The 137,593-nt window shown below is 44.1% G+C and overlaps 1 protein-coding gene across 1 annotated transcript; it reads left to right on the top strand.

Moving 5' to 3' along the window:
• The first annotated feature begins 17,057 nt into the window (after positions 1-17,057).
• On the top strand, positions 17,058-132,776 carry CDKL1 (cyclin dependent kinase like 1). The gene is made up of 10 exons (XM_082242693.1): positions 17,058-17,081; positions 57,307-57,569; positions 83,250-83,371; positions 108,903-108,975; positions 119,143-119,233; positions 121,555-121,755; positions 126,057-126,139; positions 126,256-126,312; positions 128,630-128,785; positions 132,366-132,776. The coding sequence occupies exons 2-10, from the start codon at positions 57,402-57,404 to the stop codon at positions 132,468-132,470; spliced, it is 1,056 nt and encodes a 351-aa protein (XP_082098819.1). The 5' UTR covers positions 17,058-17,081; positions 57,307-57,401; the 3' UTR covers positions 132,471-132,776.
• The last annotated feature ends 4,817 nt before the right edge of the window (positions 132,777-137,593 follow it).

Raw genomic sequence — 137,593 nt, 5'->3', positions numbered from 1 at the left:
GCGGATGGTAGGAAGCTGAGCAGAGGATCCTCCGTCTTCCGAGTTCCGGGTACGGCTAGGGTGCCAAAGGACCATGGGAATGTTTGACCATTCTTCCAGAAGCGCATTTCGGAGGTCAGGCACTGATGTTTGACGAAAAGGCCGGGTTTGCAGTTTCCACTCTAATTCATCCCAAAATTGTTCTTGTCGGGTTGAGGTCAGGACCCCGTGCAGGCCTGTCAAGTTCCTCCACCCCAAACTTGCTCATTCTTGTCTTTATGGACCTTGCTTTGGGCACTGGTCCAAATTATTTGATAAAGGGGGATTATGGTGTGGGGTTGTTTTTCAAGGGTTGGGCTTGGCCCCTTAGTTCCAGTGAAGGGAACTCTTAAGGCGTCAGCATACCAAGACATTTTGGACAATTTCATGCTCCCAAACCTTGTGGGAACAGTTTGGGGATGGACATTCCTTTTCCAACATGACTGCCCACCAGAGCACAAAGCAAGGTCCATAAAGACATGGATAAGCGAGTTTGGGGTGGAGGAACTTAACTGGCATGCAGGTCAGGTCAAATGCCTGTTTCTACCGCCCCTCTGGCGGTAGCCTATATTTTATCAACTGTGTTTCTATTAGCCGACAGCCCCCCATTTTGATGGAGAGGCGGTTCTGTCTGGAGTGGTGCCCGCCTGGTTCCTGGTATGGTAAATAACTGTCCCCCCTCTCCCCCTGGAGGGTTTTGGGGTGGACATGGGCCCTTCCATGGGACAGTCGGACCCTTGGTTCCCCTCCTTCCTGTTAGGCACCCCCCCCTCATCAGCCTGGATGTCCCTGTGTGCCATATCGCCCCCACCCCTCCTTTACTGAGGCTGTGGGGTGACCTTGTCCACCGCCATGGGTGGGAGCAGGGTGCTGTGCTTGCAAAGGGGGCGGGGAGGACTGTACCTGGTGGGGGCTCTTGTCCTGTTTTCTGAGGTCTATGTATCCCTCCTGGGTCCCTGGAAGCCTCCATTTTCTTGTAGTCTGTGTGCCTAATGCACATGGCCATGTTTATGTAGTCCGGCACCCGTTTTTCAGTGGTTTGCCATTGAAAATAGCGGCAGCCATGACAGTGGAGCCCTCTGGGTGGCGATTTCAGCGGTGGGAGCCCCTCCTCATCCCCTGGTGCTGACTCCTGGATCTTTTCATTTCCTGATTGCCGTTTGTGCAGTGCAGATTCTCCTGGTAGCTGCAGTGCCAGGTTTCTGTGGGTTGGTGAGTCTCGTGGGATCCTCTCTGAGGATCGATTGGTGCTCTGTCGCTGGCAAACAGGTGGGCTGCTAGAGCGGTGGGGGTTGTCCCTTAGCAGTGTTTTACATTTTTTTGTGGGGTCCCCCTAGTGACTCATGGAGTCTTTGGAGCACACCTCCCCACCTGATCCCCTCTCTGATGCTGCGGGGCTCTCCGGGTCCCTTACATCCATCGATGCACTGACGGCGGTCCTGGAGTCCTTGGTGTCCCGGGTGGAGGTGGCTCTTGGGCGATGGGCTGGCAAAAAGTGCCCCCCATCTTCCCCTGCCTCATCTGTCTCATCAGATCCTGAATCTAATTCTGCTGCCGCGGACAAGAGTCACCCTGCTGGGTCTGTGACCATGCGCCCTAAATCCTCATATAGTGAGGAGGATTCCTCCACTTCTGCAACCGCGTACGAAAAGGCGCTGGTGGACGCACTGATTGTAGCTGTGTGTGAGACCTTAAAGATGGAGTACGCAGCTGAAGCTGCGACGAAGGCGCAGGTTCCCTTTGGCATTCATAAACCATCCAGAACGGAAAAGGTGTTCTGTTTCCCCTCCTATTTTGACAGAATTGTCATTAAATAGTGGGGACGACCAAAGCGTCCTCTTGGAGTCCCTAAGAGATTTTGCTAGACGTTACCCCTATGAGGAGTCCCTTCTTAAGAAGTGGACTCTTCCACTGGTGGTCGACCCTCCCGTTTCCAGATTAAACAAGGCAACAATAATTCAGGTTGAAGAGTCCTCGGCCTTTAAGGACCTGGCTGACAGGAAGGCAGAGGCTGTGGCCCGCAATATGTACACCCTGGCTGGTTCGGAACTGAGGCCAATATTTACCATTGCCCTGGTGTCGCAGACTCTGATGAAATGGGTTAGGCTTTTGCACTGTGACCTGGAGGGTCCCTGGAGTAGCTCCCCCCTGCCTTTGCTGAGCTGGTCCAGGGGCTGCTGTTTATCTGCGATGTCTCTTTGGATGCTGCTCCCCTAGTGTCTCTGCTCTCTGTCTCGGCAGTGGTCCTTCGGCGTGTCTTTTGGCTCAAATGCTGGTCTGCGAACCAGACTTCTAAAAAGGCTTTGACTGATCTTCCCTTTCAAGGAGATCGCCTGTTTGGTGCTACCCTAGATGGCATCATTAAAGGTTTCACAGGGGGGAAGAGAACCTTTCTTTCCACAGGCTTCTAAGGGCAAGGACCCTCCTCGTCACCCGTATCTGGGGTGGGGGGGATGTCTTCGCTGGTTCCCGGACCCGTGGACTCACCTGGTACAAGTCAGGTGGTTTCACGAGGTCTGCTTACAGGCTCTCTTTCGGGCAGAGGAAGACCTCTTACTTTAAAGGATGATCGTCGCGGTTCCGACTTCGGAACAATTTCAGGGGTTTTTACTCAAACCTGTGTACAGTCCCCAGAAAGGAAGGCTAGATGCATCCAATGCTGAACTGCTTTGTGCGGGTGCAGAAGTTCAGAATGGAGTCCGTTCGCACGGTGGTGACTTCCCTGCATCAGGAGGATTTTTCTTGCCTTCATCGACATCAAGGACGCCTACTTTCACGTTTTTAATATGTGTCAGTCTCCAGCCCTTGCCGTGGTAGAGAAGCATTATCAGTTTGTGGCATTACCCTTTGGTCTTGCTTCTGCTCCTTGGGTCTTTACGAAAGTGTTGGCCCCGGTGCTAGCATTGTTACACCAATGGGGGATCCCGGTACTGAGCTACTTGGTCGACCTCCTTCTGCAAGCGGAGTCTCCTACTGCTCTGATGGAAAACCTGGAAATCACCATACGAGCTTGAGGGTGTTTGGCTGGATTCATAATTTTTAGAAGTCTGCTCTGGTTCCCTCCACCAAGCTGGACTATCTGGGTCTGACTCTGGACTCGATCATAGCCAGAGTGCTCCTTCCTCTGAACAAACTCCAGAAACTGCAGGCTGTAATTCGTCTCCTGCTGTCCAGCAGATGGTAGTCCCTCTGGACTTGCATGCAGGTGCTGGGCCTGATGGTGTCTACTTTCGAGGTGGTTCCGTTTGCACAGTCCCATACGAGGTCCCTTCAAGGGAGATTCTGTCCAAATGGGACAAGAATCTGTATTCTTTGGACAATCAGATCTGGCTGTGCCGGGGAACGAAAGAGTTCCTGAAATAGTGGCTTTGTGCTTCGGCTGGGCAAATTCTTCCTCACCTTTTTTTGGACAGTGGTCACTGCGGATGCCAGCCTGTCCGGCTGGGGAGGCGTTCGCTGCAAAATTTCTGCTAAGAGGGTCCAATGTCTTGGTACTCCGAGCGATCAGATGGATCATCTTCAGGGATGTCCAGTGCGCATTCAATCTGAACATTCCACAGCCGTGGCTTATGTCAAGCACCAGGGGGGTACAAGAAGTGTCCTGACGCCTCTGGAGGTAGCCGGCATTCTAAGGTGGGCAAAACGGTTCTCTCCAGCCCTCTCTGCCATACATATTCCCGGGGTGGAAAACAGGCAGGTGGATTACCTCAGGCGGCAGGCGTTAGACCAAGGGCAGTAGTCCCTTCATCCGGAGGTGGTGTTATCAGTTGTGTCTCTGGTTGGGCATTCTTGAGTTGGATCTGTTGGCGTCCCGGCTCAACAGAAAGGTGCAGAGTTTTGTGGCTCGATCGCGGCATCTTCTGGCGGACGCCACAGATGTGCTGGTGGCCCCGTGGGGTCAGTATCGTCTGATTTATTCCTTGCCCCCTCTCAAGCTTCTGCCAGACTTCTATGCAGGATCGAGGCAGAAGCGATTTCAGTCATCTTAGTGGCCCCCGGATTGGCCTCGCCGGGCTTGGTACGCCGATCTGGTGTGGCTTGTCGCCGACGTTCCATGGAAGCTTCCTCTCAGGGAGGATCTGCTGTCCCAAGGACCAATCTTCCATCCTGCTTTACAGTCGCTGGCTTTGACGGCTTGGCTGTTGAACGCCAGGTGCTGATGGATAGGTTTGTCTGAGTTGGTGATTCCAATGCAGTTAAAAACTAGGAAATCTACTTCTAGGAAGATCTACCATTGTACGTGGAAGACGTACATTGCGTGGTGTGAGTCTCTTGGGGTTCATTTTCGCTCTTTATTTGGTGGCTCGGATCTTGAACGGGGGTTGAGCAAAAACTGGCCTAGAGTACTATTAAGGATCAGGTGTTGACCTTAGCGGTCTTCTTACAACAGCCCTTGGCCACATACTCCTTGGTGTGTACTTTTCTTCAGGGAGCTGGGCACTTGACCCCTCCAGTGCTGTCTCTAATGCCACCTTGGGACCTCAATTTGGTGCTCTCAGTCCTCCAGAAGTATCCTTTTGAGAATCTTGGGGAGATTTCCCTGCTTTACGCTGTCCCGGTAGGTGTTTTTTTTTGGAGGGTTTCACCTATGCGTGCAGGGTGTTGGAATTGGCAGCGTTACCTTGTCGTTCACCTTACTTGGTGGTTCTTCGTTCCTGTCCATCGTTCCTTCCTCACGTTGGCTCTTATTCTAATTTGAATGAAGACATTGTGTTGCCTTCCCTGTGTCCTAGGCTACAACATCTGAAGGAAATTGCTTTGCATGCCTTGGATCTGGTCCAGGCGATTAGGGTGTACCTGGCAGCTATGGAGTCTTTTATGAAAACAGACTCACTATGTGTGCTTACGGATGGGCCTTGGAAAGGGTTGTCCGCTTCCACTGCGACCATTTCCAGATGGATCTTCCATCAAGGGTCAGGTTCCTCCTTTTCCTTATAAGGCGCACTCTACTTGGGTGCTTAGTGCCTCCTGGGCCTTCCGTCAGGCGTCAGTGACACAGGTTTGCAAGGCGGCCACCTGGTCGTCGGTGCACACTTTCACAAAGTTCTATAAAGTGTATGTGTTGGCATCTGCGGATGCTTCCTTTGGCCGCAAGGTTTTGCAGGCTGCTGTTTAGAGAACCTGGACCTCTTTGAGGGTGTGTTGTTTTTTTTTCAGGTGAGCTCCAGTTGTTTTGGTTGCGCTCCTGTTTACCTGGTTGACTATAGTTGGCCTTGGGAATTTCTTTTTTTGCTGTTCCCACCCCTTATGTTTATCACTAGTTAAGGACGTCTCAGTGGTAAAAAATCAGGAGCTGTGTCCATCAATGAACAAATGAGAAAATGGGATTTCTGACTTACTGTAAAATCCATTTCTCTGATGTTCATTGACGGACACAGCACCCACCCCTCTGTGGAGTTGTAATTCTTCTGACACTACTTGTAACAAAACTGAGTACCTATAGCAGAGAGAGGGAGTATACCCCCTGGGACCGCCCATAGGGGTAGCCAGACTTTTTTTCCCCTGCCTATTGTCCTACTCCTGTAGGGGGCAGTATAACCTAATGGTTAAGAAGATCAGAAGCTGTGTCCATCAATGAACATCAGAGAAATGGATTTTACGGTAAGTCAAAAATCAAATTTTTTTACACAATGCAGAGGATAACAAGCATGCTTTTACTGCATCTAAACAATGCTCAAAAAAAATTAAAGGAACACTTTGAAAACGCATCAGATTTCATGCTGGATATCTATACTGATATGGACTGGCTAATATGTTAGGAATGAAAGGATGCCACGTAGTTTGATGGAAATTAAAATGATCAACCTAGAGAGGGCTGCATTCAAAGACACCCCGAAAAATCGATGCAGCAGGCTAGTCCTGAAATGTTATTGCAGCAACTCAATATATTAGTAGTATGTATGGCCCCCACGTGCTTGTATGCATGCCTGACAATGTGGGGCATGCTCCTAATGAGATGGTGGATGGTGTCCTGGGGTATTTCCTCCCAGATCTGGACTAGGGGAATCACTGAGCTCCTGAACAGACTGAGGTGCAACCTGGTGGCGTCTGATGGACTCAAGCCTAATGTTCAGGAGGTGTTCTTTTGGATTTAGGTCAGGTGCGTGTGGGGGCCAATCAATGCCTTCTTCCTCCAGAAACTGGCTGTATACTTTTCCACATGAGGCCGGGCATTTTTTTCGTGCACCAGGAGCAACCCAGGACCCACTGCACCAGCGTAGGGTCTGACAATGGGTCCAAGGAGTTGATCCTGATACCTAATGGCAGTCAGGGTGCCATTGTCTAGCCTGTAGAGGTCTGAGCATCCCTCCATGAATATGCCTCCCCAGACCATCACTGGCCCACCACCAAACTGGTCATGCTGGATGATGTTACAGGCAGCATAACGTTCTCCACAGCTCCTCCAGACCCTTTCACTTCTGTCATATGTGCTCAGGGTGAACCTGCTCTCATCTGTGAAAAGCACAGGGTGCCAGTAGCGGACCTGCCAGTTCTGGTGTTCAATAGCAAATGACAATCGAGCTCCATGGTGCCAGGCAGTGTGCACAGGGCCCACTAGAGGACCTTAAGCCCTCAGGCCACCCTCATGAACTCTGTTTCTGATTGGTCAGAGACATTCACACCAGTGGCCTGTTGGAGGTCATTTTGTAGGGCTCTGGCAGTGCTCATCCTGTTCCTCCTTGCACAAAGGAGCAGATACCGGTCCTACAGATGGGTTAAGGACCTTCTGCGACCCTGTCCAGCTCTCCTAGAGTAACTGCCTGTCTCCTGGAATCTCCTCCATGCTCTTGTTGGGAGGCACAGCAATCCTTCTGGCAATGGCACATATTGATGTGCCATCCTGGAGGAGTTGGACTGCCTGTGCAACCTCTATAGCGTCTAGCTATCACCCAGTGTTGCCAACCGTCCGTATATTTACGGACAGCCCGTAAAATCAGGGCACTTTTCTCCTGCCTGTAAATGCCCGTAGCAGGAGAAAAGTGCCCGTGAAAAACGGCAACGATCGGCTCGGTTCGGAACTGCGCAGTTCCGGAAATGCCCGAGATGACCCGATCATTTCCTGTTTTCGGGCAGGCGGGCGGAGCCCTGGCCAGGGGGGGTGGGTCTGGCTGCTGTCAGGACTCAGAAGATGTGAGTGCGGCACGCCTACTTGTGACAAGGCGCCGCTGAGTGCTGCTGATTGGATGTCATGGCGCATTTCCCGCAGGGCCGCCACACCACCGCCAGGCGCCAGAATTTGAAAATGTGGAGCAAAGCTGAGCTTAAAGTTGAGCAGGCGGCCGCGGCGACGGAATATGGAGCCTTGTGTCATCGTGGTGGAGTCTGGAGAGGAGACAGTGTGACTGTGCTGCAGGACGGAGTCGGACACGGCCAGCATCCATCCACAGTCACAGAGGGAGTCACAGACACCAGCTCAGGAAGGCACAGGTCGGTCAGATAAAGGCAGTCTTTGCTGTTCAGAGCTTCCTGTTAAGTTAATGCAGCAGATAGATTTATTTTGTGTAGATGGACCTGGGTTAATGTATGTTTCAGTCATTTTACTAAAAAGAATGTTTGCTCTGCCTCTGGCAAAGACAAATGTCAGAGCTGAAGACAATTTATTGTATTAGAAAGGAGCTTTTAAGCTACAATGTAAAACCATTTTCAGCAATCATTAGGCTTTTAAATTGGGAGAGTGGTTTAAGAGTGCCCAGAGAAGAACTTTAATTTAAAAGCCTAATGCTTGCTGAAAAATTGTTTTACATTGTAGCTTAAGCCTCCGTTTCCACTACTGCGGCTACGAAGTCGTGCTACTTCTAGCGCGACTTCGTAGTGTAAGTTGTTTGCTGCTTTCAGTGCGACTTGTCCCTCATTATAGAGGGAAGTCGCACTGAAGTCGGCCCAAAAGTAGTGCACAAACTACTTTTGAAGTCGTCGCGGCAGTGAAAACGGGCCGAATTGAAATCAATGGCTTTTGACTTGCTGTGCGACTTGACATGTGTCAAGTCGCACAACAAGTCGCAATAGTGGAAACGAAGCCTAAAAGCTCCTGTGAGGAGAGAGCTCATCCCAGCAGAGCAGACTGGCTGAGGAGATTCACCTTTTGGGCCCCCCACCAGTCTCTTCTATTGCTGACTAAACCAAGACAATTTCATTAAACTTTTGTTTAACTTAAACACATTGCTAATAGCAGTATCTACATGTTTATAGTTTAATTATTCATATTTGCACAGTTTAGCACTGAAAACGGCTATTTTATGTACATTTTTGCAATGTCAGTAAAAAATTGGTGCCGTCCGTAAATTTTTGGCATTCTGCCAGTAAATTTTACTCCGGGGGGTTGGCAACACTGCTATCACCTCAAGCTACCAGTAGATACACTGACCCTAGGCAAATGCAAAACTAGTGTAAAACAGTCAGAAGATGTGTAGGGGAAAAAAATGTCCGTGGCCTCCACCTGAAAAACCATTCCTGTTTTGGAGGTTTTCTCCTTGTTGCCCATCTAGTGCACCAGTTAATTCATTCGCACCAAAGCAACAAACTGATTAACAACCCCTTCTGCTACTTAACTGACCAGATCAATATTCCTGGAGTTTAATTGACTTGATGCTATACTCTGATTTAAAAGTGTTCCTTTAATTTTTTTATTTATTGGTGGTTTTAGATCCCCTCCCATTTTTTTTTCTTTGCATACTTATTGTGCCTCCCAAGCTAAAAGAGAATGTGACCATCTGGTCCCTTGGCCTGGTAGTCACCCAAGGGCTTTGAATCTAACAAACATCATTAGTCATTTCCTGCCTGAATTGTGGGATTTGTACCTTGTTTAGAGATGCTCCAGGTGACATGTGATGGCGATAATTGGAGTTACTTCCTGAACAAAAACGCTGACGACATTCTAATTAATGACACATTTTCCTAGTCATTATCTGGACAAGACCAGAGCAGTGAAAGGGGAAAAAAACACTATAAGATCCATGGTTTTTACATTTATTGCAATAAAAAGACACTGCTGTCAGGCTTTTGTATGAAAACCAGGGCTTTTTTTCAGCGGGAACGCGGGGGAACGCAGTTCCGGCACCTCCAGTACTGAATGTATGCCATGGCAAAGGGTTCTCGGGTGTGCTGGAGGGTCTACTGATGCTGGCTGCTGGGGAATCTATTGTTGCTGGAGGGCATCTATTTTTGCATGCCAATCTATTGTTGCTGGTGGAGGATCTTTTGTTACTGGGGGTTAATTGTTGCTGGAAGGGATCTACTGTTTAGGGAGGGGTCCAATGATGCTTGCTGCTGGGAGATCTATTGTTGCTGCTGAGGGTCTATTGTTGCTGGATGGGGGGTCTATTGCTGCGGGGATCTATTTTATTACTTTTCTTGTTATCATTACCATATCAAATTCCATACTACAAAATGATACTTGGCCCTATATTCTCCAAAAGGGGCTGTACTGGGAGCTGGGTAGGGGGGTGGAAACAAGGGTCGGTGCTCGGAGGTGGGTAGGGGGGAAGACACGAAGTGACTTAGAACGGGGAAGTTCCTGCACCTATTCTCTGAGAAAAAAAGCCCTGATGAAAACTATCACTAAAATGTCATATGCAAATGCCATTGCAAAAATGCAAAATGCATGGCAAAAAGCACTATAGAAACAGATCCAAAGTAAACTGCATTCACACCCGAGCAATCTGATTCGCTGTGATTCTGCCCGTGATTTAAAAACGTGGAAAATTGCGGGACGCTTGTGCGATGCCATTAGTTTTCAATGACATCACAATTGTGGCGCGATTTTATTGCGATTGTCGCACAGCGATTTTACTATAGGGGTGGAGAGCTGCTGTTTAAGCAGAAAACGGGAGACAAAATGCTCATGCCGCACATTTTCAGGTGTTTCATTGACGTTCCAAAACAAAATAGTGTTATATAACACCTTGCTCTGGCACTCAGAATCCGAGCTCCTCGACCACTCTTTCCACGGGACTCACATTTGGCATCTCAAATGGCTATGGCCTTGCTGCTCTATAGGACCGGTGTAGTCCAACAAGTACTGCAAATAAAGAACAAAAAAGGGGGGCGCACTGGCCTAGCGCATTATCCTCAATATAGGCTTTATTAATAAGACATAAAAATGACTTCTCACAAACAATAGTGTAAACCAGACATATCAAATCCAAATAACAGGAGCAGTCCTTGTGAATGTCCACTGTCCTTAACGGATGATGGCTGACGTGTTTCGAGACTTCGCCTCTTCCTCAGAGCCACTGTGCCATGTCAGACTCGCCAGTTTATATAGCAGAAAATCTTTGCCTATGTTGGGGATAATGCGCTAGGCTGGTGTGCCCCCCTTTTTTTTTTCTTTATTTGCAGTTCCCATTGAAGTCTATGAGGCCCAATCTGCCTCCCATCTGCCAAAAAAAGCTCAAGTACATTTTTTAGCGACAGGCATTTTGCTTCAGGTGACAGAATGCTCAGATGCCAACGCACACGTTCCTGTGAAAGTGGCTGTATATCTAAGTGGGTACTGAAGCGATCACTGGCTGGAACTGTGTGCAATTAGAACAAGGAATGTCACCAGCACACCACGGGTCTCCAAAAAATGGGTCCAAAGCTTTATTCAGCAATCACATCATTACAGCAAACACGTTTCAGAGCCTCGCAGGACCATGCCTGATGAAGGGGGTCCTGCAAGGCTCCAAAACTTTGCTGTTTGCTGTAAGGATGTGATCGCTGAATACAGCTTTAGGCCCCTTTCACACAGGCGGACCGTTCAGATCCCCCTCTCTGTTTTTCAGGCAGATCTGAACGGATGCCCCATGCATGGCTATGGGGCATCGGATATTAGCGGAGACACGTCCGCTGACATCTGATCCAATCCGTCAAATCCGGACTGATGGAAACCCTATTTTCCATCCGTCTATCGGATCGGATGAGAACGGACAGACGGTCCGTTCTCATCCGATTCCCCCATAGAGAAGAATAGGGACCTGACAGCTCTGTCTCTGCACACAGCGCGGAGACAGAGCTGCCATCCATCTGCTCAGCGGGGGAATCGACGGATCGATCCCCGCTGAGAAAAACGGAGTCAGCCTGACGGACGCCCTGTGTGAAAGGGGCCTTAGACCCATTTTTTTTTTTTTTTTTTAAACTTGTGACATTCCTTGTTCAGAACCCTCAGTTTTGAACAGGGGCCATTGAAAATCAAATGGGATTTGGCTTGTTGAGCATTTTATAGCTGCAAGCATCAAGCAGAAAATTGCTCAGGTGTGAACAGGGGCCCCAAATGTGTTCTGCTGTAAGCGCAGTATGATCGCTGGGCCAAAGTGCCTTGTACCCCAGAGACTATGTTTGGTTCTAGTTCATTCATTCGCTTCCTTCTGTTTAACTGAGCACTACTACAAACCGCATGCCCCGATTTTATAGATTTAATTCTTACTCCAGACTGGCAAGGTGACTTCATCCAGCGTCAAGGTGTATAGAGGTGAGTTATATATTACCAAAAAGTTTATAAGCAAAATAGCTGGTTAGATATTAATCTCCAAGTCCGCAAGATTTTGTCGTATTGCTTTAATAAGTAACCGGTCAGAAATGCTAAATGGATACATAGAGTGGTAGTAGAGAGGACACGAGCCCACGTTACCTACATGCCACCAAAATGTCAAATACTTAATTTACTATCAATGTCAGCCATGTCTATGAAATGCAGCTGCTTCTATACAGTGAAGATGATACAAGAGCATTCTGTATAGTAATTATAAATGGTCCCATGAACACGGAGCGTTTAACCCTGGAGGTTTTAGGCTCGATTCACACTGCCACGACTTGTCAGCCTGACAAGTTGCGGTCCATTGATTGCTACAGGACCCGTTCTAATAGGAGCGACACAAGTCGCTCCGACTTAGAAAAAGGGTCCTGTACTACTTCGGGGCGACCTCGGAGCGACTTGCATTGACTTCAATTATGTGAAGTCCGTGCAAGTCGTGGCGAAGTCGCAGTGCACGGGACTTCACAAGTCGTCCCCGAAGTAGTACAGAGTCGTGTCTCCATAGTGTGAACCGACTCTTAGTGTGGGTAGAAAGCAAAGGTGCTCCATCCAGCTCCTTTGCTGGTAGCCTGTACAGCTGACCATAGAGGGTTCAGGAGGGATTGGGCAAATTTCGATCCATGTTTGGCCGCTCCTGCTTGACAAAAGGGAATGCACAAGTCGCCCCCGAAGTAGTACTGAGTCGTGCCGCCCCAGTGTGAACCGAGTCTAAATGTATTTTATTGCAGCTTACCAATCATTAGATGTGGTGGTTGCATGACGGTAGTTTGATTTTCTGTGGCTTTTCCCCCCTCGGTTTTCACCTGATGATCTGGCCAGTAACACACCTCCTATATTACTGAGACACAACTCTGGATGAATGAGCACAGGAGACAGCAGGGAGCGGGAGTGTTAAATGTATTAGCAGATTTACATACACTAACTGTAGCCAAACTACAGCTCACACATTGTAATCAGTTGCAGCAAGCATTTTTTTTTTCCTTTTTGGGATACAGGATTTACATGAATAAATATAAGTTGATCATTTGAATCACCTCTGCCAGTGTTAAATGGTTTGTCTCATCCATGAAAACTGATACATTCTGCTGGAGAGCTTGGGCTTTTGAAAAGCAACAGACTTGCTGGCTAGATTGCTGGATGAAAATAGAAGAAAACCTAAAAAAAGAAAAGGAATGCAGCCATCACATCTAAGACTTGGTAAGCTGCAATATAATAAATGTTTGCTTTTGGGTTTAATACCACTTAAACTAATGTAACTATGTATAAAGTACACATGTCCTGGACATCTAGCTGCCAGTGAATGTTACATTTTATATTATAAATTTGGTAAAGGTTACTAAGCTGCCCATACTAAGAGGCCCAGCCATCTGGTTGAATGAAAAAAAAAAAAAAAACTGACCAGGACAGGCAGGGGGAGAGGACAGGAGGGCTGTGGATGATGGAGGCACATAGACTGACCACGGTGTCAGGGCTCAGCAGCCATGGTATACCGTGGTCAGTTTACAGAGGGGAGGACATAGCCAGGCAAGGGGCCAAATTACACAGCACAGGCACTGTGCAGTATAACATGCTTTAAGGGAACAGGATCAATATTTTTTTTTTTTTTTAGGATAACAAAAGCTTTAAAAATAAATTCAGTTGTTTCCCCTTTAAAAATAAATACCCGCGAGACTGACGTCATGACATTGTCTTAAAGGGGCTGAGCATGGGTGACCTTAAAAAGATGCCCCCCCCCCAAAAAAAGTTCTGTGGACACCCATGGCCCTAGTATGTGTATTTGTGGAATAGGGTATATAGCTTGTCCCCGCCCCTGAGGAGCAGGGACTAATATGGATGTGTAGTATGTAAATAACTGAGTAAATTATCTGTGTTATATAAATACTGTGATGAATAATATTTAAAAAAAAAACTGCAAATGTACTTCTTGATAAAGTAAGGATCATAAGCGTGCACAGGGGGTGTGCCAGGTGGGCCTGGGCACACCCTATTCCCTGTGTGCGGTGCAGATTCCCCCCCTACTGCCTGGGCTTCCCCCTGTGTTGCTTCCCTCCTCTCCTCTTCTCTCCCCCCAGCTGCTGTGGGGGATGTTTTAGGATGGAGAGCAGGGGAAGGGGCTTGTAAATATGTAATTTACCAACACCTTCCTTTCCTAAATGATCACACTCACTCAGTGCCATCTTAAGAGCCTTATAGGCCCCTGGGCAATGCAGTGCACTGGGGCCCCCTGCCTACACAATCACCCATGAGAATACACATTACAGGGAACACTATATACTACAAGAGAGTACAACTACTACCTGGAGTATATACCTTACTACAGTATATACATATTACAGGGACCGATATATACTACATAGTTAGTGAGGTTGAAAAAAAGACATCCGTCCATCCAGTTCAACCTATGATGTGTGTGTGTGTGTTTGCTGTTAACCGTACATTGTATATCCCTGTATGTTGTGGTCTGTAAGGTGCCCATCTGATCGTTTTTTGAAACTATCAATGCTCCCTGCTGATACGGCTGCTTGTGGAAGAGAATTCCACATCCTTACCGCTCTTACAGTGAAGAACCCCTTACGCACTTTAAGGTTAAACCGTTTTTCCTCTAGTTTTAGTGAGTGGACACGTGTCTTGTTGTATTTCCTTTCTCTGAATAGTTTGTTCCTTATGCTAGGGTCGCCAGTACAGTATTTGTACATTGATATCATATCCCCCCTCAATCGTCTCTTCTCTAGAGAGAATAGGTTCAGTGCTTGTAGTCTTTCCTCATAGCTGATGTCCTCCATTCCCCTAATTATTTTTGTTGCCCTTCTCTGGACTTTCTCCAGTTCCAGCACATCCTTCCTGAGGACCGGTGCCCAGAACTGGACAGCATACTCCACATGTGGCCGGACCAGAGTCTTGTAGAGCGGGAGAATAATCTCTTTATTTCTGGAGTGAATCCCCTTTTTTTATACATCCCAGTATTCTGTTGGCTTTGCTTGCAGTGGCTTGGCATTGCATGCCACTGCCAAGCCTGTTGTCTACCAGTACCCCCAGGTCCTTTTCCATCCTAGACTCACCTAGAGGTTCCCCCCCTAGGGAGTAGCTTGCTTTCTGGTTTCTGGCACCCAAGTGCATTACTTTACATTTTTCAACATTAAACCTCATCTGCCATGTAGTTGCCCACCCCGTTATTTTGTTCAGGTCCGCTTGTAAGGTTTCCACATCCTGCATAGAAGATATTGGCATGCTTAGTTTAGTATCATCTGCAAATACTGAGATTGTACTAGATATCCCCTCCTCTAGATCATTTATGAATAAATTAAACAGGATTGGTCCCAGGACAGAACCGTGGGGGACCCCACTTTCCACACCCGCCCAATCTGAGTACTCCCCATTAATCACCACCCTCTGGACTCTCCCCTGGAGCCAGTTCTCTATCCAGGTACTCACCTTATGGTCCATACCTACCTTCCTTAGTTTGTACAGTAAGCGTTTGTGGGGAACGGTGTCAAAGGCCTTTGCAAAGTCCAGATACACCACATCCACAGGCTTACCTTTATCTAGGTGGCAGCTCACTTCATCGTAGAAGGTTAATAGATTGGTTTGGCAAGAACGATTTTTCATGAATCCATGCTGATTACTACTAATAATACCGTTTTCATTACTAAAGTCTTGTATGTAGTCCCTTAACATCCCCTCCAAAATCTTGCAGACTACTGATGTTAGGCTGACCGGCCTATAGTTACCCGGGATATATCTCGGCCCCTTTTTAAATATTGGTACCACATTGGCTTTTTTTCCAATCAGCTGGCACCCTACCCGTCTGTAAACTATCCTTAAAGATCAAGAATAATGGTCTGGCAATCACCTGGCTGAGCTCTTTAAGAACCCTCGGGTGCAAGCCATCTGGTCCCGGTGATTTATTTACTACAAGAGAGTACAACTACCTGGAGGATATACCTTACTATATACATATTACAGGGACCAATATATACTACAAGAGAGTACAACTACCTGGAGTATATACCTTACTATATACATATTACATGGAACACTATATACTACAAGAGTCTCTTGTAGTATATAGTGTTCCCTGTAATATTTATATAGTAAGGTATATACAGTACACCAGGTAGTTGTACTCTCTTGTAGTATATATTTGTCCCTGTAATATGTATATAGTAAGGTATATATTCCAGCCTGAGCCTAGTTGTACTCTCTTGTAGTATATAGTGTTCCATGTAATATGTATATAGTAAGGTATATACTCCAGGTAGTTGTCTCTTGTAGTATATATTGGTCCCTGTAATATGTATATAGTAAGGTATATACTCCAGGCAGTAGTTGTACTCTCTTGTAGTATATAGTGTTCCCAGTAATATATATAATATATATATATATATATATAGACTATATACACATTACAGGGAACACTATATACTACAAGAGAGTACAACTACTGCCTGGAGGATATATACCATACTATATACATATTACAGGGACCAATATATAGTAAGGTATATCGTCCAGGACAGGTAGTTGTCTCTTGTGTCGATCATGCCATGGAGAGAGAGAGTTAAAAAAAGAATATCAAGCACCTGGCAGCTGCCTAACCTTTTTCACAACAGCTGCACATGGGAGGAGGTGGGTGGAGGCGGAGCCAGTCTTCTAGGCGCGGAGACGGAGGAGAGGAGGACGAACCGATGAGGAGGAGGATCCTCCTCCGAGTCCTCCGCTGCGGCGCTGTGCATCATGGGTCTGCTCTGCTAACGTCACTGGTTGCTAGATGCCAAGTGGGCTGGCCTTAGCAACCAGTGTCTGTGCAGTGCAGACTCGAGCCACCACGGCCACCGCCGGCGGACAAGAAGGGGGTGGGGCCTGGGCCGGCGGACAATGGGGGGCCCTAGACCACCAGGGACAGTAATTGCCAGTTTGCCACCATCCATGTGGGGCCCCTTGGCAAGTGGGGCAACCGCTGGGCATGCCCATTGTAAAAGACGGCCCTGCACTCACTGTGTTTATTCATAACTGAAGCATAGTAAACTGTGCATACAATGCTTCAGTTTGCTAATAAACAGGAAAAGAACTTCCCATTCATTCACTGGGCAGTGCAGGTAAAGCTGCAGAGAAAGACGTGTTTGCGCTTTTGGGGTGCACACCCTGATGTAATAGACTGCACAGATATAACAAGGCTCTATCCTGGTGCATGCTGGGAGTGGAGGAGCATAGAAGTGACCACACCCCTCCTAATCCTGTGCCATGTCTCTGTGTAAATCAGGAGAATACATGTGACTATTCTTCCCTCACCACAATCATTTCTCTTTCCTCCATACAATGAATGGCAGTGACATTGTAAACACAGGGAGAGCCCAGCCTGAGGAGAGCCTACAGCACCTGTAACCGCTGATTGGCCGAAAGAGGCAGAGGCGGGCTGATGGTTACCAAGGGAACGGCCGGGCTGCTAGTGCTGGTGGCTGAGTTCAGGTGCCTCAGATGAGAAGAAAGCCGAAGGTGGCGGAGTGTGCAGGTCAACCTACCGTGTGTACAGGACAACCTACCGTGTGTGCAGGTGAGTGTGCGCTCTGCATTATACTATAGGAGGCTGAGTGGGACTGATAATGTACTGAGTGCTGTATTCTCCTATGCACTGACCGGTCCACACAGGACCCGCTTCTGATGGAGGTCACACAGTGCTGGGAGCCCCGAGAACTCTTCCTGTGTACAGCAATGTACTGTCAGCCAGCATTCTGCTATGGAATTATTACACACATTGTGCATTTAGGACCCTTCTAGCTGATATATCGTGCAATGAAATACAAAGTGTCATTTATTATGGGGCTTTCCCAGCATATAGGAATGATACATACAAAGTGTGTGTGGGGGGCATGCAGGGGGTGTTCCAGGAGGAAGACCGGATTCCAATTCATATATATATATATATATATATATATATATATATAATACATGTGTGTGCTTGTGTTTATATATATGTATAGAGAGGGAGGTGACTGTGTACATGGATTTCCAGTATGTACACCTGGTCTGGTAAAAACTGTACACACACACCAGTAAACCCCCGTTATATCGCGGTTCAGTTTTCGCGGTCCCGCTATTTTGCGTTTTTTTTTTTTTCTGTAAGACCTATTTATATTATTTTACTAATTAAGGCTCCGTTTCCACTATTGCGGCTACAAAGTCTAGCGTGACTTTGTAGTGTGACTTGTTTGCGGCTACTTCTGAGGACTTCAGTGCGACTTCCTTCTATTTAGGGACAAGTCGCACTGAAGTCGGCCCAAAAGTAGTGCAAAAACCTTTTTACAAGTCGCTGTGACTCAAGTCGCAGCAGTTAGAACGGGCCTAATTGAAAATGATGGGTTTTGACTCGTTGTGCGACTTGACATGTGTCAAGCCGCACTACAAGTCACAATAGTGGAAACGGAGCCTTAATCATTGTTAATTTAAATATTTTTGTGTTTTCCATTGCGCTTGCTCTTTCTCTCATTATCTTTTTATGTGTTTAAATGAGTTTCTACTGTTTTTAAAAGTGTGTTTAAAGACCTTAAAATGCTTTTAAAAGTACAGTAAGACCCCGTTCACGCTGGGGCGACCTGTCAGGCGACCTGGTCGCCTGACAGGTCGCCTGCCATAGAGAAGCTGTGGACCCGTTCTAATAGGAGCGACACAAGTCGCTCCGACTTAGAAAATGGGTCCGGAGCTTCTTTGGAGCGACCTGCATTGACTTCATTGATATGAAGTCCGTGCCGGCCGCTCCGAGGTCGCGGTGCAAGCTGCACACCGCGATCTGTGAGGTCGCCCCGGCAAGTAGCATCGCCCCAGTGTGAACGGGGTCTGACAGTTATAAAAACATGCCTAGAGTGTATTTAAATGGGGTATTTCTATTTTGCGGATTTTCACTTATTGCGGGTGGGTCTGGAACGTAACTACACACACCCACCCAACTGTGTAGGTCTCCTTGTTTATATAAACTTGATTTAAAAAAAAAAAAAAAAATACAAATTTACGCACCTGTGTAGGTGGAGATCCAGTACGTAAACCTGATTTTAAAAATAATAATTCTATAGAGAAAAAAAAAAGAATGAATATATATATATATATATATATATATATATATATATATATATATATATATATATATGTGTGTGTGTGTATATATATATACATATATATATATATATATATATATATATATATATACACATCTCTCTCTATCTATATATATATATATATATATATATATATATATATATATACTGTGTACATGGAGTTCCAGAATGTACACCTGGTTAAAAACTACACACACCACCAACTGTGTAGGTGTAAGTCCTTGTTTATATAGACTTGATTTAAAAAAAAAAAAAAAGTCATATATACATACACACACCTACCTGTGTAGGTGGAGTTCCAGTATGTAAACCTGATTTTAGAAAAAAGTTTTATAGGAAAAAAAAAAAAATTATATATATATATATATATATATTAGAGAAACAACTGTATAGATGTAGTCCCAGTATGTTAACTTGATTTAAAAAAATGTCTGTGCGTAACTATATATATTTCATTTTTTTTAATAATATTAATATTACTTAATATTTAAAAAAGATTACATTACATATTGAAATTGCACCTACATAGTGAGCTATGATCACTCTCCAAAAAAAGTTCCTCCACCCCAAACTCGCTCATCCGTGTCTTTATGGACCTTGCTTTGTGCACTGGTACGCAGTCATGTTGGAACAGGAAAGGGCCATCCCCAAACTGTTCCCACAAAGCTGGGAGCATGAAATTGTCCAAAATGTCTTCGTTTGCTGACGCCTTAAAGAGTTCCCTTCACTGGAACTAAGGAGCCCAAACCCTGAAAAACAACCCCACACCATAATCCCCCCTCCACCAAATGATTTGGACTAGTACACAAAGCAAGGTCCATAAAGACATGGATGGGTGAGTTGGGGGTGGAGGCACTTGACTGACCTGCACAGAGTCCTGACCTCAACCCGATAGAACACCTTTGGGATGAATTAGAGCGGAGACTGTGAGCCAGGCCTTCTCGTCCAACATCAGTGCCTGACCTCACAAATGCGCTTCTGGAAGAATGGTCAAACATTCCCATAGACACACTCCTAAACCTTGTGGACAGCCTTCCCAGAAGAGGTGAAGCTGTTAGCTGCAAAGAGTGGGCCAACTCAATATTGAACCCTAAGAGGAAGTAAACCCGCTGAAAAAAAATGTGAAAAAAAAAACCTGTGAAGAGAAAGGCATAATGAGCTAGTATGCATTGCATACTAGCTCATTATGAAGTACTTACCTAAAAACGAAGCCCCGCAGTGCCAACAGGACGGCTGACTTCCTGGATCACGTCCTCCGGCCATCTGGCCTCTAGGCTCTGAAGGAACACCATGGGTGGCTGCTCCTTCAGAGCACATTCGCCGATGACATCATTGGCTGCATGCACTGTAAATATCTCCTAAATGGTGCAAGTTTAGGAGATATTTATAGCACCTATAACAAAGTGGGTTAACAACCACTTTACAGACTAAAGCCTCGTACACACAATCAGATTATCGGACCAATTATTGTCCGTTTTTTGTTGTATGCTAGTCTAATATCTAAGAATGAAGAGGATACTCCACATACTAAAATTTTTGAACGACAGAATTCAACTTCAGAAGGGATATCATGTGTTGAATTGTTTTGTATGTGTTCTTTCATTTCCAAACATGCCTAGTCTTTTTTTTTTTTTGTAAGAAAACTGTACTTATTAACCACTTGCCGACCACCGCCCGACTATATACGGCGACGGTCAGCCCCTCCCAGGCAAAGTGACGTACCGGTGCGTCACTAGCCTGGGAGCCAATAGGGGGCGAGCGCGCGCCGCTGGAGGCGCGCTCCCACCCCCACTCGTTCACTAGGAAGCCTGCGCGTGTGACCGGCTTACCCGATGTCCGCCGGTCACTCGCGCAGGCTGGGGTAGAGAGGGAGAAAGGCAGGCGGCTAATGTAAACAAAGCCGCCTGTCATTCTTCCCTGTGTAAAAGCACAGATCATACGGTCCTGCTATGTAGGACCGTTGATCTCTGCTGTTACACACACAGCCACATCCAATCACAGTTAGAAGCACGCCCCTAGGGACACACTTAACCTCCCTCTCCAATAAAGTTAACCCCTTCCCTCCCAGTGTCATTTTTACAGTAACAGTGCATATATATAGCACTGATTACTGTAGTAATGTCACTGGTAACCCCAAAAATGTCAGTCAAGGGTCCGATCTGTCCGCCGCAATGTCGCAGTCCCACAAAAAAAATCGCAGATCGCCACTATTACTGGTTAAAAAAAAAAACCAAATTGGCCTAAAATGTTAAATTTTGATTTCTACTTTTTTTGGGGGGGAATTTCATATAAAAAAAATGTGAAAAATATTGTTATTTTTGCAAAATTGTTGCTTTTTTTTGTTTATAGCGCATGATCAAAAAATCGCACAGGTGATCAAATACCACCAAAAGAAAGCTCTGTTTGTGGGGAAAAAAGGATATCAATTTCATTTAGGTACAGCGTTGCACGACCGCGCTATTGTCCGTTAAAGTCACGCAGTGCGGAATCGCAAAATAGGCCCTGGTCAGGAAGGGGGTAAAATCTTCCGGGGCTTAAGTGGTTAAACAAAAATTGGGACGTTGTGTTCACATACGATAAAAACATTAAAGCCTGCACAATTAGTTTTTGTTGTCTGAAAAATCATAATCGGCTGTCAAAAACACGACACTAAGGACCAGAAAATCGTCAGATTGTTAGTCAGACAAAACTTTTTTTCCGATTTCCCTATTGCGTGTACGTGCCTTTAGACTGGGATGCTGTTAAAGTTAATGTGCGTGTAAAGGCAGGCGTCCCAATACTTTTGGTAATATAGTGTATGTAACCTCCTAGCTGTGCAGGTGTAGTCCAGTATGTAAACCTGACTGAAGCCGTGTTCTAGAACAGGAAAATTGAACTTTGGGAATGTATGCGATTGAAGAGCTCTAGTTCTGCACAGCTGAAAATGTTTTGTATTACTAATCTTATTTTTTATTTTTATTTGTTGTTTATTTTTTTATAATACAAATTGCTAGGCATATTCTTTAACTTAGTAACTGTTATTGCTCAAACACTTTGCACTGTTTTGCCATTGTTGAAAGTTGAGCAGAAAAATAAAACTTTGTCCAATGGTCTTTGTGTTATGTAGGAGGTGGTAGAAAAATCTTTTCGATTCCTGAATTTGTTTTCTATATAACATGTCATCCTTGCTGGAAATTTTTTTCAAAAATGAACGGTCATTTGTTGTGGTAATATGGAATGTGATGAGTGGTTGTCTTGCTCTTGGTATTTTTGGGAGTTCCCAGTTGTTTCATTTCTCATCCTGCGTTTAGATGTCTGCCAAGTCCAGCTTTTTGTTTGTATTGAAATGAATTCCGCTCTCACTATGTACTTTATAATAAATGCAGATATCTCTCTATAAGAGCCGGTTCACACTAATCCGACTCAAAGGCCCCCCCAGACTTTGGGCGACTTTGAAGTCGCCCGTGCAGCGCGACTTCATCGCGGCTTGCAAACGATTTCTCATAATAGAAGTCAATGCAAGTCGCTCCGACTTTGCCAAAAAATAGTGCAGGAACCTTTTTCTAAGGCACAGCATTGGGAGCTACTTGTCAGGCGACCAAGTCGCCTGACAAGTCGGAGTAGTGTGAACCGGCTCTTAGGTCACTTTTTTGCATATATGTTTGCATCTTTATAAACCTAATGCATATCTTTTTTATTTTTGGGAAATCCAGCAATGCAACGTGTGTTACATGCGTTTACATTATTTTCGCCTAGCATCTCAACAAATAAGGCAACACACATGCATTGCAACATGCAGCAATGCACCATAGCGCATTGTTGCAAACAATTTCTGCACGCCTGATTTTTTTTTTTTTTTGGGGGGGGGAGGTTTGGGGTGTTTAATGCATGACATAATGCGTTAATGTACATGCATTAACACATTATGTCATGCAGATCACCAAGATTAGAACTACATGAGTAATTTAGTTATTTTGCTTTAGCTGTTGGCAGTCGCCTTATTTGCAGCACACTGAAATCAATGTGATAAGATAACTGCCAACAAGCAGTTAAAACATGTCTACACAAATTCAAGTTGTATTCTATTGCTGCTTCCCAGCCCTTTACCCCAGATACATCCTAGTGCTGTTGCATAATCATGCGTCTTCCAGTGCATTCTTTGCATCTTTGCATATTTTTATACATGTTTTTGATGCAGCTTCATGCCTTTTTTGTAGGGGATGGAGATTGCTTGTTAAACACAAAACCCTGCCAAAAACACACCAAAAATGCATGTTCATGCATTTCTAATGCACCTTTCATGCGTTCCCATTGAAGTCTATGGGGGCCAAAAAAAAAAAAAAAAAAGCACCTGCACCTTTTTAACCACTTAAGCCCCGGAGGATTTGGCTGCTAAAGGTCCAGACCCCTTTTTTCAACTTGGCACTTCGTGACTTTAACTGATAATTGCGCGGTCATGCAATGCAGTACCTAAACGAAATTTACGTCCTTTTTTTCCCACAAACAGAGCTTTCTTTTGGTGGTATTTGATCACCTTTGCGCTTTTTATTTTTTGCGATATTAATAAAAAAAGAGCGAAAATTTTGCAAAAAAATGACATTTTCAACTTTGTCTTTTAAAAAATATCCAATATACTCAATTTATGTCATTTTTTTTGGCCAAAATATATTTAGCTACATGTCTTTGACAAAAAAAAAATCAATGAGCGTATTTTTATTGGTTTGCGCAAAAGTTATAGCGTCTACAAACTATGGTGTAAATACTGAAATTTACGAAGCTTTAATTTCTGACTGCCTATCTCATTTCATGAAGTGCTAAAATGGCGGGGCAGTACAAAACCCCCCCAAACTACCACTTTTTGGAAAGTAGACATCCTAAGGAATGTTCTGAGGGGCATGTTGAGCTCATTGAATATTTTATTTTTTTGTCACAGGTGTTTGAAAAATGACAAAAATAATTTTTTTTTTTTTTTTTTACACAAAGTTGTCATTGAAATTATATATTGCTCACACATGCCATGGGTATATGTGTAATTACACCCCAAAATATATTCTGCTGCTTCTCCTGAGTACAGGGATACCACATATGTGAGACTTTTTGGGAGCGTAGCTGTGTACGGGAGCCGGAAAACAAATCACCACCATCAGAATTTCAAAGGGCGTACATTTTTCATTGCATTTTCTCACTACCTATAACGGTTTTGGAGGCCCTGAAATGTCAAGATACCACAAAACCCCCCCAAATGACCCCATTTTGGAAAGTAGACACCCCAAGCTGTTTGCTGAGAGGCATGGTGAGTCCATGGAATATTTTATATTTTGCCACAAGTTTCGGGAAAATTACAATTTTTTTTTAATTTTTTTTTTTTACACAACGTTGTCACTAAAAGATAAATTTCTCACACATGACATGGGTATATGTGGAATGACACCCCAAAATACATTCTGCCACTTCTCCTGAGTATGGGGATGCCCCATGTGTGAGACTTTTTGGGAGCCTAGCTGTGTACAGGACCGCGAAAACCAATCAACACTCTCAGGTTTTCTAATGGCGTAAATTGTTCATGTCACCTCTGCACTACCTGTCGCAGTTTCGGAGGCCCTAAAATTCCAAGATAGCACAAACCCCCCCCCAAATGACCCCATTTTGCAAAGTAGACACTCCAATCTATTTGCTGAGAGGCATGGTGAGTATTTTGCAGCTCTCATTTTTTTTGGAAAATGAAGAAAAAACAGGAAAATGCATTTTTTTTCCTCTTTTTTCAATTTCCAAAACTTTGTGACAAAAAGTGAGATCTGCAAAACACTCAACATGCCTCTCTGCAAATAGCTCAGGGTGTCTACTTTCCAAAATGGGGTCATTTGGGGGGGTTTTGTGCTATCTTGGAATTTTAGGGCCTCCGAAACTGTGATAGGTAGTCAGGAGTGAAATCAACAATTTACGCCCTTGGAAAGCCTGAAAGTGGAGGTTGGTTTTCGGGGTCCTGTACTCGGCTAGACTGCAAAAAAGTCTCACACATGGGGTATCCCTGTACTCAGGAGAAGCAGCAGAATGTATTTTGGGGTGTCATTTCACATATACCCGTGGCATGTGTGAGCAATATATCATTTACTGACAGCTTTGTGTAAAAAAAAAAAAAATATATATATATATATATATATATATATATATATATATATTTCCCGGAACTTGTGGTAAAATATAAAATATTCCATGGACTCACCATGCCTCTCAGCAAACAGCTTGGGGTGTCTACTTTCCAAAATGGGGTCATTTGGGGGGGTTTTGTGCTATCTTAGAATTTTAGGGCCTCCGAAACTGTGATAGGTAGTCAGGAGTGAAATCAACAATTTACGCCCTTGGAAAGCCTGAAAGTGGAGGTTGGATTTCGGGGTCCTGTACTCGGCTAGACTGCAAAAAAGTCTCACACATGGGGTATCCCTGTACTCAGGAGAAGCAGCAGAATGTATTTTGGGGTGTCATTTCACATATACCCATGGCATGTGTGAGCAATATATCATTTACTGACAGCTTTGTGTAAAAAAAAAAAAAATATATATATATATATTTCCCGGAACTTGTGGCAAAATATAAAATATTCCATGGACTCACCATGCCTCTCGGCAAACAGCTTGGGGTGTCTACTTTCCAAAATGGGGTCATTTGGGGGGCTTTTGTGCTATCTTGGAATTTTAGGGCCTCCGAAACTGTGATAGGTAGTCAGGAGTGAAATCAACAATTTACGCCTTTGGAAAGCCTGAAAGTGGGGACTGGTTTTCGGGGACCTGTACTCGGCTAGACTGCAAAAAAGTTTCACACATGGGGTATCCCTGTACTCAGGATAAGCAGCAGAATGTATTTTGGGGTGTCATTTCACATATACACATGGCATGTGTGAGCAATATATCATTTAGTGACAACTTTCTGTAAAAAAACAACAAAAAAAAAAGAAATAATAATTTTCCCGACACTTGTAGCAAAATATAAAATATTCCATGGACTCACCATGCCTCTCAGCAAATAGCTTTGGGTGTCTACTTTTCAAAAAGGGGTCATTTGGGGGGTGTTTGAACAGTCCCGGCATTTTACGCTCAATCTTAGCCACACATCACCCACTCTTCTAACCACTTGAAAACCAAGCCTTTTCTGTGCCTTTTTGTTTACATGAAAAAATATTTTTTTTTTACTAGAAAATTACTTTGAACCCCCAAACATTATATATTTCTTTAAAGCAGAGGCCCTATAGAATAAAATGGTGGATGTTGCAATTTTTTTTGTCACACGGTATTTGCGCACAGATTTTCCAAACGCAATTTTTGCGAAAAAAATACATTTTTTTTAAATTTATTGCACAAATACACTATATAATTCCAATTTGTTTGGTAAAATTTAAAAGATGATCTTATGCCGAGTTCATAGACACCTGACATGACATGCTTTAAAAATTGCGCACACCTGCGCAGCGGCAAAAACGTACGTACATTTTTAAAAACCTTTAAAAGTCTCTACAGGTTACCACTTTAGACTTACAGAGGAGGTCTACTGCAAGAATTACTGCACTCGATCTGGCGATCGCGGCGATACCTCACATGCATGCTGAAATTGCGGTTTACATATGACACTAGACCAACGCTTGCGTGTGCCATTGCGCGCAAGCACGGGGGAAAGGGGGCGGAGCTCGATTTTTTTTTTTTTGCTCTTTTATGTTATTTTGACACCTTTCCTTTAATTTTTTTTTTTTAAATCATTTTTATTGCTATCACAGTGAATTTAGATATCCCCTATGATAGCAATCGGTAGTGACAGGTACTCTTTTTTTTAAAAATTGGGGTCTTTTATACTCTAGATCTCTCCTCTGACCTTAATGCTTCTGACCACGCCAAAATTGGTGTGATAAAATACTTTCCCAATTTCCCAATGGCCCTGTTTATTTCTGGCGAAAAAGAAGTCATGAAATGCTCGTAGCCTCCGGCATCTTAGGCCATAGAGATGATTGGAGCCATTCTAATCTTCAATTAGCTCTATGGTTAGATAACTGAACCACCGGCTGCACTCTCGGGTTAACCGGTGGGACAGGAGAGCCCGAGAAAAACCACGGAAGGCTGCGGAAGGCGGCGGTGGGGGGGGGGGGAGGCCCCTCCCACTGCATGTAAAAGCAGTCTAGCGGCCAATTACCTGCTAGGATTGCTTTTACATGTAAGCCGACCGCTGGCTGTAAAAAACGATACCAAGATGATGCCTAAATCTGCAGGCATCATCCTGGTATAACCACTCAAAGTCCAGCAACGTACCAGTACATTGCTGGTCTTTGTTTGGCATATAGGTTTTGTTTTTTTTCATGCAGCCTGTGGGCTGAACGAAAAAAAAGAGAACCTATCAGAAATCAGCACAGGAATAATGCGTAGTATTACTCATCATTAACCGCCCAAACAACCACCCACTGAATTTAATGATGGGTATACACGACACTATCCACGTATACCAAAATAGGATTTTAACTGCAGTGCTGAAATCAGAAAATCACCACAGCTGCTATCAGCAAAGGTATCCATATATGCTGAGCGCAAACACTGTTTGTGTCAGAATATATAAAATCAATGCGTGGTAGCCGACGAGTACCTGCTAGAGAAACAGGTCACAAAAGAATGAAAAAACAAAGTACATTAAAAAAAAGTACATTAGGAAGAGTAGGACATATAAAATGACTGACAACAACAAAAGTTTTTGGATTTTCATCATTAACCGCCCAAACAACCACCCACTGAATTTAATGATGGGTATACACGGCGCTATCCACGTATACCAAAATAGGATTTTAACTGCAGTGCTGAAATCAGAAAATCACCACAGCTGCTATCAGCAAAGGTATCCATATATGCTGAGCGCAAACACTGTTTGTGTCAGAATATATAAAATCAATGCGTGGTAGCCGACGAGTACCTGCAGGAGAAACAGGTCACAAAAGAATGAAAAAACAAACAAAGGACATTTAAATGTACAGTAAGAAGAGTAGAAGGACATATAAAATGACTGACACAACAACAGTTTTTGGATCCTTTTATTTTTCTTTCTAACTGTTTCTTCATGTCTTGATTTGGGACTGCGATCTTCTGCGATCTTCTCTTCCAGCTTGGGTCTCTCAAAATGTCGATGGACATCCAACATCCTTCGAGACCCTGTGTTTGTGTGCCCTACACTGTGTCGTGCTGTACCCTACACTAAAACTCCACTAGTGTATGGTAGCGCTCAAAACATTCCCCGATGCAGAGACCAGGTTGGTCAGGACATTTGGGACAATAATAACGGGTGTCACGCCTAAATCCGCGCCTGCGACAGACACGACATCTTCTTTGGGGCCATCTTTGGGTAGGGGTACTCGGGAGGGCATAAGGAAAATGCCTCTCATGCAGCCGGCTCACTGCATCTGGAAGGGGAAGTTGGGCAGGCATGCCTCCTGGGTACAGGTAGGCAAGGATGATCTCTTCCTGGAATTCCCGGAAAGATCCAGTTCGTCCTGACGCCTTGTATAGGACAAAGGCGTTCAGCATCGCCAATTGGAATAAATAAACAGACACTTTTTTGTACCAGCGTCTGGCTTTACGGGCAACTAAATACGGCGCCAAAATCTGGTCGTTAAGGTCCACCCCTCCCATGTTAAGGTTATATTCGTGGACACAGAGGGGTTTCTCCACAACGCCAGTTGCCGTAGTGATTTGGATTGTCGTGTCTGCGTGAAGGGAGGACAGAACATAAACATCCCGTGTATCCTTCCACTTCACCGCAAGCAATTTGTCCGTTTTCAAGCAGGCTCTCGCCCCCCGACTAAGACGGGAATCTACAAGCCGTTGGGGGAAGCCCCGGCGATTAGGTCGCACGGTGCCACATGCGCCAATTTGTAATTCGAGCAGGTGACTAAATAGTGGCACGCTTGTATAAAAGTTGTCCACGTACAAATGGTACCCCTTTCCGGATAAGGGTGACACCAAGTCCCAAACGATCTTACCGCTGCTCCCTATGTAGTCTGGGCAGTTGGGGGGCTCCACACAGCTATCTTTTCCCTCATAGACCCGGAAACTAACTGTATAGCCTGTGGCCCTGTCACAGAGCTTATACAACTTGACCCCGTATCTGGCACGCTTGCTGGGGAGGTACTGTTTCATAGCAAGGCGGCCAGTAAATTTAATCAGGGACTCGTCAACGCAGACAACTTGTTCGGGGGTAAACAAGGCTGCAAACCGCTGATTGAAGTGGTCTATGAGGGGCCGAATTTTGTGGAGCCGATCGTATGCAGGGTCTCCCCGAGGACGACAGATTTCATTGTCGCTGAAATGCATAAATCGCAGAATTTGCTCATATCTCGCCCTGGACATGGAGGCAGAGTACATGCGCATATGGTGAAGTGGGCTAGTGGACCAATATAGCTGCAATTCACTCTGTTTAGTTATGCCCATGTGGAGGGAAAGGCCCAGAAAGATCTTAAATTCGGAAACCGTTAAAGGTTTCCAGCCGAATTGTCTGGCAAGGGGCGAATTTGGGTTGGCGGCGATAAATTGTTGAGCATATAAATTTGATTGATCCACAATAGATCTGAAAAGATCTTCCGTGAAGAACAGCTCAAAAAAGTTCAGGGGCGTAAAACCAGCTGTCTCCACGTGGATTCCAGGTTGGGCGGTGAATGGGGGAAGTACTGGCGCTGTAGTATCAGTGGGTTGCCAATTAGGAAATGCCAGCGCATCAGGGAGGGCACTATGGGCTCTACGGGCCTGTCTTCGAATACGCGGTGGCTGCGGGCCACTACTTGTGCTAGCCACCGCACCAGCTTCAACTGCACTTAGGGGACTCGCCACGTCACCAGGTCTTACTGCAGTGCTGGTTGTACTAGGTCCAGGGTGTACTAGGCCGCTGGCGCTTGCCAGGTCGCCAGAAGGATGAGCGGCACTAGTACCCACACTCTGCTCCATACGAGCACCCTGCGATTCCTGCATCTCAACAACACCAGAATGGGGTCGGGTACGCCTGGGTCTAACAGGGACCCATCTGTCGTCGGAGCTATCTGTCAGGGAGCCGCTGCTGTTATTTGGTTCGTATACTGACCCTGATTCTGCCGGTGAGGCTTCCCCATCGCTCTCACCTGACATGGTCATTATACTGTAAATAGCTTCATCACTGTACGAACGTTTAGACATTTTGGTAACTAAATTTACCCGTACAGTGATGCGACTCACAGGTAATAAAAGCACCTGGTTGTCGAAGATTATTTCAAGCGCTACCAAAAAAACTGCTAATGCTAGCAGGGATCAGGCCTGACTCTGCTAACACAGCGGTTTTGTGTCTTGTGTTTTTTTGTAAGTGACAGTAATCTGTTGATTACTACACTTACCTGGGTGAAAGGGTTAAACGCAGGTGCTGGCAGGAATCAGTGCTGATCGTGCAAACACTGCGTTTTGGGAACCCTAAACTATGGGGGCGCTAGTATAGTTCTGATCAGATCAGATATTGATCTGTTCAAACACTATACTAGAAATGGAAGTGTATGTGCGTGCGTGCGTGTGTGTGTGGCAATCAAGGGGTTATTTCTAAACTATGCGCTGGGGATCTGGGGGGGGTGGCGGGGACCCTAAACCTCCTTTGGGAAAGAAACTAGCTAGCTAGCACAACCTCAAGTCACAATGACACCAATACAAAATACAGTAAAAACAGTATATTATGTGTGTATTAGTGCTAATGTGACAGAGGGTGTAGGGGTTAACGGGATGTGATCAGGGGGGGATCAGGGGTTTAAATCTTTATTGGAAGGGGCTGGCGGGTATCCTAAGGATAAAAGGAACGGTGGCAAGCGCTAAACCTGGTCACAAGTCACACTTATACGGGTATATAGAAAATGCTATATACTGTATACAGTGTGCGTTGTGGCAGGGGGTGTAGGGGTGATCAGGGGGGGATCAGGGGATTAAATCTTTATTGGGCGGGTGGGGGGGACCCTAAACCTGCTTGGGACACAAACTTAGTCGCCTGCGCTAATTCTGATCACAATCACACTAATACAAAAATACAAAAACACAGTATATTACGTTTGTATTAGTGCTGATGTGACAGAGGGTGTAGGGGTTAACTAGCGGTGATCAGGAGGGGATCAGGGGGGATCAGGGGCTCAAATCTTTATTAGGGGGGGGTGGCGGGTAATTCAAGTGGAAAAGGGGGGGTTGCAAGCGCTAGACCTGACCACAAATCACACTTATACGGGTATATAGCAAAATGCTATATACTGTATACGGTGTGTGTTATGGCAGGGGGTGTAGGGGTGATCAGGGGGGGGTCAGGGGCTTAAATCTTTATTGGTCGGGTGGCGGGGACCCTAAACCTTCTTGGGACAGAAACTTAGTCGCCTGCGCTAATTCTGATCACAATGACACTAATACATATATACAATAACACCGTATATTGCGTTTGTATTAGTGCTGATGTGACAGAGGGTGTAGGGGTTAACGGCGGTGATCAGGGGGGGTTCAGGGGGGATCAGTGGGTTAAATCTTTATTAGGGGGGGGTGGGGGGTAATTTGAGTGGAAAAGGGGGGGTCGCAAGGGCTACACCTGTTCACAAATGACACTTATACAGGTATATAGGTATATGCTATATGCTGTATATAGTGTGTGTTGTGTCAGGTGCTGTAGGGGTTAATTGGGGGGGCGATCGGGGGTGAAATGTGCCTATCTAGCTGTGTGTGGGTGCTTGGTGCAATACTCACAGTAAGATGTGCTCTCCTCTCACGCTGGATCCAAAAAGACCGTTGTGAGGGGAGGGCACATCTCCTCTAAGCCTGTGTTTACATTTCACAGGCTTAGAGGATGATCTGATTGGGCAGGACCGATCAACAGGTCCAGACCAAAAATGATTGGCCTGGACCTGATGACTGATCGGTTCTGAACCCAATCGAGTCATCGGCGGCGGCGGGGCGCGGGAGCGCGCACAGGGCCGGCAAAAAGTGCTGACGTAGGCCTACGTCAGTTTGCCTGGCCGGGGCTGAGTGCCGACGTAGATCGTCGTGCGCCGGTCGTTAAGTGGTTAAAAAACCTCTGTGCACCATGTTGCATTGATGTGAATGGGCACCATAGAGAATATTGTTTTGCAGTGCAGCACGATAGCAAATTGCTCACAGGTAGGGTCTCTTCTGTCATAAATGAATCCCATGCCTCTCAGTTGTCATGTACACCGAGCTGTGCATGTGCAGATCAGCGTACATGTATGGCACATAATCTGTGATGTGACTCCTCATATGTTAATAATGCTTTAATCGCAAACAGGATTTTTGCTTAAAATGCTGCATTTAACAAGATCCGAGCATATCCCACTTACTTTTTTTCGGGCAGGAATGTGCGCTTTTTGATTAAACAAAAAGCTGGCCATTTGATGCTCCTTCCTTTAAAGTTTAAATACTTTATTGATGCACAACAGCAATAACAAAATCCATATGTGCTAACGCGTTTCAGCCCTAGCCTTCCTCATAGCATACATAGATAAGAAATAAAATATACTAGTACAACCCCACAAGCTTACAGGAGTAGAGTGTTCTTAAAGCGGAGCTTCACCCAAAAGAGGAAGCACCGCTTGTCTGCTCTGCTACATCCAAAGTGTCAATACAAAGTTAAGGACACCCTCAGATTAGTTCGCATATCACAGTGCAAACTGTCAATTCGGACAGGAATCGGATCGCATAGGTGTGAACACCCATGCGATCTGATTCTGGTGTGGACAATCTGTATGGCTTAATTTGCATCGCACAGGCATCACATGTGATTTGCAGAGCAGTGCGGTGCGAATCACTTGCGATGTCTGACATCACTATAATGTGAACCGGCACTCAATCCTGCCTATGTTTAATTTATGCTTATTATAGCCTCTTTTCCTTAATCTATCCGACCCAAATTATACACTCATTATGGAAAGTGTCAGGCTTTCAACAATTTATTTTTTGCTCTAACAGGTAATGCTTGAATAGTGTAAAAAAAATGCCTGATCCCCTGCGCTACTATGTGTGCTAAGTCTACTGTGAAGCAATGTCTAATATACTGTGACAGAGGGGAGGATACGGAGTCTAGTTTCGGGAGCAGCACTGCCAGAAAATAAGGTGTTGCTTACAGAACTGTATTTAACGTATTATGCAGTCCTAACCTCCCGCTGCTTCCCGGCCGTTTTCCCCGCTTACCGAAGCCGTCGTTAACAAATTTTTCAACTATGGGAAAAATGTGGCTCCCATCTAGGCACCTTGACATTGTATAAAGTATTGAGAGTATATGGAATGTGCACTTTGTTTTGGGTCCCATGCACACTATGCGTTACCAAACCTTAACCACTTGCCGACCGCCGCGCGACTATTAATGCGGCGGTCAGCCCCTCACAGGCAAAGCGACGTAGGGCTACGTCGCTAGCCTGTGAGGCTCTAGGGAGCGCGCGCTCCTGCTCAGTCACGGACCCCCCCCCGCGCGTGTGCCTGCCGGGCACTCACGATCGTCCGTTACACCGGGAGAAAGGCAGGCGGCTAATGTAAACAAAGCCGACTGTCTTTCTTCCCTGTGTAAGAATGGTGATCATACGGTTCTGCTATGTAGGACCGTTGATCTCTGTTCTTACACCAGTAGCCACATCCAATCACAGTTAGAATCACGCCCCTAGGGACCCCTCCCTCTCAAAAAAAGTTAACCCCTTCACTGCCAGTGTCATTTTACAGTAACAGTGCATATGTATAGCACTGATTACTGTAGTAATGTCACTGGTAACCCCAAAAGTGTCAAAAATGTCAGTCAAGGGTCCGACCTGTCTGGCGCAATGTCGCAGTCCCGCAAAAAAATCGGAGATCGCCGCCATTACTCGTTAAAAAAAACAAAAATGACAAAAATCTTTCCCTTAGTTAGAAAACGCAATAACTTTTGCGCAAACCAATCAAAATACGCTTTTTTTTTTTCCAAACATATTTAGCATAAAACAAATTGGCCTAAAATGTTAAAAAAATTTTGATTTTTACATTTTTTTTTTTTTTTGGGGAATTTCATTTAAAAAAAAAATGTGAAAAATATTGTTATTTTTGCAAAATTGACGCCCTTTTTTGTTTATAGTGCATGATCAAAAAATTGCACAGGTGATCAAATACCACCAAAAGAAAGCTCTGTTTGTGGGAAAAAAAGGACGTCAAATTCGTTAAGGTACAGTGTCGCACGCCCGCGCAATTGTCCGTTAAAGTCACGCAGTGCCGAATCGCAAAATAGGCCCTGGTCAGGAAGGGGGTAAAATCTTCCGTGGCTTAAGTGGTTAAGGTGCGTTGCATTTAGCCCATTTGTTTTAAATGAGATGGGAGTGCTGCTTAAAGGAATTGTAAAGTCAGAAGGTTTTTTTTATCTTGATGCAGTCTATGCATTAGCCCCGGAAGTGACGAGGGTATAGCATTCTGGGACTCGCGAAATCCAGGAAGAGGGACACTGTGGCTTCAGCTGCCCACACCGCAGATGGACGCGCTGGACAAGAACTTCACAAGGTAAGTAATTCATGCAGCATGTACACTAAACAGGGGACAGTTTAGAGGATTTCATCCTTTAAATACCATAGCCCTGACTATTCTAGGGGTATTTTATAGGTAAAAAAAAATAAAAAATTTGGCCGGAACTCCGCTTTAACCTGGATGAACTTCTGCTTTTTTTCAACCAGACTATGTAACTATATTTTTAGGGCAATCAGCAACCTTGTAGAAGAAATGCATTACATCTACAAATCTGATTCTGTTCTGTGCAGTTTATCACTGCACAGAGTTGATGCTATAATGGCTACAACGCTGGTCTATGCAGCAACACCTGGCTGGTGTGCCTGGATTATCAGCAGCTACTTTTTAGAATTCCAATGAGAATGTCAATTGTGTGGATGACTTCAATCACTGGAAAAGTCAAGCGCTCACTGACTGCGATACAAATCACCGGAATCTCTGCAAAACCGACCTTTTCGTAGATTGCAGTTCATTTATACCTAGCAACAAAAATGCTACGGAGAGCGTCTCTGGAACTGCTACATATTCATGAATCCTGTCCTAAAAAGACCAGATTTCTATACAGAGAGATTTTACAGGAATACAAGTTTGCTTTGTGGTCTATTGCTCTGTGTGAACTGCCATTGAAGGCAAGCAAGGTAATACAATTCCATTTTTTTTTTGTTTTTTATTGGGTATTACTGAACAGAAAGTCCGCTGTATATTAGGGTGCTGGTTCCCACCAGGGTGGATTTGATTTAAACCAAGACGATTTATGCCCAAGTTCACATTGGTCCAATTTGACATGTCAAATCACATGTCAAATTAGAGACAATTTCCGGCAATGGCACCGTCCGAATCGGTGCGACGCCGACTTTGTGCTTCCACACCGATTCCCAAAAGTAGTTCCTGCTCTACTTTTGTCGACTTCAGTGGTCGATTTCAATAGACATCCGTGCAGGAACCCGCACAGATGTCTGTAAAATCGCCCTCTGAAGTCGGACTGAAAATGCTGGTTTGAGATTTCAAATCGCCTCAGTGTGAACCTGGCTTAATCATGATAAATCCTTAGTAAAACTAGAAGTACCTGAAATAAATAAAAAGGATTGATTTAAATCAACTCGATTTTAAATCATAATTTTGAAAGAGCCTACTGTCATCTCTGTCCCGCAAAGGCTCCTCCTCTTGACTCACCGACACTGTTGACTCACCGACAGTCCCATTCACTTTAATGGGATGGCTGGTGATGCGGCAGTGACACAACAAGGTGACGGACGTGCTGGCAGCAGGTGAGTGGATGTCCGCTAACAGGGGTTCTTTAAATGTAAGAAATTATTCTTGCTGGTAGTTACTCTTTAATATTTCTCAATTTCATGCTGAAAAAACTAAATTAATAATTAAATAGAAATCTAGCTTTAGATAGATTTTCTTTTCTACTACAAAAGCATTCTATTAAAATAAACTTGATACAAATCAGATTTAAATAAAACATTTTTTTTTTTCCCTTTTAATTTTTTTGTTTTTAATAATCGATTTTTATCTACCCTTGTTCCCACTAATTTGCTTTGGCAAGTGGTGGGATTGATGTTCAGGGGACGCGGCTTAACATGTAGAAAAAAGGGGGGGCGCTCTCCCTCTAGGTACACCTGCCCTTAAAGCAGAGTTTCACCCAAAAGTGGAAGTTCTGCTTTAAGGCCTCCTCCCCGACTCCTGTTTGTGAAACTGAGCTTTTCTATCCATTCTTATATGTGCTCTGTAAATTTAGAGTTAGGACCACAGTATATCCATTTGCCAACCATAGAACTTACATAGACAGTGCCAAGGCGGCTCTGCTGGGCAGGATCATGTACCTAGTATATGATCCTGCACTTTGGGGTCTGGGGCACACATGCGCGCCATCGGCAACCCACTCCCGCTGTGATTATACACAGCAGGAGCTGATCTGCAGGTACCGTGGTCTCGATGTCCACCGGCTCCTGCCGATCATTAGGCAGAGAGCCAGAATGGCGATTTTACCGATGTAAACAAGGCAGTATGTCATTCTGTCAGTAGGGAAGGCATGTATCCTGTGTTCCTGCAAAGCAAGGATATGGATCCATGTCTTCCCTTAGTAAAAGCACCTCCCCCCACAGTAGTAAAGCATTGGTCAGGCGCACATTTAACCCTTTGATTGCCCCTGATGTTAACCCCTTCCCAGCCAGTGTCATTAGTACAGTGACAGTGCATATTTTTTTGTTTTTACTTTCTTGATTTAATTTTTCACATACAGTAAATTCACACATTTAATCCTTCATATACAAACAGAACAAAAACAAAAAAAAACAGTCCAGCACTGAATTGTAATTGGCTTATTGTTAAAAAAGTCCTAAAAGGAAGAACACCAAAATCCACAGAAGTAGTCACAGCAGGGAAGGAACCACCAGTGATGTCAGATGGGGAAAAATGAAGAAGGAGGGTGACTGAAAAAATTCACTTCACACCTAAGGTGAGTAATTTAATTTGATTACCAGATAATGTGACCATTATGTTATAGGTGGTCAAAAGCAGCATAGAAACGAAATTCCTCTCGCTAATATTGGTGGAGGGAACCCATACAGCAGACCCGATCAAATCCAGATAGAAGACCCCTAAATTAGGCGGTCATACAGGGCATATACCAATAAGCCTTTCACAGGTGTTGGTAGGTGAACCCACTCAAAATCGCATAATCCCAAAAGATATAAAATATAAAACGCTCCCATAGTGTATTAACAGGATAACTTCTTTAATAGATGAATAAGGTTACACTTACACAATCCAAGATGAATTCAGCATGTGTATACAGATAAAAACAACGTTCCTGTGGGTTTCAACTCGTGTGTATATCTCTAAATGGAATCCAGCCAATCGGATGTAAAAAAAAAAAGTGATGATGTGACTGTTGTGGACTGCGCCCTACACGTTTCGTCACAATTCACGTCTTCTGGGGTTGGTCCAAACGGTACAACATCACGTATACCAGCATTTATTGGCACAGACACCATCTTGAGTACTGGCTAGTGCCCATTCATAATGCAAATAAGAAAAGAACACACAGCCCTACGTAGGAACAAATCAGTATACCTGCCATCTAGTGATAAGATACAGGTAGTAAAGCAGTGAGAGAAATATGAAAACACTCGCTGAAAACGATTATAAAAATATAATGAATTAAAGAAAGAAACACAAGGAGAAACCAAAAAACACAGGAACACCGCAAAAAAAATTCCATTAAAATGCCTGATACAATACTAAAAATCGAACAAAAACAGAAACCAAAACTTTACATAAAAATTTAGTAATTTTAAAAATTATGCATTATTCATAAAACAATTTATGAATCAATCGACCTTCTGCCAGTATATTTGTATCTTTGGGCATTCCCATCAGATATGTGCCATATTACCCCTGATATTACACCCCCAGCATAGTGGGGATTTCTCCGGGTGATGTTTCTGTGCTTTAGCTGGGGTTATATACCACCTTGCCAAACATTTATAGTTCATCTTTATCGTATTGGTGTCCCTAGCCAGATTATGAGTGGCTCTCAAGATCCTATCTATATGTTGCTTTTTTTTTAAGCGTGTTCCCAATTCCTCTTCCCATCTTGAAATGAATGGCAGTATTCCCGGCTCCACATACTCCATAAGAATTTTATAGAGCCGTGAGATATTATGTTTTGAAGCCATCTGGGAATTACACAAACGTTCAAGGGGAAGATAATCTTCCTCCGTGCTAATAGGTTGAGGTAAAGATGTCCCACCCCAAACCCTAAACCTGTTCCTTGTTAGTTTGTGTGTATTTACATTTAACATTTTAAACTGTTGTGGAACTTCTATATTGTTACTTAAAGTGGGGTACACACTAGTAGAAAATCTGCCGAAAATTCTCGTCCGAGGTAAAATCGTACGATTTTCGGCTAGAGTGTACACAACTTTCAGCAGCCGATGCCAACATTTTCAAGGAAAAAAAACGGGACCAACGCCAAAAATTTTATCGTCCGTCCCCAGACGACCAATTTTCGTTTAATGTGTATGCAGTACGTCCGCAAAAAATCGGATACGAAAGACCACACATGATCTGAAGTTGCTGACGATCCAGAAGTCTAGGAACAAATGTCCCCGAAAAAAATAAATAAAAATCGGACGAGAAATTTCGTGAATATTATGCACTGTCAACTAAAAACGGTTATGACCGCAAAGCATGAGAGAGAGAGAAATCAGAGGATATTTTGTCCAATTTTCGTCAAGTGTGTACGAGCCTTTACTGTGTCCTACTTGATGCTTTTTATAGTGTTAGTTATCTTTTATCACTCTTGTTCTTTGTCCATTCAACCATTCTTCCAATTACTACCGCTTTATAGTACATTCTAAAATCTGGTGCAGCTAACCCCCCACGTGTTCTATCCCTGGTCAATACTAAAAGCCGTATTCTCGGTTTCTTATTCTGCCAACTACACCTTGATAATATTGTTTCTAATGTCTTAAAGTATTTCTGGGGTGTAAATATTGGTAACATTTGGAATCTATAGAATATTTTGGCAAGATCACCATCTTAATCAGGTTTATCCGTCCTACCCAAGAGATTGGACTTGTTGTCATCTTTCTAATATCGGTTTTTAATCTCGTTGGGTAATTGGATATAATTTTCTAGATCCAAATGACGGTGTTCACTTTATCACTTTATCAAATATGTCCCCCCCCCCTCCAGCTAAATGGGAAATATTTTTGTATAGCTTTTTCATCGTTCTTATTTAGGTTTTATATTCAAAATTTCTGATTTTATGGAGTTGATCTTAAAATTTGACTCTCCATATCTTTTCATTCCTTTTATCAAATTCTGCAGTGTTATTCTGGAATTGGAAATGTAAAACAGAACATTGTCAGCGTTTGCCGCAATCTTATGTTCCTCTCCTCCAATCTTCAGCACTCCTATATCCGCGTTCTTGTATAGTTGTCAATAATGGTTCCAGAGACAGCACAAACAGGAGGGGTGAGAGCAGACACCCCTGTCTTGTTCCATTATACATTTCAAACAGGGCAGACAAACTTATTTTTACTGAAGCAGTTGGTGCAGTGGATTAAAACCCTATATAACCATCCATCTTGTTCCCCAGCCCCAGTGCTTCTAACGTATTCATCATGAATCGCCAGTCTACCCTGGCAAATGCCTTTTCGGCATCTATTGACAGGAGTAGAACTAGAGATTGTTCTTTTACTGAATTTTGTAATAGGAGCAGAGTCCTTCTCCCATTATCTTTACCTTCCCTCCCTGGAATAAACCCAGATTGGTCTGCATATACCCGCTCAGGCATTAATTATTTTAGGCTCATAGCCAAGACCTTAGCGTAGATTTTTGTATCTACATTCAACAGTGCTATGGGTCTATAGATTGAGCACGGGGTGGTATCCTTCCCCTCTTTAGTTATAACAGTGATATGGGCTTGCAGTGATTTCCCCCCCCCCCCCCCACCCATCTCATCTTCTTCTGCTAATTAATTCATACAGTTGTGTTCAAAATTATTCAACCCCCACTGAAATTGATTGTTTTGGCCAGTTTGACATTGATTTTGATCATTCAGTCATCCTGCTTACAATTAAATCAAAGAGGCACGTGTAGGAACCAGAAATCATGCCCCAAAGCATGATTGACCCCCTGCCATGCTTCATAGTAGGCAAGGTGTTCTTTTCTTCATAGGCCTCCTCCAAACATAGCATTGATCCATGGGCCCAAACAGTTCTAATTTTGTTTCATCAGTCCACAGAACACTATCCCAAAACTTCTGTGGTTTGTCCACATGACTTTTGGCATACTGCAGTCGACTCTTCTTATTCTTTGGAGACAGCAAGGGGGTGCGCCTGGGAGTTCTGGCATGGAGGCCTTCATTACGCAGTGTGCGCCGTATTGTCTGAGCAGAAACTTCAGTACCCACATCTGACAAATCTTTCTCAGTTCCTCAGCAGTCACACAGGGACTTTTCTCCACTCTACGCTTCAGGTAGCGCACAGCAGTCAAAGTCAGCATCTTCTTTCTGCCACGACCAGGTAGCGTTTCAACAGTGCCCTTTGCCTTGAATTTGCGAATGATGCTTCCTATGGTGTCTCTTGGTATGTTTAACATCTTTGCAATCTTCTTATAGCCATTGCCCTTCCTGTGAAGAGTAATCACCACTTCTCTTGTCTTCCTGGACCATTCTCTTGACTTCACCATGTTTGTAACCACACCAGTAAATGTCTAGAAGGAGCTGAGTATCACAGTCATTTTAAAGCTGCCTAATTGGTGCTTATTAGGCTTTATTGCTGCTCCCTGACATCCACAGGTGTTTTCAATACCTGATTGAAAACACTTCAATGAACCTCTGTTCTTCAGAGTGGTAGTCTTTAAGGGGTTGAATAATTGTGTCAATGAAGAATTCACAAAAGAAACATTTACTACTGTATTACAAAACCAATTGATGTCATTTTAATTGCATATGGTTCTTTAAGAAGTCCTTGTAGGATTGCATTCTGAATACAATTACAAATGTACACTAAATTCCCTAAAACCCTTTACAGCATTGGGGGTTGAATAATTTTGAACACAACTGTATATCTACATAATTTGGGAACCAATTGTTCTTTAAATTTTTTATAATAAAGAGATCTTAAACCCGTCTGGTCCTGGGCTTTTTCCATTTGTTGTGTTTCTTAATGCTAGTGTAATTTCTTCCTGGGTTATTGGTCACTCTAATGCTAGCAATTTATCTACTAATATTTTTGGGAGTTTTGCTTCTTTAAGATATTCTTGTATTTCTACCACTCTTTTCCGTTCGGTCTCTTGTGACCCTTTCTGCCTGACTGATTATAGAGAGCTGTAATAACTTTGGAATACTTTCATAATTTCCGGAGTCGAGTAAACCATCTCCCCTTTGTAATTTTTTTATTTTCCCTATGAAACTTTTAGCTTTGCTATTTTTTTTACTATTCTTGCTAAATGTTTCCCCAGTTTATTCCCCCCATAGATAACTGTCTTTGGTTACTCTATTGAAGGCTTGACTTGTTTCCTGATCCCTCTTTTCCTTTTCCTCTTTTCCTTTTCCTCTTTTCCTTTTCCTCTTTTCCTTTTCCTCTTTTCCTTTTCCTCTTTTCCTTTTCCTCTTTTCCTTTTCCTCTTTTCCTTTTCCTCTTTTCCTTTTCCTCTTTTCTTTTTTTCCTCTTTTACTTTTTCCTCTTTTACTTTTTCCTCTTTTACTTTTTCCTCTTTTCCTTTTTCCTCTTTTCCTTTTTCCTCTTTTCCTTTTCCTTCTTTCACAGCTACGTCCAGCCATCTATGATGACCATTATATGGTCCAATCTAGAGTACGTTCCATGGACTGGGGCATTTTTTTTCTTCTGTTTACGATTTTCCTGATCCTCCATTTCGTATAATATATTCCTTCCCTTTCCTTTTTGTAAATTTTTCATTTTTTCTTTGAGTTCATTTATTGCTTGAGTGCGAGTATCCAATCTCTTTTCTGTATCTTCCACTCAATATCTGACCTAGGTCACGGTGTAGTGTTGCCATGTCTGTTTTAACCGAGAGTTCACGTTTGACAAACACATCTGCCATTTCTAATTTAGTAGGCAATTGTGTTTTTAGACTCTGTTCCTCCATATCTCAGTTTTGATCGTTTTTCTCCTCCAGATTGATTTTCGATTGGTCAAGGGTACTTGTTCCTAGTGATGGCCTATGCTGCACATTTTTGCTGTCGCCCGTTTCCCGCGAGCGCCCAGTTGTTTTTCATTGGCTGTTTTATCTGTGTTCACTTCTTGGGACATGTACTTTTTAATTGTTGCTGGGCTCGCACTTATTTTAGGAGTTTTTATAGTCTCGCTTCCTTTAACTGGTTTACCCCTCATTGCCATTTTCCTCTTCTTCTCTTCCCCTCTTTGATTTTTAATGTACTTTTACTTCTGCATGAAGAATAATGAAGGTAAAAAACCTTGACCCTGTAGAACTACTTTAAGCCCTTGTTCACACTGAACACAGCTTTTAAATCGTGCAACTTCATCTAAACTCGCATGATATCAAAGCCGCATTTCAGTCTGAGTTTGGGGGCGACTTGAAAGACATCTGTGCGGGTTCGTGCTTTCATAGATGTCTATTGAAGTCGCCAAAAGTAGTGCAGGAACTTCTTTTTGTAAATCCTGTGCAGTGCCGCAAAGTCGGCATCGCACCCATTAGGACGCTCCTATTGCGGGCAATAGGCTGTGATTTGACATGCGATTTGACTTGTCAAATCGTGCCGATGTGAAGGGGAGCTTAGTGACGTTAGTGTGGTGATCTCCCCTGCTGTGCTATTGTGTTCTGACAGGGGGGGACTACTTCTTCGCCAGAACATAGTGTTCAGCACTTGCAGCCATCGACTACTGTCAGACAGGCTGCTGTACACACTGGCCAAATGTCGGCCTGTTTCTGTTGAATCGATATTCGGCCCGTGTGTACCAGCCTTAACATTTTGTGAGAGGAACTACCTAAGCAACCTATATCATTTAAACTCAATCAAGTAGGTTCCTGCACTACCTAGCTGTCAGTATAGTTCTAAAATGCACCACTTTTACATTGTGTCACGTTGAATATCTCGTTGAATGCAGTTTATCTCTCTGTACTCCAAAAAAGAGTTGGTCTTGGTTACTAGTGACCCATGATCAGTCATCTTCGTACTTTATGGTGAATGTAATTGCTGGTATACGTTTTGACGCATTCTGAGATAGGACTGTCGCCATGTATATGCAGGTTCCCATTGCATTTTGTGATTCTTTGAATGCTGGAAAAAAGTTTGTCTTAATTAGCACCAATTTTTACATTTGGTTTATTCAATGTGACACAATGTAAAAGTGGCGCATTTTAGAACTGTACTGACAGCTAGGTAGTGCAGGAACCTACCTGATGTCAGCACTACCTAGCTGTCAGAGACCCGGGCATCCTACCTCCACCGCCGCCAAAGAGAAGACACGGGTCTCCATGTAAAAAACCGGGAAGTGATGTCATGACATCACTTTCGGGTACTCGGCACCAAATTAAAAAAACTGACAGCGTTCAAAACAGCCAAACTTGGCGTTTTGAATGCTTTTCAGTGCCGAGGAGGGGTTTGGGGTCTCTTAGACCCCCAGATCCTTCCACAAGGAGTACCTTTTAGAAACAAAAAAAAAAAAAAATATATATATATTTTTTACATGTCAGAAAATATCAGCCGATATCGATATCCGATGACCAAAATATCGGTATCGGCATTTAAAAAAACGAGATCGGTTGATCACTAATAAAAATATAATAATAAATGTAAAAAAAAAATATATATATATATATATATATATATTTAATTACAGGTGCATCTCATAAAATTAGAATATAATCAAAGTGTTTATTTCAGTGATTAATGGATTTCAAGTTTTTATTTTGAGGATTATGGCTTATAGCTGGTGAAAACCTCCTGTTGCATGAATTACTGCATCAATGTGGCGTGGCGTGGAGGAGATCAGCCTGTGGCACTGCTGAGGTGTTATGAAAGCAAAAGTTGCTTTGATAGCGCTCTTTAGCTTGTCTGCATTGTTGGGTCTGGTGTCTTTCATCTTCGTCTTGACAATACCCCACAGATTCTCTATGGAATTTAGGTCAGGTGAGTTTGCTGGCCAATCAGAAGTCCAGATGTCTATAGGGAGCTATTGTGCAGGTGCTGCTACACACTGAAGATGTAATCAAACAGAAGATAAAGGTAAGCATGTGTCTGGGTGTGTTTTTTTGTTTTGTTCAGGTGGGGAATGGAGGGCGGTAAAAAAAGGATAAGTACGCTTTGTCTTAAAACACACTTATCCTGTTAAATTACAGCTTACAGGAAACGTTTCCTAGACAGTGGTAGCAATTTAATCAAATGTCTGATCTTTCTTGCTACTTGGGCTTGGTAATGATAGGTTCACTTTAGAAGTCCCATGGCAGGTACTCCTATTAGACTAATCTCGTTTCCAGGATATCTTCACCTTACCAGACTGGTGAGCCAAGAGAGAGGGCGGCCCCTGTGCAAAGCGGCCAAGTCTCCTCTCTGCTGTCCTGCTGTGACTGTGCTGGAATAATGTCATGGTGTTGACAGGAGCTGCTGAGAGATTGTCGGCAAGGCTTGACTGATAGCTGGTTACTTGGCAGGCACAGTCCCCGTGTATTTGTCAAACAAGTGTCCTGGCACAATGGCCAAGTCCACCGCTTGTGGGTCAGGGGTTATTGCCGGTGAGTAGAATTACCCTTACTCTTTACTAGTGCATATTTACTAGGGCTTTTACTTTGATAGATATCCTCTGTGCTAAATATGATGAACGCATTTAAGAGAGGAGACTCTCAGATGATGGGATGGTTTATGTCATGTTATAGCTGCATATGTTGTTAGGACTAATGCCAAAATGTACTGGAAAATCTGACTTGGTGCACTCAGGACATGGATCAGACAGGGGGTATTTCCATATTATATGGGCTTTTACTCAATACCTCTTGTAAACTATCATATGTGGCAGAATGGGATAAGGACCCTTTGGTCCACCTAGATGCTGAACAATGGCAGAAATGCAACCAATCCTCCTTTTGGAGTATACTAAATGTTTCTTTAATTAAAACTAGCCTTCTTTGTTCCTGCCCCCCTTGCAAAACTGTACCCAAGCACTTCTTTTTGCTTTCGAGGTTGTGCCTGGAAGGGTACCATTAATGGTGGGAATGCCCTAGACCAGGCATGTCCAACCTGCGGCCCGGGGAACCTCAGGCAATGCGGCCCACTGCCCCCTGACAATTTTTTTTTGCTGGGGAGGAAGGAAGTCGAGTCGGGGGAACGGCCACAGAGGCAGCCTTGGAGGGGATCATTCACTAGTTGTGTTAAATTTGTGCTGGGGGGGGGGGTGGGCACGGCAGCATGGGAAGGGCACGGCTGCGTTTTATTACTTATATACCTTAACTATAGTATATATTTTATATGCGCCCCGAGACAATTTCTCTATACTCAATGTGGCCCAGAGAAGCCAAAAGGTTGGACACCCATGCCCTAGACAGTGGTCTCCAAACTCCATGCGGGCCAGATGTGGCCCTTTTGCTTGCCTTTTATCCTGCCCTGTATCCTTCCACTGATATAGGGCACTGTTCCTCCCACTGACACCAGCACTGGGGTACTATTGCTCCCACTGACACCAAGGATGAGGAACTATCCCCCCCCCTGACACCAATGATGGGATGCCTTTTTTTCTCACTAATACCAATAATGGGGCACTATACTTCTCACTAATACCAATAATGGGGCACTATTCTTCTCACTAATACCAATGATGGGGCATTATTTTCCTCATAATGATTACAGGCTCCATGTAATTTTTTTATTCTTCCTACGGTCTGGGGGCTAGAGGGTATACGGTCTCTCTAGCCCCCAGCCTTTTTCAACCAGGGTGCCTCCTGGGTTCTTCAGGGGTGCCTTGGCAAAATGCCTATTAATTGCAACAAATTGCAGTATTACAACACTGGGCACGGTGCAGCTCATGCCACTGGCATCCTGACAACCAATTACATTCCTGGTTGATAGGGAGAATGACAGGTGCTTGCATAACATCCTTGTTTACTCTTCCCCTCTCCATCAGCGCTGGGGTCAAATTGGCAAGTAAAAGAAGAGACACTGATGGAGAAGAGAAACCCTAGAATACTAGTCAGTACCAGTTTGCAATTGTGGAGGAATAAATCACTAATTTTTTTTTTTTTATTCTTTATTTAAAGATATGCCATGAAAAATAAGGAACAACAATACTACAAACATTTGCATGATAGTAATAGAAATGTTGACTACGTAGTACAGGGAAATAAATCACTTCTAATGTTGGATGGTCGGTGTGTATGGATGTTGCTGCTATGTGTAAAACTATTAGTTTAGTTTTTTTTTTTTTTTACATTTTTTTTTTTTAAATGGGGTGCCTTTTGAGACTGTGTGTAGAATTTTAAAGGGTGCCGCAACTGAAAAAAGGTTGAGAAACACTGCTCTAGCCCAAGCCAACTATAGGATTTTGTGGATTATGACCCATAAAGAGACACTAAACAACAATTTGCGCAGACCCGGAACCCATGGACCCATTACATATAAGTCCAGCTGCTCTCTTAACCCATTCAAGGTTCAGCCAGTTAAGGTGGTAACTAGGTCTGAAACTCTCTCTTCTCTCTCTACTTTTCTTTTCTTCCTTTCTTTACTTTCAAACTTGGTTTGTGTTTCTTCTGGCTGAATAGTCACACAGTTGATATGCTCTTGGATTTTTTGATGGCATGACATTATTTTTTATGTATGTTAACTTTTAGACATGTACTCCACTTTGAGAGATATGTTGGATAAAGACATATACTGTATATGTTTGCGCCTCTAGTCATGATTAAAAGAGCCCATTCACACTGCCGCAACTTGTCAGGCGACTTGTCAGCCTGACAAGTTGCGGTCAGTCGCGGTCCATTGAGAAGTACAGGACCTGTTCTAATAGGAGCGACACAAGTCGCTCCGACTTAGAAAACGGGTCCTGTACTACTTTGGGCGACCTCGGAGCGACTTGCATAGACTTCCATTATGTGAAGTCCCTGCAAGTCGCGCCGAAGTCGTGTCGCCTCAGTGTGAACCGGCTCTTACTGATTTTTGTTTCATGCACTTTCTTTGTATGTTATGAGTCTTATTTTATTTTGTCTAATAAATAAAAATACGAGACCTAAAGTTTACTTAAATGATCTGCTTCTTTTTTTTTTTTTTATTTTTATTTTTTTTATTTATTTTTTTTTTTATTATTCCGGACAATATGCAAAATTCAGTAATACAAATGACTGGGGTAAAAAAAAGTTAACACTTGTTTGCTTTATGTATTTGGCTTTATCTTTTGACAAGGAGAGCAATTCTATTTATATTACAATTTTATATTTACTTTCTAGCATGCATCAGAAAATGTCTCAAAGGTTGTTTTGTTACAGCAGGTTTTTAGAACAATTGCACGCATTGCATTTCCATTCAGAAGCATAATCCTTCTGCATTTTGTTTCTTTCGTTGGAGGGAGTACGAAGGTTACATAGTTACATAGTTACATAGTAGTTGAGGTTGAATAAAGACAATAGTCCATCCAGCTCAACCTGTGTAGGTGTGTGTGGCTGTAATCATCTCTCATACCCCTTGATGTTCTGATCCTTGAGATATACGTCTAAGAGTCTTTTGAAAGCCACCATACTTCCCACAGAAACCACCTCTTGTGGTAGAGAATTCCACAATCTTGTAGCCCTAACAGTAAAAAACCCCCTGCTTTGCCTGAGGTCAAAACGCTTCTCCTCTAATCGCATTGTATGTCCTCAAGTCCTCATGCAATCCTTGCGACTGAATACCCTTTTTTCTATGCTGAGATCACCATTGAGGTATTTATAAATTGCTATCATGTCCCCTCTAAGGCGTCTCTTCTCCAGGGAGAATAAATTAAGCGATTGTAGACGCTCTTCATAATTAAGGTCCTCCAATCCCCTAATTCGTTTAGTTGCCCTTTTCTTGACTCTCTCCAGCTTCAACACATCCCTCCTGAGGACTGGGGACCAGAACTGGACAGAATACTGTACTGTATATCTGCCTCAATGGCACTTAATGAATAATCATTTATCTGTTTGTCGATAGGATACCGACCACCCTCCTTATATTTAAGGGCACCTTTAAAGACTTTTTGAATGCAGCCTGTCTATTAAATTTCAATCTTTTTATTAGGGATAACATAAAGTACAAAGCAAGGAGAGCGACAACGCTCTCAGGTTATCATACAGGTATAACATAAATCGTCGTTAATCCAGAACATACCAGCACCCGGTCTATTAATGGAGGCCGTTGACATTGCAGACTATGCAGTCTTTCCATTTGCTAGAGGCTGATGAAACTATTGACTAATGCAGCCTTTCTTTTTACTAGTGACCGATGACATAACTAAATATGCAGCCTGTCCATTCTAGGCCACTGACCCCACAAAGTATGCAGCCTATCTATGATAAACAAATGACATCACTAAGAATGCAGCCTGTCCATTTACTAGACCAGAGACCTCATCAGTAATTTCCTCCTAATAATAAAGTATGAAAATGTTTTGTTACCGTAATTTATTTTGATTGTAATGTTTACATTTTGATATGCTTGCAGATTTAAATTGTCATTGTAGTTAAAATAGAGACTTAGTTTAGCCACAAGAGGGTGCTGTGTATTTCACTGCAGTCACCCAGCCTCCCTTCTGTACTGTTAAAGTGGTTGTAAAGGCTGCTGTTTTTTTGTTTAACTTCATGCATTCTATGCATGGAGGTAATAAACCTTCAGTGTGCTGCTCCCCCCCCCCCCCACAGTCCCCCTAATACTCACTTGAGCCCCCTCACGATCCAGCGATGTGCACGGGAGCCTTGGCTGTCTCGGGTCTCGCTATCTTCATTGGAGGCATAGAGCAGGGCTTGGGAGTGAGCACGCACCAATACCCTCATAGCAGGCGGATTGCTGTTTGGGGGCACTGGTCAAGGGGGAGGAGTCAGAAGTGGAGGATTGGGGCTGCTCTGTGCAAAACCATTGCACAGAGCTGATGAGGATATGTTTTATTATTTTTATTAAAAAAAAAAAAAAAACTATAATATCACTTTAAGATTTGAGCTTATTCTGTCTCGGCTGCCTAGATCAGAGATAGTGCAAGATTGCCCCCTCTCTGGGCACTCGCGTGGGGCATCAGGAGGGTCCACTGTAACGTGAACCTGGAGGTACAATTGTTCCTCAAACCCCCCTACCACCATTTTTTTTTTTTTTTCTTTCCCTTCCTTCTATAAATGGACTCCCACGCAGTCTATAGAGGTGACTGACAGACCCTGTTTCGGATACTTTTGCTATTTCTGGTTCAGGCTTTGGTACACTTTCCAGCTCAGAATTTAAATACGTTGGCTGCTATCCTTAACCCATCCTGAAGACATAGCGTATGCTGTTTCTTCATTACTATGCTGTTTTGTATTAAATTTGTCTTTTGTTTTATATCTTTTATGTTCTATATACGCCTCTATATACGCCTATGCAGGCCTTTGTTATGTGCACCTACTCAACTCTGTGTGCCACCTGTCTAGCTTTGTATATTCTTTGTACACTAAAAAAAGCCTTAAATAGGAGGTTTAATAAAAAGAGAAGGGAAAAAAAAGAGCCTCATAAGAAGGAAATTGTTCACAAATGGGGAAATCCTTCAGTTAGCCATACAACGGATGAAATAAAGTGTGTCTGGGGGAAAATGTGTTCATTTATCCAAAAGAGAATCTGTGGGGTTAGGTACTAATGTTGGATGAGAAGGATTTCTGTGGATGTCTTCTGGAATTTGTGCCCATTTTGTGAAGTCGGGTACTGATGTTAGATGAGAATACTTGACTTACAGTTGGTGTTCCAAATCATCCCCAAAGTATTAAGTAGGATTGAGGTCAGAGCTCTGTGCAGGCCACTTGAGTTCCTCCACACCAAACTCCTCAAATCATGTCTTTATGGAGCTGGATTTATACACATGGACACGGTCATGCTGGTAGAGAAAAATGCCTTCACCAGACTTTTTTTTTTTTTTTTTAAATCCAAGGAATAAACTTTTTATTTGAGAATAAAAAACCGAAAGCATATACAAAATACATACAACCCAAGTCAATATAACATGCCACGGGAACAGCAATATTGCAATACATAAGATAGAAAAAGCTACGTTTTATTTATACCGTCCAGACACATTTATAACAGTTGCAAGGAATAGCCGCGCTAATTTGAGAAGTTGATTATGAATCAAGCTAACAAACAAATACAAATGATCTAATAATAATTGTGTGAACAAATAATCAATAAATAAATAATAAATGTCCCAATAAATTAATGCAAAAGTGCCAAGTGGGTAATGAACGAAATGTCCAAATAGACAACAAAGATCCAGTGCAGGGTGCTGGGTGCAGGAAAGGAATCCACCACCATAAATTGTGACTTCCTCCGCTGTCAGTGTGACATGCTAGAAATACGCTAAGCGCTTACCAGATCACAAATTAATAACAGCATCCAACTTAAGGTGAAGGCATCAATGGATACTACAGATGACGTAGTGCCTCTCTCAAGACGGTCCACACAATCTGAAGAGAACCGCGATGTCCGCCGAACACCATATGCAGCCAATCTCATCCAGAGCTCAGTATACCCATGAGGATATGCAAGAGAAAGGGGGGCCACAATAGTGTACTATGCACGAACAATTTATTCAAAAACAAGGTAGTAAACTCACATATCAGAAGAATCAATAGCGCTATACACAATCCGTTCCGTAGAACGCCGCCGCCCGACTTCCGGGTAAACCGTGGTGACGTCAGCACGCCCTCCCTACGTGTGTCGTCACAGATGACGTCTTCCTGGGGCCCAGGTGTATCCAGCCATGGTCCCCACAATCTCCCCCAACTTGTATGCGTTACCCCTACGTTGATTATTTTCTCCATTCTGAGCGTATTGCCTACATTGTTGATCCATTCCCTTACAGTAGGAGAGAGGGTCCTCTTATTTCCCATGTATCATAATCAATTTGCGAGCTAGAAAAAAGGACCGAGTCATTGCCTCTTTGGCACACCCTTCTAAGTCATAATCGTCCAGCAAGTTTATAAATAGCAAGGTAGTAATAAACAGCGCATACTCAGACTGGTCTGGGGTGTTAAGTGGGGTCCCCCAAGGCTCAGTCCTGGGACCAACCTTGTTCAATTTATTCATAAGCATTGAGGACGGGATTATTGGCTCAATATCAGTTTTTGCAGATGACACAAAATTGGCCAGGGCAATAACTTCACAGCATGAGGCAGATATACTACAGAACGGCCTGGACAAAATAACGGAGTAGGCAACTACGGGCAAATGTGGTTTAATGTGCAGAAGTGTAAGGTTTTGCACTTGGGGACTAAAAACCTAAAAGCACAATACACTTTAGGCTGGGAACCTTTGGGGGAATCAAAAATGGAGAAAGATCTGGGAGTCTTAGTAGAGGATAGACTAGGCAATGTCAGGCTGCAGCTGCCTAAGGCTCCATGTACACGGGACGTTAGAAAAAACGTGCTGCAGAGCCAGTTCTGACGCCGGGAAAAAGCAGCTGTTAAACGTGCTTTCAGTAGCTTTTGTCATTTGCGTTATTGCACGTTTGGCCACGTTGCTTTTAGCAGTGTTTTTTCTGCCTCCATTCAAAAGCAATGGTTCCCTATGGGAGCCTATTGATTTGAATGGAAGTCGCACCGCAAGTCGGATCAGGATGATCCGACTTGCGGCGCGAGAATCTTGAGGGGGAACTCCACGCCATAAATGGGCAAAAAACTGCGTGGGGGTCCCCCCCAGGTTCCAAACCAGGCCCTTCGGGTCTGGTATGGAATTTGAGGGTAGCCGCACGCCCCCCTCGGCGTGAGGTCCCCCACAAAATCCATACCAGACCCTTATCTGAGCACGCAGCCCGGTAGGGCAGGAAGGGGGAGGGGACGAGTGAGCGTCAGGGGTTACGCAGCAAGCAGTAGTGTTGGTGCTTTGGGGCAGGGGGAGCTCTGCACCCCCCACCCCAAAGCACCTTGCCCCCATGTTAATGAGGATAAGGGCCTCATCCCCACAACTCTGGCCGGTGGTTGTGGGGGTCTGCGGGCAGGGGGCTCATCGGAATCTGGCAGCCCCCTTTAACAAGGGGGCCCCCCAGATCCCGGAACCCCTCCCTATGTGAATGGGTATGGGGTACACTGTACCCCTACCCATTCACCCCATAAAATGCAGTGTATTTACATGACGACAGGAGACGTTTTGGAAAGTTTATTAAAAATCTTCATCTGTTCTTCTCTGCTCTGGTCTTCTCCCTCTCCTGGTCTTCTGCTCTTTTGCTGTCTGCTCTTCTGCTCTTTTGCCCTCGGTTCTTCTTCTTTCTTCTTCCTTTTTTCTTTTTTCGTGATAGATGATTACGGCCACACACACCTACACAGGTTGAACTGGATGGACTATTGTCTATATTCAACCTCAACTATTAAGCAGGCATGGTTTTGGATCCAAACTTCACCAGACTTTTACTACAAGGCAGGAAGGGCACAATTGTCTGAATGACCTGGCATTACCCTTCACTGGTAACACCTGAACTAATTTTGGATGGTTGTCCACATTCTACTGGCCAAATAATGTACTATGAATATTTCCTGTATGTGATTTATTCATGTAAGCAGTTTGTGTGTGGGGTGATTATACTGTAGTTTAGATTTGGTGCAGGTGATTATAGTTTTCTAAGAACCAGGAATGAAAGTGTTTGAATTATGCCAATTGTTCCATTGACAGACAGCAATATTCATAGGAAAAGCGTTTTCTCCTCAGATGACAGCTTGACTTTATTAAATTATTTTCCTCTTCCGCTTCTATAGAAGTCAGAAGTGTCCTGTAGACATGATTCAATGTCGGATCATTTAATGACATCATTTTTAGTGTGTACACTGACCTTGTACTTCTGGTATTTTGTTTCACCTGCAAAACCGCAGAAATACTTTGTGTTCATATTTCATTTACCGTGACTGACGGCCTCACAGTGTGTCCAACCCAGATTAAAATACAAAAGAAATTGAAATAAAAAAAGAAAGTGACAGGGGAAACTGGAAGCTCATGGTACAAAGTCGTGATGTATCGGTTCACCAGCGATAGAGCAGCTAATGGCTCGGCTGGAGTCAGGTGGTCTGCCGTTTGCTTCACTCTCAAGGCCTGCGTTTGTTCTGCAGCATTAAATTACACCTCAACTTCACACTTTGACAGCGTGCCAATAACTCAAGAGAAAGAGATCCTACTGTATATGTTGAAGGTCTGCCCCAGTGAAAGTAACCATGAAATCCAAAGGCGGCATCTGAAGCCTATTTAGTGCCAGTTCATATTATTGTGATGTCAGACATCGCATGTGATTCGCACCGCACTGCTCATGCAATGCCTGTGCAATGCAAATTCAGCCATACAGATTGTATGGCTGAATTTGCATTGCATTCGGACGAATGCTGCGCAGGACCCTTTTTTTTTTTTTTTTTGTCTGCACCAGAATCGGTTTGCATGGGTGTTCACACCTATGGGATCCGATTCCTGTCCGAAGTGACAGTTCGCACTGCGATATGCAAACTAATCTGGGGGTGTCATTAACCTTGTATTGACGCTCCCAGCAGTTCGCATATGGCAGTGTGAACTGCCTGCGAGTTGGGTGCGATCCGGGAACTGGGAACGATGCGCAGTGGTTTCGCAGGGTTCCCGCATCGCATCAGTGAGTGAGCCAGAACTTACACCATACAAAGTGCTTTAAAGTAAACCTCAACCCAATCCCTAAAATATTGTAATTTCAAAGGTGGTGTTTTTTTTTTTTGAAATCCACAGCATTCTTAAAAATAATACCAGGGTCCTTTCACACGGTCCGCTGTGCGGTGTGGATCGTTCTCTGCTCAGCCGGGATCGAACCGTTGATCCCCCCTGAGCAGGCGGATGACAGAGGTGTCAGAGCCCCGCTGCTCTCTATGGGGGAATCGGATGACAGTGGCCCGCCTGTCCGCTCTCATCCAATCTCATCCGATCCCCTGGAGGAATGGAAAATAGGGTTTCCATCCGTCCGGATTTCACGGACAGGATCGGATGCGGATGGCAGCGGACATGTCTCCGCTGACATCCGCTGCCCCATAGGGATGCCTGGAGGATCCAATCAGATCCGCCTAAAAAACTGACAGGCGGATCTGATTGGATCGTTCGTGTAAAAGGAGCCAAAGTCAAGGTTCATGCACTTCCTGTTTTGAGAGTGACAACACACTGTCTCTTTATCTCAGTTGCTCACTTGCTTTGTCACCCTTTTACAAATGCTCCTAAAGGAGGAAATAAACGGCTGTGCTGACGCACCTTGCTCAGGTGTGATCTGCCATTGTGGCCATTGGGAAGTCACTCAAGCGGTGAGGTCCAGCAGAATCTGGAGTGGGTGCCTGTTGACAAGAAGTGGCTGAAAGTCATTCAACATGAAATGTTGAAACTAGCAATTGTAGCCGGACTCTTACGTATACATAGGATAGAAGTTTGGAAATGAAGCCCAATGACTATTGCGTTGCATTAAAGCATGTTTTACCATGTGTTGCTGCAACGCATGGTTACGCAAGCAGCTAAGTGCGGTGCATGACCTAGAAACATAGAGTTACAGAAAAAATGACCAAGTGGGCCATCAAGTCTGCCCATGTTATTTCTTTATTTTTACCTTTGTCTCAGTATAGACCAACCTTTTTACCCCAGAGGAATCCTTGAAAATGTTTTCAGGTCTTGGGGAACCCTTGCTAAAATCAATCCATTAGTGGTCAGTGGGAGAAATGCCCCCCTCCCCCCCCCCCCCCAATACAATAGTGAATCAGAATGCCACCCTTACAGAGAACAAAAAATTATCACTGGCGTTATGCCCCTGCCTCTGCCAGGTGGCCTTGACCCCAGAACTATGCAGGCACCTTCAAATGGGAGGTCAATAGGCCCACAGCTTAAGGAACCCCTAGCAACCTCTCACAGAACCCTGGTTGAGAATGGCTGGTATAGATCTATGTGTGTCCCAAGCATGTTTAAATTGTCTTTCTGTAGACTGACTCATTTACCTCTACAGAAGTTTGTTTCAAGCATTAAAGTTTTACTAAACCCAGGAGCCTGCATGCATTATATCTGGTCTCCCACAGTACACAGAACATGGAAATGCAATTGTTTTAGTAAATATAAACTGCCAATTACATTTTCTCATCAGCAGTATATAGCAGTCTTGTGATTTCTTTCAGTGTCCAGCTGAGCACTGGTTAAAGCTTGTAGGAGGAGCTTTTATTCTCCTCTGACTGTTTTATGAGGCTGCGTAACCCCTGACTTTCTGTCTGGGTGGTGCTGATTGGCCCTGCTCCAATCACATGCACCCTCCCCAAAAAAAAAAAAAAAAAACTAGCTCTCTAGCAATACACACCAAAATGGGCATGAGCAGAGTGCCCCAAGGCTCTGTTCTATCAGCAGATGAATTGGGGACTGTGGAAGAAGGGGGAGGATCAGAGAAGACAGGATCAAACAGCCTTTTTACACAGTGCAGAGAATGAACCCCTTAGGTTGCACAGTGAGTGTAACAAGCATGATTTACTGCAAATGTAAACTGATTTTCTGTTGTGGGTTTAGTAACACTTTAACTACTCATTTTCAATAAAATATTACCTACTAAGGTTAGTTTTGAACTTTCCTCCTGCTAGCTTGAAGACATTCCCTATGGTGTGTTTTTTTTTTTTTTCTTCTTTTTTTTTTTTGGGATGTCTCCAAAAAAAGTTACAAACTGTACCTAAATCTTCAACCCAGGAAAAAGCAAGAGTTGCATGTAACCATGTTACACAGTGATGATCAGCTGTCCCTGTGTTGCTCTCCTAAACCTTATTTTGTACACACTTAATTTGTAATTTACATTTTGTACCTCCCCATTGAAATGCATTGAGAACGCATCATTTTTTAAGATTGCAATCCTCTTCTCCCCCGACCCCCCCCCCCCCCTCCCTTGGTTGCCAACATCAGTAAATTTAATGACAGTTTGTAAAAATCAGGGACTTTTACAAATGTCCGTAAATATCAGGGGCTGATAATTTGTCATGCTTTGACTTTTGTAAGTGTAAACCAGGCAAATTACTTTATCAGTAAAAATGTCTGCAGAAGGTTGGCATCCACCATCACACACAGGTTTTAGTGCAACACACAGATGTCACCCATATGAGCATTGTGGTGCACTGCATTGTGAAAAAAATGGTGCATGAATATGAGTTGCTGTGTGTTGCCAGCCCAATAAAAAGGAATGGGCTGTCATAATTCAAAACACATTAACATACAAAATACCATAATGAGCCAAAATACAAATTGTATTGAACATCTATTCCCAATTTAATATTGTATATCCCGATTGCCCCAGTGATCACGTCTCCTAAGACGAAACATACTGTATATCAGGTGGAAGGAGATAGCGACGCCAGAGCACCAGATGCTGTTTTTACTGAATGCTTGTAATCCTACTGTTGTGAAAATAAGGCTGGCCGTGCATGTTCAACGTTCTTGTACAATTTATTCTTCTATGGACATTGGGACTGATTTCACTTTTATTTGTGGCACATTGCACTTTGCAAGCAAGCAATTGGTGGTTAATGATATGAATATAATTTAATCATCTAAACCAAATGACATGAAGCACTTTGCACTTTATATATTTGCATGAATTAGATCTTCCTTTTTTAGCAGTTTATTCCATTATGCACTAGAGGTGCGCCAAATGCAAATTTTGGCCTCAAAACCAAAAATGCAGGATGAAAACTGAAAACCAAAACCGAAAATGGCAGTTTTAATTTTTTTTTTTTTTTTTTATATATATGTGTATTATATTTGACTTTTTATTAATATCCTCAATTTAAATTAATAGGAAGGCACCTTAGCGCAAGAAAAGCTCAAGAAAAATGTATCCCTTTAAATTCTATGTATGTCACACTGGTCTGTTGCGCTTCCGTTGTGGTGTTAAAATTCCTGCTTGCTGCATTTCGCACCTCTCTATTGAAATGCATTGAAAACGCAGCAAGAACGCATCATTAACGCACCTGTTACGTTTTTGATGTCACATGATCTATGAAACATTTTGGCCAATATGTTTCTGCAGCCGAAATTTTGGTGCATCTCTATTGGCAGCATTTTTTTCCTTAGTGTTTTGCTAATATTGGTATGTGCAATAAAGTGAGTGCAGCTGTCAATCATACTGATTATTCACATTATCACTTAGTGTGGTATTCATTGATTATTGGCATTTACATCGCCTAGCGCAGAATATTTTTTAGACTATTGAACATGAATGTCACTTAAACGTAGAACTCGGTCTCATTATTTCTATAGTTGAATCCTCTTTCATTGGAACAGTTGGAGGTTAATAGTTCTCCCAAAGTTCAATGACTTTCGGGATGGTTTCTCCCTCCCTAACTTTTCTTGAGTGGGACAATGGCTTACAGGCCTCTTCAGTGAATAGCGTTCCTGTGACATAAATTATCTTGTTGTATCAAGGCCTCTCTCTATCTGTGCTCTGCTATTCAATGCATTGTACACCAACGCGCTGCTTTGTTCTGTTTCCAGGTGCCATCCAGAGACACTCAAGAGACACCCGTACTGAGGACCTACAGGGGACCAAGTCAGAGAGGATCCAAATAAGGTTTTCCGGTTCTGTCTTCATGGAGAAGTATGAGAAAATTGGTAAAATCGGTGAAGGTTCCTATGGAATTGTCTTCAAATGCAGAAACAGAGACACGGGGCAGATTGTGGCCGTGAAGAAGTTCTTAGAATCCGAAGATGACCCGGTGATCAAGAAGATCGCTCTGCGTGAGATCCGCATGCTTAAGGTACCTGAGAGTTCTTCTGATATGTATTGCTGGTTAGAATCTTTAGATTTCTGATTTCACTGCAAACAGTACACTATATATATATATATATATATATATATATATAGTGTATGTGTGTATATGTATGTATGTAAATATATATATGTGTGTGTGTGTGTATATGTATATATATCTATATCCCAATCCCGTATTTTTATCAACGCGTACTGATACTTTCGGTCAAGTACTCGGCGATACCTAGTACAGATACCTTTGCAATGCGATTTGAGCCCTAACAAAATGGGCTCAAATCGCACTGCAAAGAATCACGTGATTTGAACAGGATTGCGGTGCGATTCTTGCCCGAATTGCATGCAGTTTCCCAACCGCTCCTGTGTCAACCCAGGCTAAAATCCCTATGATAAGCCTGGGTTCACACAGGAGCGGTGCAGGAAACGGATTGCGATTCGGACATGAATCGCACCGCGGTCCCATTCAAATCGCATGTGATTCTTTGCAGTGCAATTCAGTGATCGACCGATATCATTTTTTATTGCTGATACCGATATTTTGGTCATCAAGTATCTGTATCGGCTGATATTTTCGTACATTTAAAAAAAATTTTTTTTTTTTTTTTTTTTTTATTACTTCACAGGTACTCTTGGGGAGGGATCTGGGGTCTAAAAGATCTGCACTTAAAAGCATTCAAAACACCAAGTTTGGCTGTTTTAAATGCTGGTATTTTTCTGTGTTTACAAGGACAGCTTTCCTTTTGGCGGCACACGGCTCTCACATATACCTGCTTGCCCTGCTTGCACTTATGGCGGTGACAGATGATCTTCCTGCAAGTACACAGCACAATTCTTAACTCTGCACTCTGTATGAAGCGCACTTCCTAACTCTTCACTCTGTACGTAGCACACTCGTGAACTCTGCACTCTGTAGGTAGGGCACTCCTGATCTCTGCACTCTGTACGTAGCGCACTCCTGATCTCTGCACTCTGTACGTAGCGCACTCCTGATCTCTGCACTCTGTACGTAGCGCACTCCTGATCTCTGCACTCTGTACGTAGCGCACTCCTGATCTCTGCACTCTGTACGTAGCGCACTCCTGATCTCTGCACTCTGTATGTAGCGCACTCCTGATCTCTGCACTCTGTACGTAGCGCACTTCTGATCTCTGCACTCTGTACGTAGCGCACTCCTGATGTCTGCACTCTGTACGTAGCGCACTCCTGATCTTTGCACTCTGTGTGTAGCGCACTCCTGATCTCTGCACTCTGTACGTAGCGCACTTCTGATCTCTGCACTCTGTACGTAGCGCACTTCTGATCTCTGCACTCTGTACGTAGCGCACTCCTGATCTCTGCACTCTGTATGTAGCGCACTCCTGATCTCTGCACTCTGTACGTAGCGCACTTCTGATCTCTGCACTCTGTACGTAGCGCACTCCTGATCTCTGCACTCTGTACGTAGCGCACTCCTGATCTCTGCACTCTGTATGTAGCGCACTCCTGATCTCTGCACTCTGTACGTAGCGCACTTCTGATCTCTGCACTCTGTACGTAGCGCACTCCTGATCTCTGCACTCTGTACGTAGCGCACTCCTGATCTCTGCACTCTGTACGTAGCGCACTTCTGATCTCTGCACTCTGTACGTAGCACACTTCTGATCTCTGCACTCTGTAGGTAGCGCACTCCTGATCTCTGCACTCTGTAGGTAGCACATTCCTGAACTCTGAATACATAGTCTTACAGATACAACTGACCCTTTGAGGGCAACCATAATGCCGATGCGGCCCTCGACTAAATGGAGTTTGACACCCCTGTTCTAATGTCTTATTGTTGCAAGCAAAACACAGTTTATCCTAATGCTCTATAATTCTTATGATATACAAGTCTTGGTTTTTCTCACTGTCTGTTCTCTCTCTGGGTCAAAGTTTGATCCCTTTAGGGGTGACCTGGAGGAGATCATGACCTTGCCCCTCCTTTCCTTTTACCCCATTTGAGTTCTAACTTTACAATACAATCTCCATGTTTCAAATTTGGCAGTCATGTTTTGTCCATGCTTGGACCCTTTGTTATGCATCTTTATGTATTTGGAAAATGGCTTACATATCCTTATTATATCTGTTATATGCTCCTAAAACTAATAAAATATTTTGAACAGAAAAAAACCCTGCAAAAACTCCTATTCGTTTTTACCACATTTTCGCAACGGAGCAGCGTGAAAGCAGCCTTTGTATTGGTTTCTTAGAATTACATGCACTTTGCTTTATGGTCACTGGCCTTTCCTACGTCAGGGATCCCCGAAGGGATTTGCATCGCATGTCATTGCAATATTTAGCATTTTCCATGCTGACGCACTTGCTCGTTGCTGTAAGCAAGCGTCCATCTCCTCAAACCTTGCTGTCATTTGGGGAAGACATTCATGCTTGTGCACAAGTACAAAACAACGGACGGCGTCTCTGCAGAAATTTAATCTGGAGACCTAAAGGTTAAGAGTGAATATTTCATTAATCAAGGAGACACCGCCAACCCAAAACATGACAAGGATTCTAATGCTTGTGCGGCTTCACTGCTCGCATTTCCCAACTGTACTTAAGCAGGGAGATCCCTGGAGCCGCAGAGAGATATAGAATGACAGGGGGAGGAAGGCGGGTGCAGCCATTGCACATGGTGCTATTTTCTACTGAGAAGCATGATGGGCCCACTACAGACTGACCGCATAATGGTTTCTCCAGACAGTGGTAATGGTGCATAATGGTTTATCCAGACAGTGGTAATGGTGTATAATGGTTTATCCAGACAGTGGTAATGGTGCATAATGGTTTATCAGGACAGTGGTAATGGTGCATAATGGTTTATCAGGACAGTGGTAATGGTGCATAATGGTTTATCAGGACAGTGGTAATGGTGCATAATGGTTTATCAGGACAGTGATAATGGTGTATAATGGTTTATCCAGACAGTGGTAATGGTGCATAAGGGTTTCTCCAGACAGTGGTAATGGTGCATAATGGTTTATCAGAACAGTGGTAATGGTGCATAATGGTTTATCAGGACAGTGGTAATGGTGTATAATGGTTTATCCAGACAGTGGTAATGGTGCATAATGGTTTCTCCAGACAGTGGTAATGGTGCATAATGGTTGATCCAGACAGTGGTAATGGTGCATAATGGTTGATCCAGACAGTGGTAATGGTGCATAATGGTTTCTCCAGACAGTGGTAATGGTGCATAATGGTTGATCCAGACAGTGGTAATGGTGCATAATGGTTGATCCAGACAGTGGTAATGGTGCATAATGGTTTATCAGGACAGTGGTAATGGTGCATAATGGTTTATCAGGACAGTGGTAATGGTGTATAATGGTTTATCCAGACAGTGGTAATGGTGTATAATGGTTTATCCAGACAGTGGTAATGGTGCATAAGGGTTTATCCAGACAGTGGTAATGGTGTATAATGGTTTATCCAGACAGTGGTAATGGTGCATAATGGTTTATCAGGACAGTGGTAATGGTGCATAATGGTTTATCAGGACAGTGGTAATGGTGTATAATGGTTTATCCAGACAGTGGTAATGGTGTATAATGGTTTATCCAGACAGTGGTAATGGTGCATAAGGGTTTATCCAGACAGTGGTAATGGTGTATAATGGTTTATCCAGACAGTGGTTATGGTGCATAAGGGTTTATCCAGACAGTGGTAATGGTGCATAAGGGTTTATCAGGACAGTGGTAATGGTGCATAATGGTTTCTCCAGACAGTGGTAATGGTGCATAATGGTTGATCCAGACAGTGGTAATGGTGTATAATGGTTGATCCAGACAGTGGTAATGGTGTATAATGGTTGATCCAGACAGTGGTAATGGTGCATAAGGGTTTATCCAGACAGTGGTAATGGTGTATAATGGTTTATCCAGACAGTGGTTATGGTGCATAAGGGTTTATCCAGACAGTGGTAATGGTGCATAAGGGTTTATCAGGACAGTGGTAATGGTGCATAATGGTTTCTCCAGACAGTGGTAATGGTGCATAATGGTTGATCCAGACAGTGGTAATGGTGCATAATGGTTGATCCAGACAGTGGTAATGGTGCATAAGGGTTTATCAGGACAGTGGTAATGGTGTATAATGGTTGATCCAGACAGTGGTAATGGTGCATAATGGTTTATCAGGACAGTGGTAATGGTGTATAATGGTTTATCCAGACAGTGGTAATGGTGCATAATGGTTGATCCAGACAGTGGTAATGGTGCATAAGGGTTTATCAGGACAGTGGTAATGGTGCATAATGGTTGATCCAGACAGTGGTAATGGTAGATAACTGAGTATTTGTAGTTTTGAGTTCTTTTTATTGGCTTGCTTTTAACTTCCGTATGTCAGTCATTGTTTCATTTTCATTATTTTCATTTCATTATTTTTTTTATGATGTGATTGGGGAGTTATTGAGCCCCATAATGATTTTCTATGGAACCCCATTATGTTCTGCCTGGACAGTTGGATAATCATTCTCAATCCTAATCAAGTTTTCCCCTTAACGATGGGGATTGTACATATTTATAAGAATAACAAAAAATGCTAGGGGAGTCTGTTACTTTAATAAAGCTGCAGGTAGTTGGCAGAAAAATTCCAGTCTGGCACATACCATTGTCCCAACATCTCTATTCAAAGCAGTATTAAACCCCAAAGCAAACCTTTATTATATTGCAGATTACCAATTCTTAGATGGGATGGGCAGCATTCGTTTTTTATTTTTTAGGCTTGCTTTCTTCCATTTTAATTTGGTGATCCAGTCAGCAAGTCTGTTTTTTTCACTGCACAAACTCTCTCCAGCAGAATGTATCAGTTTACATGGATGAGACAAACCATTTAACACTGACAGGGGTGAATAAAATAATCCGCTTTTATTTATTCATGTGAAACCTTTATCCCAAAAGGAAAAACACAGTTTGCTGCAACTGCTTATAAAGTGTGTGCTGGAATTTGGCTTCAATGTGTTAAGCTGGCCATACATTATACAATTTTTTCTTTTTCAATTTCCTTTAAATTTACCTTTTAACTATTTAGTGCAAGGGCCTGCCTGATTGCATACAAATTGAAAGTGTTTAGGTTTGTCAATATATTATATAGTTAATCATTGGTAAATCTAAAGGTAAATTGTAAAGGAAAATTATGTATTGTATGGCCAGCCTTAGTGTCCATTCACACTACCGCGACTTGTCAGCCTGACAAGTCGCGGTCCGTCGCGGTCCATGCAGTGCTACAGGACCCGTTCTAATAGGAGCGACACAAGTCGCTCCGACTTAGAAAAAGGTTCCTGTACTACTTCGGGGCGACCTCGGAGCGACTTGCATAGACATTCATTATATGAAGTCCGTGCAAGTCGCGCCGAAGTCGCGGTGCACGCGACTTCACAGGTCGCCCCCGAAGTCAGAGCGACCTAGTGTGAACCGAGACTTAGTGGTTCTAAATATGTTAAAACATTTACCCCCCCCCCCCCAGACTGGCAATACTGCTGTCAGGATGTGCCTCCTGTGCTAATTTCTCCAGAGTTGTGTGTTACTGGCCAAATCGCCAAGTGAAAACCGAGCGAAAAAGGAAAAAAATAAAAATGATGCAGCCACCACATCTAATGATTGGGAAGCTGTAAAATAATACATTTTGGGGTTCAATATTGCTTTAATATATTTTGAAAGCATTCTTATGGGCCATATCGACTGGTCTTAGGCCTAGTACACTTTTTTTTTTTTTTTGTGCAAGTTTGTACCACGAACAAAAAATGAATTGTACTAATTGTACCAAAATTCTCGAACAACAGAGGAACATTTTCCACATATGTAGCTACATTGCAGCAATGGACTATATTCCAGATGAGACGTAGACTTCATCTATTCCAATTGTACTTTGGGGTATTATTGGCCATCCAGAAGCAACTTCAAAAGACGGACATGGAGCAAAATATGACCAATTTTCTCATGAATGTATCTCCTCCGTGAGTTACAGTAAAATAACCCCAATAATTTTTGTAATTATCTGCAGATGACTGATGAGTGCTTCCAGCATCTCTTGGCTGCTGTGACCCATCACATTCAGAAACAGAATTTGTGAACTATGCCTATTGATTGAATCAAAGTCTGTGTTCTTTAGAATTGCCATAGATGGAGAGAATTTTAAAGTGGTTGGTAAAGGCACAATGTTTTTTACCTTAATGCATTCTATTCTTTTAACCAGTTCCGGACCCCCTCCTGCGCAACCCGCTGGCGGCGACGCACTCTCGCCCCCACTCGGCAGCAGGGATGCCGATGCACAGGGCTGGCGGCCACGATTGCCACCGGCCACCCATGATCGCTCCCCGCTAAGAGAAGACGATGGGCAGCTGTAGTAAACACAGCTGACCGTTCTTCTCTCTGAAATGATCACAGAGCACCTGTGATCCTTCTATATAGGATCACAGGTCTCTAGGATCATTTCAAAAGCCCCTCCACCTTCAGTCAGTAACCAATCCCCTAGGCTTACATTTAACCCCTTGATCACCCACTAGGTTAACCCGTCCCTGCCAATGTCATTATTACAGTAATAGTGCATATTTTTAGCACTGATTACTGTAGTAATGTCACTGGTCCCCCCAAAAGTGTAAAAAATGTCAGTTTGGGGTCCGATCTGTCCGCCGCAATGTCGCAGTCCTGCTAAAAATCGCAGATCGCCGCCATTACTAGTTAAAAAAAAAAAAACAATAAAAATTTACAAATTTTTTCCCCTAGTTTCTAGACGCAATAACTTTTGCGCAAACCAATCAAAAATACGCTTATTGCAATTTTAGATTTTTTTTTTCTTTACCAAAAATATGCAGCAGAATACAAATTGGCCTAAAAGGATGAAAAAATTAGATTTTTAATTTTTTTGGGGGGGGGGGGGGGGAATGTTATATAGCAGAATGTGAAAAATATTGTTTGGTTTTTTTTTTTGTTTTTTTTTTTTCCAGAAATGTCGCTCTGGTGATCAAATACCACCAAAAGAAAGCTCTATTTGTGGGAAAAAAAGGACATCCATTTTATTTTGGTACAGCGTCGCACGACCGCGCAATTTGCCGTTGGTAACGCAGTGCAAATTTGAAAAAAATGGCCTGGTCATTAAGGGGGCAGAACTGGTTAACCTTCTGTGTACAGGAGCCCCCCAGACCCGAATACTTAACCTGAGCCCCCTCTCAATCCAGCGATTTCCACTAGAGCCTTGCCTCTCTGGAGATTCACACTCCTGATTGGCTTTTCGCAGCAACAGGAGCGAGATTTCGTCACTAGGCGATTCTCATGGGCTCCTGGGATACATGACGCCGATATCTCAGGTGAATCGCCTAGTGATAAAATCACCTAGGTGGCCGCAGCTAGAAGTACTGCTGAAATTAAAAAGAAAAAGGATATTAATTAAAAAAAAAAAAAAATGCCATTTGTAAGAGCATTGTTAAAGCAGTTGTATCCTCCAAAAAGAAAACCCCTGCAGGACAAAGGCATAATGAGGCATAAGCACATTATGAAATACTTCCCTTAGAACGAAGCCCCGACACGGTCACCCGGACTCTGCTGAGGCAGCTGACATCTTCCCTCTGCGTCTCTTCCGGGTTCGGTGGCTCCGGCGCTGTGAGTGGCTGGAGCCGCGATGACGTCCCTCCCGCGTCACATGCGCCCGGGAGTTCGCTTTCCGCCAAGGAGCTCGGAGGATCCGCCGGACCTTCAGAGTGAATGCGCCGCTGGTGTCAGCAGCTGCATGCAGGGCGAATATCTCCTAAACTGTGTAAGTTTAGGAGATATTAATTTTACCTACAGGTAAGCCTTATTATAGGCTTACCTGTAGGTAAAAGTTAAAAAGCGGAGTATACTACCACTTTAATGGCCATGAGCTAGATTGCACATGTAGAAAATAGATGGAATGGGTGTATACAGAGTTGCATTAATTTGTAGAAAATAAATGGAATGGATGTATACAGAGTTGCATTAATTTGTAGAAAATAGATGGAATGGGTGCATACAGAGTTGCATTCATTTGTAGAAAATCGATGGAATGGGTGTATACAGAGTTGCATTCATTTGTAGAAAATCGATGGAATGGGTGTATACAGAGTTGCATTCATTTGTAGAAAATAGATGGAATGGGTGTATACAGAGTTGCATTAATTTTGTAGAAAATAGATGGAATGGGTGCATACAGAGTTGCATTAATTTTGTAGAAAATAGATGGAATGGATGCATACAGAGTTGCATTCATTTGTGTCTTTTATATCTCCCTGGAGTTCTACTTCAATTTAGGACCATGAAAAACTAAGTAGTAATTTTCCACCTGGACAGCCCCAGTGGTGCCATGTATCTCAGAATTCTCTACAGCGTGGCACACTTTTCTGCCTTCATTGGCACGGAAATAAGAGTAAGGAAAACTGACATGGGTGAGCCGCAGGGAAGGACCACGCGTGCCCACAGATGTCGCTGCATCCCTGCGGTATGGGTAACCTTTACTTATCTGATGATTAAGAGGAAAGTGTGGCCAGCGTGTAGTTCTGGGATTAATAAGGCCGTTCATAGATGCATGCGGTCTATTCCTCAAGAGTCCTCCACAATCCGATTAGAAGGCATTTGGCTGCTCAGCTGCAAATGAAGGTATCAGGAACATTAATTAACACACCGGGGATTCGGGTTGAGCTCTCCTTTTCATAGGCTTTGTTAGGGAAGATTACTGGCCTGTAAACGAGTGTCAGTTTTGGCTTCATGTGTAATTGGCTGACATCAGATTTGTCTATTAGTTATGCTCTGGCTTTAATTGTGAAGGTAGTGATGACATGAGGATTAACCAAAGTGTTGATGGGGAGTAAACTGGGCAGCCTAGGCATACACAGGGCCCCTTGAAAGTGTCAAAAAAAAAAAACCTGTGTGGCAACCAATCTTCATTTATTTTATTTTTTTAAAGCTTGTGTTAAAGCTGAAATTTAGGTATCTCAGTCTGTATGTTTACATTAGTCTAGCTTGGATTTGTCTAACTTTGTACAATGGGTATAGGAAAAAAAAAAAAAAATCACCCCCCCCCCCCTTTAATCACTTCAGCTCCAGAAGATTTGCCCCCCTTCCTGACCAGGCCATTTTTTGCGATTCGGCACCACGTTATTTTAACTGACAGTTGCGCTGTCATGCGACGCTGTAACCAAATAAAATTTGGGTTTTTTCCCCACAAATAGAGCTTTATTTTGGTGGTATTTGATCACTTCCATTTTTTTTTCTTTGGCAATAGAAACCAAGACAATTTTTGGAAAGAAAAAAATATTTTTTAATTTCTGCTTTAAAACGAATCCAATAAAAAAATGTAAAAAAATCGAATTTCTTTATCCATTTAGGCCAATATGTATTCTGCTACATATTTTTGTTTAAAAAAAGAAAAAAAATCATTTTAATATATTGATTGGTTTGCGCAAAATATATAGTGTCTCAAAACTATAGGATATATATTTTTTTTTTGACTAGTAATGGTGGCAATCAGTGACTTATAGTGGGACTGCAATATTGCGGCAGACAAATCAAACACCGAACTGACACTTTTTGGGGACCAGTGACATTATTACATTGATCAGTGCAAATAAATGCACTGTCACTGTACTAATGACACTGGCAGGGAAGGGGTTACCATCAGGGGCGATCAAAGGGTTAAATGTACCTAGGGAGTGCTTACTAACTGTGAGGGAGCTGCTTTTACTAATTGAAAACTTGTTCACAGGAACACCGGATCCATGTCTTCTGTACTCACTGAATGACATTCTGCCTTGTTTACTGTAATTCTGTAATGTACATGGGACGTTGTAGATGGCCGTTTAGGAGCAGTTGGCCATTTTTTTTTTAAGCCCCTGAACCCATCTACATTTTATCTTATCTGTCCATGTACACAGGGTCGTTTACAGTCATTTGCAGGCAGTTGAGTTCAAGGACGTTTTTTGGAACGCAATTATTTGCGTTTTCCCGGCGTTTGAAACGCGGCCGAACGCGACCAAACGTGACCCAACGTGATGAACATACGTTCAGCCACGTTCTACATTTTTTTGCTTCCATTCAAAATCAATGGTTCCCTATGGGAGCCTATTGATTTGAATGGAAGTTGCGGCGCGACTTGCCCTGTGAGAATCTTGAGGGGGAACTCCACGCCAAAAAATGGAAAAAAAAATGGCGTGGGGGTCCCCACCAGGTTCCAAACCAGGCCCTTCGGGTCTGGTATGGAATTTGAGGGTAGCCCCACGCTGAAAAAATCGGCGTGGGGTCCCCCCCAAAATCCATACCAGACCCTTATCCGAGCATGCAGCCCGGCAGGCCAGGAAGGGGGAGGGGACGAGCGAGCGGCCCCACCCCCCCTGGACCATACCAGGCCACATGCCCTCAACATGGGTGGGTGTTGGTGCTTTGGGGCAGGGGGAGCTCTGCACCCCCGTCACCGGGAGGCCCCGCCCCTTATGTCACAGATGACGTTAAGCCGATTCCAAACAGGGACTCTTCAACATGAGTATAGTCCTGGGTGTACTGTTGTAAACTCTCCCAAATAAAATAAGTCTCTGGAGTCCAAAAAAGGCTAGTTACTCACTGTGCCCTGAATACTGTATTGCCGCCTGCAGTATCATTCAGCTTCTGTACCTAATTGCCTGTGTCCTGGATCCTCAGATTAACTTTCTGCATGTCCTCAGAAGGCCAGGGGTCCCCAAGCCCAAGATTAAGCAGGGACCCAAAAAAAAAAAAAAGATTCTTGCATGGCATCTGTACAGGACAAGTAGGACAACCACGTTGTTCGGTTAGGCTACGAGATCAAGTTCGGTCTTGTCCTCCCGGACAGGTTTTTCCCCTTCCAACCTGCACTTGTCCCCAGATCACTTACGGGGTCTCTTTGGGGTAGTGCAAGACTTATTTCAATCGGGGATTGTTCCAGTTCCGACTTCAGAACATTTTAAAGGGTTTTTTACTCAAACCTCTTTACAGTCCCTAGGAAGGAAGGCAAGGTATGTCCAATTTTGGACCTTGAGGCGCTAAGCTGCTTTGTGCGAGTACAGAATTTCCGCATGGAGTCAATTATTCACATGGTAGTGGCGGCCCTACATCGGGGGAGGGGGGGGGATTTCTTCTCGCATCTATAGACCTCAAGGATGCCTACCTGCACATTCTAATATGTGCTGGTCACCAGCGCTTCCTCAGTTTTGCAGTGGAGGAGGAGCATTATCAGTTTTTGGCCCTGACCTTTGGTCGCACCTCGGGTCTTCACAGGAGTGTTGGCCCCGGTGCTGGCGTTGTTTGAGTCAACGGAGGATCGCGGTACTGGGGTACCTGAATGATCTTCTTCTGCGAGTGGAGTCTCCGACTGCTCTAATGGACTACTGGAGATTGCTTTGAAAACTCTGAGGGAGTTTGGTGGAATCCTGAACATTCAGGAGTCTGCTTTGGTTCTGTTCACAAAAAATGGGTCTATCTGAGTCTTATTCTGGACTCTGCCTCAGTCAGAGCGTTTCTTCCTTGGGAAAAACTCCAGACATTGCAGGAGGCAATTCAGCTTCTGTTGTTCAGCAAACGGTCATCCCTCCAGGCTTGCATGCCTGTGCTGAGCCTGATGGTGTCCACCCTCAAGGTGGTCTGTTTGCACAGTTCCACACAAGATCTCTGCTAAAGAGATTCTGATGAAATGGTTCAAGGATCCACGGTCTCTGGAGGTGGCTTCGCTCTCTGGCACAACAGGGAAAATCCTTCTCCTCCTGTATTGGGCGGTTGTCCTCCGCGGATGCCAGCCTGTCTTGGTAGGGAGGTGTACTCGGCACAGACATGCTCAGAGGGTCTAGACTCTGGCAGAGCCCAGACTGCCGATTAGTGTACTGGAACTCTGAGTGATCAGACTTTGTCTGGCTTATTGGACACTTGTCTTCAGGGGTGTCCGGTACAAATTCATTCGGACAATGCAATGGCTGTGGTCTATGTCAATCACCAAGGGGGCACATGAAGTGTCCTGGTGGCTCGATAATTAGCAGGCATTCTAAGGGGGGCTGACTGATTCCTTCCGGCCCTCTTAAACTTCTGCCACGACTCCTATGCAGGATTCAGGCAGATTCCGGTAATTCTAGTGGCTCCAGACTGGCTTTGCCGGTCTTGTTATGCCGATCTGGTACGGCTGGTCGCCAATGCTCCTTGGCGACTTCCTCTCAGGGAGGATCTGCTGTCCCAAGGACCAATCTTCCATCCTGTTTTACAGTCGCTGGTTTTAATGGCTTGGCTGTTGAACGCTAGGTGCTGAAGGGTGGAGGTGTGTTTAATCAGTGATCCCTGCGCTGTTAAAAGCTAGGAAATCTTCCTCTAGGAAGATCTACCATCGTACGTGGAAGATGTACATTCTGTGATGTGAATGTCTTGGGGTTCATCCTCACTCCTTCTCGGTGGATCGGATCTTAACCTTCCTTCAACAGGGGTTGAACAAAATTGGCCTTGAGTACCATCAAGGGCCATATATTGGGTTTTGGCATTTTTTTTTTCCATTGACCTTTTGGCCACACACTCCCTGGTGCATACCTTTTCTTCAGGGTGTCTGACATTTGGTTCCTCAGTTGCCGCCCTGGAATCTTATGGTGCTTTCAGCTCTACTCAAGCTTCTCTTTAAAAATATTCGGCGGGTTTCCCTGCTTAAGCTGCCCCAGAAGGTGGCCTTTTTTGGTGGCTATCACCTCTGCATGCAAGGTATCGGAACTGACAGCGTTATCCTGTTGTTCACCTTTTATGGTGCTTCACAAAGATAAGGTGGTGCTTTGCCTCTGTCCGTCATTCCTTCCTAGGGTGGTCTCTGACTGTCTTTTGAAAAATGACATTGTGTTGCCTACCCTGTGTCCCAGGCCTAAAACATCTGAAGGAAATTGTCTTGGATGTGCTCCAGCAATTAGGGTATACCTGGCAGCTGCAGAGTCTTTTTAGGAAGTCAGACTCTCTATTTGCCCTCACGGACGGACCTCACAAAGTGTTGTCCGCTTCTTCTGCGACCATTTCCAGATGGATCAGACGGTGGTTCAGGCCTATTGCCTCAGGGGTCAAGTTCTTCCTTTCCCTTTTTAGGCGCACTCTACTAGGCGCTTAGTGTCTCCTGGGCTTTCCGTCTTTAAGCATCACTGACGCAGGTTTGCGAGGCCGGCCACCTGGTCGTCGGTGCACAATTTTAAAAAGTTTTTTTTTTTGTAAAAGTCACATACTGTTTAAAACCAAAGATATAAAAAACGGAGCCAAGGTTTTAATTCCAACAAAAATTATAGACTACTTCAAAATTTGCTTATCAGTTGGAATCTGGATTCAACAAGGTCATTTTTTTTTTCTTTAAGTTTACCAATACAACATAAGAGCATAGTATTAAACAAAATCACCAAACCCTCCCGCTTAAGAGTTTAACCCCCATAACACATATAGTTACATAGTTACATAGTTACATAGTAGGTGAGGTTGAATAAAGACAATAGTCCATCCAGTTCAACCTGTGTAGGCATGTGTGGCTGTAATCATCTCCCATACCCCTGAATGTTCTGATCCTTGAGATGTAAGTCTAAGAGTCTTTTGAAAGCCACCATACTACCCGCAGAAACCACCTCTTGTGGTAGAGAATTCCACAATCTTGTTGCCCTAACAGTAAAGAACCCCCCGCGTTGCCTGAGGTTAAAACGCTTCTCCTCTAATCGCATTGTATGCCCTCGAGTCCTCATGCAATCCCTTCGAATGAACAGCTTTTTTTCTAAGCTGGGATCCCCATTAAGATATTTATAAATTGCTATCATGTCCCCCCTCAGACGTCTCTTCTCCAGGGAGAATAAATCGAGCGATTGTAGACGCTCTTCATAGTCAAGGTCCTCCAATCCCCTAATTAGTTTAGTTGCCCTTCTCTGGACTCTCTCCAGCTCCAACACATCCCTCCTGAGGACTGGCGACCAGAACTGGACGGAATACTCCAGATGCGGTCGGACCAGAGTTTTATAAAGTGGAAGGATTATAGTCTTATCTCTGGAATGCATCCCTTTCTTTATGCATGCTAATATTCTGTTGGCTTTGGAAGCTGCCGCTTGACATTGCATGCTGTTTCCTAATCTATCATCAACCAATACTCCCAGATCCTTCTCCATTTTTGATTCCCCCAAGGGCTCCCCTCCTAACGTGTATTGTGATTTTATGTTTTTAGTCCCCAAGTGCAAAACCTTACACTTCTCCACGTTAAACCTCATTTGCCATGTCGTTGCCCACTCTGTTATTTTGTCCAGGTCATTCTGCAGGATATCTGCTTCATGTTGTGAAGTTATTGCCCTGCCCAATTTTGTGTCATCTGCAAAAACTGATATCGAACTACTGATCCCGACCTCAATGTTGTTTATGAATAAATTGAACAAGGTTGGTCCCAGGACTGAGCCTTGGGGGACCCCGCTTACCACCTCAGACCAGTCTGAGTATGCGCTGTTTATTACTACCCTTTGGACCCGCCTTTTTAGCCAGTTCCGTATCCAAGAGCAAACCCTGCTATCGATACCTGCAGACCTTATTTTATAAATTAAGCGCTTGTGGGGAACTGTATCAAACGCCTTAGCGAAATCCAAGTACACCACATCCACTGGTCTCCCCCTATCTAGCTCACAGCTCACCTCCTCGTAGAATGTAAGGAGATTGGTTTGACAAGAACGCCCATTTGTAAACCCGTGCTGATTACTGCTGATGATGTTGTTGTCCTTAGCAAACTCTACAATATAGTCCCTTATCATCCCCTCCAGAAGTTTACATACTACTGATGTCAAACTGACAGGCCTATAATTTCCCGGGATATGCCTCTGGCCCTTTTTGAATATTGGAATCACGTTAGCTTTCTTCCAATCCCCTGGTACATCTCCTGTCCTAATACTGTCAGCAAAGATCAGGAACAGTGGTCTCGATATAACTTTACTGAGTTCCTTGAGTACTCTCGGATGTATGCCATCCGGTCCTGGCGATTTGTTTGTGTTAAGTTTATCCAGCCTTTCCCTGATTTCCCCCTCTGTTAGCCATGGTGGCAAGTCCTGTTTATTACTACTAACCATACAGTCATGGTCAGTGTACCCCTCCTTTTCCTGTGTAAAGACTGACGAGAAAAAAGCATTTAGCACGGTTGCTTTTTCAGTGTCCTCTGTAACCATCCTCCCATCATTGTTAATTATGTGTGCAATATGCTCTGCCTTAGTTTTTTTGCTGTTGATATATTTAAAGAATTTCTTTGGGTTTTTTTTACTATCCTCCGCTATTTGTCTCTCAAAGTTGATTTTAGCCATCTTGATTTCTTGTTTACTTTTCTTATTTGCCTCCTTGTATTGCTCGAAAGCCGATACTGTGCCCTCTGATTTATACTTCTTGAAGGCCAATTTTTTCCCCCTAATAAGTTTTATGACGCTACAGTTTAGCCAGCCAGGTTTGGCTTTGTCTCTTCTAAATTTATTTCCCATAGGAATGCACTGCAAGATGCCTTTGCCTAATATGTTCCTAAAGCATTCCCATTTTTCCTCTGTGGTCAGGGATCCCAGGGTTTGGTCCCAGTTTACCTTTTCCATCATTGAGTACAATTTTGGAAAGTTTGCCCTTCTGAAGTTTAGGGTTCTTATGTTCCCCACTTGTCTTGTTATGTTGTTATTTACACTAAATGTGATCATCCTGTGATCGCTAGAGCCCAGGTTGTCCTGAACTCCTACCTCCGAGATTATGTCTGGGTCATTAGTGAGCAATAGATCCAGGACTGCGTTTTCTCTGGTGGGGGAATCCACCAACTGTGACATGTAATTATCCAGTAAGGTTTCCGTGAATAGGCGGGCCTTCTGTGAGTGTGCAGTCCCCTCTTCCCAGTCAATGTCGGGGTAATTGAAGTCCCCCAATACGATGACTGATCCCAATTTTGCCACTTTACCCATTAGTGCTAAAAATTCCAGCTCTACCTCCTCCCCTTGGTTAGGTGGCCTATAGCAAACCCCCACAATTACTTTCCCCTTTTCTCCTTCCCTATGGAGTTCAACCCACACAGATTCTAAATCCATGCTCATCCCATCCGTAATGTCACTCCTTTCTGTCACCTTTATATTGTTCTTGACATAGAGACATACCCCTCCCCCTCTTTTTCCTACCCTGTCCTTCCGGTACACCGAATACCCTTGGATATTGGCTAGCCAGTCATGTGAGGGGTCGAACCAAGTCTCTGTTATTCCCACAAGGTCTATGTCCTCCTCATGTACTAACATTTCCAACTCATCCATTTTATTAGCTAGGCTCCTGGCATTAGCATATACCCCTCTTAGTTTTAAGGAAGTTAAGCGCAATTGGCGGTTATGTTTATTCCTGTTTGGTCTGAGGTTCTCCCGCACAGACCCGCCAATTGACCTTTTTTAGGAACACCATTTAGGAATCTGGCAATACTTTGCTAAAAATAATGAAGTAAAAAAGGAATCGCCTTTTTTTATGAAATATTAGCCTCCCAGTCTAGTGAAAACTCACGTATGCTCAAATGGGGGGAAAAGACATTCATCAAGAGTTTTCCTGGAACCAATGGCAAAATGCTATAAGAATATCCAGTAGTGCCACCATGTATTGAACACTATGACAACTCACAAAAAAATATTAAACAGGTGGTATTTGACCCTATACAAAATGTCAAAAAAATACCCTTCCACATCTCCTATTTGCTGGAGATGGTAACAAATTGGTAACCTTCACCACACTCTATGGAGCTGTAAAAACCTACATCGTTTCTGGAAGTCTGTATCCTTCATAGCTACCTTTAGAGCCCATTCACATTAGCGCGACTTGTCAGCCTGACAAGTCGCGCTCCCTCGCGGTCCATTGACCGCTACAGGACCCGTTCTAATAGGAGCGATACAAGTCGCTCCGACTTAGAAAAAGGGTCCTGTACTGTTTCGGGGCGACCTCGGAGCGACTTGCATAGACTTCCATCATGTGAAGTCTCTGCAAGTCGCTCCGAAGTCGTGGTGCAATGTAATGCACAAGTCGTCCCTGAAGTAGTAAGGAGTCGTGTCGCTCTAATGTGAATCAGCTCTTACAGGAAACCTAAATAAGCTTAACCCTGCTACTGCCCTATAATGAATTAACCTCGACAGTTATCCCTCAATATATAGAATGATTGTAGTTCATATATTAATAGCGGCAAGGCTGAATATAACCAGTTTATGGAAATCTAATGACGCACCTAATCTATCAAATGTCATTGCTAGCTTAAATATCCAAGCACAATATAAAATTATGTTCGCTTATAAGAACTATTCTATCATCACCTTAAAAAAAAAAAAAAATGGCAAGCTTGGCTATCTCACCCTGGAGCCTCTAAATACTTAAAGGAACATATCTCCTAACATCTCTCTTAAGTCTGAATGTTTGGTGTGATTCATTACCTAACACTATATTCTCTGTTCCTTGTAAATGTAATTAGATTTGATGGTCTACCTCTGCTTACAAATTTGAACCCAATAGGGCAGGATTTGGTTATCAAGAATTATATCAACATTTTGTTAATCCTTCCTTTGTGGCAAACGGTTCTTACTATATGTGGTAATTCTACCACTAAGACCAATCTTTTATGGTTTTATAATCTATGTTCCTGAATTTTTGTAACTATGTTCATTATAAACAAAAATGTATTGATTAAAATTTTTAAAAAAAAACTTAATTACCATTTTTGAGTAGAGAATGACTGAGGATCTCACTATTGGAGATATTTATTTTACTTTATAATCTGTACACACAACAGGAAGTGAGAGTAAATCAACCTCTCCCTTTTTTACCCTTTCTCCCTCTTCCTCCTCCTTTTTTTCTTTTTTTTTCTATTTTTGTTCTTCTTTATTTTTCCTCTCCTCTCTCTCTCCCCCCCCCTGTTCTCCTCCACCTTCCCTGTTCTCCTCTCCCTCTCTCTCAGAACAAGTGTCCCAATTGGAAGACTTCTCCTCCTAGTACTGTACTGGTGATGACTCTAAATTTTGGGTTTTCTCTCACTTTGTGTCCCAAAATAACAGGAACTGAGAGGATTTCTTTCCCTCTGCCCCCCCTTTTTTTTTTACTTGGAACAAGTGTACTTTTTGGAAGACTTCCCCACCAATACTCTAATGTTGACAACTCTAAATGTTGGATTTTTCCTCATTTTCTGTCCCAGGAAGTGAGAGGAAATCTCAATTAATATCTTTCTCCCTTCTCTTGCCTCTCCTCAATCAACTGTCTCAATTGGAAGACTTCCCCTCTATTAAGCCTAGTACACGAGTGCCGAATGTCAGGCTGAGTGGGGAGGCGGTGCGCGCGGGGGGGAAGCTGTCACCGACAGAAGAATACAGTGATTATCGTTAGTGGCTATAACCGCCGCTACTGATAATTGCAAGAGAATCCAGCAGGCTGGTTGTACCCAAGTTGATTGAGCTATCAACTTGGTACATGCAGCCTTCCCATTAGCGGTTCGAATCTCAGCTGGTTAAGCAAGAACCGTGTATGGCCGGCCTTATATCGGAGTTAGTACCGTGGCTCCTTCTGAGCTGTCAGTTTTAGTTTTGTGTGTACCCTGCTTTACTGTAATGGTGATGCATTTGAGATTTTCCCTAACTTTTAGTCCCAAAATGGAAAAAAAATATTTAAAGCGGTAGTAGCGGCAGTGTTTTGAATTAAAAAAAAAAAATAAAAAAACACCCGTAAGACAATGGAATAATGTGCTAGTATGCATCTCATTATGAAATGCCTACCTTTTGGCACTTTTCCACTGCAAGTACCACCTTGGCTCCAATTGGCACTGCTTAGCCCAGCTCGGCTCAGTTTGCTTTTCCACTTTGTGGTACGAGTCGGCACGTTTCAGCGCTGTATAGGCTCTACTGTATAGGCTCTACTCTACTCGGCTCGATTTGCTTTTCCACTAAAGTAGTAAGTGGGTGAGATTACAACGATTCTCTGACCAATCAGTGGCTAGTAGTGACAAACAATCAAGGCTGCATGCAAAGGATTGTGGGATATGGTATAGGTACGGCCCGCTTGGAACCCCAACTAAGGTGGTACTGTTTAAGAGAGCCGTACCGAGCCGTACCATGTAGTGGAAAAGCGCCGCTGTACCAAACCGTACCGAACCGTTCTAACACGTACCATGCAGTACCATGCAGTGGAAAAGCGCCATTAGAGTGAAGCCCTCTAGCGGCGCGCTGTCACCGCTGAGAGGGCTGACATTTTCCCCCAGTCTTTCTTCTGGGTTTTCAGGTTCTGGCGCTGTGATTGGCCGCAGCCGTGATGACGTCACTCCCACACGTACATGCGGGAGCCCTCGGTTCTGGCACAAAGCTTTGAAGGTCCGGCACGATATGAAAGCTATATATAAAAGTGCGTGCGCCAGTGAGGTGTTGCATGCAGGGTGAATATCTCCTAAATGGTACAGGTTTAGGAGATATTAATTTTACCTACAGGTACACCTTTTATTATAGGCCTACCTGTAGGTAAAAATTACAAAGCAGGCTTTACTACTTTACTACTGCTTTAATGCACCAATAACTGTAATGTGCCTTTGGGGTACACTGCCCTTTTAGATGGGGGGGGGGGGGGGACAAAAAAGGAATCTCTATAGTCAGGATGTGCATTTCCCGTAAGTTGCAGTTTTAGAGGTTTCTCACTTGGCTTGTAAAGTTGCCTGCGCTTATGCGCTTTCCCACCTCTCCAAAATAAAAGAGGCGACCAGCAATGGCCAGTGACTTTTATTAGTATTAGCTGAACATGTGGAGACCTGTTGGTGCCGTGTTTTCCCTGCGAACAGTAAATAGTAACAACCTGTGTTTATTGATCCTCCGGAATGTGAAGCGCTATCTGCCAACGTGTTTGTGTAGCTAAGCTGCTGTGATCCTCCCTGTACAGGGCTGCTGGAAAGCAAATATTTAGGGAACGCTGGGCTGTAACCAACAATACCTGGAGGAGATGGAGAGGAACCGTGTTTGTGTGTCCTGTGAGCAGCAGCAAAGGCGGCCCCTTTTACTTCTTGTGTTTGTGTTTTGATCTTAGTGGGATTAGGCGGGATTAGGTGATGCTTTAAATTGTCCCTTTGACATGGAAAAGGTGGCATGTCATGTCATACCATGTGACAGCGGAGGTCCTTCCTTGCTGTAGGAGACTAGAACGTACTACCGAAAACATAAACAAAGTATTGAGAAGAGAAGGGCCCACCTGGGCAACCATTGCAACCTCCAGGGTGTTAGGGTTCAAGCCTGGGGAAAAAAAAAAAAATGAAAAGTCAGCAGATACTAATACTATAGCTACTGACTTTTAAAATAAGGACACTTACCTGTCAGGGGAACCCGCCATTTCGTCACCACAGGCCAATTCAACTTATCGGCCTTGGGTGCAAGTCCCGGCATTGCAAGTAAGGGAAACGGGCCGTGGTTTCCTACTGCGCATGCACGAGTCGCGCTGCGTTTTCTGAATGGTCCTGCTGTCTTCTGGGATACACACAGGTCCCAGAAGGCAGAGCTCAGCAGGAAGTGGGAGCAGGTACCTGTCAAAATCTGGTACCCTCTGCCCCTGCCCCCCCCCCCCCCCTGGGTGGGAACAAGCAGGGCTTCATATTTGGGTGGAGCTCCGCTTTACGGTGTTACTACGCCCAGGAGCCTGCAGTCACTATATCTGGTCTCCCACAGTACACAGAACATGGATATGCAATTATTTTAGTAAATATAAACTGCTAAATACCTTTTCTCATCAGCAGTATATAGCAGTCTTGAGACTTCTATCAGTGTCTGGTTAAAGCTTGTAGGGGTTTTCATTCTCCTCCTGACTGTCCTATGAGGCTGCATGACCCCTATCCCTCTGTCTGGGCAGTACTGATTGGCCTTGTGCTTATAACATGCACCCTCCCAAGAAAAAAAAAACTCTCTAGCAATACAGCCCAAACTGAGCATGTGCAGCTTGTCCCCTAGCCTCTGTACTATCAGGAGATGGATTAGGGACCGTAATAGGAGAGGATCAGAGAAGACAGGATCAAACAGCCTTTTTTCACAATGCAGAGAATTACCCCTTGGGTTGCACAGTGAGTATAACCAGCATTCTTTACTGTATATACACACTGATTTTACTGTTGTGGGTTTAGTAACACTTTAAGGGTAAAGGTACCCACAAATAGTAGATGACCTTCATAAAATGTTGGGTGACGATCCAATGACTTGACCCTTGGCAAGTGCTCACAGAGTTTACAGTTAAAGCAGAGTTCCGCCCTCAGGGTGAAATTTAGATAAAAATACCCCCGGGACAGTCAGGGCTAGTACATTCCACAATGGATAGCCTCTGAACTGTTCCGGATCGCACTTACCTGCAAGAAGAAATACTTACCTTAAAAATTTCTTTTCCAGCGCTGCCATCTCGGATGTGGCCACTTCGTCCCAGAATGCTCTGCACCGGCCCCGCTCTTCACTTCCGGGGCAGGTGCGTCATCCCTGCACAGCTTCTGGGCATGCCCAGAAGCTGTTTAGCAGGGATTGACGCGCCTGCACCGGAACTGATGAGCGGGGCCGGTGCAGGCGCATTGACTCCTGGGAGCATTGACGTTAATCTCCCAGGAGTCATCGCAAGCAGGAAGAGACGGCGCGGGCCACGGCCGAAGAGGGAGGAAGTAGAAGGAAGGTAAAGAAAGAAAAAAAAAAATTGGGAGCATCCATTTGTTTTTCAGGGCAATCTCAGCAAGCGGATGGGCCAAAGTTGTTTTTGAGCCGGAACTCCGCTTTGAGTTCAAAGTCCACAACAAAGGGACACAAATGTCAAAAGAAAAGATCCATAAACTGCACATCGTTAAGCAGACCCATATGCATGAAGTGAGATGAATAGCTGCCTCCGCCCGGACTCCAGCCAGGCCACAAACCCAACACAGTTTGCTCTGCCTTTGGAGCTCAATCATGATTAGGCTCCAAGGGGTGAAGTGACACACATTGGGGTCCTAGCTGGAGTTCAGGTTGAGGCTGCTATTCATCTCCCTTCATACACATGGATCTTCTTGATGATGGATCTTTTCCTTTGACATTACAGCAGCTTGGGGCTAGACCTGCCCCCGCCTCCAATCACAGTTGTCTAGTTGGACTTTACCTCTCTACCTGAACGGTACCTAAATTTAGTCTTTTTGGGTCACAAAAGGACAGAAATATTAGTTTTTTTTTTTTTTTCTGGATTTGGTCTCATTCAGAAATGCGCTGTTACCTTGTAGCACATAAATGAGCACCTTTTTTTTGTTTGTTTTTTTGCTGCTTTAGCCACCAGGTGCTGTGTGCAGGCAACCCATTTATTGATTACAGGTACTGTCAGTTTACATAGCACTTTACACATATATTTTCACATCAGTCCCTACCCTCAAGAAGCTTACAATCTAAAGTCCCGAACGTATATTCATACTTACTAGGTCCTATTTAGACAGAAGCCGATTAACCTACCAGCATGTCTTTGGAGTGTGGCAGGAAACCGGAGTACTTGGAGAAAACCCATGCACAGGGAGAACATGTAAACTCCAGGCAGGTAGTGCCGTGGTTGGCATTCGAACTGGCGACCCTAGTGCTAGGCGGAAGTTCTAACCACCTGTCTCTATTGGGAAGTAGGAATGAGTTCCAGCATGTATGGATCACAGTCCCAGTCTGCCTGAGCAATCGCGCCAAGAAGCCGTCACTGTACACCGCCAATCATAGGCAGTTCTCAGCCCGCAGCTGCATATACACACGCTGCCTATGATTGGCGGTGGGCAGTAACGGCTTGCTGGCACGATTGCTCAGGTGGGTTGGGACTGCGATCTGAACACGCCTGAGCCCATCCCTATTGGGAAGCAATGGCTGCATGGACAAAGGTGCTCATTGAAATTTGACAGCTTTGCTGGAGCAGGTGGGCAGCTGAAAACTGTCCACATTCAGGGCCGCTCACCTGTACCTGCACGGCTGTTAAATTTGAACAAGCTGCGGACAGAGGGCACAGGTTCCCCATCGAGCCTGGCTGCCAACAGCCTATCAATGACCTGTGAATGCTGACAGCTGCTGCGGCTGGGTGGGGCACCTAGTGGTACCAAGATTTGGGGCAGTATGTGGTCATGGACAAATACCCAAAACTGAGACTCCTGTGCCCTCCACACACTAAATGCCAGAGCCTCATGCACCAGGGCTAAATATCCTGTGGTGCCCAAAGATGTTGTGTCCTGTCACCTGAAGCTTGCTGCTCAAAACTCAGTACATTAACTTCTTTGATGTTGAGTCATGTGTTTGTGCTGCCTAAATACTTTAATGGGAGTGCCTGCAAAGAAAAAAAAAAAAAAAAAAAAACACTTGAAAATACTTGTAACTTGTGTTTTTTGTTTTTTTTTTTACTTTTCTTCATGCCCCTCCTCTTTTTATTAACTTTCTATTGGTTATAACTTTCTATTGGCTATACCAAAAACTTTCAAGCCTGAAAACGCTTGCACAAATTGCTCCAAAAATGCTTGAAGAAGCTCCATTAAAGTATTTGTTGTGATCTTTAAGGGCTTAAATTACTTCACGGCACAAGCAGCTAGAGAGGATAGTGATGGCTTGTTTTAAAACTCTTCACTGCTTGTTATTGATGTGTAAATGGCTTAATGCCCATGGTCTGGACACAGGTGAATGTTTTTAATAACCATCTACTGTGCATTTCCATAGTTTTTTTTTATTTTTTTTATTTCAGGGAAATTTAAAAATTTCGCTTTCACTCAATCCAGACCAACAAACTGCTGTTGAGTGATGTCATTACTGGAGCCCCAGACAGATAGGAGAATATGGAAGTTTATTCAACCCATCAGCGCCTGCCCAAACTGTAAATCTCATTTAGGATTGGGTTAACTTTTAGTATTCAATAGGTTTTTATTAGGTTTCAAGTGCAAGTCAATATCATAACAGAAGGCAACAGGTAATTGACTGTCAAAAAGTGCAACATTACAGCATGGGTAAGGGATTCGGGGACGCAGCCCCTCGGGGAACCCACAATAAAAAAAAACATAGCCCACACCCGCAACCCGCCACCCACCATGCCCCGCACCGAGGCGGCCCAAGGCAGGCCCAGGGCCACCCCCCCCCCCCAGCGCCCCATAAAGGGAACACACTGCGCCAAGGCAGGGGAGAGGCGAACACCCGGGCCCCAACCCACCGCCCCACCATCGGGAACAGCGGTGCCACAGGAAGCGGTGTGCGGGAAAAAAAAACCCCAAAGAAGTCCCCGGGGGGTTAACTCCGTCAGGTGTCCGAACCCCATAGGGAAAGAGGGAACACTAAAAAAACAACTTAGGAAAGAGAAGAAAACAGAGAAAGGTGGAAAAGAAAATGAAGAGGAAAGGTAGGGGGAAGGATTGATTGGCGTCCAGGTCGGATACGGGGGAGTGCTGTTGTCACGATTGTCCCCCAATTGTGAGCCTTTCAGGGAACATCTGTAAATCATCTAGGTCCCGCCAGATATCTGATCCAGGGATCCCATATCTTTTCAAATAGGGGTAGCTTATCTTGGAGGATGGCCACCATGCGCTCATTCACCATAATCCATGTCAGTTTTGCTTTAAGCAACTCAAACAATATCACCGGGGACCGCCATGAACGAGCTATGGCGATCTTGGCCGCCGTGAATATAAAGGTGACCAACCTCTTCGTAAATTTAGGGGTGTGTTCTATCGGCTTGCCTAACAATGCCTGCATAGGGGATTTGACCAAGCTGACACCCGTGAGCGAGTAAATAAAGTTGTATACTCGTATCCAGAACCGGCGGACCTTAGGGCAGGTCCACCAAATATGGAAGACCGTGCCCGCCTGGCCACAGCCCCTAAAACATAAAGGAGATGCTCCCCGGACTGCTGCTGCCAGCCGAACCGGGACCATATACCATCTGAGAAATACTTTATAATTCGCCTCTATTAGAGAGGTATTTATCATGGGTTAACTTTTAAAGATAAATGCTAGGTATCCCCCACCCATTTCTACTCCCTACCCCTCTACCACATTTTTATGATTATTATTATTTTTTTTTTAATCTGTGCACATACCTTTCTTCTTGGGATTTTCATACTAGTTACGGAATGCCCAAGGTACTTGGGTAGTGGGTGAGTCCTGTATGCTGCAGAGAACAATGCCATGTAATGTGGCAATGTTTTACTGTAGCCTACACCTATAAGGGATCAGGGCCATCTATAATATTGATTGGACGCTGGGCAAACATTTTCTTGGGCCCTCCCGAATTCACTTATCAAATATTTGCAGACAGTGCGGGCCCAAGGGGCAGTTGCTTTGGGCCCCACAACAATGACTGGGCCTGGGGCAGCTGCCCCTTTTGCCCTGTGTTAAAGACAGCCCTGTAAGGGATGACCAATGACATGTCCCTAGGGGTAGGCCCTTGACACCTTGGACTCATTTTAAGTGGATTGAATGAAACTGGGCATCACTCAACTTACAAAAGGACCTGTTGGCAGGGGACAGCGCCAGAGATAGGGTGAGTAATGCAAAGAGAGCTACTCATACTTGCTGGAGGGCAGTGTATTTTTATATGTCTACTAACAGCTGGAGTAGAAGTTTAAATTATAGAAATATGCTATGTGGTCATTTCAGATAAACTGTTTTAAACTTCCTTTACCATCTCTTGCCTCACTATGTTCTTTCATTGCTAAATTTGTAAAAATATATTTTATTTTACAGCAATTAAAACATCCAAATCTTGTTAATCTGCTGGAAGTCTTCAGAAGGAAGAGAAAATTACATTTGGTATTTGAATATTGTGACCACACTGTCCTTCATGAACTTGACCGACATCCACGAGGGTGAGTGACTGGGGGAGACATATTGCTGGAGCACTGTGAAATGGCTTGCCTCTGTTTTATTAATTGCTAGTTACTATGATATCTTCACCACTGGTGGCCCTCTGTATTTTACCCTTGCTTTGGTCCTGAAAAGCTGGATCTAGAACAGATGTGACACTTTGGCATCCAAATCGGGTTGGGCGCAAAGCAGGCTTGGACTGGGACAAAAAAAATAGGCCTGGGCATTTTAGACTGAGCAGCCCATTACATATTTACCTGAAGTCACAGAGAGCAATAGGTGGGTGAAGCACTGGGGGGGGGGGGTGGGGGGGGTTGGGGCCTGTTGAGCACAGGGAAAGGGGCAAGAGTGCAATTGGGGGCCACAGAGCAAGGGGGGGGGGAGCAGTAGAACGAAGCTGGATAGACGAATCGGCTGTATATACAATGGAGGAATCAATCTTATCCTGCAGCTTCTAAATGCCTTGGGGAGGGAGAGGAGGAGAAGCAGGCTTTTAGAGGCTGCAGAAGAAAAATTGAGGGATTGATTCTTCTACTGTATATGCAGCCGATCCACCTATCCAGGCAAGCATGGGGAGCCGCACTCAGTTTCCCTCCTGTCAATTGTCTCCTGCAGATCCCCTCCCTCTTCATGTTCACAGGTCTCCTGACCTGTAGTTTCCAACCCCTGGCCCGATAGCCAAACTGAATTGGGGGCCAACGGAGAGGTGCAAGCCTGGTGCAAAGGAATACCTAGAGCTATAGAAGACCATGTGACTGCTTTGGGGCCCAGAAGCAAAGGGTGTCCAGAGCTGTCTGGCTACACAGTGATTTATGCAGCAAATGGAGTTTTCCAAATACATTTGGAATAAATTAATGTAAATTAGTGTTTGGGAAGAAAGGCAGGTGCCTTGTTAATAGTTTTGCTATGGTCCCCATCTAACATAGTTAAGAGTAGTTAGGTGGCTTGATTTTTCATTGAGAGAGAACTTTAGAGTGGAATGTATTGTAAACCCAACATTTAATAGTCCTTTTTTCTCTTTCATTCATTGACGGACACAGCTCCAGATATTCATAACCATTGGGTTATACTGACCCCTATAGGAGTAGGACACTGGGCAGAAAATAATTCTTGCTACACCCATGGGCAGTCCCAGGGGGTATACTCCCCCTCTCTACTATAGCCACTCAGTTTTTTTCTGCCTAGTCAGGAGTAAGGACCTATTTCCTTGCTGGGATCTTTGGTCCTGACAAAAAAATTTTAGATAGAATTTTTTTTTTCTCCTGGATTTTTTCCTGTGAGATCTACAATCAACTGCCAGACTGGGCAGACTTTGCTACAATGTAAAGTAGTGAGTGTACAGCTTGTATAACAGTGTCAATTTGCTGTCCCCTCAAAATAACTCTGAATGGGGAGCAGGTGTGTTAAATTTGGTGTTATCGCTCTCACTCTCTCATACTGGTCACTGGAAGTTCAACATGGCACCTCATGGCAAAGAACTCTCGGAGGATCTGAAAAAAAAGAATTGTTGCTCCACATATAGATGGCCTAAGCTATAAGAAGATTGCCAAGACCCTGAAACTGACCTGCAGCACGGTGGCCAAGACCATACAGCGGTTTAACAGGACAGGTTCCACTCAGAACAAACCTCACCATGGTCGACCAAAGAAGTTGAGTGCACGTGCTTAGCGTCATATCCTGAGGTTGTCTTTGGGAAATAGACGTATGAGTGCTGCCAGCATTGCTGCAGAGGTTGAAGGGCTGGGGGAGGGGGGGTCAGTGCTCCGACCATACTCTGGACACTGCATCAAATTGCATCTAAAGATGATGCACAAGAACGCCCGCAAACAGTTTGCTGAAGATAAGCGGACTAAGGACATGGATTGCTGGAACCATGTCCTTTGGTCTGATGAGACCAAGATAAACTTATTTGGTTCAGATGGTGTCAAGCGTGTGTGGCGGCAACCAGGTGAGGAGTACAAAGACAAGTGTGTCTTGCCTACAGTCAAGCATGGTGGTGGGAGTGTCATGGCACTTAGTAGCTACAGTTCATTGAGGGACCATGAATGCCAACATGTACTGTGACATACTGAAGCAGAGCATGATCCCCTCCCTTCAGAGACTGTGCGGCAGGGCAGTATTCCAACATAACGACCCCAAATACACATCCAAGACAAACACTGACTTGCTAAAGAAGCTGAGGGTAAAGGTGATGGACTGGCACCATGTCTCCACACCTAAACCCTATTGAGCATCTGTGGGGCATCTTCAAATGGAAGGTGGAGGAGTGCAAGGTCTCTAACATCCACCAGCTCTGTGATGTCATCCTGGAGGAGTGGAAGAGGACTCCAGTGGCAACCTGTGAAGCTCTGGTGAACTCCATGCCCAAGAGGGTTAAGGCAGTGCTGGAAAATAATGGTGGCCACACAAAATATTGACACTTTGGGCCCAATTTGGACATTTTAAATTGGGGGTGTACTCACTTTTGTTGCCAGCGGTTTAGACATTAATGGCTGTGTGTTGAGTTATTTTGAGGGGACAGCAAATTTACACTGTTATACAAGCTGTACACTCACTACTTTACATTGTAGCAAAGTGTCATTTCTTCAGTGTTGTCACATGAAAAGATATAATAAAATATTTACAAACATGTGAGGGGTGTACTCACTTTTGTGAGATACTCTGTGTGTGTGTGTGTGTGTGTGTGTGTGTGTGTGTGTGTGTGTATAATGTATGTATGTTTGTATATAGTATATATATATATCTATATGTATAGAATATGGTTCTATATTTAACTAAAACAGATTAGATGTATTAACCTATGCAAATAAATCATACAGGCCAAATGAGTCAATACTTTAAAACGTGATACCACTGTATTTTTGGTTTTAGTCATATTTTAGTCATCTAAATTGTTTTAGTTGACTAAAATCTCTAGTACATTTTGGTCAACTAAAATAATTTTAATGAACTAAAACCAAATGGGTTAAGATAAATTTTAAGCGTTTCCCTAGAATTTCCAAGCTCATTTTATACTCTAAATCCCGGTTCACACTACCGTGACTTGTCAGGCGACCTGTCAGCCTGACAAGTCGGGGTACATTCAGTGCTACGGGAACCGTTCTAATAGGAGTGACTCAAGGTGCGCCGACTTAGAAAATAGTTCCTGTACAACTTTGGGGCGACATCGGAGCGACTTGCATTGACTTCAATTATGTGAAGTCCGTGCAGGTCGCGCCGAAGTCGCGGTGCGTGCGACTTCACAGGTCACCCCCAAAGTCGTGCCGCGGTAGTGTGAACGGACACAGAGTTAAAAAAAACCTAATAACATGTTCTTATTTATGGTATTAAGGTTTGAACAAACTGCACAGAGACAGATTTAGCCATTATAATAATATTGTCTTTATAAGTAAAATTTCCCTTTCTCACATTTTCGTTCTGTTTTCGTCCGTTGCTGAAAATTGGAATTAGTTTTCGTCATAGTTTGTTTAATTTTCGTCACTGGAAAAATGCAGCTGATGAAAATTTTGCCAAAAATACCACAAGTCACACTCTGTATTTGCCCTGTTTACCATTATCACTGAATGTGAAAGAAAAAAAAGATCCCGAATTTTGGGTTGTCCCCAGAAAAATAAAGGGGAAATCTTCCAATGGGGACACTAGTTCTAGTGACCTGGGGGGCCCCAAGAAATTCCCCTAATATCCAGGGATTTCCTCCCACTTCCTGTTTTGTCTATTGGACACAAAGTGAAGGTTAATCTCCCTATTGGGACAAAGAAGGCAAAAATACCTTTATAGGGGTATAATCCTCCCTTACTCTACCCAAAATGGAAAAAAAAAGTTTTACCCGTAGTTCTACTTTAACTGCTGTAGAGAAAAGTGGGGTCACCGACCTGTATAGCCTGATTCACAACACCAACTAAACACAATTTAAGATGCAAAGTAGTTCACATATATATTTAGCGGTTTGCCTAATAATTTTGGCTTTAACCACTTAAGCCCCGGAAGATTTTACCCCCATTCCGACCAGGGGGTATTTTGCGATTCGGCACTGCGTGACTTTAACGGACAATTGCGCGGTCGTGCGACGCTGTACCTAAACGAATTTGGCGTCCTTTTTTTCCCACAAACAGAGCTTTCTTTTGGTGGTATTTGATCACCTGTGCGATTTTTTGATCACACACTATAAACAAAAAAAGAGCGTCAATTTTGCAAAAATAGCAATATTTTTCACATTTTTTTATATGAAATTCCCCCCCAAAAAAATGTAAAAATCAAAATTTTTTAACATTTTCGGCCAATTTGTTTTATGCTACCTATGTTTGGTAAAAAAAATCGCAAAAAGCGTATTTTGATTGGTTTGCGCAAAAGTTATCGTGTTTACTAACAAAGGGAAAGATTTTTGTCATTTTTGTTGTTTTTTTTTTTAACGCGTAATGGCGGCGATCTGCGATTTTTTTGCGGTACTGCGACATTGCGGAGGACAGATCCGACCATTGACTGACATTTTTGACACTTTTGGGGTTACCAGTGACATTTCTACAGTAATAAGTGCTATATATATGCACTGTTACTGTAAAAATACACTGGTAGTGAAGGGGTTAACTTTATTTGGGAGGGAGGGGCTGTGTGTGTCCCTAGGGGCGTGCTTTCTACTGTGATTGGCTGTGGCTTGAGCTGTAAGGACACTGATCAACGGATCTACATAGTAGATCCATGTGATCAGTGTCTTTACAGCGAGGAGAATGACAGGCAGCTTGTTTACACAAGCTGCCTGACATTCTCCCTCTCCCCCGCCGATCGCCGAGTGGCCGGCGGACATCGGGTCCGCTGGTCACACGCGCGGGAGGGTCCGTGACCATGTGGGAGCGGGAGCGCGCCTCCGGGGGCGCGCGCTCGCTCCCTAGACCCTCACAAGCAAGCAACGTAGCCCTACGTTAGTTTGCCTGTGAGGGGCTGACCGCCGACGTAGATAGTCGTGCGGCGGTCGGCAAGTGGTTAAAAAAACACATGTAACTTATGGTAGTTTACTGTCTAATGAGGTATTTCTGTATCTAAGTTAGTTATGAAGGCACCCTTAAACCTCCTTTTGGGAAAGGGTTCCTTTACCTGCTGGAAGCATGGCATCACTGTTGGCGTAAACCTAAAAGGGAAGTTAGGTGGCTCCCTTAGCATTGGCTATAAAGACCTGAGGTGACTGGGTGGAGCCTAAACCCTAAGAAAAGGCTACGCCAGGGCACTTCCAACTGCTCTGAGGATATTCAGCTGTCACAAAAGTTGCCCACCTTCCTGCCCATTGTGATGATTTGTCACAGCTTTATTGTGGGTTTGACCTTGCTAGCAATTGTCAGTCTAATGTCTGTCTGGCACTGATGGGAAGGGCAAGCCTCTTATAGCGCTTTTCCACTGCAAGTACCAGCTCGGCTCCACTCGGCACTGCTTGGCCCAGCTCGGCTCGGTTTGCTTTTCCACTGCGTGGTACAAGTCGGCACGTTTCAGCACTGTATAGGCTCTACTCGGCTCAGTTTGCTTTTCCACTAAAGTAGTAAGTGGGTGGGATTACAACGATTCTCTGACCAATCAGTGGCTAGTCGTGACAAACAATCAAATCTGCATGCAAAGGATTGTGGGATATGGTATAGGTACTGCCAGCTTGGAACCCCAACCGAGGTGGTACTGTTTTAGCGAGCCGTACCGAGCCGTACCATGTAGTGGAAAAGCGCCGCTGCACCAAACACGAACCGTTCAGACACGTACCATGCAGTACCATGCAGTGAAAAAGCACCAAAGCGAGCCGTACCATGCAGTGGAAAAGCGCCTTTAGACCAGCCTTTTTCAACCAGGGTGCCTTAAAAAATGCCTAAAAATTGCTTCAAATTGCCCACAAACTGTGGATCAAGATTGCTCTTTATTACACAGCGGTTTTTATTGTGCAACATTACAACCTGGGGTATTAGGCAGGCCAGCCACCAGCATTCTAACCACTCCTGATGTCATTGATTGATAAGGAGGACATCGGGCACATGCATAGCATCCTTGTTTGACCCCTGCCCCACTCTGTCAGCACTGGGGTCACATTCGCTGTGGGGGAGGGAAAATTAAGAATACTAGTCAGTACCAGTGTGCAAAAGTGTTTTTGCTTTGACAAAAATAAATCGCCTCTAACGCTGGGTTTCCATGGATGCTGCTGCACATGTAAAACTATTCATTTAGTTTAGTTTTATACATTTTAGAATAGGGTGCCTCGAGACCATCTATTATTTTAAAGGGTGTCTTGACTGGAAGAAGGTTGAGAAAAACTGTCTTAAACTATGTGAGTTTGTGTTTTAGGGGTGCTCACAGTGTAACTGCTGTCAGTGGGAGGAATAGTACCCCATCAGTGGGATCAGCGGAAGGAAACGTGCCCCATCGTTGTTCATGTCAGTGGGAGCAATAGTACCCCATCTTTGGTATTAGTGGGAGGAATAGTAACCCATTATTGGTATCAGTGGGAGGAACAGCGCCCATTATTGGTATCCGTGGAAGGAATAGTGCCCCATGATTGATATCAATGGGAGGAATAGTGCCCTATCATTGGTATCAATGGGAGGAATAGTGCCCTATCATTGGTATCAATGGGAGGAATAGTGCCCCATCATTGGTATCAGTGGGAGGAATAGTGTCCCATCATTGATGTCAGTTGGAGGAATATTGCCCCATTATTGGTATCAGTGGAAGGAATAGTGCCCCATGATTGGTATCAAATGGGAGGAATAGTGCCCTATCATTGGTATCAGTGGGAGGAATAGTGCCCCATCATTGGTATCAGTGGGAGGAATAGTGCCCCATTATTGGTATCAGTGGGAGGAATAGTGCCCCATTATTGGTATCAGTGGGAGGAATAGTGCCCCATCGTTGGTATCAATGGGAGGAATAGTGCCTCACAATTTTTGTCAGTGGGAAAAGGAATAGTGCCTTGTATCAGTGGAAGGAATAATGGACAAGAGCCGCATAAAGGATAGCAAAGGGCCACATTCGGCTCGGGGGGGGGGGGGGGGGCTGCAGTTTGGAGGCCCCTGGTGTATTAGTCATTAGGTCATAAATGAGCCTTTGCTTCTCAGCAGTCATGTGTCAGCCTATGTGTCCTTTTCTTATGGCAAGTCCTTCCTGTGTAGCAGGGAGTGGTTGTTAATGGTATTGCACTACAATGATTGATGTCCCTACCTCTTCCCCTCCCCTGCTTCCATAGAAGTTTTTTGTAGGGCCTGGATGTCAGCGATCACTGTTTACTTTTAGCATTGTGCAAACTATATTTCATTTTAATTCACTGGCCTTGGTCCCGCACAACGACTTGGTGCCATGGTAATATCTGATAAATCATTGGAGCAGCTTGTGTATTGGATGAAGGACTCGCCTGAATCTGATTAATTGAGGCCTAGTGTAAACAGCAGCCTATCCGTATTGTTGACATACAGTATCGGCAGAATGAATGAACAAGATAAGGGGTGCGGGAGTGCCACTTAATCCTTGCTGAGCACAAATAATGAGGATTAGAAAAACAGATCTAAAGTCGCCTTCTGTTTCCTGTTTCAGGTTGACATGTCATGCTTGTGGTTTGTGTCCCTGTAAAGTAGACTTGTCATTAAAATCTAGACTCTGCATAAATCAGTATGGCTCATGTCAGCGTTCAACTGGTTACACACTATACAACTTTTGTTGTTTAATTTCCTTTGGATTTACCTTCATCTATGTAGTGCAAGGGCCATACTGACTGTATACAAATTGAAAGTGTTTGTTTGACCTCATATTATATGGTTTTGGTAATTCTAAAACAACAAATCTAAAGAAAATTGTATAGTGTATAGCCAACTTTAGGCAGGCCATACATGCAATTTTCTTTTCTTCAACCAGAGAATTGCTTGATTTCCCCATCAATACAGTCAGTGTTGATTGGGGAATCCCTCCTACAGCGCTATTGCCTTCTGCTGGTGGGCAGCTTTCCCCACTGGCAGAATACAATTAACACTGGTCTCTTGCTCCCTCGTCACATCCTTCCATACTCGCCTACAGGACTTTTCCAGAGCCTTTCCCATCCTATGGAACTCCCTACCCCAATCTGAAACAGAGTTATTTTCTACTCTGCTTGCTTTTAGAGGATCCCTGAAAACGCTCCTTTCTCTTTCGTTCATTGACGGACACAGCTCCTTGTATTCATAACCATTGGGTTATACTGCCCCCTACAGGAGTAGGACACTAGGCAGAAAAGGATTCTAGCTACACCCATGGGCAGTCCCAGGGGGTATACTCCCTCTCTCTGCTATAGCCACTCAGTTTTTTTTTTCTGCCTAGTCAGGAGTAAGGACCTAGTTCCTTGCTGGGATCTCTAGTCCTGGCAATTTTTTTTCTTTTTAGATAGAAAATTATCCCCTGGATTTTTTTCCTTTTGAGATCTACAATCAACTGCCGGACCGGGCGACGGGCTGGATAATCTAGATCCAGTGGTCACCCCAGTCTGGCCAGCGAGCACGCGCAGACCTCAGCTCCGCGCTAGGTCAGCCGGGACATAGTCCCACTGGACGGGGTCTGGCCTGCAAGTTAAACGCCTTGCAAGTTAAACGACTTGTGAGGTAACATACGACCGGATTCTGGCCCAAGTAGCAGCGTTCCTCCTGACCGACAGACCCCATTTCGATGGACAGGGGTTCTGTCTGGAGAGGTGCCTGCCTGGTTCCTGGTATGGTTAGTAGTCGTCCCCCCCTCTCCCCCTGGAGGGTTTTGGGGTGGACATGGGCCGCTCCTTGGGACGGTTGGACCCCCGGGTTTCCCTCCTTCCCGCAGGCACCCCCCCTTGCCGAGTCCCTCACCTGCCCCCCCCCTCCCCTCCACATATATTGTGGCTGTTTTTGGATGCTCTAGCCACTGTTCCTGGGGTGGGGGCAGGGCACTTACTAGCGATGGAGACCGGGGGGTGCACCGCTGGCGACCAGACGATCGACTGTGGGGGGGGGGGGGGTTGCTCCTGCCAGTGCCACCCCGCCCATCCTGTCTGGATCTGTCCATGAGACCTGGTCTCCCTCTTGGGTCTCTGGATGCCTCGTGTTGCCGCCATTCTTTTGTAGCCTGTGTATTCCTATACACGGTGGCCATGTTAAGTCTGGCGGGCATTTTGCTGTGGTTCGCCATTGATAAAAGTGGCGGCCATGACAGTGAAGCCCTGTGAGTGGCGATTTCGACGGGGGACGCGCCATCTCATCCCCTGGTGCTGACTCCTGGATGATTTCACTTCCTGATCGCCGCTTGTGTAGTGCATTGTCCTGGTGGCTGCAGCGCTTGTTTCTGCGGTTGGGGAGTCTGGTGGGGTCCTCTCCCTCTCTGCTGAGGATCGCTTGGTGCCTTGTGCCTGTCTATCGGGTGAAGCTGCCAGTGCAGTGGGGGTTGTCCCCTAGCAGTGTTTTTACACCTTTTGTGGGGATCCCCCTGGTGACTCATTGAGTCTTTGGAGCACATTTCCCCACCTGATCCCTCTGGGTCCCAACCATGCACTGACGGCGGTCCTGGAGTCTCTTGTACTAGCAAAAGGCTCCACCCGCCTTCCCCTGCCTCATCTGTCTCATCAGATCCTGAATCTAATTTGGTCGCTGCAGACATGGGTCACCCTGCTGTGCCTGCAACCACACGCTGGGAATCCTCTGATAGTGAGGATGATTCCTCCATGTCTGTGACTGCGCAACAAAAGGCGCTGATGGATGCACTGATTGTATCTGTGTGTGAGACCCTAAAGATGGAGGATGTTGACGCTGTGACGGAGGTGCAGGTACCCTTTGGCCACTTACAAGCCATCTAGAGCGGCAAAGGTGATCCCTTTCCCTGCCTATTTTGACAGAATTGTCGCAAAAGAGTGGGGACGACCAAAGCGTCCCTAAGCGCTTTACTAGGTATGAGGAGTCCCTTCTTAAGTCATGGACTGTGACACCGATGGTGGACCCTCCGGTTTCCAGATTGAACAAGGCAACCATTATTCCGGTTGAAGAGTCCCCGGCTTTTACGGATCCGGCTGACCGGAAGGTGGAGGCTGTGGTCCACAATATGTACACTCTGGCTGGCTCGGCAATGAGGCCGGTATTCACCATTGCCCTAGTGTCGCAAACTTTGACCGAGTTGGCTAAGCCCTTACGCCGTGACCTGGAGGGGGGAGCAGCTCCCCTCTGCCTTTGCTGAGCTGGCGGACCAGCTGGTCCAGGGGCTGCAGTTCATCTGTGATGCCTCTTTGGATGCGGCTCCCTTGATGGCTCGCCTCTCTGTTTTGGCAGTGGTCTTTCAGCGTGTCTTTTGGCTCAAGTACTGGTCTGCGGATCAGACTTCAAAAAAAGACCTTGACTGATCTTCCTTTCCAAGGAGATCGCCTGTTTGGAGCTACCCTGGATGCCATCATTAAAGGTCTCACAGGGAGGAAGAGTACTTTTCTTCTGCAGGCTGCTAAGGGCAAGAAACCTCGTCATAGATGTTGGCCTTGATTCTCAGCTCATAAGTTTTTTTTCGTCCCTCAGGGTCGACTGGCAAGGGCTCGAATCCTTTCAGGGCCTCTTCAGGGGATCCAATTGAGCCTGGTCTGGCTAGCCAAGGTCGGGCTTCTCCAGACCCGTGGATAAGGCTCCTTCAGCAGGAAGGTGCACCCTCATCCTTATAGGGGGTGGGGGGGGCGTCTTCGCTGGTTTCTGTATCCGTGAACTTCCCTGGCGGAAGACAAGTGGGTCCACAAAGTTATTCGGTCCAGCTACAAGATCTAGTTTTGCTCTTGTTCCCCGGCAAGATTTTTTCCTTCTAATTTGTGCCGGTCTCCAGACCGCTTACAGGGCCTGTTTGGGGCGGTAGAAGACCTGTTCCTTCAAGGGGGGATTTTCCCGGTTTCGACTTCAGAACGTATTCAGGGTTTTTACTCAAACCTGTTTAAAGTCCCCAGGAAGGAAGGCAAAGTGCATCCAATTCTGGACCTCAAGGCGCTCAACTGCTTTCTGCGGATAAAGAAATTCAGAATGGAATCCATTAGAATGGTGGTGGCATCCCTGATCAGGGAGATTTCCTCGCCTCTATCGATATCTAGGATGCCTACTTTCCCATTCCAATATGTGACAGTCACCAGACTTTTCTCCGCTTTGCTGTAGGAGAGGAGCATTATCAGTTTGTGGCATTACCCTCTGGTCTCGCCTCTGCTCCTTGGGTTTTCGCAAAAGTGTTAGCTCCGGTGCTAGCTTTGCTGCGCCAATGAGGGGGATCATGGTACTGGGCAACTTGGACAATCTCCTTCTGCAGGCAGAGTCTCCCTCTGCTCTGGTGGAAAACCTGGAGTTTACAATATGAACTCTGCAGGATTTCGGCTGGATTCTTAATTTTCAGAAGTCTGCTCTTGCTCCGTCCACGAAGCTGGACTATCTGGGCCTGACTCTTGACTTAGCCAGAGTGCTCCTTCCTTTGGAAAAACTCCAGAAACTGCAGGCTGTAATTTGCCTGCTGCTGTCCTACAGATGGTCATCCCTCCGGACTTGCATGCGGGTGCTTGGCCTGATGGTGTCTACCTTCGAAGCGGTTCCGTTTGCACAGTTCCATACGAGGTCCCTGCAAAGAGAGATTCTTACCAAATGGGACAAAATTCGGCAGTCTCTTGACAATCTGATCTTGCTGAGTCAGGGAATGAGGGAGTCCTTGATATTGTGGCTTCGTTCTCTGGTACTTCGGCTGGGAAAATCCTTCCTCCCCTTGTATTGGACAGTGGGCACCACAGATGCCAACCTGTCAAGCTGGGGAGGAGTCCTCAGAAAGCATTCTGCTCAGTGGATCTGGATGCTGGAAGAGTCCAGACTACCGATCAATGTCTTGGAACCCCTGAGTGATCAGATTGTGTCTGGATCATTGGACGGATCGTCTTCAGGGTTGTCCAGTGTGCATTCAATCGGACAATGCCACGGCTGTGGCCTATGTCAATCACCATGGGGGCACGAGAAGTGTCCTGGAGGTAGTCGGAATTACAGGGTGGACAGAACGGTTTGTTCTAGCCCTCTCTGCCGTACACATTCCTGGTGTGAAAATTGGCAGGCGGCTTACCTCAGTCGGCAGGCATTGGTCCAAGGGGAGTGGTCCCTTCATCTGGAGGTGATTCATCAACTGTATCTCCGGTGGGGTACCCCGAGGTGGATCTGTTGGCATCTTTGCTCAACAGAAAGGTGTAGAGGTTTGTGGCTCCGTCAAGGGATCCTCTGGCGGACGCCACAGACGCACTGGTGGCCCCATAGGGCTAGTATCAGCTGATTTACGCCTTCCCTCCTCTCAAGCTTCTGCCCAGATTTCTACGCAGGATCGAGGCAGAAGGGATTCCGGTCATCTTAGTTGCGCTGACCTTGGTACGCCGATCTGGAGCAGCTTGTCGCCGACATTTTTTGGAAGCTTCCTCTCAGGATCTGCTGTCCCAAGGACTGATCTTCCATCCTGCTTTACAGTTGCTGGCTTTAACGGCTTGGCTGTTGAATGCCAGGTGCTGAAGGATTCTGTGATTTCTACACTGTTGAAAGCTAGGATATCTACTTCTAGGTAGATCTACCATCGTACGTGAAAGACGTACATTGCAAGGTGTGAGTCACTTGGGGTTCATCCTCGTTCCTTCTTTGTGGCTCGGATCCTAAGCTTCCTTCAATGGGGGGTTGAACAGAAGTTGGCCTTAAGTACCATCAAGGGCCAGGTGTCGGCTGTGGCGGTCTTCTTTCAATGACCCTTGGTCACACACTCCCTGGTGCATACTTTTTTCCAGATTGTCCAAAATTTGGTCCCTCCAGTGCGGGCTCCCTTGCCGCCTTGGGATCTCAATTTGGTGCTTTCAGCTCTACAGAAGCCTCCCTTTGAAAATATTTGGGAGATTCCCCTGCTTACGCTGTCCCAGAATGTGGCCTTTTTTGTGGCCATCACCTCTGCGAGCAGGGTGTCGGAACTGGCGGTGTTATCCTGTCTTTAACCCTATCTGGTGATTCCCAGGGAGAAGGTGGGTCTTTGCCCCTGTCCGTCTTGGTTGTCTCTGATTTTCATTTGAATGAAGACCTTGTGTTGTCTTCCCAGGCCTAAACATCTGAAGGAAATGGCCTTGCATGCCTTGGATGTGGTCTGTTTTGCCTTTAAAACTACTGTTTCCTACGATCCTACCCACCTTCCCCAAATTCTAATTCTCCCCCTTTCTGCCTTCTCATTCTCTGTTTCCCTTTTCTACTCCTTGCCCTACTGATGTCACATGATCCTCAGACCCAGTACATAAAGTAACAGCTTTCCTTTTACTAATATTGTTTACTACCTTGATAGTTAATACTATACATATGGCAATGTACAATATCCTAAATTGTAATGATGAACAACACTTGTACCCACATGACCCTTTTAATTCCCTTGGTACACTTCTATGCAAAGAGGCAATAGAGGTGCCTTTTGTCAAGTTTTGTGCATTTTTCTTGCGTTGGGCAGCCCATCCTTTTAGCATGTACTTTATTTAATTTTTTTTGCATTGTAGTGCTCTAAACATAAATGTGCTATAAGGGTGTGCTGGGGTGCCATTAAGAATGAGTTGCACCACAGTGCACCTGCATCATAAGGACAGGTTTTTATGCACGGCATGAAGGCGCGCAATTATGTGCATGTTGCCGCGGCACACAGATGTGAACAAGAAAGGTAAACTTGTATATTTCAGATTTAAAACAATAAACATATTGAACAAGAAAAGGATTAAATTGCATAGTACAAGTGAAATCTTGCCCCAGTATAAAGTCAGTCATAAAGCCCAAACCTCTTTGGCCCAAGTCTTCTAGGAGTCATAAAAGCTGGTAAAGATTGTATTGATCCTCATATTTATAAAGCTTTTCTATGGTGGTAGTTCTACTATCTGTCCTACAGCCCAATTCATCTGATAAACAATATAGTTTCTCTTCCCTAATGTACATGTCATCCACAACACATGGCAAGCATTCTGCAATTTAGAAAAATGATCTCAATCTCACACTATTATTTGTAAGATTATTTTACTGAGTGAAACCTTATCTGAAGCCACATTCATGCCAATCAGTGGTCTCTAGTCCTCCAGACCTCTGCCTTGTCTCTTTGGCAGAGGTCTTCTATTAAAGGAGAAGTACAGCCAAAGCTCATCTGGCTGTATTGCTCCTGTGGATTACAGGAGTGCACTTCCTTCTGCACTCCTGTAACCTGTTTTCTGCAGACTGCGGGCTGAGCCTGCTGTCTGCTGACTTCACAGGACCAGTATGATGCTGCATCTGTTTCCCAGCACCTAGAACACTGAGAACTGAGCAATCGAACACCGCCGATCGCTTGGTTCTCACAGCACTGTGCACAGAGAGCTGTTGACTGACCCCCATACTCACTAGAGCGCGGAGCTGCGGAGGGGGTGGGAGCGGGCGGCTAGGGCTCTCACCAGGCGGAACCCGACTCCATTGTTGCGATCTTGGTCCGGCCCTGTGATGACAACTGATAGCAGGCTTCAGCCCGCTGTCTGCTGAAAACGGGTCGCAGGAGTGCAGAACAAACTGCACTCCTGTGATCCACAGGAGAAGTACAGCCAAGCGAGCTTTACGGGGAGTAGAACTACCACCATAGATGAGCCTTAAAAATATGAGGATTAATACAACCTTAACCAGCCTTTATGACTCTTATAAGACTTGGGTCAAAGAGGTTGGGGCTTTATGACTGTGACATTACACTGGGACAATATTTCACTTGTACTGTGCGTTTTTAATCCTTTTTTTTTTTTTATTTAATACCACCTAGGTAAGAATGAATCTTAAAAAAACAAAAAAACCCATACATCTTTTAAGGAGGGATATCCACCCTATTGAGACCAAGGGCCCAGTATTTCTTCCAAAATGTTCCATGCCCAACAGTAAAAAAAATATATACCCGCAGAAAAAAAGTATGGTAATGTAAAATATATATTGAAATTCTGGAAGGCTCTGACTGGGGATGGGGAAGATGGCGGTTCTGGAGGAGGTTAGGGGACCTGCTGCCCTTGTAGGAGATGAGGTTTTTGGAGAGGTCTGGTGGTCCCTTCAGGTTGCTGGAGACTTTGCAGGGACTAGGGGGAGCTGTTGTATGTTGGGAGCTGAAGGTTCTTCAATAAGCTGGGGAAATTGTAGGAGGTTGGACAGTACGTGTGGAAGGATGGGGGAACTGAGACCCACTATGGAAGATTGGGGGGGGGGGGGCATTAGGGAAGCTAGAGTCACTCTCGGAAGTTAGGGGATCATTAGCTGACTGAAGGCCGGGTAGGAGGGGGGCCACAGGCTGGCAGTAGACTGTGACCCAATGGATGACAGCCACTGTTCTTGGAGTCCTAAAAGATGGTAAAGGTTGTATTTGTCCCCATATTTATAAGGTTTATCTCTCTTTGGTAGTAGCTCTACTTCCATGTCTCAGAGCCCAGCCAGTCTGAAAAACAATATAGCCCCTGTTCCCTAATAACATGTCATGCAAACACACGACCATTCTTCAACTTAAAAAGATTATCTCCATCCCATGCTATTATTGGTGAGATTATATGACTGAGTGACATTAAGTCTCTTGCGCTGCCTAATAAAAGACCAAGGCCTGAAATTCCATGTCATAAGCAGACACCGTTACCAGCTAAGTGCAGGCTAAGTGCTCATAACTTTGTTAAGCAAGCCGCACTAATCTTGAATATGAAGAAACGGTTGCCAAAACAAACAGGGGTATTACAGGGAAAGGAGAACCCTGCACAATTTTACTGCCCTGACCTGACCATATTAAAACAATTGCAAAACTCGGGCTTCTCGTGTATGTAAATAGTGTGTCACTGCCAGCGAGAACCGCATTATGGAGCGTTGTCACAGACGTCACGGTTGTTGTGTGGGATTTTCTATGACTAGGACAGTTGATGTGAGCTTAGACTAGGCAAGGCTGCTGACCCTTAGGTCAAGACAGGAAAATCTGTTTACTATTTATTTATTCATTTAAGGGATTTACTAATATAGTGCTGAAAATGTACTCAGTGCTTTACATATTGTACATTTACATCAATCCCTGCCTTTAAGGAGCTTACAGTCTAAGGTCGTGCATATAATCCCATGCTACAACCAATTTATCCAGGAGCTAATTAACCTACCAGCATGTTTTTGGAATGTGGTAGGAAACCAGAGTACCCGGAGGAAACCCACTCATGCACACTCTATGCAGGTAGTGTCCTGGTAGCAGGGCCGGTGCTAGACTATTTTATGCCCTAGGCAAGACCAGCTACTTGCCCCCCCCCCCCCCCAAAAAAAGGGAAGGGGTTAAAAACTCCTCTATTTGACCCTGATCTGATGGTTCCTCCATGTTATGCTGTCATACCCAGTGACCCCCCATATTCCTCCATTTCACACCCGGGGACCCTAATGTCCCTCCATGTCACACCCAGGGACTTTGATGTTTTTCCATGTCACACCCTGGGACCCCAATATTACTCCATGTCATGCTGTCATACCCACTGACCCCGAAGTACCTCTATGTCAGATCCTGATGTTTTTCCATGTCACATTTGGGGACCCCGATGTTCCTCCGTGTCACACCTGGGGACCCTGATGTTCCTCCGTGTCACATCTGGGGACCGCAATCCCCCATGGCACACCCAGGGACCCCAATTCCTAATGGCACACCTGGTGACCCCGAACCCCTGTTAAACACGGTGGCTCCTGGTGGAGGGAAAAGCAGCAGTCAGAGAGCTCCACACGTCCTTCATCACCAACCTCCTCAGACCATTCTGGTGCCTCGTCGCTTCTGTACCAGTAAAGGTTCCGCCCTCCAGTGCCGAGATCCGGCTCAGGTTCAGCTCTCCTCCGCTCCCTGCTTAATACCGACCCAGGGAAATAAACAGCTGCCCACCAGCTCAGTGCAGAGAGCCACTTCCTGCCCGGGGTTAAGGCCACTCAGCTCCACCTGAAGAGGATCATCATGCAGGCAGCACTCTGGGGGGCTCCCTTCTTGCCTTTTGGGGCCCCTCCAACAGTGGTGGAAAGCCAGGGCCTGGTAGTTCCACCACTGCCCAAAACAATGGCATCTTCTGCTGTCCCTTCCCACCACCTCCGCCCCTCGCCTCAGCTCACAATAATCATTCATGATGGAGAATTCATGATGGAGAGAGAGTGCCGACTCCTGGCTGCGCCCCTAGGTGGCAATGCACCCTAGGCGGCTGCCTAGTTTGCCTAGTGGAAGCACCGGCCCTGCCTGGTAGGGATTCGAACCAAGCTCCTTATTTATTGGGTGCACAGTATTCTTAAATATAAATTAGATGAGTGAAACAAAGAAGCTGCTAACACTGATCTATAGACATGATCAAATAAACAGTAAGGTATAATGTGCAGAGCTATCAAGCAGTGATATAAACCAATACCATAAAATGATAAATATTGAGTATGTGCAAAACAGTCTCTGACCATAGAATAGGGACAAAGTCCTCAATACATGAAATAAAGTCAGTGAAAAAATGTGTAAAGCAAGTGGTGAAAACAATAAAATTCCAAGAATACCGTGCAACACCCAACACCCAATACCGTGCGCCACAAGTCCCAGCGGGTATAGGATGTTCCAGATAGCTCTTCCCTATGTGAAGTAGGAGGAAGTAACACCTGTGAGAAAAAAAGGCTAGATGGGCTGCTTACCAGAGCTCAATGGCCATTCAACTCAATGAACTGGCCCCAAGCGCAATGTAGCATAACACATATGCTGGATCCCAGGTGACCATTCCTCACATCCGGCAGACACCATGAGAGATCAATCATAGATGGCACATGAATGAAAAAATAGGGGAAAGGAGACACATAGCATAATCCAGATAAAAGTAAAGAAGGCTTTATTAAAAGTTGCACTTACATAAATAGCATATATATTCGCGTATAACAGTGTCCTTGATAGTTGTAGGAAAGCCGCGGCGTCCCGCGTCCTCGTAGACACACTAGAAGCCAGCACGAATAGGGGGCTATGCATACATAGGATTTTACCTGCATTTTTTAGCAGGAGCTTTTACTGTCTAGAAGGTTTTTGCGAGGTGTTTTTAAGCTGTAAAAATGCTCTACCTGATAAAAGCTTACAAACAATGAAAAACGCACCTATTCTGCGTTTTATCAGTGTTTTTGAGCCATAAGCTTTTATGGGAGTTTCGTTTTGCTAAAAAAAAGAAAAAGCTACTGCAAAACTCATTCTACAGCTACAGCTTTTTACAACGAACGTTACAAGCTTTTTTCAACCTCCAGTGTGCATGAGGCTTTAAAGTGACTGTAAAGTTTTTTTGTTTTTTCCAATAACAAACAATATACTTCCCTTGCTCTGTGCAGTTGGTTTTGCACAGAGCAGCCCGTCCTCCTCTTCTCGGGTCTCTCTTCGTTGCTCCTGGCCCTTCCCTCCTGTCGAGTGCCCCCAGAGCAAGCAGCTTGCTCTGGGGGCACCTGAGCTGAGCTGCAGCTCTGTGTATCCATTCAGACACAGGGCAGGCATTTGGTCCCTCCCCCTCTCTCCTGATTGGCTAACTGACGTTGACAGCAGGGGGAGCCAATGGCACCACTGCTGTGTCTCAGCCAATCAGGAGGGAGAGTCCTGGACAGCTGAGGGACTCGTGGACATCACTGGATACAGATGGGGCACAGGTAAGTATTAGGGGGGCTGAGGAGGGCTGCTACACCCAGAAGTGGTTGTAATCAAGGTTTTTTACCGTAATGGATTCTTTGCATTCTTCTCCCCTTCACAAATACTTACCTGAGTCCTGTATTGATCTAGCGCTGTGCCTGGCATCAGTTGTTCTCTCATCTCCTCCTGGTTTTATGGGCTTTGCTGAGAGCAGCAGCAGGAGCCATTTGCTGTCAATCAAATCCAGAGAGAAGGGAGCAGGGGTGTGCTGTGTGCATCTGTGGACACACTCAGCCTGGCTCGGGAGTGAGCCCACACCTCTGCCCCCCCTAGCAAGCAACTTACTAGGGGGGGCAGACACAGAAGAGGAGCCCCCAGAGTGCTGCTGGGGGACCCCAGAAGAGGATGTTTGGGGCCGTTCCTTGCAATACCAAATTCCATTGCACAGAGTAGGTCATTACAAACCTGTGTATTATTTTATCTAAAAAAAAAAAAAAAGCACTTTTACTCGAGTTATCCTCTGCTCCATTGCTTCCCTACTCTTCGGCGGTGGACTGTTCCTTTGACGTCCTCACCCTGGACCCTGCATTGGCCTTGATGACGTCAGGAGCTTAGACTGCTGGAGCATGGGGGAGAAGATGCTGCGGGGGGGGGGGGGGGGGGGACGGACCGGTCTAACAATGCAGAAAAGAAGAGGATTGGTTTAGTAAATCTACTTTTCTATGCCACCTAGACCTAACTGAACAGTTAACTCTTGCAATGCAGGCGCAACCCCACCACAGCAGGGGAGAATTTTCAAGTTTCCTGGAGTTCAGCTTTATAGTGCATCTAAATTCAATACTGCAGTTCACCATTCCTTAGATGTAAATGCATTCGTCTTATTTCAGGCTTTTTACCCTTTTTTATTTTGACCTGGGAATCCTATAAAAAAAAAAATAAAATACTTCCTGTCCCTGGGTGGTTACAATCACCCTATTGTATCTCTAAAGGTAGCCATGGTTGTCACCCAGGCTGGATTTCAAACATATCTTCTTATCCATCTCCTTTACATGGGGGGTGGCCAGATTAGCATTTTATGGATGGAACAGAACATAAGATTGTTAATGCTTTTAGTTTAGCTTGTAGGATGTGACAAGGGCACTGCATTTCTGGGCAGATCAATTTTCTGTACTTGCTGAAAATGTTCTCAGTCTGAAAAAAGAAGACAAATGCAGTCACCACCTCTAAATACTGATAGCTACAGTGTATTCAGGGCCGCTGATAGGGGGGCCACCAGTCCTCCTGTAGGGGCCCAGGCACACAGGGGGACCCCAACAGCATGGGGAATCCGTGCGATCGGGCAGGGGGGCAAGTATAGAAGAAAGCTCCGTGTGGCTCTCTGCAACAGCTGAAAGACAGTCTCTCCCCCTCCTGCCGGTTTTCAGCTGCTGCAGGGAGAGACACAGACACAGGGCATTGTTCCTGTAATTGCTTCTCCCACACCAATCCCCCTCCCTGTTCTGCCTGCTACTTATAATCCCTCCTCCCGTGTGCCCCTCCTTTCACTCCCCCCCCCCCCCCACCCCACAGCGCTGCAGGCTTCCCTGCCCTATAAAAAAATAACAAGTTGTAAAAGAAAAAAATAATAATAATAAACATTGTAAAATAAAATAATTGGAAACATTTTCAATATAAAAAAAAATATATATATATATATATATATATATATTATATTATATTATATATATATATATATATATATATATAATTAGTTTTATATATTGAAAAAAAAACATTAAAAGGGGATAATTTACACAAGTTCTCTGTTATGTTTGTGTCTACTAATAATGATTTTAGTGTACTTTTATTAAAAATATTGTCTTAAAATATTGGGGGGGGGGGGGTGCCTGCCAGGTAGGCTATACGGTGCCCCCGTGATTTCTAACAGCAGCCCTGAGTGTGTTACATTTTTGTTCTTGGGGTTAGATGCACTTTAAAGGTTATTCTCCCGCATAAGGTATGGCTTCCGTATCTGTCACTAATGACATTTATAAACTGGAGGTTTTTTCCTTTGTAGTTCCACTGTAGCTGTACTGCCTTGCCCAGCTTGTTTCAATTGTGGGCTTTTTTTTATACTATTATATGTTTAGTGTCCGACTCTAAATAGAAAAAAAGTGAATGTCTGTCTATTAACCCCCAGCATGGAAGAGGTTAATTTGGAGCAGGGCCGGCACGGTTTGCTATGGTGATAAGAGCCATAGTATTTGGGCCTTTGAGGCCGCTTTGAATTGACAGCTGCTTTACTGCTCATCCTGTGTGCCTGCGTTTTTATTGCTCTGTATGTGGGGAAAGAATTCATTACCGCTTGGTCCTTTGTCTGTTTCTGTGGCAGCTCAAACTATTAAATGATGGGAGGTCAGGAAACGGTTAATACTGGAGATCTTTGTAGATTGTTTATCACCTTACTGGCAGTCCTCCGTGTAATGGTCAGCGACTTTCTCATGGTTTTTTTTCACTACCAAATTTTAATATGTTCTTTCTAAATATTGTAACATTTAACAGAGAAAATACACTATATTTTCAAAAGTATTGGGACACACATGAACTTTAATGGCATCCCAGTCTTAGTCCGTAGGAATCAATATTGAGTTGGCCCACCCTTTGCAGCTATAACAGCTTCAACTCTTCTGGGAAGGCTGTCAACAAGGTTTAGGAGTGTGTCTATGGGAATGTTTGACCATTCTTCCAGAAGCCTGGCTCGCAGTCTCCACTCTAATTCATCCCAAAGGTGTTCTATCAGGATGTCAGGCCAGTCAAGTTCCTTCACCCCAAACTCACTCATCCATACTATATTGCCAAACAAATTGGACCACTCTTCCAAATCATTTGGTGTGGGGTTGCTTTTCAGGGGTTGGGCTTGGCCCCTTAGTTCCAGTGAAGGGAACTCTTAAGGAGTCAGCATACCAACACATTTTGGAAAATTTCATGCCCAACTTTGTGGGAACAGTTTGGGGATGGCCCCTTCGTGTTCAAACATGACTGCGCACCACTGCACAAAGCAAGGTCCATAAAGACCTGGAAGAGCGAGTTTGGGGTGGAGGAACTTGACGATCAACCGATAGAACAGCTTTGGGATGAATTAGAGCAGAGACTGTGAGCCAGGCCTTCTCGTTCACATCAGTGCCTGACCTCACAAATGCACTCCCAATACTTTTGACAATATAGTGTATAATGCTAAACACGATTCTGATTCATGGGAGTATACCTGTTATGGTGAGCAAATACCTAAACCACCCAAGAGGTCAAGGACTATTGCTCGTCAGGTGCCTGTTCTTAAAGCTGAACACTTGACAGATGGTGACAAATTATTGCAGCTCTGTAGTCCATAATACATCAATAAAAGAGATGTTTTACCATATTTCCCTTTTGGGTCACAGGAGTGCTCTTACTTTTGCTCTCCTCTGACCCAGAATCAGTTGATAGCTATCGCCCACTAGCAACTGACATGGTATAGCTACTCCAAGCTTTGGAAGGATATTTGACAATATTGTTGAGATCCACCCAGCTGCCTGATTGACAGCTGGCCTCGCCTTTCAGCACGCAGCTGAGAGCCGGAGGCAGTTGTGGCCACTCCTTCTCCTGCCCAGTGCTCAAGTGAGCGCTACAGGAGCAGAGCGATGACTGACAGTCACTGCTCTGCACTCTGAGAGGACCGAGAACTGAGCGATCATTGGTCATGTCATCGCTCAGTTCTTGGGCTTGGAGCCAGCAGGGGACAACTGCAGCATAGAATTGAGTAAGTATAGGTATGGGGGGGGGGGGGCGCACAAGGAGCCAATCAGGTGGGCTGCAGTGGAGAGAGCAGATTGACCACTAAGGGCACACTGCTGCTTTTCCTTTCACTGTCCAGTCACAGGGTAGGGGGGGACCTGTAAGTTAAAGTGAAACAACGTCTGAAAAAAGATTAAGTCCCCTACCTTTCTAGACAGGGCTGAGCTTTGTGGGAGAGCTGTGTAAATCTCTGGACTAGATGGACAGAATTCCAGGTAAAACACCTTCCAAATATGTATTTGCTCTGTGTATTTAGCCGTTTGCCTATTAGCCCTGTTTACACTTCATTGTGCAAAATGTGCACCATGGTGGCAAAGTGGCTTTAATTTTTGCCATGCAACACTGGGATCCTGGGTCTAGGTCTTACCAGGAATTATAAAAACATGGCGTCTGTATAATTTTGCCTCTTTCTTTGGCAAACCCTTCAGCTGATCTAATGTCCTCTCCAAGCCCCCCAAAAAAAAAACAATTAGCTGGTTAAAGGCTGTCTGTCCAAGCATGGCCCTCTACTTTGAACAGGCATCTATGGTTGTGGTGGAGACATGCAACTCCAAGATCCTTTGGAGACGGGAACTGAGGTAAATGGCTTCGTGTTTTTCATGAAGTGTTGTAGAAAAATCAGCACTATGTATAAGAGTAAAGAAGGTTGCCACAGAGAGATTGAAATTTAGGTGGTACAGAAGGGACTGGCTGAATTTTGATCTTTGTGTGGCCCTCCCTGTTCGAAAGAATTTTAACTAAAGGTTGACTTCTGTTAATGTTCTGCCGGAAGGTGGGTGAGGGGGGATGGGGGGTTGCTATTCCCCAATCCACCTATTATGTGGGTGTAAAAATCGGTGTACAGATTCACTTCTATCTAACTAATCATCCATGGCAAGCTTTAGAAACGTTAGGGTTATAAGAAGTCCTTTTCTAGGTTTTACTACAGTCCTCCATGTAAATTACCAGCTCTATTATGACTATGCTGTATTCCACTGGTACCAGTGCTGGGACAAGTCCAAACGGCACCCCCCCCCCCCCCCCCAAGATGTATGAGCATTGTGTGTGAGCAAAAATTGACCCCCATGGAAAAAATTTGCGCACTAATCTACATGCTTACCTTCCCCTAAGCATAAATTCTCTTTGAAAGCCAAATTCTTCCAAAGAAAATGTACCCCTTTTCCCAGTACAAATTCCACCCCCAGTGCAATGCCCAACTCTGCATAAATCTATGCCCCCCCATTCCCCCTCCCAGCTCAAGTCCTCTTCTTTCCCGAATTCCCCCCTCTTAGTAGAAATCATCGACTTCTCAAATTTCCCCTCTGAGCACAAATCTCCTCCAATTATCCCTTCTAGCACAAATCCTCCCCCTCAAGTCACCCTTCCTAACACAAATGCCCCCCCCCCCCAAAAAAAACAAAACCACAAACCCACCTCCCAGCACAAATCTCATGCACAAATTCCCTCCCCCCAATAACACACACACCATTTTTCCTAATGCTACTTTCCAGGGGTTTACGATTAGTCCATACCAGGGGCAGACTGGCAACCTTCGGCCCAGGGGGCAAGTAGAAACCAGAGGCCCATGGTGCGGTGATTCGGCCCCCCTTCCACTCTCCCTATTCCTGTCCTCCTCCTGACACCCATTCCACAGGGCTTCAGATACTCTCTACTTACCGGCTGAATCCGGGTTCCTGATATTGCCAGCAGAGGGCAGTTAGGGGGAGCTGGGACAGCTCGGTCGGGGCTGGGCAGGGGAGAAGAGTCTCCAGTGGGGCATGGAACCGGCGTCTGGTCAGACACAGTTTATACCATCCATGCTATGGTGGGAGCCTGCGCTCTGTCCTTGTCTTCAACCGGCACTCAGTAGGTCAGCGATGGGGACTTTTTACTTCCCTTCACCAGGAATCCTTTAGGCATGTCTGTAGCAGAAGCAATGCAGCCTTTTTATGGGGCATCAGAGCAGTTGGCCCCCTGGCCCAGTCCTCCCCTGGTCAATACTACCAATTACCCCTGCATATACCAGAGCCAAAACTTAGAATAAGTTAGTCTCTCACGCATCTGGTTGTGATCATCTTCCAAGCCATAAAACGGGTGGAACTCCTTGGCAAAAGGCATCTATAGCCAGGGGCTGACTGGCAACCTTCAGCCCAGGGGGCAAGAACAAACCAGAAGCCAATGGTGCAGTGAGTCGGCATCGCTCCCACTATCACTCTTCCCGGCCTCCTCCTGACCTCCATTCTAGGCTGAAGCTCCGCTCCAGGTACTCTCTACTGACTGGGTCCCTGACCTGACCAACAGGGGGCGGTTAGGAGGAGCTGGGACAGCTAGATCAGAGTCTCCAGTGGGGCATGGAACTGGCCTCTGTTCAGACATGGTTTACACCATCCATGCTGGGGGGGAGGCCTGCGCTCTGTCCTTGTCTTTACCCCACACTCAGTAGGTCAGCGGTGGAGACTTTTTAATTCTCATCACCAGGAATCCTTTAGGCATGTCTGTGGCAGAAGCGGTGAAGCCTTTTATAGGGCATCAGATCGGCCCGGGGGGTAATTACCCCCCTTCCCCCTGGCCCAGTCCTCCCCTGTCTATAGCTAAGTTTCTTGTTACATTTTTTTTAAATATTGTTACATTTGTAATCTCGATCTGTCATTACTTCATTAAGACCCCGTTCACACTGGGGCGACCTGTCAGGCGACCTGGTCGCCTGACAGGTCGCCTGCCATAGAGAAGCTGTGGACCCGTACTAATAGGAGCGACACAAGTCGCTCCGACTTAGAAAAAGGGTCCGGAGCTTCTTTGGGGCGACCCAGAGCGACCTGCATTGACTTCAATGATATGAAGTCCGTGCTGGCCGCTCCGAGGTCGCGGTGCGTGCGGCGCACCGTGACCTGTGAGGTCGCCCCGGCAAGTAGCGTCGCCCCAGTGTGAACGGGGTCTAAATGTTATATAGAGTTTGATTTTACTTGCAAGTGTTTGTGTGATCTCTCTTTGCACATCTTGAAAATAAACCCCAAAAACCTAACGTGACCTTGATAAAACATACTGGAACATAACAATGACTTGCTGGCTGTGCACATTCTGTAAAAGGTACATTTGGCTGAGGTGGTTTGTTTTACCTTCTTTTTTTTCTTTTAGTGTACCAGAACATCTTGTAAAAAGCATAATCTGGCAAACGTTACAAGCCGTCAACTTCTGCCACAAACACAACGTAAGTACAGCACTTTTTCAGAGTATGCCTATTCTAATTCATGTATTAGATATCTAGGGGTCCATTCACATGGGGTGCTCTACTGTAGGCTTCATTCAGGTCCGTGTTTTCCTGGCACAGAGATGTATAGGTGTTGTGTGCATCCCTGTGTGGGCGTCCCATTCATTTCTATTGGGGCTCGCAGCTGCACAGACACAGCCTCTGTGTCCTAATATGACGTGTTTAGGGACCCGAATCCACACTCATCTGCATGTCATATTAGGTCACAGCAGCTCTGTCTGTGCAGCTGGGTGTCCCAATAGAAATGAATGGGACGTTGGCATAGGGATGCACACAACACCTGTGTATCTCCATGCCAGGAAAACCCGGACTTGCACGGGGCCCACAGTAAAGCTCTCCATGTGAAATTTTTTTTTTCGGGTTTAAATTAAAAAGATGTTATACTTACCTGCTCTGTGAAAAATATTGCACATAAAGGTCCATTTCCTCCTCTTCTAGCAGTCTACCGCTGGCACTGTTAGAAGTTTATTTGATAAAAAAATTGCCATCCTATTCCTTTGAATGTTTTCATTGTTACGGTTAAAAGCGAACATCGATTTAACCCCACTAACAATTAGAAAATAAAACAAATGTTCTTAAAGCTGACTTTTATTTAAACAAAATTTGTACTAGTGTATGGCCAGCTTCATTGTGTCATCCATATGTGTCCTTCACATGACACACCCGGAGGCTCCCTAACTGTCAAACTGTGTTTGCTTCTTCTCTCTTCTTGCTGGAGCCGTTAAAGGCCAAATTTAGAACCAATTAGCATTTCTAGCTGGATTACACTGTCCTCCCCTGTCTCATCTTGCACTAATCTCTCTTGTGACACCCGTTCTCCTGTTGTGATCATTGCATGTGCCAGGGTTTAGGTTTTAGCCAACTGTTGTTTAGTTTGTCACTAAGTAACTCTTTGGTTGAAACAAGATAACAATAAAAAAAAAAAACCTAACATCAGAAATATGGAATCTGGTCATTTCTTTTAAACAGGGATGAGCGAAATTTAGAGTTTTAATTTTCTTGAAGTTTCTATAAAAGTTTGTAGTTTTGGGCTAAATTTCACCATATTGGCAAAATGCATTTTAATCAATAAGGGGAGGCAAAATGTAAAGAGTAACTCCACTTTTTTCCAGGGAAAAAAAAAACATTCCCCTCTGGGTGATCAATGTACAGCGCAAGGATTTTTAACAAAATTTGTTGTAATTTCTTACATGTTTCTGCTCTGGAAAAAAAAAGCGGTTTGTTTGGTTATGTCAATGTGCAGTGTGAATCTGAAAGGTATTGACTTTTTATCTGCTGATGCACCTGCAGTGTTCTTCACTTGCAGGAAGACCACAGGGTCAGCATCCCCCCCCCAGCCATCCCTTATACTTACCTGAGCAAGATCTTGATCCAGTGATGTGAACAAGAGCAGCGGCTTTCTTGGCTCACACCCTCCTAATAGGCTCAGAGACAGCAGCAGGAGACATGGACTTCTGTTGCTGTCAATAAAAAACTATGGGGTGGGAGGTGGGGGGCAGTGCAAAGCCGCATTTAGTGTGTCAATAAACACAGCAGCTCTGGGCGCACTCAGCTGGGGGGGTACATTTTTTTAAATGTACATTTTACAGTCACTTAAAATTTGACTTGTATCTTGGTGCAGTTTTTTGGGAAAATCAGTAAGCCAATCACACAAGCAGAAAATGACATTTCAGGGAAAGTTCTGTATACCAACTGTGTATAGAAGGCCTTTAAGTTGCCATATTACATTACATCTTATGCAGATTGAAAAGGAAAGGTGATTTTTAAAACATTCAATTATAATATGACCTGTGTAGCTATTGTATAAGATATATAAATACACACACACACACGCACACACGCGCACACACACACCTTCGGTCCATATATATTTGGACCCATGAACAATTTTTTTTTTTCAGGTATTTACCAAAACATATTCAAGCTATAGTTCTATAATGGATATGGGCTGAAAGTGCACACTATCTGGTTTAAAGAGGAAGTAAACCCTCCTCTGACACTTTTACCTATAGGTAAGCCTATAATAAGGCTTACCTATAGGTACTGTAAATATCTCCTAAACATGTACCGTTTAGGAGATATTTACCTTACATGCAGCCAGTGACGTCACTGGCACATGCGCTCTGAAGGAATGGCCGCTGGTGCCGTTTCTTCAGAGACCCGTGCCGTGACTGTCGGCTCCCGCGCACGTGCGCGGGAGTGACATCACCGCGGCTCCGGCCAATCAGATGGCCGGATGCCGCGATCCCGGCATCCAGCCAACTTATGCCATATGCGATGCATACTAGCTCATTATGTGTTTATCTTTCAGGGTGTAAAAAAAAATAAATAAATTTTAGCGGAGTTTACAACCTTTTTAATTTGAGGGTAGGTACATCCAAATCAGAGGACGGGTTTAGGAATTACAGCTCTTAAGAAGAGCTATCGCCCCTTTTACAAGGAACCCAAAAGTAATTGGACAATTGAAGCAAAAGCTGTTTCATGGCCAGGTGTGGGCTACTCCTTCCTTATTTCTTCATCAATTAAGCAGGTAAAAGGTCTGGAGTTGATTCTAAGTGTGGTATTTACATTTGGAATCTATTGATGTGAATCTATATCATGTGTTCAAAGGAGCTGTCCATGCAAGTGAAACAGGCCATTGTAAGGCTTCAAAAACTAAACAAATCCATCAGAGAGATGGCAGTAACATTAGGAGTGGCCAAATCAACAGTTTGGTAAATTCTGAGGAAAGAAGAACGCACTGGTGAGCTCAGCAACATAAAAAGGCCTGGACATCCACGGAAGACAACCGTGTTGGATGTTGGCAGGCACCTCTCTGTGGTGAAGAAAAACCCATTCACAATATCCAGACAAGTGAAGGACACTCTTCAGGAGGTGGGCGTATCTTTGTCAAAGTCTACAATCAAGAGAAGACTTCACGAGAGAAAATACAGAGGGTTTATCACAAGGTGAATTGCAAACCATTCATAAGCTTAAAGAATAGAAAAACCAGATTAAACCTTGCCAAAAAAAAAATCTAAAAAACCAGACCAGTTCTGGAAAATAATTCCTTGGGCGGAAGAAACTAAGATTAATTTGTGCCAGAATGGCAGGAAGAAAAATTGTGGAGAAGGCTTGGAACAGCTCATGATCCAAAGCACATAACGTCACCTGTAAAACATGGTGGAGGCAGTGTGATGCCATGGTCATGCGTGGCTTCCAGTGGCACTGCGTCATTGGTGTTTATTGATGATGTGACAGAAGACCAAAGCAGCCGGATTAATTCTGCAGTGTTTAGAGATATAGTGTCGGCCCAGATTCAGCCGAATGCAGCAAAGTTGATTGGACGGCGTTTCACAGTACAGATGGACAGTGATCCAAAACACACTTCAAAAGCAACCCATGAGCTTTTGAAGGAAAAGAAGTGGAATATTCTGTAATGGCCGAGTCAATCACCTGATCTTAACCCAATTGAGCATGCATTTCACTTGCTGAAGGCAAGAAAGACCCACAAACAAAGAACAACTGAAGACAGCTGCAGTTAGAGCCTGGCAAAACATCAGAAAGGAGGAAACCCAGTCTTTGGTAATGTCCATGGGTTCCAGACTTCAGGCAGACATTGCCAGTAAAGGATTCTCAACAAAATAATAAAAATGAACATTTTATTTATGATTATATTCATTTGTCCAATTACATTTGAGCCCCTGAAATGGGGGATGGGGGGGGGTGTATAAAATTGGTTGCAGTTCCGAAAATTTGTACTTGATATTTATATTCAACCCCTTGAATTAACGCTGAAAGTCTGCCCTTCAAATTCATTTGGATTGTTTTGTTTAAATTTTATTCTGGTATTTGACCCCTTCACAAAACATGACTTAGTACTTGGTGGCAAAACTGTTGTTGGCAATCACAGAGGTCAGACGTTTCTTGTAGTTGGCCACCAGGTTTGCACATATCTTGGGAGAGATTTTGTCCCACTCACTCCTCTTTGGAGATCCTCTCCAAGTCATTAAGGGTTCAAGGCTGACTTTGGTAACTCGAACCTTCAGCTCCCTCCCAGCATATTTTCTATGGGATTAAGGTTTGGAGACTGGCTAAGCCACTCCAGGACCTTAATGTGCTCTTTCTTGAGTCATTCCTTTGTTGTGTTGGCTGTATGTTTTTTGGTCATTGTCATGCTGGAATACCCATCCATGACCCATCTTCATTGCCCTGGCTGAGGGAAGGAGGTTCTCACCCAAGATTTGAGGGTACATGGCCCCATCCATCGTCCCTTTTGATGCGGTGAAGTTGTCCTGTCCCCTTAGCAGAAAAACAACCCCAATGCATTATGTTTATACCGCCATGTTTGACGTGGGGATGGTGTTCTTGGGGTCATAGGCAGCATTCTTCCTCCTCTTCCAAACACGGCGAGTTGAGTTGATGCCAATGGGCTTGATTTTGGTCTCATCTGACCACAATACTTTCTCACAGTTCGCCTCTGAATCATTCAGATGTTCATTAGCAAACTTCAGATGGGCCTGTACATGTGCTTTCTTTAGCTCGGGGACCATGTGGGCGCTGCAGGATTTCAGTCCTTCACAAGGTAGTATGTTATCAATTGTTTTCTTGGTGACTATGGCCCCAGCTGCCTTGAGATCATTGACAAGATTCTCCTGTGTAGTTCTGGGCTGATTGCTCACTGTTTTCATGATCATTGAACCTCCACAAAGTGAGATCTTGCATGGAGCCCCAGACCAAGGGAAATTGACAGTGTTTTGTGTTTCTTCCATTTGCGAATAATCAACCAACTGTTGTCGCCCCCTTACCAAGCTGCTTGGCGATGGACTTGTAGCCCATTTCAACCTTGTGTAGGTCTACAATCTTGTCCCTGACATCCTTGGACAGCTCTTTGGTCTTGGCCATGGTGGAGAGATTGGAATCTGATTGATTGTTTGATTGATTGATTGATTGATTGCTTCTGTGTAAAGGTGTCTTTTATACAGGTAACAAGCTGAGATTAGAAGCACTTCCTTTAAGAGAGTGCTCTTAATCTCAGCTCGTTACTTGTAAAGAAGACACCTGGGAGCCAGAAATCTTGCTGATTGATAGGGGATCAAATACTTATTTCACTCATTACAATGCAAATCAATTTATAACTTTTTTAAAATGAGTTTTTCTGGATATTTTTGTTGTTTGGTCTCTCACTGTTAAAATAAACCTACCATTAAAATTAGACTGATCGTTTCTTTGTCAGTGGGCAAATGTACAAAATCAGCAGGGGATCAAATACTTTTTTTCCCTTACTGTATATTGTATATAAAGCTTTTTTTAATCATTTTTTTTATTTTCTATTTTATTGCCCCACAAAAGTGGCGATACCCTTGAAAGTGTTTAAGGAGTGGAATATGCTTTAAATGGTTTGAGGATTACAGACGCTCCTTGCAAATATCCTTAACCCGGTCCTATTCTAAAAAACAACCCTTCATTTGCTTCCTAATTCTACATTTTGTTCATTGTTTGTGTACAAATCATGATAAAATAAATGAAAAAGGAAAAAAATACAAATAGAACACTAAATTTAATTCTTTGTAATTTGGGACCTAGCCTAATTCCCCCTGTGCGAAGTTTTGATTGGCCCTGTTTTGACTTTTCATGTTACTGATGGTAATACACTACAGTATTTTCAATGAAAAATACTTGAACAAGAAAAAAAACTAAATGAAAAATGCTATCCAAAATACATTCTTGAAAAAACACACTGTTTAAATCAGCGGTCTCCAAGCTTTCCAAACAAAGGGCCACTTTGCTGTCCTTCAGACTTTAAGGGAGCCAGACTAGGGCTAGTGGAAGTAGAAAATGTCCTGGCTTCCAGTGGGAGTAAACAATGCCCTATCTTTGGTGTAAGTGGAGAAATGGTACCCCATCATTGGTGTCAATAGAAAGAATTCTGCCCCATCGTTTGTGTCAGTGGGAAGAATTGTGCCCTTTCGCTGGTGTCAGTGGAAGGAAAAGTGGCCCATCATTGGTGTCAATGGAAGGAATTGTGCCCCATCGTTGGTATCAATGGAAGGAATTGTGCCCCATTGTTGGTGTCAATGGATGGAGTTGTGCCCCATCGTTGGTGTCAATGGATGGAATTGTGCCCCATCGTTGGTGTCAATGGATGGAATTGTGCCCCATCGTTGGTGTCAATGGATGGAATTGTGCCCCATCGTTGGTACCAATGGAAGGAATTGTGCCCCATTGTTGGTACCAATGGAAGGAATTGTGCCCCATTGTTGGTGTCAATGGATGGAATTGTGCCCCATTGTTGGTGTCAATGGATGGAGTTGTGCACCATCGTTGGTGTCAATGGATGGAGTTGTGCACCATCGTTGGTGTCAATGGATGGAGTTGTGCACCATCGTTGGTGTCAATGGATGGAGTTGTGCCCCATTGTTGGTGTCAATGGATGGAGTTGTGCCCCATTGTTGGTGTCAATGGATGGAGTTGTGCCCCATTGTTGGTGTCAATGGATGGAGTTGTGCCCCATTGTTGGTGTCAATGGATGGAGTTGTGCCCCATTGTTGGTGTCAATGGATGGAGTTGTGCCCCATTGTTGGTTTCAGTGGATGGAATTGTGCCCCATTGTTGGTGTCAATGGATTGAATTGTGCCCCATCGAGTGTCAGTGGAAGGAAATGTGCCCCACTGTTGGTGTCAGCTATAGGAATTCCGCCCCATTGTTGGTGTCAGTGGATAAAATAGTGCCTCAAGGGCCAGATAAAGGAAAGCAAAGGGTTGCCTCCGACTCCAGGGCCGCAGTTTGGAGACCGCTGGTTTAAATAAAGGTAAACAAAAGGATTTTAATGCAGATTTTGCCTAGGCAGCTTTATGAGTAAGATTGAGAATTTTTGCTTTACCAAAATCTGAAGCAGAATAAATTGTGCTGAAATCACTCCACTTATTACTTCTGTAAATGCATGTGATTTGACTTCTGTGCCTTTATGTACTCTTCTTCTAGTTGCTAAGCTGTATAGAACTGTTCTTTAGAACACTATAGATACCTATAAAGAGTGTCTGGCCGATCTATGAAGACTGGTTTGTTACGCTTCTGTTTGTTCAGATCCACAAACAGTCACAACAAAGCAGCTTTTATCACCGGTGTGTTTTTTTTTTCCTTCTGTTGCCCACCTGTACCCATATTCCTAAATTCAGAGTTTTGTTTTACTGAAAACCAATTAATGGTGACTCCACGTCTTTCAAAAATCAGCATTATAAGTATTATTGCTATCCTGTATTTTTAAACAATTGGTGATTAATTAGGTATTGGGGGACAGACTGAAGATTTTTTTTTTTTGGATCACTGATTATGCACCTCAAAGTTTTAATAAAATGTATAGTTTGTAATTGAGAGCAGATTCTGTAAATGTCAAAAGGGCAGGGTTTCCTTAAGGGCCAAACCGATATTATCTTCTGAACTGACTTTTTCATAGATCATGTCATATGAATCAAAATAATGTGCTTGCAGTAAAAGAAGCAATAAAGCCTTTACTAAATTAAACAAAATGTCTGCTTGTACAGATGAGCAAAATAACACACAGTGAGGAAAATATTGCCGGTGCTTTTGCTTTACCAAATTGCCTTTTGCCATAGACGCTTCAATTATTGAGCCCCTTTTTAACCACTTGTCTAACCGGCAATTTAGAAAACTTTTCACACGGTAAAATTTGCATTCTTTGCTAGAAACGACTTTAAACTCCCAAACAATATATTTTCTGAAAGCAGCGACCCTGGAAAATAAAACGGCAGTTGCAATTTTGTATGTTGCACGATATTTGTGCAACTGTTTTTCAAAAGCATAATTTCAGGAAAAAATACATTAAAATACATTTTGTTTTGTTCAAATAAACACAATATTATACCCGATTTTGTTTTATTATAAAAGGTGCACCTTAAAATCTCAAAAAACTATGGTATCTGGGGGGGTTGGGGGCTGCATGTGATGACTGGGTGCTCACTTTCAGAGCCCCGTTCTAAAGTGATAGATCACTTTAGATGAAAACATTCAGGGGTATGTGAAATAATTGCGTCCACACACACCTACACAGGTTGAACTGAATGGACTATAGTCTTTATTCAACCTCACCTACTATGTAACTACGTGACCACCCAGATCACTTTTTTCTGACGACTCTTCACTGGCTCTAAGGCTGCACTCACACCTCAGCCTTTTGAATTGCAGGCAGCTTTGCCGCGATTCTGCCTGCGATTTTAAAAGGCCAATATGTGAATGATAAATTGCAGACCGCACATTTGAGATGGCATTTATTTGAATGGCACCTAAAATCGTGGTGCCGCGTAATAAATTGTACTGCAATTGTGGCAAACCGCATCATGTGAAGCATTTCGCCCCCAAAGAAGCTCCTGAACATTTTTTCTTTCTGTCTGCTATTTAAAACGCTGAGGTGTGAATGCAGCCTAAACTTCGATACCAGGCTAATGGCTGCAGCTCCTTGGAGCTTGCTTCAACCCCTTGAATACTGTGACGTTTATAAATGTATCCTGGTAAACAAGGGGTTAAACTGATTGTAGTGAAAGAAAGTTGCTCCCCCCCCCCCTCACCTATCCTACCTAACCTGTGTGTGTATTTATGTGTGTGTGTATGTGTATATATATATATATATATATATATATATATATAAATGTGTGTACAGCCATGGCCAAAAGTTTTGAGAATGGCGAAAAACAAATATTAATTTTCACAGTCTGCTGCCCCAGTTTTTATAGTGCCAGTTTTCATATACTCCAGAATGATCAGTGATCAGGTGAATTGCAATTTCAAAATCCCTCTTTGCCATGAAAATGAACTTAATCCCATTAAAAAAAAAAAACATTTCCACTGCATTTGTGAAAAATGCTTCAGGGCACCCAAGAAAGTCCAGCAAGTGCCAGGAGCGTCTCCTTCAGTTGGTTCAGCTGCGGGATCAGGGCACCCCCTGTGCAGAGCTTGCTCAGGAATGGCAGCAGGCAGGTGTGGGTAAATCTGCACACACAGTGAGGTGAAGACTTTTGGAAGATGGCCTGGTATCAAGAAGGGCAGCAAAGAAGCCACCTCTCTCCAGGAAAAACATCAGGGACAGACTGATATTCTGCAAAAGGTACAGGGATTGGACTGTTGAGGACTGGGGTAAAGTCATTTTCTCTAATGAATTTCCCTTTCTGATTGTTTGGTGCATCCAGAAAAACCTTGTCCGGAGAAGAAAAGATGAATGCTACCATCAGTCCTGTGTCATGCCAACAGTAAAGCATCCTGAGACCTTTCATGTGTGGAGTTGCTTCTCAGCCAAGGGAGTGGGGTAAATCACAGTTTTGCCCCAAGAACACAGCCATGAATAAAGAATGGTACAAAAACATCCTCCGAGAGCAACTTCTCCCAACCATCCAAGAACAGTTTGGTGACAAACAATGCCTTTTCCAGCATGGTGGAGCACCTTGCCATAAGGCAAAAAAGTGATAATTAAGTGGCTTGGGGAACAAAACATCGAAATTTTGGGTCCATGGCCAGGAAACTCCCAATACCTTAATCCCATTGAGAACTTTTGGTCTATCCTAAAGAGGCGGGTGAAGAAAAAAAAAAAAAAATTCACACACTCCAAGCATTGATTATGCAAGAATGGGCTGCCATTAGTCAGGATGTGGCCCAGAAGTTGATTGACAGCATGCCAGGGTGAATTGCAGAGGTCTTGAAAAAAGAAGGGTCAGCACTGCAAATATTGACTCTTTGCATAAACTTCATGTAATTTTCAATAAAAGCCTTTGACACTTATGAAATGCTTGTAATTATACTTCAGTATACCATAGTAGAACATCTGACAAAAAAGTCTAAAAACACTGAAGCAGCAGACTTTGTGAAAATGAATGTGCCATTCTCAAAACTTTTGCCCACTGTTGTACTTACCTACTTTTAATCCACTCCAGTCTTATTACGTGATCCAGCAGCTCCGGCTCCCATGTGTCAGTGAACGGCTGCTGCAAGGGAGAGGAAAGCGCACCAGCAATGGCTGAGCTAGGCTTTTTTTTTTTTCCATTTTAAGAGCAATGCAATCAAAATCAGTTTTTCCTTTACATATTATGCTTGAAGATAATTCTGTTTGTATCTCTGCAGTGTATTCATCGTGATGTCAAGCCAGAGAATATTCTCATCACCAAACACTTGGTCATTAAATTGTGTGATTTTGGATTTGCCAGGATATTAAGTAAGTACATTTATAGCAGATCTACAGTTTTGCACCAAGGATCAGTTGGAGAGTAGACCTTTCCAGGGGAGAGCTGCAGCCGCCCCGTTGGAGCTGCTGTCCGCTATTTGCAAATGTCTTGGTAGCTTGGAAATCACACTGGGAGTGACTTACTAAAGTTGGAGAGCGTAAAATCTGGTGCAGATCTGCATAGAAACAAAATAGCTCACAGGTTTGTTTTTTTTTTTACACATTTAAATGAACAAGCTGAAGTTAAAAGCTGATTGGCTACCATGCACAGCTGCACCAGATTTTGCACTCTCCAGTTTTAGCAAATCAACTCCATTGTGAGCTTCCTCTTGTGCCCAACAGGTGGTGCATCCAGGCCGGGACTTGGCGAGCTGCGCACAGAGAGTCGCCAGGCATCAGGGAGGAGTAGGCCAATTATGATTGGCTTATCTGCCTGTTCTAAAATTTTTGGTTTAATTAGGTTTGGAAGAAAATACTTTTTTTCTATCGATGATTAATTTCACAAATCATTCCTTTTTAATTAATTTTTAATCATTCCTGAGTACGGTTATATGCCTGTAGCTTTTCTAGCAACATGGACCTTTGCCCTCTTCCAGTAAAATGGTTATCTTCGACATAAAAGACATAAAAGCAAAATCATTAATAAAACATTTAGTGAGCTGCGTTTCCAACTTATTTTTATAGGAAAACTATTAGGTTTGTTTTAAACTTGATAGAATTTGAAAAAAGGAAACATGGACTTTAACGGCACCGATATATAAAATACAACATTTATTATAGATATTTAAAATATAAAACATACATATGGCAACAGTGGCCAACACGTGAAAAAAAAAACAAAAAAAAAAAATCATCAACCCGAAAAAAGAAAGTAGGTAATTTCCAAACTACCACATTGGTATAGTGCAAGCGGAAATATGTGTAGACTCTGTGACAATACCCCTACTTTATTATTTATTATATTATATATTATTTTAAACTTGTTTTGACTTTTTAATGTTTTTGCAATTTTTTAAAATTATTTTTTCTAGTTTATTTACTGTTTATATGAATTCATTGTTTTAAAAATGAGTATTTAATAAAAGGTTCTCCCATGACACAGGACTCCTAAGGTACTTTTACAGCAAAAGCTGTTTACTTTTAGACTTACTCACTGTAATTCAAACTGCCTAGATATTTGTCTGGAAAGAAGGGATAAGGAGGGTAAGAGTCATTCCTCTGACTCGTTGTGGGAAATTAAGAGTGGTGCCGGCATTATGCCTACACCACTCTTCTAAGCTGGGAAAACAGAGGAGATGCTGCTCCTAATTAACAAAGGCGTGGATAACCCTTTTATTAGGAGTGATCTGCATTGTATTCTTTGCAGAGTCTGTTACAGACAAAACATAGAGCAGTTCAGCTGGAGCCTCCCAGTCTCCTCGCTCAGCTGAGATCTAATTGGAAAAAAGAGGGTTTTTAACCCTGCAGGCTTTGCCTTTGCAGTGTAATTACTGCATGGGCAGAAAATCTTGTGAGCTATCTGTAGACAGTTCACATCCTGTACACCAGATCTGCTCTGGCAGGGATCTATAGTAGTTTTCTATGCTGAAACCTGTTGCAATCATTTTGTTAATTAGGAGCTGACATTTTCTATTTTTCTCTGAAACCATAATTGGTGTGGGTGGCACAGAGAGACCTGAAATGGGTCTATCTGCTTAGTTGATGTAGTGCACGCCACAAATGGATCCTTTATTTCTCCTAATCGAGTCCTTAGTTGAACTTTAAAATGATTGTAATTAATCACCTTGTTAAACAACTCATTCAGTTTAAAATAGAAATGAAATGAAAAACATTTGTGTATAGATATAAAAAAACATAAATACCTTTTTTTTTTTTTTTCTTTTTTTCTAAGTGATCACATTCCCTCTGTTCTCAGATGCAAAAGAGCTGGGGGGGGGGGGGGGCAGCAACACACAGTAAATGGCTGTGCAGCGGGGGCGTGTCAGGACAAGTCAGATCATTGGAAGAGAGTACACAGAGTTCCCAGCGTAGCAAGAGAACTGACCATGGTGTGTCTCTTCTGCTTAGTGGGGTCAGTTTTTAATAGGAAAGTAAGAGGAGTAGCAGGAGATTTCACACAAACGAAGTAATACAAAGAGAACAGGATACTTTCTCATACAAGTACATGGTACAACAGGAACATATTAGGAATATGAAGTGTTTGGGTTACATTGAGCTTTGCAAACAGTTTTTTTTTTTTTTCAGCAAATTTCTTTTTAAATGTTTCCCTCAATATTTATATTTACATTTGATGTTCTCTTGTGATTTATTAGCTGGACCCTGCGACTACTACACAGATTATGTGGCTACAAGGTGGTACCGAGCGCCGGAGCTGCTTGTGGGTGACACCCAGTATGGCCCTCCTGTGGATGTCTGGGCTATTGGCTGCGTGTTTGCTGAGCTCATATCTGGAATCCCCCTGTGGCCGGGAAAATCTGACGTGGATCAGTTATATCTCATCAGGAGAACTATGGGTGAGTGACATGCATGTAGTTGTATTTAAAAGAATCTGCAGCATTATAAGAGAAATGTGCATTTTTTTTCTTTAGGATATGTAGGAGTTAGCATGCTACTGCATTAGGAAGTCTGAAGTACATCTGTTCTTCGCCTCTTGTATATACTTGGCCTCCTTTCACTTCCTAGCTGCTTCGTTCAGCTGACGCAAGCAAAAAAAATGCCGGCATCAGCTAAGAGCTGCAGTTGTAGCTTGCACAAGGCTGTGGACTCCCCGTGTGACAGCCCAGAATTGCCCAGCACTGTCAGATGCTCCTTCATACCCATAAATTATGGGGTTGACTCCTGGTGCTGAACAGAGTAATGGGGGAGCAAAGCAAAGGTGGGTATGTGGTGCTAGAGAGGGAGAATTAAAGGAAAACCATTACTTTGTCTGGTATAGAAAAGCACAGGTTTGCTTCATGCTCTACCTTATCAACCCCCAGCCCATTTAACCACATAACGTCTGCTCACGTTGCTGCTACTGCAGCAACGTGGCTCGTTATCGTCTAGCGACGTAGTACTACGTCGCTAGACTTCTCCCCCTGTAGGCGGCGCTCGCGCGCCCCCGGAGGCACGCTCCAGCTGTTTTCAGTCACAGCGGGAGTCGGGCCAGGGGAGGAGCGGTGGCGATCGCCGCTGCTCTTCCCCGATCGTCGGGGAATCTAGTTTGGAGATCCGCCCGCCTGTGTAAACAGAGCGGGGGATCTCCTAAGTGACAGGGAGTGACAGATTGCAGTGTTCAGCATATCTGAACATCCGATCTGTCCCTGACTCACTCAGTCACCTCCCCCCACACACGTCAGTAAGCACCAGGCATACATTAACCCCTCCCTCTCCAATAAAATTAACCCCTTCCCTGCCAGTGTCATTTTTACAGTAACAGTGCATATATATAGCACTGATTACTGCAGTAATGTCACTGGTACCCCCAAAAGTGTCAAAAATGTCAGTCAAGGGTCCGATCTGTCCGCCGCAATGTCGCAGTCCCGCAAAAAAAATTGCAGATCGCCGCCATTACTCTTTAAAAAAAAAAAAAACACCAAAAATGACAAAAATCTTTCCCTTAGTAAACGCAATAACTTTTGCGCAAACCAATCAAAATACACTTATTGTGATTTTTTTTACCTAACATAGGTAGCAGAAAACAAATGGGCAAAAAATTAAAAAAAATTTTGATTTTTACATTTTTTGGGGGGAATTTCATATAAAAAAATTTGAAAAATATTGTTATTTTTTCAAAATAAACGCTCTTTTTTTGTTTATAGCGCAAAAAGTAAAAATTACACAGGTGATCAAATACCACCAAAAGAAAGCTCTGTTTGTGGGAAAAAAAGGACGTAAATTTTATTTGGGTACAGCGTCGCACGACCGCGCAATTGTCCATTAAATTCGCACAGTGCCGAATCGCAAAAAGTGGCCCAGACGTAAGACAGCAAAATCCTCTAGTGGTAAAGTGGTTAAAGAAATAAAAGAAAGTTTTTTTTTTTTTTTTTTTTTTTTTTATTAAGATCATTTTTGAGAACATTTTTCATATAACATACATAAAACACACATTCAAAACAGAATAAGAACAAAAAAAAAACATGAAGCCAATTGGCATGGTCACATTATGACAAAAGTCAGAACCTCAGCAACAAAATGCACTATTATCGTATGCATTCTATATTGGACCATAGTATTAATACAGGAGCTGAGAAAAACCCAAGACCTTTACCAGTGCTAATAGCAAAATATGTAATCGTGGCTCAGGAAAACCTGCCAGTCAGAGGTGGTGACCTAGGTCAGCTAACTGCACCCATCGCTGTACCCCACAGTAGTAATTTTTAATCTGTATTAGGAGAAAAGTAAGAACTTGCAAATAGAGGGCATAGTTGACTCTATTATAAAAGTATGTATACTAGGGCACAGTTATAGCAGGTTAAATAACCAGTGCATTGGCTTCAAACGAAATTAGAAAGAACAACTAGTGGTCTCTGCAGCACGGAACCCTCGAATTTCAGATCTAGAAGTGTCACAATAAATGAACCTGACTCCCACTGTCTATCTAATAGTTTGCATCCTCCCGAACCCATACCCCATTTTTAAGAGGAAGTTTGCCACACCTCCCAGAATCCCATTAAATAAAAGAAAGTTTAACCTGATTATATTTGCTTTCTAAAGTTCACTAACCCCTCAACTTTCATCAACATGCTAATCAAGGATTTTTTTTTTTTAATAACCTTTTTCAATTCCCATTACATAACCCAATAAAAATAAAGGAAGGAACAAACATTGTCATATATTGCGTCATTATGTTTTTTACATTTGGGGCCTAATGGGAGGCAATGCTGGTCACATGGCATGATGCAGTGCCGCTTATTCTGAATGGTGCACAGTGCCCCTTGCTGAGGGATGTGCATTGCAGCGCAATGCATTAACATGAGGTGCGTTACAATGCACTGCCATAAATAGTACATACATCTTTGTTTCCTCAGCGCATTTAAATTAATGGGCTGCCTTAACGCAACGCATATTAACAAGCAACAGTCATAAATTGTGTGGAACAGCAGGTGTTCGTACAGAACCAACTGTCAATGTATGGACTTTAAGGGCACACCATAAGACAGATATGAGCTGCATACATTTTTATAAAATAGCATTTATCAATTCAATTAAAACCATGCATTAATAAAATGGCGAAACTAGCTCCATACTGGGCTCAGCTCGTAAAACAGGGGGCCAAAGTCCTATAGTAAAGTCCTAACTACCTATAGGATCTGAAGTCATATCTACTGCCCCCTCTATAAGATTTACTGATATATACCTGTGCATGGCTTTTTTTCAGGGGGAACGCAGTTCCGGCACCTCCAGAACTGAATGTATGTAATAGCAGGTGCTGGGGTGTGCTGGAAGGTCTATTGATGCTGGCTGATGAGGGATCTATTTTTGTGTTAGAAAGGGGGTCTATTGTTGCTGGGGAGGGAGTTCTTCTGTTGCTGGTGAGAGGTCTATTGCTGCTGGGGTGGGTCTTATGTTGCTGGGGGTCAGTTGTTGCTGGGAGGGATGTACTGTTGAGGATTGGTCTTTGTTGCTGGCTCCTGTAGGGTCTATTGATGCTGGCTACTGAGGAACCTTTTGTTGCTGGAAGGGATCTATTTTTGCAGGGGGGGGGGCTATTGTTGCTGGGAAGGTCTATTGATGCTGATAGGGATCTATTGTTGCTGGGGGTGGATCTTATGTTGCTGGGGGTCAGTTGTTGCTGGGAGGGATGTACTGTTGAGGGTGGGGTCTTTGTTGCTGGCTGCTGGAGGGTCTATTGGGGTGGATCTATTGTTGTGGAGTGTCCATTGTTGCTAGATCTATTTTACTGTCTTTCTTGTTATCATTAACAAATTCCATACAAAATACTTAGCACCACAAAATAATACTTGGGTCTGTATTTTCTAAAAGGGGCAATATTGGGAGGTGGGTAAGGGGTGGAACCAAGGAACGGTGCTTGGAGGTGGGTAAGGGGCAGAGTCAAAGGTTGACTCAAAAGGGAGAAGTTCCTGAACCTATTCTCTGAGAAAAAAAGCCCTGTACCTGTGTATATACATTATACCCTGGTCCGATTTTGCCCTGTGTCCGCCCCAGGCCGGATTCCCTTTGGGTGCTTGGAGGAAGGCTGTTTACTTGAAGTAACTGTCTGTACATCTTTATGGTCCTGAGGATGTTTTCTGTGAAACACGTCGACCAACGAACAGACAAACTTTACATCTGAGCGATGATATGTATCTATTCTTATAGATGTATGATGTAATAGACTTGTACTAGTAGGAGACTTTAACCCCCTGTTTTACGAGCTGAGCCCAGTATGGGGCCAGTTTTGTCATTTTAATAATGTATTGTTTTAATTGAATTGATAAATGCTATTTTATAGAAATTTATGTAGCGCATATCTGTTTCATGGTGTGCCCCTAAAGTCCATACATTGACAGTTGGTTCTGCACGGACACCTGTCATTCCACACAATTTATGACTAGACCGGATTAAGGCACTCTCTAGATAGCTCTTTTATTCTCTAACAAGCAACAGTGGTGTGACCGGGCCCTAATAGGCTCTTTTAAAACCATTTGATTTGACATTACCATTTATGTCATGCTACTAACACACTTTTATTTGCCAAGATGCGCAGCAGCATGTAAAATAACTGACTTCTGATTGGCTGCTATGATATCTGTGCACTTTTGCTTTGGCACTGCTTTTGGTACTTGTTTATTTAATAAGATTGTGCATTTGTCTGGTGTTCTGTCTCTTGCAGGTGATCTTATTCCTCGTCATCAGCAAGTGTTCAGTACCAATCTGTTCTTCAGTGGGGTCAGCATCCCGGACCCTGAAAAAATGGTGAGAAGCCCCCTCCCCCTACCCCAACTGGAGGGCGACACAGCAACCCATGCTTGCAGAATGCCATCACGCTTTGTCAAATCCCTTCTGTTGCTAATGCTCTACTCTATTTTCAGGAGCCCCTGGAATCAAGATTCCCAAATATCTCCGCTAATGCAATGGGACTCATGAAGGTAATTCTCCTTTTTTTTTGTTAACAAGTGAAAACTCTTAGTTTTGGATAAAATGAGGAAATGTTAAAGCTGAACTCCATCCTCTTCCCTTCAGTCTTGCATAGTTGTACAGCCTCCTCTCCCATATTGAAATCACTGATAATTCTGATTTCACTGCACACTGTGAGCTTCTCAGGCCCCATTCACACCTGTAGCTCAAAAACGATCAGGGAGAAAAAAAAAAAGATTCTCTATGGTGGTGGTTCACATCTCCACCGCTGCCTGGAGCTCAAAAAAGTTTTGGAGCTGCTTTTGTAGCTCGATTCGTGCAGACTAGGTGCAATTTTTGAAGCAGCTGAAAGCAGAAACCCATATAAAAAAACTTATGTAACAGATGATAGTTTTCTCTGTTGGTGAATACAAAAATGCCAAAGCTCCAAAGTGCTTGGAAAACAGTGTACAAAAACACTCAAACACATATAAAACACCCAAAAGCAAAAAAAACAAGCTCTGTTCAAAGCTAAAAAGTTATGGCTGGAGTTAGCTTTTAAACCAACATTGCAAATAATAATCTGATAACTGCATGTAATTACTTAGATTTTCCCAACACTTAAATGCAGACTAAACTGCCCAACAGAAGTGATGTGGTGACAGGGGTTAGGAACAACTATAAGACTCCGTTCACACTGGGGCGACCTGTCAGGCGACCTGGTCGCCTGACAGGTCGCCTGCCATAGAGTAGCTGTGGACCCGTTCTAATAGGAGCGACACAAGTCGCTCCGACTTAGAAAATGGTCCGGAGCTTCTTTGGGGCGACCTGCATTGACTTCAATGATATGAAGTCCGTGCCGGCCGCTTCGAGGTCGCGGTGCGAGCTGTGCACCGCGACCTGTGAGGTCGCCCCGGCAAGTCGAATCGCCCCAGTGTGAACGGGGTCTTACACTGCCAGGGGTGCAGGAATAAACATGTGTATAAAATGTAAGCACTTAAACACCTCCAACAATGCTAGTTAGTTTCAACTCCAATCTGTCACTTTGCTGGACAGTTAAAAAAAAAGCTAAAAAAAATAAAATAAAGGAACACTTTAATCAGAGTATAGCATCAAGTCAAATAAACTCTTGGGATATCGATCTGGTCAGTTAAGTAGCAGAGGTGGTTGTTAATCAGTTTCAGCTGCTTTGGTGTTAATAAAATTAACAGGTGCACTAGATGGGCAACAATGAGACAAGCTCCAAAACAATGGTTTTACAGGTGGAAGCCACAGACATTGTTTTCTCTGCTCATCTTTTCTGACTGCTTTTCTATAGTTTTGCATTTGGCTAGAGTCAGTGTCACTACTGATAGCATGAGGCAATACCTTGACCCTATAAAGCAGGGATCTCCAAACTCAGGCCCCCCAGTTGTTGCGGGAATACATGTCCATGAGGCACTGTAAAACCCTGACATTCACAGACATGACTAGGCATGATGGGAATTGTAGTTCCTGAACAATTGGAGGGCCATAGTTTGGAGACCCCTGCTATAGAGGTTGCACAGGCAGTCCAACTCCTCCAGGATGGCACATCAATATGTGCCATTGCCAGAAGGATTGCTGTGTCTCCCAGCACAGACTCAAGAGCATGGAGGAGATTCCAGGAGACAGGCAGTTACTCTAGGAGAGCTGGACAGGGCCATAGAAGGTCCCTAAAGCCCCGTACACACGCAACGATTATCGGCCGACCGATCGTCCGTCTTTTGTCCAGAGTGGTGTTTTGTTGGTTGGAATGTGCCTAGACTGCACACGAATTTTCCTGCCCGACAAAATTCTACTTCAGAAGTGATGTCATGTGTTGGTTTGCTTTCTTTGTGTTCTTTCTTCTCTGAGCATGCCCAGTCTTGCTCATAAGATTTTTCCCTGTCGAAATCTGTACTGACTGCACGAAAATCGGCCCTGTTTTGACGGTGGACAAAAATTTTATAGCCTGCACACCAGATATTTTTCGGCCGAAAAGTCGGAGTCGGTTGTCGGAAGCATCATACTAACAAGCCGAAAATCGGCAGATCGGTCGTCGGACTGAAATTCCCTGCCGATTTTCGACACGTATGTACGAGGCTTAACCCATCCGTAGGACCAGTATGTGCTGGATGGTTGGTACGTCTTAGGTCTGTGTTACTGCTTATGGTTGTATTGAGTCATTTTGAATGATCTGGCAGATTGGAATCTAGTTGCTTACTAATTACTGAAAACCTCATGATTAGTCTTTGCACTCCATTACTTGGATCAACCCAATAGTGTCATTTTTTTAACCCACAAACATTTAAAAGTTTTGATATAGATTGTTCCCCTCTACACCTACAGGGCTGCCTGCACATGGACCCTGCAGAGAGACTGAAGTGTGAACAGCTGCTGGAACACCCGTATTTTGACAGCATCCGAGAGGAAGCAGAGGCCGCGAGGGATCCAGAGAGAGTGAGCCGAAAACAGACCAGATTGCACAGGAAATACTTTCCAGGGGTACGTAGAGCAAAATTTGCCCTAGCAGTAAGGTGTCAATGACCCCCATATTTTTTGGGTTCCATCTTGTATCAGTAGATCGCAATAGCAGTTGGGAGGTCTTCAGAAGCTATTCTGGACGTGATGCTCATTAAGCCAGACTGAGGGTCATATGTCTTCTTAACCACTTTACCACCGGAGGATTTTGCTGTCTTACGTCCACTTTTTGCGATTTGGCACTGTGTGACTTTAACTGACAATTGCGCGGTCGTGCGATGCCATACCCAAACTAAATTTACGTCCTTTTTTCCCCCACAAACAGAGCTTTTTTTTGGTGGTATTTGATCACCTGTGTGATTTTTACTTTTTGCGCTATAAACAAAAAAGAGCGTAAATTTTGAAAAAATAACAATATTTTTCACATTTTTTTATATGAAATTCCCCCCCCAAAAAAATGTAAAAATCAAATCAATTTTTGGCCAATTTGTTTTCTGCTACCTATGTTTGGTAGGAAAAATCACAATAAGCGTATTTTGATTGGTTTGCGCAAAAGTTATTGCGTTTACTAACTAAGGGAAAGATTTCTGTCATTTTTGGTGTGTTTTTTTTTTTGAGTAATGGCGGCGATCTGCGATTTTTTTTTTGCGGGACTGCGACATTGCGGCAGACAGATCGGACCCTTGACTGACATTTTTTACACTTTTGGGGGTACCAGTGACATTACTACAGTAATCAGTGCTATAAATATGCACTGTTACTGTAAAAATGACACTGGCAGGGAAGGGGTTAATTTTATTGGAGAGGGAGGGGTTAATGTATGCCTGGTGCTTACTAACGTGTTTGGGGGGAGGTGACTGAGTGACACAGGGACAGATCGCAGGTTCAGCTATGCTGAACCCTGCAATCTGACCCTGCCTGTCACTTAGGAGATCCGCCCGCTCTGTTTACACAAGCGGGCGGATCCCCACACTCGATTCCCCGACGATCGGGGAAGAGCAGCAGCGATCACCGCCGCTCCTCCCCTGGCCCGACTCCCGCTATGACTGAATACAGCGGGAGCGAGCGCCGCCCACAAGGGGAGGAGTCCAGCGACGTAGGTCTAAGTCGCTGGACGGGAACGAGCCACTTTGCCGCAGTACGGTCAACGTGACCGGTCGGCAACTGGTTAAAGATACTAGATAAATTTGAATTCCAGGCAAACCACTGCAATACATATATGGGGGCTGTTTTACCTGCCAAAGAAACTTATTTCTCTCTATCCAGTCATGAGATTTTACAGCTCTGTACACAGCATACCCCCAGGCAGGAGACCTGAATTACAGGTCTTGTCTCTCGGCAAACCAGTGACTGGACAGTGAAAGGAGAAGCAGCAGACTGACCGGCTCATTTTATGTCACTCTTACCTCCTCTTCTATCAGTATGCTCCTTGTTAGCATGATCACTGCAGCACACCTAGCGCATGTGTACTACTTGCAAAAAATACATTTAATGGTATATTAAAAATGATTACAGAACTGCATTCATTTGTGTTTTACATCTGCCTGGAGTTCAGCTTTAAAGTCAGGGATTTGGTTAGAGTGGGGAAGGGTTAGAATCTTTCTAGTTTTCTTTTCTTTGCCCTTGTAGGAATATTACTTTAATTTCCTATCTGTTTGGTCACCGGAACCAGCATAGAGGAGAAATCTTTGATAGGAACACAGACAGCAATTAAAACCAAAGCGTGTGAGACCTATAGCTCAGCAATCACCAAGGTTCATGCTAACAACTTATTGGAGAGCTCTGACACAGCAGGGGGCAATTTGGACCTCTGGACATAGACTGCTGTTTCCAGGCATTAAGGATGGTCCTTCTCTGCAGCATGCTGGCAAGGGAGAGGCTTTTCTACTCAGGCTGTAGTTGTTTTTTAAAGAAAATAAACACATTTTGTTTAAATGCACCTGCAATGTATATATTAGCTGTGTTCAGATAGATTTTAGGCTATGTTCACATTTGGGCGTAGCGGATCGCAGGCAGAGTCACCGCGATTCTGCCCGCGATCCGGAAATCATTGCAAATTGCGGGACGCCTGTGCGCTCCCCGTGATTTGCAATGGCACCCCAAACGCTGTGCAATGTTGCAGCGATTTCCACCTGCCGAATCACGGTAACATCGCGCAAACAGAATTGCGGGACGAATGACACACAAAAGAAGCTCTTGTACCTTTTTTGGGCATCATGCGTCCTGTGATTCTGTTTGCACAATGTTACTGAGATTCGGCAGGCGGAAATCGCTGCAACATTGCACAGCGTTTGGGGTGCCATTGCAAATCACGGGCATCGCACAGGCGTCCTGCGATTTGCAATAATTTCCGGATAGCGGGCAGAATCGCGGTGATTCTGCCCGCGATCCACTACGCCCACATGTGAATGTAGCCTTAAAGAGGTTGTAACTAGTGATCGACCGATATCGTTTTTTTATTGCCGATATCGATATTTTGGTCATCGCATATCGGTATGTTTTTTTTTATTTTCTATTTTTTTTTTTTTTTACAGGTACTCTTGTGGAGGGATCTGGGGTTCTAAAAGACCCCAAAACCCTCCTCTGCACTAAAAAGCATTCAAAACGTAAATTTTGGCTGTTTTGAATGCTGTCATTTTTTTTTATTTGGCGCAGAGTACCCAGAAGTGATGTCATGACATCACTTCCGGGTTTTTACACGGAGACCCGATCAGAGCCGAATGCGGCTTTGATCAGGTCTTTGCCTCGAAGGTTGTGCAGGATGGTTGCCCGGGTCTCCCAGTGGGACGGGAGACCCGGACGAGCCGCAGAAGGTGGCGGGAGGGGGGGGGGTCGTCCCCTCCCGCTCCTTATAATGACAGTCGAGCGGCTTCTCAGCCGCATCGGTTGTCATTACAATACAGCCGACCGTCGGCTATGGATGCCGATACCGGGGTGATGCCTCTAGCTGCAGGCATCACTCCGGTACATGCACTTTCCCGAAATATTGGCAATATCGGTAACCTCAGGGGCCAATTCCGATATATCAGGGAAAGTGCAGATCAGCCCTTGATATATCGGCTTTGCCGATAATCGGTCGATCTCTAGTTGTAACCATAAAAACGAGATCCTGTTCCCATATAGCAGGTTAAACAGCACAGTGCTTGTGCTGTCTAACCTGTCCCTCTCTATGCTGTAAAATAAAACGGGTTGATCCTGCCTGTTCCTGTGTCTCCCTTATCCTACTGATCAATGATTACCGTGGTCGGGATTCATGCCTCTGTCATCGCACTGCTCTCCTCTCTACCTCTCCCCTGTCTGTCAGCTCCTGTCTGTGTGAGCAGTGCTTAAAATAAACTTTTAATGAGAATATGACTGCTGCTAACCTCTTTCTAAAAATGCCAGTTGCCTGGCTGTTCTAATGTTTTATTACAGATGCAAATCACATCTTTTTTGTTATAATGTTTTTTATTTCTAAATCACATCTTTTGCCTTTCTGACCTGGCATTGAAGCCAGGCAATTAATCTTATGAGATCAGTGGGCAGGGCTTGTATTTTTATCATTTACCAATTGAAGCTCAGGGTTCTGAATTCAAACAAATGACCTTCTACTCTTTTTCTACAGCTGCAGCATCTCCCACAGCTTACCAACAGCAACCTCTTACCGGCCCTGGAGAGTAAGAAATATTACAACACCAGAAAATTCAACTACCGCTTCCCCAACATCTAACTGGGAGAAAGTCGGGCACAGAGAGACTAGTAAAATATTTATTATTCTCGGAACAAAACGGCAGGAATGTGTGAGCAGAAAACCAGAGGCGACTTGTATGCTGGTAAACAGCGGGCGCGGCCCTTGAAAGTTATTTATAGGATCCGGTTGATTTAAATGCTAATAAAACCATGCCGTGGCATAATGGGCACTGAAGTGGAGATGATCTGATTGTATTTGAGAAATGGACAAATGAATTATGCCTTACACTCCCTTGTGCAACAGACAGGTTCAGCTAAGCTGAGTCCATGTATAGAATCCAGACACCCAACTACTATATCTCATATACTGTTATTTATCTGTACAAGGAGCTTTCTTGGAGGAAGAGTGTTCTGATCTGCTACAGCCACCAACTTTGAAGGTAACTTACCCAGCCTGAGCTTTTAAAACTTCAACTCTGTCATTTTAGAAAGCCATAGGCTACATACTCAGTTATGTCACTAGTCTCTAATGAATGGATAAGATACATTCTCAGTGATATCACCGGTCTCTAGTGAAGGGATAAGCTGCATTCTCAGTGATGTCACCGGTCTCTAGTGAATGGATAGGCTGCATTCTCAGTGATGTCACTGGTCCCTAGTGAATGGATAGGCTACACTCTCAGTGATGTCACCGGTCTAGATGAATAGGCTGCATCCTCAGTGATGTCACTGGTCCCTAGTGAATGGATAGGCTGCACTCTCAGTGATGTCACCAGTCTCTAGTGAATGGATAGGCTGCATTCTCAGTGATGTCACTGGCCTCTAGTGAATGGATAGGCTGCATTCTCAGTGATGTCACCGGTCTCTAGTGAATGGATAGGCTGCATTCTCAGTGATGTCACTGGTCTTGAATGAATAAGCTACATTCTTAGTGATGTCACTGGTCCCTAGTGAACGGATAGGCTACACTCTCAGTGATGTCTCCGGTCTAGATGAATAGGCTGCGTTCTCAGTGATGTCACTGGTCCCTAGTTAATGGTTAGGCTGCATTCTCAGTGACATCACTGGTCTCTAGTGAATGGATAGGCTGCATTCTCAGTGACATCATCGGTCTCTAGTGAATGGATAGGCTGCATTCTCAGTGATGTCACCGGTCTCGAATGAATAAGCTACATTCTCAGTGATGTCACTGGTCCCTAGTGAATGGATAGGCTGCATTCTCAGTGATGTCACTGGTCCCTAGTGAATGAATAAGCTACATTCTCAGTGATGTCACTGGTCCCTAGTGAATGGATAGGCTGCATTCTCAGTGATGTCACTGGTCCCTAGTGAATGGATAGGCTGCATTCCCAGTGATGTCACTGGTCCCTAGTGAATGGATAAGCTGCATTCTCAGTGATGTCACTGGTCTCCAATGCATGAATAAGCTACATTCTCACTGATGTCACCGGTCTCTAGTGAATGGATAGGCTACATTCTCAGTGATGTCACTGGTCTCTAGTGAATGGATAGGCTACATTCTCAGTGATGTCACTGGTCCCTAGTGAATGGATAGGCTGCATTCTCAGTGATGTCACTGGTCCCTAGTGAATGGATAGACTGCATTCTCAGTGATGTCACTGGTCCCTAGTGAATGGATAGGCTGCATTCTCAGTGATGTTAATGGTCCCTAGTGAATGGATAGGCTGCATTCTCGGTGATTTCACCAGTCTAGATGAATAGGCTGCATTCTCAGTGATGTTACTGGTCCCTAGTGAATGGCTAGGCTGCATTCTCAGTGATGTCCCCAGTCTCTAGTAAATGGATAGGTTGCAATTTCAGTTTTTTTTTTGTAATTCCTAATTTAAGAAAAAGTTGCATTTCTAAATATGTACAAAAATAGTGCATAACAAGGTCACATGAAGAGACAAGACTTAAAATCAGTGGTAATGCAATAAAGTCTGCACAGCATCGATGAGCACCCAAGGAGGAAAAAAACAAAAACTATGGAAGTCACAGAAAGAGGTGGCAGGTGGGAGTCTCCAGCAATCTCTGTTTTGATTGGTAACATCAGTGAGAAGGCAACCTATCTCTAATAAATGGATAGGACGCATGCTAAATGATGTCTCTAGTTATTGAATAGGCTCCATTCTTAGTGATGTTACTAACCTCTAGTGCCTTGGTGCCCAGCATGCAGCCCCCACAGCTCTTCATGTGGCTGGTGGTGTCTTCAGCTGTACTGACCTCATGAGTGATAGCAGCCTCAAATTGGGTACCAGGGGCGTTAAGGATCATAGAGCCTATATATGTAAAAATGCCTGAACGCACGTGGTGATTATGGTCAGTTGGGGGGATGCAGGGCCATGTCCAGAGTCGCATCACTCCTCCCTTCTCTTCTTTCACACTTTTGTAGGGAATGGATACACTACATCCTTAGTTATGTCACTGCTTACTAGTGAATTGATAGGCTGAATTCTAGGTGTTGTCCTTAGTCATTAGCAAACAGATAGTTTTGCATGCTTTGTGATGTCACTGGTCTCTCGTTATGGATAGACTGCATTCTTTGAGGTCTCTGGTTATGGCTAGGCTGCATTCTCAGTGAAGTCCTAGGTTTCTAGCACTTGAAATATTTTATTGGATGTTCTATTTTCAGCCACTGTCATGTGCACACTTGGTGGTGTATTTATAAGAAAAAAAAAAAAAATACACTGCTATTCCTCATTCAAAACTGCATGTAAAGTTGTTCTTCGTGCTTTGGGCAAAATCTAATGTTCTCAAGCTATATTCTCTGCAACTTGAATGTGTGATTGCAGAAACTACCACATTATGGCCACCAGATGGAGCTGAGGAGAGTAGTTATTTCTTATGAGAGCACCATCCAGTGGCCAAAATGCTGTATTTTCCACATTCACACATTTGAAGTGTAGAAGATATAGCCTGGGAACATTTGATTTTTCTGCATTCACACAACTTATTTACATGCAGTTTTGATGGACAAGTGTGTGTGTATATATATATATATATATATATATATATACACACACATACATACACATCCCCCTTAGCCCCTGAGGAGGCTCAAGGAAGAAAAAAAAAAAGGATTGTGTAAAGGTATCCGCAATAATTAGTCCGAGCTACCCACCACAGTAAACAATTAGAATCTTTATTCTGTCAGAGTATTGTATAAAAGTAATGGGGTAATATGATGGGTGATGTGCGCCTCACACTGATCATTGCAGCATTAAGCATACTACTCCTAACGAGGGTTCCAGGCTGAGTAATACGTTGGCTAGTTTACAGAGTGTGATATTGGGTTCAAGTCCCTAGGGCAGGGATCTTTAAATTACAGCCTTCCAGCTGTTGCAGAACTACACATCCCATAAGGCTTTGTAATACTCTGAAATTCACAGGCATGATGGGGATTGTAGTTCCTGAACCAATGGAGGCCCATAGTTTGAAGACCCCTGACCTAGGATCTAACAATGGTTATATTTTCAGCAAAGACAGCTAAAGAGTGATGCCAACAGCAATGGCATAGCTGAAAATGACTGCTGTCTCAAACATGTGTTTTATCTTTGTGAATTGAGCTGAATCTCTTTCACCCAGTATTTATAAAATATTATCTGGCTGGTAGATCTGTCAGTTTTACCTTATGCAGTGTTTTCTCCAATATATTATGCAAAGCCTTTGACCATCCAGAATAAAGTCTGGTTACTCTTTTAACATATGTAGAGATTACCCATAAACCCAATCTGATCCATATCACTGAATATACAAATACAGTACAAAGCTTTCATATCTCGATATAACTTTCTGGATATTTTATAAAATAAAATTTTTGTTTTATATTTTATGTACTGATGACATTCCTCAACTTGGGGGACACATGTTAATAAAATATGTATAAAATACAATTGTGTGCATTTTTTTTTTACATCTAGGCCACAACATTGTTCATAGATGTATTTTCTTTTTTTTTTCTATTGTCTTTGATCCCTTTGCTTGTTAACAAGAAATTGGAAATTTGACTTTCTGAACAAACCTCAGGAAGGTTTTTACCATTTGGTCTGGGGGGGTAGTGCAGAAAAAGCCTGCCTAGGACAGAAGGTATGCATGTTTCTCATTCTTCCATCACATATTACAAAGATAAGAGTATTATTCCTCATTTCAGGACAGTTAGAGGCATGCAGCTCATTGTTTTATGTCCGATCAACCATATAAGAGTGTGTGTGTGTGTGTGTGTGTATATATATATATATATATATATATATATATATATATAGCCTAATATGGTGGAGCCAATATTATAAACTGCATAGGACTGTTGGGATTTCTATTCATCAGTGAAGTGTGTGTAAAAGCCTGGTTTGTTTGGAAGAGGACCCAATGAAATAGCACAGGTTATGTATGGTAAGAAGGGTCTCTGTGGTCTGAAACTGAGTATTACTGTACCTCTAGTCATCTTATTATTTATCAAGAATTTTTTTTTTCAAACCAGTACAGAGACACAACTTTTAAAACAAGGGAACCTACATTTAATACAGCTCGAGGTCATTCAGTATCAAGCAGGTGACAGCAAATGAGTACACTGATCAGCCATAACCTTATGACCACCCACCTAATATGGAGTAGATCCCCTATTGCTGCCAAAACAGTCCTGACCCGTTGAGACATGGACTCCACTAGACCTCTGAAGGTATGCTGTGGTAGCTGGCACCAAGCTGTTAGCAGCTGATCCTAAGTTTCAAGGTGTGGCCTCCATGGATGGAAACTGTTTTTCCAGAACATCCCACACAGTGCTTGATTGGAATGAGATCTGGAGGGTGTGGAGGTCAATACCGAAAACTCATTGTTCCTCAAACCATTCTTGAACCATCTTTGCAGTGTGGCAGGGCACATTATCCTGCTGAAAGATGCCACTGCCATCAGGGAATACTGTTGCTATAAAGGGGTTACTTGGTCAGCAACAATGGTTTAGGTAGAGGTACATATTACAGTAACATCCACATGAATGGAAGGACCCAAGGTTTCCGAGACAAACATTGCCCAAAGCATCCCACTGCCTCTGCCTCTTCCCATACCGCATCCTTGGTGCCTTCTCTTCCTCAGGTCAGTGAAGCACATACACCTGGCCATCCACATGATGTAAAATCTCATCAGTCCAGGCCACCTGGTTCAAGCGCA

This window comes from Pelophylax lessonae, assembly GCF_965119305.1.
Source record: "Pelophylax lessonae genome assembly, chromosome: 13".
NCBI classification, from domain to species: domain Eukaryota; kingdom Metazoa; phylum Chordata; class Amphibia; order Anura; family Ranidae; genus Pelophylax; species Pelophylax lessonae.
This window is presented reverse-complemented; position numbering and strand designations above follow the sequence as displayed.

Coding starts and splice junctions, on each gene's coding strand:
- CDKL1 (XM_082242693.1), top strand. CDS start 57,402: ATGGAGAAGTATGAGAAAATTGGTAAAATCGGTGAAGGTTCCTATGGA. Junction 119,234..121,554: donor TGGATTTGCCAGGATATTAA/GTAAGTACATTT, acceptor GTGATTTATTAG/CTGGACCCTGCGACTACTAC. Junction 121,756..126,056: donor TCTCATCAGGAGAACTATGG/GTGAGTGACATG, acceptor TGTCTCTTGCAG/GTGATCTTATTCCTCGTCAT.